Raw genomic sequence first — 125,030 nt, 5'->3', positions numbered from 1 at the left:
ATATTTTCCAAAAACAACTAAGAGTGATCTTTTGAAATACATATTTTGTATATGGTTTTAGAATTTTTGTTTTTAAGGATAAATTTACTAATAGCCACAGTGTGTATTTTGTTTTCCCTGTTCATATGCGAGTTGTAGTTGTACATACAGCAAATGCTTCCCTCAACATGCCTATTCTGCCAGTGTCACAGTTATTGTTTCTCAATTCATTCTCTGCCGACCACAATACATGTTAGGATCATTTTTAAACTGACATATTGTAATGAATATATATTTTAATCATGTAGTATAGCAACATCAATGTAAATGCAAATCAAAACAACCATGTCACTGTCATTAAATTAAAGCATGTCATTTGTTTGAAAGACCAAGTTCCACTTGTTGATATGAAAATTGCACAGCTATGAATAAAGTAGTTTCTGATCCTATCTATACATTTAACATCAATCTACTCATTGTGTACTACAACTGATTCACCTACTTTTTGATGCGCCTTTACAAAATAAGACCTTTCAATTTCTGCTTCTCAGATTATAATTAATACAATTTTTCAAAGATAGAATATGTCTTTGAGGATAAACATAAAGTTTCCAAAACAGAGAAATGAAATCATTAAAATAAACCTAGGATTTCAAATGTGTAATACTGTACCCTAAAAATATTTTAAAAATCAGTTAATGTGGTTCTGTAAGATGCATTGTGGCATTTTCTTGTTTAACTGACATTAATATGCACATCCAGAAAAAATATAAGCCATGTAAATTTTACTTGTATAGGTACAGATCTAAATAGTTAATAGTTGTCATCTTATGCTAACCACATCTTATGCAACTTATTTAAAATTTAGGTCAAACATAATTTTTCTTAAATTTAATAAGTGTAGTAGGAGATTTTTTTTGGAAAAAATTTTTTGTTTAAGTCTAACAAAAATAGTGCCTCAAAGGTCAAACCATATTTACCTGTGATTCTTTATTATGCTGATCGGCATCTGCTCCTTTGATCTTTGCTTTAGTGTGTTGTGAAGGTTTCGGATTTTGTATTCTCTTCGGGGGATTGAAGTACTTGGACTTGGACTTAGATTGACCAGCAGAACTTTCCCTCTTCTTCCATTTCTCTTCATGATCATCTACAGGTTTGTTAGAAACTGTGAAGGCTTTGTCAAGAACTTTCATTGGAAGACCATGCTGCATAATGTGCTCTACATATCGTCCTTGTAAAGAGGAAAACATTTTGGAGATGAACTCTGCTGGTCTGAGGTACTTCTTCTTTCCCAGGATGTTTTGTTTCACCAAACCAAACCATAGCTCCACATGGCAGTTTGTTTCTCTGGTTTTGGAAGTTTTGTTTGTTTCACTGGTTGTTGGTGTCTCATGTCGCGTCAGATCTCCAAGCAACAAACCACTCCGCAGTGGGATGATCCCCATGTAGTTTTTCAGCAGAACATCAATTATACCAGGACAAAAGTAATGGTTTTAATGTTGGCTGAATCATCAGACAGAAAGTCACACTCTGCTTGGTCCCGTATCACTTGAAAAGTATGTGTGAAAGGTGACGTTCCAACAATGCTGTTACTTTTATCAGTGATCATTTCCTCCTTTTTGTTAGACTTTGCGAAATGCAGCTGTCAAGGTAGGTTTGGCTTGTTTTTACCAAATGGGTACATTCTTTTGCGTCAAAGAGAACACAGATGTTATAAAACACCTCAATGGTGAGCTGCATACTTTGGCAGTTGAGTAGGTATGCAAAGCAGAATGTTGCATACTCCTGTATGCCTCGGTCTGATGTTTTTCTGCCAAATGCTTGTGTCACAGCCTTAACTATATGGGCAGAGCACAGATGCAACACAGTGATGTTTGTCATACCAGCAGTGTGTCCATGCACAATGTTAAATGCTCTGGCAAGGTACACAGAAATATCTTCCTTGTTGAAAGATATAAGCACGCTATTAATCAGAGCCCAACTGTAGTCTGTCTCAACCTGTGAAATTTGTATTTTTGTTTTGTGTGACAGTTTCCTTTTGAATTCCATTAGCCAGTGAGAAATGGAAGGAATACTATGGCTGTTGGTGATCAGTTCCGTGACAGGCAAAGGAGGTTTATCCTTGCCCATGCCTGGCAAAACTAAAGCATAGTATAAAACTTGCTTGTCTTGGTCTGGGATTTTCTGGACTACGCTGCCTGTTGCATCAAGGTGGAGGGTAACATGTGATGACTGCATTAGATGTTGTGCCAAAATCCTTAATCCAGTGTCTGTGTATAGGTGTACTGCAAATGGATCTATTTGAAGGTGCTGAAAGTAACCTTTTGATGATGCTTGAGAACTTGTTTCGTTAATTACTTTTTGAGTTAACATGAGTTCAAGCATAATGTCATCATGGAGCCTTGTACTCTTATTCAACTCGGACGATATTTTTTTCAGTACATCTTTGGTTAGGCTTTTTGTCATGTTCCCAGCCATAATTTGTTCAGTGGGTGTTTGCTTCAACATTGAGTAATAGTAATGGCTGACACCATCTGCCAAAGCTTTGCCAATCTTACCTCTTCTCAGGTATTTAGCTGGCCTGAATCGTCTATGTTTCTTATGGTGTGTGACCTCACCAAAGCGTTTCACTGTAAAACAGATTTTTTTGTCTTCTGATTTGGGAATCCTTTTTTTTCTAAAAGTGTACATTGCATTGCATCCATTAAAAGTGCATTTTGCGGCAGCATGAAAAAATGGCGACTTCTTCTTACGACTGTTGTCCATTTTCACATGCTGGTACTTAAAAGAAAGTGTACAGCATGGATTCTTTTCCATGAACTGATGATACAGTGTGTCAGTCCAAGGGGGACGTAGTTGACTCCCCCCATGTTTTGGTTTTATTTTCATCCATTGTTTCCTTGTTATCATAATTTTGAATTTTTTAGGCCCTGCATTGCACTCTCTGTGGTCACTTTGGTTGTCTTTATCTGGTTGTCCTTTTCTGTCCCTTGTTTTCATTGGTTTTCTCTTTGATTTTGTGCCTTTTCCGTCCTCTGTTCTGTTCTCTGTTCCATCATCTGTGTCCTCTGTTCTGTTCTCTGTTCCATCATCTATGTCCTCTGTTCTGTTCTCTGTTCCATCATCTATGTCCTCTGTTCTGTTGTCTGTTCCATCATCTATGTCCTCTGTTCTGTGCTCTGTTCCATCATCTATGTCCTCTGTTCTGTTCTCTCTTCCATCATCTATATCCTCTGTTCTGTTCTCTGTTCCATCATCTATGTCCTCTGTTCTGTTGTCTGTTCCATCATCTATGTCCTCTGTTCTGTTCTCTGTTCCATCATCTATGTCCTCTGTTCTGTTCTCTGTTCCATCATCTATGTCCTCTGTTCTGTTGTCTGTTCCATCATCTATGTCCTCTGTTCTGTTCTCTGTTCCATCATCTATGTCCTCTGTTCTGTTCTCTGTTCCATCATCTCTGTCCTCTGTTCTGTTCTCTGTTTCATCATCTATGTCCTCTGTTCTGTTCTCTCTTCCATCATCTATGTCCTCTGTTCTGTTCTCTCTTCCATCATCTATGTCCTCTGTTCTGTTCTCTGTTCCATCATCTTTGTCCTCTGTTCTGTTCTCTGTTCCATCATCTATGTCCTCTGTTCTGTTCTCTGTTCCATCATCTATGTCCTCTGTTCTGTTGTCTGTTCCATCATCTATGTCCTCTGTTCTGTTCTCTGTTCCATCATCTTTGTCCTCTGTTCTGTTCTCTGTTCCATCATCTGTGTCCTCTGTTCTGTTCTCTGTTCCATCATCTATGTATTCTATTCTGTTCTCTGTTCCATCATCTGTGTCCTCTGTTCTGTTCTCTGTTCCATCATCTATGTCCTCTGTTCTGTTCTCTGTTCCATCATCTGTGTCCTCTGTTCTGTGCTCTGTTCCATCATCTATGTCCTCTGTTCTGTTCTCTGTTCCATCATCTGTGTCCTCTGTTCTTTTCTCTGTTCCATCATCTATGTCCTCTGTTCTGTTCTCTGTTCCATCATCTGTGTCCTCTGTTCTGTTGTCTGTTCCATCATCTATGTATTCTGTTCTGTTCTCTGTTCCATCATCTGTGTCCTCTGTTCTGTTCTCTGTTCCATCATCTATGTCATCTGTTCTGTTGTCTGTTCCATCATCTATGTATTCTGTTCTGTTCTCTGTTCCATCATCTATGTCCTCTGTTCTGTCCTCTGTTCCATCATCTGTGTTCTCTGTTCTGTTCTCTGTTCCATCATCTGTGTCCTCTGTTCTGTTGTCTGTTCCATCATCTGTGTCCTCTGTTCTGTTGTCTGTTCCATCATCTATGTATTCTGTTCTGTTGTCTGTTCCATCATCTGTGTCCTCTGTTCTGTTCTCTGTTCCATCATCTGTGTCCTCTGTTCTGTTGTCTGTTCCATCATCTATGTATTCTGTTCTGTTCTCTGTTCCATCATCTGTGTCCTCTGTTCTGTTCTCTGTTCCATCATCTGTGTCCTCTGTTCTGTCCTCGTTTCCTGTCTGCTGTTCTGACTGTGGCTGGTTTTGATGGATTTCTGTTTTGCCCTGTGACTGGTCCCTGTCCTCACTGGTATGTTGTCCTGTATAGTCAGAGGAAACCTCTTGTCCTGTACTACTCTTTACTTAATTTTTTTTCTCACTGACTCTGTTTGGAATGGAGCCCTTAACATTGCCCTCGTCACTGATTTCTCTACCTACCGAGGAACATATCCGAAATGAAATGTTATTAGGTGCAGATTTTTGTTTTACACACATACGTACAGTAAAACACAAATATACAGAGCCCCTAAAGGAACATTGAAGAAAAAACAGGGACATTGAAGAATAACATCTAAAATAAATTTTTCGTGCGCACTAGATATTTTATCGTGCACATCACATACTTTCTGGTACTTAGCTGATCTCGTGCGCATGAGATACTATCTGGTGCGCACGAGAAATTTTTTTTTATTATTATTATTTTTATTCTTCAGTGTCCCTTTAGGGGCTAGTAAAAATCAAAATACAAGCTAATAAAATGTAACATTACCTGCATTAAGCACCTTTGTCCGAATTCCTTGTCGATCTGCAGACCATATGACCTTCAGCCACTTTAAATAACTTTTCTCATTTGTTTTAAACAGAGCAATAACAAGAGATAACCACTGTTCATGAGTTACAACTTCCTCACTAAAACCCAAAGAAATACAACACTGAGTAATGGCATGTACACCCCCAGCTTTTTGCCAAAGATTTGTGTTTTTAAGACTCTGTCCTTTTCTAAAACGACCCATCATTAGTAACAGTGGGAAAATGCTTTGCCAAATGCTAGTTTTTACTTCCATGCTTTTCTCTGTCCTTGGAAATAAATCATGATTGTTGTGATAGTTTGAGTTAGAGCCACCTAGTGTTAAGTATTTGTACTACATGTCACTTCAAATTACTGTAGTTTTCGTCTATCATCATGGCATTAATGTGAATTTTTAAAACTTTATTAAGAGACTATGTTAGAATAATTTGATAGTATTGTGTCACTGGGTCACATGACCTGGAAGCTATTGAAGAAAAATCTCAATTTTTGGATAAAGAAAATCCTAAAAAAAATATAAAAAGGTTTAAAATGGAAAGAAAATGAGTGTGCCTCATCTGTCTAGTGTAGCAGAATAATGTCACACAGATTTTGAGTTTGTGGGTCACATGACCTGGAAGCTATTGAAGAAAAATCTCAATTTTTCACATATAAAAATTGCTAAAAAATATAAAAAGGCTTAAAATGGAAAGAAAATGAGTGTGCCTCATCTGTCTAGTGTAGTAGCACAATTTCACACAGATTTTGAGTCAGTGGGTCACATGACCTGGAAGCTATTGAAGAAAAATCTCAATTTCTCACATAAAAAATTGCTAAAAAATATAAAAAGGCTTAAAATGGAAAGAAAATGAGTGTGCCTCTTACCATATTTGACCCCCTTCCAGGTAAAAGTATCTATATGAAGAGATTTAGACAGCAACCAGTTATGTATTTCCTTCCAAAAGTTGCATACAACCTCGCACTCAAAAAACAGATGTTCTGTTGATTCCAACAATGATTTACAAAAATAACAATTCTCCATTTCAAATTTGAATATTCTTTTAATAAATTCCTGCGAAGGATAAATTTCATTTAAAATTTTAAAATGGATTTCTTTGACTTTAGGAAGGATTGGAAATTTCAGGAATTTAGTTCTGATGGATCGAATTTCTTGTTTGTTAAAGTTTTTTAAATGATGTGTTCTTTTAGAAGATCCAGGATAGATCTCATCAATTAAAAGTTTTCTCAAAAATAGGTTATTGCATTTTTTCTCTACAAAGTTTATGCCATTGATGAACACTTTATTTAATCTGGGGGTTGGGGTCTGCTCTAAGTTGTTTCTAATTAGATTAATCATTGCAGCTGGAATATTGTCAACTACGCTTCTATAGTCATCAGGGCTACAGACTATTTTATATTTGTCACTAAATTCGTCATACTTCAATAGATCCCCCTTATCATTTAACAGATGAACAATTGACCAAATTTGTTTTTCCATCTATCCTTCCATGAATATTGATTTTCTTCTCCTTTGAATCACCCTATTGTTCCACAGTGGAACATTATGTGGACTAAAGTTATGTTTGTAAATCATTTTCCAGTAAAACAGAACTTGTTGATGGAAGGCAGAAAGTTTCACTGGTAATTTAGAAACCTCAAAGTCACATTTCAAAAGAAAATCTATGCCACCTAATTTTTTAAAGACAAAGTTGGGTAAAGAGAACCAAATATCCTCGCTGCATTTTAAAGAGGACTGCAGCCATCTTAACTTAAGTACACCATTTATAGTTTCAAAGTCAATTGCTTTTATTCCTCCTTCCTCAAAACCTTTGATCATGTCAGCTTTTCTAATATAATGATGTTTATTTCTCCAAATGAAGTTAAAAATGAGGGAGTTTATTTCTTTTATGGTTTTTGTGGAAAGGGGTAAAGAGTACGTGGGGTATATTAGTCTGGAAATAAGTTCAATTTTTGTCAATAACGATCAATAACAATAACGATCTTCCAAATAGTGTTAAGTCTCTCTAATTGCAGCCAATTATTTAGGATTCGTCTGGATTTTTCAATTGGCTTCTGGATGTTTTTTCTGTAACTAGATTTAGAATCTTTGGACACCAATATACCTAAGTACCGAACCTCCTTTTTCACTGCAATATTGTATAACACATCTTCAAAACTATCATGAATACTTAGGAGTTCAGATTTTTTAAGGTTTAGAGTTAGGCCTGAGGCCTGGGAGAATGATTCCACCACCTGAAGAGCAACCGGTATTTGTTCTTTATTTTTCAAAAATAGTGTTGTGTCATCAGCTAATTGACTAATAACTATTTTTCTTTCATCAAAAGTAATGCCTTCAATTTCCGAGTTTCTCAGACTGATGGACAGCAGCTCAGCAACCATAATAAACAATAGTGGAGACAAACTGCACCCTTGTCTTATTCCTCTCCCTATATTAAATCTTGGGCCTGTGCCTTCAGGAAGGGAGACACAACTATTGATATCTGTGTGTAACATCTTAATTATATCCAAAACATAGTGCCCAAAACCAAAATATTCTAATGTCTTATAAATGAAGGGATGCTCAACTGAGTCAAAGGCTTTTTGAAAATCAAGGAATAAAATATAAGCGTTATCTTTCACCAGATCTTGGTAATCTAAAAGATCTAAAACTAATCTAATATTATTATGAATTAACCTACCTTTCATAAATCCTGATTGTGAGTTGCTTATAATTTTGGAAAGGCCTACTTTTAACCTAGATGCCAATGCCATAGTAAAAAGTTTATAGTCTGTATTAAGAAGAGTGATGGGCCTTAAATTATTTAATATTCTTTTGTCTTTTTCCGGTTTAGGGATTAATTTTATTAATCCTTGTTTCATCGTAGTCATCAATTCCTTTTTGTTAATACTTTCTGTAATAGCATCAAATAATAACCCTTTTATTTCTTCCCAAAAATGCTTGTAAAAGTTAGCAGTTAACCCATCAGGACCAGGCGAGCGATCAGAAGCGATTTTTTTAATAGCTGCGTCTAATTCTGCTAATTTTAAACTTTCTTCACAAAGATTTTTAAAGTTATCATCAATTTTTGGAATCCTATCCCCTAACGTTTGAAAAAAACGGTTTTGAATACTGTTCATTATAATAAGTAGAATAAATATTACTGTAGAAGTCATAAATTTCTCTGGATATTATTTTTGAGCTTGTGCATTCCTCCCCATTAATTAATAAGGAAGAAATTGCATTTTTTTCTTGTCTTTGTTTTTCGAGCCTAATAAAAAAGGATGAATTATTTTCTCCATCTTCAATCCACTTTGCCCGTGATCTGACAAAAGCACCTCGGGCTTTATTAAGGTAAAGCTGGTCTACTTCAGTCTGTATACTTGAAATCTCTATTTTATCTTCTTCCGACCAATTCAATTTAGAATAATAATTGAGCAATGTTTTAACCAAGTTATTTTCCTTCTCTCTCTTTTCCAATTCTAGTCTTTTGCTAAAATCAATAGAGAATTTTCTTATGGAGAATTTTAAGAATTCCCATTTTTGTATTTGGGATAAATTAGAGTTATTATTCATCTCTAAGATCAATTCTCTAATTTTACAACAATATACTTCCTTCTTTAAGAGGGATGAATTGAACTTCCAATAATCCTTCTTTCTTCTGAAGAGAGCCTGGTTAAAAATGCTCAAACTTATTATACAGTGATCACTGAGGGGATTTATAGAAATGTTAGAGGCGACATTTAGTTGCATTATGGAAGCTGAAAGTAACCAGTAATCAATTCTTGATTTAGCATTTCCATTAGGTTTTAACCATGTAAAGTGTCTTATATTCGGGTTACTGACTCTCCATACGTCTAACAAACCATTCTCATTCATAAAATGCTCAATAATAGGGTTTGGGTGATACTGTGAATATTTGGAGGGCCATCTATCTAACCATTCATCCGGGGCCACATTAAAATCACCTCCCACTATTACAAGATCAGTAAAATAGGTTGTTTTCAGCTCTTTTATGACATTTGTAATTTGGTAAAGAAAAATTTTATTTTTAAGTTCGTTGTTGTAACCATAAGCATTAAGCAAAATAAAAGTGGCTTTTTCTATTTTCAAAACGCAGGCTACCCAGTGACCTTCATTGTCCATTCTTTCTGAAACGACTTCACCAGAAAATTTATGAAAACAAATAGCAACTCCTGCAGAGCGAGTGGATCCATGACTAAAAATTATCTTCTGACCCCATTGCTGGGCCCAAAATTTGGCATCAGACTTATCAGAACGAGTCTCTTGAAAAAAGAAAACATTTGACTTTAGCCCCTTACAAAATAAAAAAACTGCTTTTCTTTTGACTGAGTCTTTTAAACCCCTAGCATTAAACGAAGAACAAGAGATAACAGTTTGAGATGGGAACAGTGAACACATAATGAGACGGAACAAAAAGACGAAAAAACAGTTAAGGTGGTAGAAGTGATACTTGTGAACGTCCCCTTATGAACATTTTCTCCATCTAATCTTTTTATTTATTTTTTTTTTTTTAAATACTCAACCCGCTTCTATGGAGTCTCTTCAATTCGTTTGCCGTTGATGTATCCATATGGGCCTCGGAAGCCTGCAGCTTTCCCCTCTTTCCTCGCTTGCTCAATCTTGGGCCACACTGCTTGTCTTGCCAAAAAGTCATCTCTTGTTAGATCTTCAGCAAACCGGACACCTGCTTTTTTGCACACCTCTGATGACTTTGTTCTTTTCCAGATGATGTCACGGATTGATCTTTTGGAGAAGAGAATTATAATTTGTCGGTGCCTGTTCTCTATCTTTCTTCCTACTCTGTGAACAATGTCCACAGTATCCTCCATCTTCTCCGCCAGGTCTGGGGCCACTTTGCACAGCAGTTTAACAATGTCGGCTCTGATGCTCTCATTTTCATCTTCTTTTATCCCTTTAATCTGAAGGCTCCATCTTCTTTTGTACCTTTCCTGCTCCGCCAGCCGTTCTTTCAGATTTTCTTTATCTTTGATGAGGGAGCCGACCTGTTGCTCCAAAGACTTGATTTTGGTTTTGCAATCTTCTATGTCTTCTGAGTTAAGCTGTGCTATTTTTGCAACAGAGGCTAGCATGGCACTCTGTTGTTGCATTTGTGAGCAAAGGTCACCCATACGGCCATCAAGACGCTGCCCAAGTTGATTAATAGCCGACAAAATGTCTTCCTTCAAAGTGTTACACTCACTTTCTTTATGTGTGTCTTTAGCCTTTTTCTCCTGTTGGTTCTTTTCTGGTGTGTTCATTGGCGTCCGGTTGTCTCTGCTCCGCTTGGCAGAGGAGCTAGCAACCTCCATCGGTACAGCATAGTCGTGCTCCACTGCATTTCCCGAATGTCTGAACGGGAGGGCTTTTACCCCAGAGGGGTTCTTGGTGCTTTTCATCTAGAAGCCGGGTGAGTATACTACACTTAAGATCTTATATAGAGGAGATATAACTGTTACATCGGTATCAATTCGGGACGGTGTTCGCAGCTTCAGTAAAGCGCAGCCGCTCCACTCGCCATTCCACCCGGAAGTCTCTGTGCAACTGGGTAGTATAATTTGGGGGAAAAAGAACAAATTTACAGAATAAAATAATTTGAAAAAATGTACAGACTGATGTAGTGACAACCGACAACAGCACAAGTTGAATCCGAGCTCATGTTTCAACTAATAAAGCCGCCTGTTACAGCACAAAGTAACCGAATTTTGTCATTAACTCTGGCTCTAACTTTGGGTAACCAGAAGTATAAAACCGAACAGCAGAAGTAGCCGTCTGTCATGGCAGCCTACGTGTGCTCTTCCAGAAACCCGTGGATAGACAGAATGTGATGATCTCACAATGTCGTTTGTGTCTTATAGTGTTTACTCTTTGACTGCAAATGGAATGTGAGACATCAAAGACAACTGAGTGCAAATGAATGTGACAGACTTAGAGGGGAATCTGTTTTTCTTTCAAAATAAAACTTCCAACAAACCAACTTAAAATATATGTCTTTTATTTTGTAGGAAATGCTAAATTACAATCTGGTCTTTAGGTCTGATGTCATTTCCATATATATATATATATATATATATATATATATATATATATATATATATATATATTATATGTATGTATATATTATATGTATGTATGTATCACATCACAGGGTTGGAGTGCACATTCAATACTGACATGTTTCAGTGTGTGTGCAAATGAGTATGTCTGAAAGTGTGACAGAGGGTGGGAGGTGGCAGAAGGGGTATAAGGAGGTTTGAATATAACCAGGGATGTGATGCTCAATATTTTCAGCCAAGTGTGGCACTGACTTATCTAATCCTTGCAGCCTAGTGATACACCTACCCTTTGAAGGTGAGCTGGGAAACAGAGGACCGGAGGAGCATCAAAAAGAAGGAACTGATTCTCAGATATACCACGATCAGGACAGATTTATTTCATCTGGCTTTACAATACCTCAAATGGAGATTTTTACCTCATAATTGCATAATTATGCTCAAAGATCCACCAGCCCACATGTAACACAACAGTAGGAATGCTGTACATCAAATGTCCAGCAGATGTCAGCACTCCTAAAGGAGCTGTTAAACGGGGCTTTGTGTGATCAGGCTTTTGGTGAAGCAGTTGGCTGGAAAGATGCGACACAATCTCAGCGCGTCATCACACCATCACTCGATATCAGCAACAAGGATACGACTATTTCAGTTTAACTTCTGGCTCCAGAGTTCTGCATATTGGGGTACTACACCTGCCTACCACACAGCATCGTTCAGTCACAAAAAAGAACTGAAACCTCTTTTGACACTTCATTGGATTGTAAATGTAATTTTTAGTGGTTAAAATTGTTATTTTTTTTCCCACTCTACACTCAGCGATCAGTGCTGATAATGTGAAAATATTCTTTGTTTTTAGAAACGTATTTAAAGCATTCAGATGCTAATGTTGTGGAAAATTGTGATTGCATGCGTTTTGTTTAATTGATCCTTATGAAGCGAAAGACACGGATATTAACATCACGTAATTTATATGGCACGTTAAGATTTTTAAAAAGCGCAGGTGAAGAACTATCTGCAACTTCCATGAAAGAAAAAAGGGAAACCTGCCTCACAAGCTCCAGAGCGCTGATCCATGAAACTATGTGTAGATTTATGACTAAAACAGAAGCAGAAATGTGCATATTCATTTTTCCCCCCATCAGGTTTTTAAATCCGTGCATATACATTGTATTGTTTAAAGAAATGTATCTTAATCATCCTGAAATGTGCACAATTATTTATTTTTCATCTTCACTTTACTATATGAGGATTGATTTGCACATGGGCTGAGGTTTGTGTACAGCTCACACATTCGTCCTCTTTAATGTGGCTGCAGACATCTGAGACTGTAAACTTTGCATACCTCAGGTCCAGTCACACCAACATTTAAAAAACTGTAAATCACTCTGTCTTAGTAACTAAGCAGTCTATGTACCACTAGGTGGCGCATGTACCCAGAACATGAAATAGCATAGGGCAGCCCACAGTGTAAATGATACGTGAAATGAAGAGTGGTCACACAAACTGAAGGATCTTTATAAGAATAAAGAAATCACTGTTCAGTTTCATAAGCTTCTTGTAACATGTACAGATCTTATTCCCATCTTGCTCACATTCACAAATTGTGATATATAAATGCAAATGAAGGCACAAAGTCACACCTTTAATTAATTAGTAAATAATGTTGCTACAACAAAACTTATCCAAATATTGTAACTATTCTGTACTGCTTCAATTAACATTAGCCAAGAAAGCACTCTAACTAGATAATAACTAGATCTGTCAATGATTTGACTAATCATCTACAGAGCAGTATGAGCCATGTAGTACTTGTACACTGGTTCACTGAAAAACTGTCACATTGCCTACCTGAGAAGGCACTGCCACAGATGGCTGTGCTGCTCACCTGTGGCTCATAGTTTATGTGTTTGGAAAGTGCACTATATCCCTGGAGAGCGGCTTGGGTTTTAGGCCTTTTGGAGAACAATGTTTCAGCTATGTATGGAATGACAAGTGTATGGATTATCAATCCAAGCTCATATTACTCACTGTACTGATGGAAAGCTGCATATGCCAGAAGAGCAGCTTTCCAGACAGCCAGAAACAGCACGAGCAAGAGTCAGCCTGGGACTTAAGCATTTTGAGGAACCAAGGTATTAATTTTCTTGATTTGAATTGCTTCATAGAAAAGATTGTTTATTAGAAAACTTTTTTTTTTTAAATAATGGTGGCAAAGAACAGTTTACAAAATATAGGTGAAGACACGTGAATGGACCAAAGATTTAGAAGCTAAATAACTAAATAACATAACTCTAACCTATGAATCATTCAAGCATGAAAAGGCACAAAACTCAGTGTTGTGTCTACACATAACACACAGCTTAGCATGTCACATGTCACATGGCTTTTCAGTTGATCCAGCTACTGTTCACTGAAGCCTCATCAGAATGGTCTCAATGGAACTGTCACCAGTGTACTCCTAGTGCTGGTCCCAAGCCCAGATAAATGGGGATGGCTGCATCAGGAAGGGCATCCAGCATAAAGTCACGGCCAAATCAAACACTGTGGTTCGTAATGAATGAGATTTCCATACCGGACTGGTTGGGTTGACAATGACCACCTCAGATGCTGTTGATCAACAGGGTGCCGGTGGAACTGTGCAACTGTGAGGTGAAAACAATGGAAGAGGAGAGGGGGAAGGCATGTTTGGAGGCAGTGAAAGAGAAGGAATGGCAGGAGTGTGGAGGTGAAAGCAGGGAATCTAAATGTAGAGACTCTGGTTAAAAGAGAGAGCTGACTGATATGGTGGGGAGAAGGGAGGTAGATAAATTGTGTGTGCAGGAAGCCAGGTAGAATGGAAGCAAGTCCAAGAGCATTGGATGTGGATACAAACTGTGCTTTCATGGTGTAGATAGCAAGAGAAATGCAGTGAGAGTAATCGGAAAGGAGAGTACGTGAGCAGTGTTGTGGAGGTGGAGAGAGTGTCAGACAGCACCATGAGTTTGAAACTGTCTGCCATTAGATGCTAGAGAACCTGCTCGTGCTTCTGTAGCTGCTCCCCAGAAAGGTCCTTGAAGAGATGTTGTGTCCATTGAGTCTGAGTGGCCGGACTCAAATGTGGGTCCCTGCGGAGAAAGTTTTCAGAGTTTATTTGCTCAATATTTGTAGATACAGTGATGGCAAAAGACGAGAGGGGTGGTGAGGACTCAGGCTGGTTAGGTGGCGTGTACACACACATCCAATATTCCAAAAGTCCAAGTGTCAAAGTGGGCTTTGTTCTGCACAAAAACAGGAATTAATTCCACACAAAGAAAATGTTTCACAAAGATTAACAAAGAGAGCTGTCAGTGGTACCTGGCTGATGCAACTATCTGGCAGTGACTGAGGATTCTTTTCAGTTTAAATACCCACATAATGAGGGCACGTGAGGAACAGGTAAGGGATGAGAGATTCTTGTTTAGCTTTGAATGTTTAATTGTTCAACAATTTGAGAATCCAGCAAATTTTGCTGGGCGCCTGTGTTCAGTAATGCGTGCAGCGACAGACTGAAACAGATTTCGTCCTTTATTTGCATGTGAGGGGATTTCTCCAATGATTGCACACCACTGCCAGTATCCCTGCCACTACTGGTGGGTGTTTGCTTTTGGCCGAACCGGGCAGATTGCCACAAAATGTCCTGAAGTACTGTAGTAAATGAAAGTTGTGTCTCCATCCTCCTACACCGTTCCTCTGGGGTTAATTTGGCATGACCAAGCTGCATCGATTTCCCTGGATGTTCTTCTTGAGGGCCTCTCCAAAGAAACAGAACAAAAAGGGGACAAGGTGAGTTCGGCTGTGGGGGCCTGGAATGAAACGGTCAAGGTGTGTGCCCCCTCTCCTGCGCATGCTCCCACAGCCGGTGGTCTATCCTAATGGCTATCCTGATTAGGATGGCATTACTTTGGCCTCCAGTAACACTGAGAAATCTTGGAGTCATTTTTGACCAGGATATGTCCTTCAATGCACATATTAAACAACTATGTAGGACCGCCTTTTTGCATTTGAGCAATATTTCTAAAATTAGAAACATCCTTTCTCAGAGTGATGCTGAAAAGCTAATTCATGCATTTATTACTTCTAGGGTGGACTATTGTAATTCATTATTATCAGGCTGTCCTAAAAGCTCCCTGAAAAGCCTTCAGCTGATCCAAAATGCTGCAGCTAGAGTACTGACAGGGACTAGAAAGAGAGAGCAGATTTCTCCCATATTGGCTTCTCTTCATTGGCTCCCTGTTAAATCTAGAATAGAATTTAAAATCCTCACATACAAGGTCTTCAATAATCAGGCACCATCTTATCTCAAAGACCTCATAGTACCATATCACCCCAACAGAGCACTTCACTCTCAGACTGCTGGCTTACTTGTGGTTCCTAGGATACCTAAGAGTAGAATGGGAGGCAGAGCCTTCAGCTTTCAGGCCCCTCTTCTGTGGAACCAGCTCCCAGCTTGGATTCAGGAGACAGACACCCTCTCTATTTTTAAGATTAGGCTTAAAACTTTCCTTTTTGATCAAGCTTATAGTTAGGGCTGGATTACATGGGGTTTTCACCCAGGGCTGAGTTACACCAAAAGGGTATATTAGGCAGTATCTGTCATCCTGTTTATGGATTGTATAAAAATAAAAGAGGACACAAAAAACACTAAACATGTCTGTTAATATGTCATGATCAAGAATGTGTGAAAATAAATCATAAGCTCACCTAAATAAATGTGTTAATTTGCACATCATTTATTCTTATTGCTCACTGACATACTTTACTTTCACTAAAATGCTGAATATTGAAAGCATGCAGGAGCACTTTTGGGAAAAATGAAAATAGTCTTCACCTTACAGCTGCACACAGAACAGTAACTATTCAGTGAAAAACATTGTCACTAAGCAACCATGTTAACCCGAACTGGGTTCACTGGAAGGACTTATTTTTACTGCTGGGTAACTTTAGCACAGTGACAAGGACTGGAAACCAGGACGCTACACTTTTCCGATATAAATATTTTAAACACATGGGAAGAGCTTATGGTATTACCTCCCACTGCAAACCGAAGGATATTTGTTCATGCCACAGCTCTTTTGGATGTTCAAACATAAGTACCAAAATATTTATTGCTTTAACTTTTGGTCTAATCTGTTTAGTCACTCCGCTCCTGAAATGGATACTTTGTGTGGACAGTTTTTAACCCTACTCTAAGGATCTCCGGACTTATCTCCAGATTTACCCTTCATTAATCAAAATGTTCAGACTGAAATTTAAGAGCTGTACCTGTTGAGTCAAACTGAGAGCTGCAGGGAACATGAGACAAGGAAAGAGTGTGGTTCACATTCCAAGATGATGTTCTGTTAAGTCTCAGAGATGACAAGAACTCAACTGTATGACTCTCTATCTCTGTAGCCTAGACTACTGAAAACTTCAACATCACAATCTACAGATATGACAAAATCACCCAAACTGGTTTTTTCTCTTAATAGGAGACAGAACAGGACCTGAGGTATTCAGCAGGGCAGTATGGGACACGGTGTTTTGTAAAATGTTCCTCTAATGATAACATGGAGTAATGTTGCTCTAATATGTTAATAAAAATGATGTATTTCATCTTCAAAATTACAGTTTTCGGATGGCCCCTTCCTGTTCCAACATGACTGCACACCAGTCCACAAAGCAGCTCCACATGGATGAGCCAGTTTGGTGTGGCCTGCACAGAGTCCTGACCTCAGCCTGACAGAACACCTCTGGGATGAATTAGAGCGGAGACTGTGAGCCAGGCCTTCTCGTCTGCGTCCGACCTCGCAAATATGCGAAGAATGGTCAAACATTCCCATAAAAACTCCTAAACCTGTGGAAAGCCTTCCCAGAAGAGTTGAAGCTGTTATAGCTGCAAAGGGTGGACCAGCATCATATTAAACCCTGTGGATTAAGAATGGGATGTCACTTAAGTTCATATGCATGTGAAAGCAGATGAGCGAATACTTTTGGCAATATAGTGCATATATACACATAAGCAAGTAATGGCATATAGAAAATGCATCATTTCTATGATCTGCGTCAACTTTGTTGAACACAATTTTTATTGAGGAAGAGTGTAGCGATGCTTTTGAAGCACACTGTATCAAGTCTGATGGAATCAGTATGTCTTAAAAGGGCACAATCTCCGCTGTCAATCATGTTGACGTCCTAACATGGCAGGGTGAGGAAAACTCCCAAGTAAAAACCGAATATTGGACTGCGACCACTCACTCTCTGGGAAGCATGTGTGTACAGCTCTTTGGTTGCAGGACTGGAGACAGGTGCCACAAGCTGGAGCACAGCCTCACCAACTGCAGTAATCAAGAGTCTACAAATATCCAGCTCTGCCACCACCTCCCTGCCAGATCGCAGTCTCCAATACAAATGTGCTTTAGCCATCCTTTGATCTAGTTAGCTATTCAAAGCGGACTTGCAGATATTCCCCTCCTGAAATAACTCTCTCCTCCCTCTTGCAGTGCCTCCAGCCCCTGCTCTTCTTTCCTTTTGGCCCACCCCCTCCACTGGAGCCCAGTAATATTCTCAGCCTGGACACTCACTCAGCTTCTTGTCACCCTTTGCAACACAAACCCAGTTATTTGCTTCCAGTCTCCCTTCATTTACTTCTGCTTTTGGGTTTACCAGCTCTGCACAGCAGAAAGGCCATTTTTTAGTTGTTTTAGCAATTTTGATTCTATATAACTCCTTTTTAAATTAAATTAACCACATACAGCCTTTAATGTATTTCTCAAAGAAGTCGCTGGCATAGTTGAGATTTCATCAGTTATTAAGAGCTCTTTACCAAAACACATTTTTCCACCCACTTTTAATCATGCTGGTGATTTTAACCATGTGTCAATAGAACACAGTTTTTCAACAGGATGTCAATTGTGCCACCAGAAAAACATAATGCAAAATGTTGTTAACATATTCAGTACCACCTCACTTGGCAGATCAGATCATGATCTAGTCCTGCTGACACCAAAGCATGTCCCTCTTGTTAGATAACCTGGGTTTCAGGTGACAGACAGACAGCCAGTGTGTAGCCTGGAGAAAGCAAATGAGCTAAACAGTATCTCCAGCAGGTTTAGTTCACAACCTTCTGCCATCTCCTCCACCACACACTCGGGCCCCCATACCTCCACTGCCTTCAGTGATTCTGCCCTTCTCCCTGAGTCTGTGTCTGGCCCCGTGGAGCAGGTCCACCTTTAACCATGAACATTTAAATGAAAATAAATCTTTTACATATAAACCAAATCTGGGGGTGGATGAGGTACATGCTGCAGAGAGCGTATTCCCATCCAGATTTTGTAGTAATGGCTACATGGTGAGAGCACCAACTTTGTTTTTTTTATTTGCAACATGATCCAGTCGCTGCTACTGAGAGAGAAGTTACAGGAAATGTCAATAAATGTGTCCACCATCTTTGATCATTGACTATGTGGGGCCACAGTATGTGAGACTGGACAGTCTGATTTGGCGCTGGGCAGTACGAGAGCTCCACAGGGGACTGTGCTGTCTTCTTTCCTGTTCACCGTGTACACCTCAGATTTTCAGTGGAGCTTTGGGTCATTCTACCCACGAATCTGTAGTGGGTGGATGTATTAGTAAAATGCTAGAAGAGTACAGAACACTAGTAGAATATTTTGTTGGAGTGGCTGCAGAAAAATCAGACCAGAGAGACTTAGATCAACGTCATTAGGAAGAGGACACTCGTGGTCTCTCCTGGGACAGGGTGTTGATGTGCAGGTGTGTTGGCGTCCACATCAACAACAGGCTGAACTGTCAGACCAGCTGTATACAGGAAAGGGATGAATAGGCTCCATTTTCTAAGGAAGATGAGATCCTTCAATATGTACCTTGTTATAAAACTGACATCAATTCACAACTGTCCTCATAAAGTCCTCATATGAATTTTTATGTTATCTGTGTCTTTAGTTCCTTGAGTGCCTTGAAGATAGGTTTGCTAATCCTCTTTTGCATTCCCACTCGATTCCTCCATTCTCGTCTCCTTCATTGTCCAGTGAGGGCCTGAGGAGGCATATCCATGGAGGGACGCACAGACCTCTACAGGCACCCTGATAGCCATCAGGTATCAGGATGAAATCCTTGGACCCACTGTCAGACCCTACACTGTTGCAGTGGGTCCTGGGTTCCCCCTGGTGCACGACAGTGCCCGGACTCACGGGGTGAACGTATGCAGGCAGTTCCTGGAGGATGAAGGAATTGATACCATTGACTGGCCCCCACGCTTGCCTGACCTAAATTCAAATGAACACCTCTGGGACATTATATTTCAGTCTATCCAATGCTGCCAGGTTGCACCTCAGATCGTCCAGGAGCTCAGTGATGCCCTGGTCCAGATCTGGGAGGAGATCCCCGAGGACCCATCCATCATCTCATTAGGAGCCCCGACGCTGTCAGGCATGCATACGAGCACAAATACTGAGCACCATTTTGAGTTGCTGTAATGAAATTTCAGAAAAATGGGCTAGCCTGCCACATAATTGTTTTCACTTTGATTTTCAGCGTGTCCTTGAATTCAGCCCTCTGTAGGCTGATAATTTTCTTTACATCAAACGATGTGGCATCCTTTTGTCATAAAGATATCCAGCATAATTTTTTCCCACTGAGATCTGATCTGCTTTCAAAGTGTTCTTTCATTTTGTGCGTGCGTGCGTGTGTGTGTGTGTGCACGCGCATGTGTGTGTATGTGTGTGTGTGGAATAGAATAGAAAGCTTTTATTGCCATCAAACATGGAGTATGACGAAAATGTAGCAGCTGCCTCAGTTCAGTGCCTTTTCTTTGTAAAAGCAAACAAGAAGATAAGAAAAATACTGTAAAACCAGTATGTGTATGCTACAAAGGGAATAAATAAATGTAACAAATATACCAAATATTGCACAGAGAAGAATATATACCAGATATTATATTGAATGTACTAATACAGCACAGGGTTGAGGGAAACAAATAAACACAGTAAACATCACCTAAGCCGGACTGAAATGGCCCATGGACTTTCATCCGGCTTGTAAAAAAATCCCTCTTATGTGTAAGTCGGATAAAATCCGATTTATCAAAATTCTTCAAAATATCAGACAGTTTGGGGTCTAATATTGAATTTCACTGTAATGACTTTCTGCTTCATCTCTGGATTTGTTTCTGCAAATTTTCTAATCTCGTAAACACTCGAGCGATCTCCAGGAGTTGTTAGTGTTTGTAGTTGTGCATGAACGAGCCGATGTACATATTGGAAGTGGGCGTGATGGGAGCTGAGGAGGGCTTTAGCACTAAACTCATCCAATGTATGTGATCACATTTAATTGGAAATGCATTACAATGGGACCAGATTTTTCATCCAAGGTAGGCGAATATCCGACTTGTATGATCAAATTTAGGAGATGATTTTTATTGGAATTAACATTAGGAAAAATCGGGACCTGCAGAAGCCATCCAACTAGAGTGAAAATCCAATTTTGTGCCACTTTGAGTTAGGCGGCTTTTACTGTATGCCTGATATTTATAGTGAACAGTGTGCTGTGACCAGTGAGATAGTCAGAAGGAGTGGTAATGGTGAGGGTAAGGGTTAGGCAAGAGGTAGTTAAGATTAGATTAAATTAAGAGTCAAGGAAACTGATGTAAGTCAGACATTACACGAACTCGACTCCCTGAATATTAATCTAATGTTAACTACCACTTGCCTAATCCTTACCATTACCTAATCCTAAATCTAATGCAATCTCAGTATATGCCTTCACCTTTCTATTTTAGGATATATGTGGAGAGGATTTAGCACGTTTTTCACAGTGGTTCTGTCAGAGTGGACGCCCGGCTCATTTTGTAGATGGTGCTGATTTACACCAACACTGTTACCTTATACCAACCTCTCACACCCCCATCCCCCATTTACAGCCAGACACACACACACACACACACACGCACACAGTTGTTTTTCCATTTCTTCAAAGGATATTGCATTACCATGAGACTACTTGCATAACATTAATGTTAATCTGCAGCATGGTGGCTCAGGTTAGTATTGTTTCCTCACTGTAAGAGGGACATGTGTTCAAACCCAGCTCGGGTAGTTTGCATGTTTTTCTCTGGGGAAAGCTCCTGCAGCTGGGAAACATGCCAGGTTAATAATGACAGTCCTGGACTTTTAAAAAGACAGATTCTTAAAATCAAGCGTTTCAGGCTTATATAAAGTAAAACACCCCAAACCAAATAAACACGACTGCACCCTATGATTTAATGATTTAGATTACAGTGTTTGTCACCAGAGAGAGGTGGGTCTCCTCAGTGTGACTTTGTTACCAGATGTAGAATCTCCAGAAATAAGTAACACAGGTGTATGCACAGCCCCCCCCCCCTTCACACACACACACACACACACACACACACACACACACACACACACACACACACACACACACACACACACAAGCCTATATATTCACACCACCTGTCCTCCTGCACACACTGGTGTGCTGTTTCACATTTAGGCTACTAACCAACAGCAGTCAAAAGGCACAAGGGCATTTTAAAACCCCAATCAGGTGCTTATGAGTGCTGCTGACCCCACACCCTCTCCCTCTCCTCATGTACACTACCCTGGGATTCCCTCACACCAACCCCAAGTCAGAGGAGAAAACAAGGAAGGAAGGGAAATAATCTCCTTTTTTTATTTCCATTTAGATCCCAGTTTATGTGGACTGGACAGACAGAGAGGCTGCGAACACACAGAGAAACCAGTGGAGACACTTATAATGTCTGTTTATGGGCAGAACAATTTTACCTGGAATGGAACTCTGAGACAGCTGGACAGCAGCTACTCAGGCTTCTACACAGGTAGGCAAGACTGAGTGTGCGTTAAACACATGTAATGTTCAACAATTCCTTTGTGTTGCTTCCCTGATCTTGAAATCAAAGCTTTGTGGGGTCCACATGTTTATTAGATGACTTCTTTGGTGACTAAACATTTGACTCTGGTTGGTTGTTTGGATTAATTTTGGATTATCAGAAAATTTCTCATGCAAATACAGACATACACATTGCATGTCTATATATGCATTCTCTCCTCCTTTAGTTGCAGTTGAAAGATCTAATATTGGCATGTGAATTCATTACACATCCATTTATAAATTTAAATAATTTCAGCTTCTTTTGGAATAAAATAAATCTGAGGTTCTTAATGGCTTACATCCAGTACTTACACATCTTTGAACCAGACACCCAGTGCATAGATGTGACTTATGCTGTGATTTGGTGCTAAATAAATAGAGGATTTCAATATTATCTTTATCATTACAATTATCAATACTGAAAGAAGTAATCATACTAATAAACTGCAACTGTGAGTGTCAAAATGCAAAGAATGACAGTTATGGAAAGCAGCTTTTGCTTCTGTTGTCATGGAAAGGCTGACTGCAGGGATCTAGTGTCTCCAGTGCTAGTCAGACTGGACTGCTATCTCTGCTATGTGGCTCTTATGTCCTGAATGTTACCGTGCATGCTGTGTCGACTCTCCACAGTAATAAGATGTCAGATCAGAGGCATAACAGAGAAGAGCAAAGTAGCATCCAGTGGCCTAATGACACATAAGTGATTTGATTATATTAAAGGGTAGACAAGGAAATTGTCATTCTTATTTATGGTTTAATGTTTTGGTAATTGCCTAGTATTGTGTTCTGGATACTAAATGTTTACTAGATATTGCCCCCAACCAGTGGCGGCGATGACGGCCCCTCCCTGAGCCTGGTTCTGCCTGTTAAAAGCGAGTTTTTCCTTCCCACTGTCACCACGTGCTTGCTCATATTGTGGTTGTTGTGATTGTTGGGATTTCTCTGTATTATTGTAGGGTCTTTAGCTTACAGTATAAAGGACCTTGAGGTGACCGTTGTTGTGATTTGGTGCTATATGAATCAAATCAAATTGAATTGAACAGATAACTCACAGAATTTTGGGCTTGGCATTGTATTTTATTATCTCCGTTCTCCATGAATATTATATGCAGAACCAGAAGAATGATATCCATGACTAGTGCACTTTTTTCAGCAAACAATCAGAGAATGAAATGCACCAGATTTTAGAAATCAACAGAGTCACTGGCAGTTATGTGAAACTACAACTGTGTGTTGATAATACACGATCACGAAGCCACTCAGCAGACATCATGAAGTCTTATAGTCCCACTGCACTTACGGGAGGTCGCTGTAGTTCATGCTTGTTGTCTGTCACAGCTCACTGGCACGCTTAAGAGAAGATAAGGGTAAACTCTATGTTCCACATGTGTATGCCAGATGTTTTGACCCTGAACATTTCAACAAATATTTCCACTAATACATGCAAAATATTTACAGGCATTGTCAGCAGCAACCACTTATTGTCACCAAGATCTTCTTTCTTTATTACAAGCTTTGTCTTCAGCTTATTGCACATCAGAAACAGAGCTGGTGAGATGAAGTTGACAATATAAACTTATGTAGCAGTAAGTAGGAAATCTATTTTCCTCAGTACAAAGTGTAGAATTTAATAATTTTGTTGTCATTTTAAGCTTTTAACCCTGTGCATTTTGGCAAACAATCTTTACAATTGGATTTTTAGCTTACTTACAACTGAGCTGAAGTCGGGGGGGGGGGGAGCAGCTGGTTCATTCAGCATATGCTAAATGGCAGATTTAGCCCAACTCCTGCGTAGATTTACAGCTAAAACATGCTGTGGGAAAAACTTCCAGGGCTGTTCAAAACACAAGCTATTTTTTCTATTGCTAGTTTTGTCAGTTGCTGCAAACAGCAAAATGATCAGTGGTATAGACTGTTGAATAAAATCACCTGATTTGCAAGTACAAATAAATGTGTGTTTTGTGTGGTGGTGTATTGTGTGGTGGGAGGCTGGAGTGAATGAAACAACCTGTGTAGAGTTTTACAGAAGTGCAGAATCACTGACACCATCTACCACCACCAAATGATCTTTCACTGTTTAACACACTGTTGCCACTTTCCTGATTTTGTGCTGTTTGCCTTTTCTGTGCATCTTGCTGCACTCAGCAATGTCTGCACCTTTCAGCACTCTTTGTTGGATGGAGATTATTGTTATTATTTTGTATGAAACTAAACTTTTGAAAAATGTAATTTGGAGGAAAAATATCTTTAAAAACATTAATGATGACCAGAATATTTACCATTAGCTGACAATGACTCAGGGCTTTAAAGGTAGAAACACCAGACTATGAAAGTAAATCTGTATTATAACTTAAAGTATCAAATTCAAAAGTACTTTTTCTGCAGAAAGCATTTCTACTGCCAGCGTGTTACTGTTACGTGCATTACTATCACCTCTCACATGTCTAAGGTTGAGATCATTTTAAGTATTTTATGCTCTGTTGGTTGGTTAAGCTACAGTAATGCATCATTTCCTATAAAATCTTATATTTATAATGTAGGTTTCCTATGAGAACCACATATCTCTAAAATCAAGCTTTTCACGAGCTCAGAAAAGCAGTCTTTGTAAATTAAATTAATAAAGCCCAATAATAGAACAGCAGAAAATCAGAGCACACAAACAAAAAGGCCTGAGGAGTGTGTGACGTGGTTAACTGTCAATATTTATACAGGGATAAAACATATTAATGAAAAGTCAAGGTGATTACATTTGGCTCAACTGGCCAACAAAGTGATTTGTTACATGTGCTAATGTGGAAATGCCTGGTGGAGCCTGCACATGTTGAACTTGGCTGTTCCAGCATATTCCAGCATGGGAGCAGTTGATGTCCCCTCTTTATCATGTGAATCCTAGTTTAAGTGCTGAGTTATTAAAAACTGCTTCACACTCCTCACATCACATAGAATTATAAAAAATGATTAGCAAGAGACAAGTCTTTTTACTGATCTTACCTCAGTGCAGCATTCAATACTTTTGACCAAATTATTTTATTACAGAGTTTAGAGCATGCCATAGGTATTAAAGGTACTGCGCTGCAGTGGTTCGAATCCTATCTATTTAAAAGACTACAATTTGTTCATGTCAATGGGGAGTCGTCTTCACACACTAAAATGAGTTCCACAGGGTTTTGTGCGAGGACCAGTTCTATTTACATTATACATGCTTCCCTTCGGCAGTATTATTAGAAAACATTGCATACATTTTCATTGTTATGCAGATGATACTCAGCTTTATGTATCCATGAAGCCAGATGACACACATCAATTAGTTAAACTGCAGGAATGTCTCAAAGATATAAAATGACTTCTAATTTCCTGCTTCTATATTCAGATGTGTGTATGTGTGTGTGTGTGTGGGGGGGGGGGGGGTCCCATGATGCACTGAGTATTTCTTTTTCACTCACCTCTTTCACTCTGTTTACACAACACTCCACATTTAATCATGAGTTATTATTATTAGCGCTATATAAATAAAACTGAATTGAACTTGAATTGAATTGTTTTGCTTCTACTGGCTTTCATTCCTCTTCTCTCCAGAGCATACCTCAACATCTCCAGATTTTCTTCCACCTGCTTCCTCCTCTGACCACAGATCACAGTGTAGTCTGCAAACATCATAGTCTTCCATCTGTCAGCCTGTCCATCACCATTGCATACAAGAAGGGGCTCAGAGCTGATCCCTGGAGTGATCCCACCCTCACCTTGAACCCATCTGTTACTCCTAGCACATACTTCACCACTGTCTCACTGTCCTCATACATGTCCTACACCACCCTCACAGTACCACACTTTTGCACTCTATCATCTGCTTTCTCTAGATCCACAATGACACAGTGAAGTTCCTTCTGACCTTCTCTATAATCCACGAACACTCTCAAAGCAAACATCACATCTGTAGTGCTCCTTCTGGTATGAGACATACTACGGCTGACTGATTGTCACCTCTCTTCTTAACCTAACTTCAAAAACTCTTTCCCATGTCTTCATAGTAAGACTCATCAACTTTATCCCTCTGTAGATACTACAGCTCTGCACATCAGCCTTGTTCTTGAAAACTGGTACCAGTACACTTCTTCTCCATTCCTCAGGCATCTGGTTCAAAAGGTCCACTACCCTGTCTCTGAGACATCTTCATACCTCCACAGGGATGTCATCTGGACCAACTGCCTTTCAACTCTTCATCCTCTTCAGAGCTGCCCTCATTTCCTCCTTACTAATCCTCTGAACTTCGTGATTTACTAACCTTCCTCCATTCACCTTCTTCTCTCTCATTTTCTACATTCATCAGCTCCTCAAAGAACTCCTTCCATCTTCTCAACACACTCTCGTCACTTATTAGTACATTTCTCCCTCTATCCTCAATCACACTAAACTGCTGCTCATCCTTTCCAGCTTGTTGTCTCTGCCTAGTCAATCAGTACAAGTCCTTTTCTCCTTCCTTAGAATCCAGCCTCACATACAACTCATTTTCTGCCTTTTCCTTTGCCACCTCTTCCATTGCCATACGCCTAGCATCCCAGTACTCCTGTCTACTTTCTTCATTGACTATTCCACTCCACTTTTCTGTATTCTTCTTCTTGTGTCATCTCTTAATGCTGTTATTTATTTGAAAAAAATGTTTTCTGAATCTTTTTGCATATTTCAAATGTACAATTTCGGTAAGGGCTTGTTTGATTTGAACTCCAGAGTCAAATAAAATCCAGCCCCTCTCCAGGAGACTGGTTCCAGAACCTGAACACTGAAGAACCAGAACACTGAAGTGAGCCTATGTATAGCTATCATCTCCCAGCTTCACGCACTACCTCAAGCTTCTTTTCCACTGGATAGGTGACATTTCTTGGCCCTTTAGCTAGTTTCATCAACTGGGGATCACACTGTCAAGGGCTCTGCCCTTAACTGCCTGATCCACATTCCAGCTTACCTCTAAGTGACTACAGATGGTAGATAATGGGCTCATAGGACAGTTGGCCAATGTGGGCATTATAGTTTTTTGAGGAAACTGTTGTTATGATTTGATGTCAATTGAATTGAATTGAATTGATCCTGGACAGGCCTGGCATGGGCCCAGCCACGAGCCCGTCCAGCAGGCCTGGCTTCAGGGTGAGGTCCTGGTTCTTAATGTTCACAGTTCAGCTGTGGAATTAACAGGCTGCTGCTGAAAATTCAAACCATATCAACAGGTTGTAGCATGAAATGCAACTGCAGGTATATCTGACACTGACATGGTCGGTGCCACTTTATGAGTTTTGCTGATCATTTTCATGAAAGGTTGGATGGTGTGCTGCTAAGTTACAGGTTAGAATGATCTCCTCTCCTTTCATAAAGGATGGCCCAGTGTGTACTCTGCTAAAGGAGGTAACAAAGGAAGTACTGAAGCACCCTTCTGTAGTACATAGAGAATTTGAACAACTCTTAGTATGGCTGTTGGGGGTCACTGCACTCAGTTAGGAACCTTCGTGTGCACAACTGACTATTCAGCCCCCCCCCAGCCCCCGATTTAATTCTGCCAATGTTAATTCAATGGCTACATCCTTGCTGAAAGTGACCATTTAATCTGTACAACTGTTGTAACAACAATGCTTAAATAAAAGAGATTTAATGACAGTAGGCAACATGGTATGTGTGCTCTCCCAGTGTCTGTGTGGCACTGATTTTCTTATGGTACTGTTTTCCTCTCACAGACCACAGATCTACGTGTTAAGGTAACTGGTGACTAACTGGTAAGTGTGAGGTTGTTAAAGCTTAAAGTGCACAGAACAAAACAGATGTATGCATTAATGCACACACGTGTTCTGTAGTCTGGTCGTCAGAAGCACATTAAGTGGTTAGTAAGAAAAGAAAACTGCTATAAAGATGCAGATACTGTACATTAGAGTAGAGCAGTGTCTTTCACAATCTATAATATAGATGAATAACATTTCATTTATTATAGTGCGAGCTAAGGCTGTGTAAACATATATCTGTCCTTTTGCTCCTCTCCGGCTCTGTCAGTCTGGATCAGCTAGCCTGCGTGGATAAGGGTGGTGATTTATGGGTACATTTAATCGGGAAGGGCCTCCTTTGCTTCAAGTTTCAATTGCAGTGTGATTTACAGACTGGGGTGGGGGGTGTTAAAAACTGACATGCTTCAGATGCTGTGGGGCTGTGGAGCTGTTGAACCATAAATAAATAAATACAAGTCTGAGAGTCCACTATCAGCCCCTAGAGGCTGAAGGGTTTATTTCAGAAAACAGTCAAGACAAGAGTCACAAGAAACAACAGCCTGACATCATCGCCATTATCATTATTTCAATAAGGAGAGATTATTTGGAACGGTTGAACATTATTTATTTATATACAGAATTCAATCTATTTGGCGGTTAGACTCAGACGGCCAATCAAAGCAAAACAGAATCCCAGCGTTGATAGGAATTAGGGCAGGACCCCACCCCCCCCCAAGAGTCTAGATGCTGTTGGTGGTGTTGAAGATCAAGATGAAGGCTTGGGTTGCATGCTCTGTTGGTGGGTGATTTGGAGATGGGGAGGAGGTGGGTTGCACGAAAGAGTCTGCAAAGAAGAATGAGAGGTAAGCGGTGACATTTAAAGTATACAAAGTGGAGACTGATTGGCTTGAAGTACGCGGGCAGAAAGAGACGATTGGACTAGAGCACTGATGTCAGCTTTGAGTCTGACAGAACGGAAAAGCAGAAGTGTTGTGAAGAATAAACTAGCAGTCAAATACCCAGGAAGGCAGACAGAGGAGTGAATACAGATTTTCCTTATTGAACTTATGCCTAAGCTTCCTCATCATCATCACTCTGGTACCCTGCACTACACTGTGTCACTGCTGCTGTTCCTCCAAATCTACTCCACACACTGTATGGTGTAATGTGAGTGACAATAAAGTCTGTCTATGTATATATCATCACAATATGAACTGCCTTTTCCAGAAAGAGAGTTACTGAATTTCAGAGTCACTTACAGGGATATCAGGTTCTGAGTTTCTCTCAGACTCCTCCCCTCCACGTGAAGCTTAAGGAGCATAAAACACCATGAATGTGAACAATCATGTCATGCCTGATGGAAAAATGCCTTACATTTCTGAGTGAAGATGAGCCTCGAATGACTTTTCTCTTCTTAATTTGGACCTAATTAACTTTAAAGTGAGTTTCTGAATACAGGCTGCAGATATTGTGAATAGGTCCTGATTGCAGACTTTGATACACAGTCTTTGAACACTTTTTGACCACTGGAGTGGTGGCCTAGGGGAGAAGAAGAGGGTTCATCACTGAGAGGACCCTGGTTCAAATCCTCGGGCTGGCATCACTGTGGGTCCCTGAGCAAGCCCGCTCCCCGGGCGCCCTTTGGCTGCCCCCTGCTCCATGCTGTGCTGTGTATACTACATACTCCATGTGTGTGATGGGTTAAATGCAGAGAATGAATCTCACTGCATGTATATGTATGTGACAAATAAAGCTCTTTCTTCTTCTATGACTTGACATCAAAAAAAGGAGATAAAGGTGCACAGATTATTTTTGCAGTACCTGCAGTACATACATAGACCAGTTGGCCATTTGTCTGTTAAATGCAAAATGTTTTATTAAAACACTGCATGCCTTTTTCTGAGATGGGTCATACTTACTTCTTTGTTTCTGTTCTTGCCAGCTTTCCTTCCGTCACCTACAAGTTTTTGAACACTTTGCAGATGTCCTCCTGTGTCATTGGTGTCTCAGTGCTTGGGACACCAATGATTGATTTGATGGAATTATTTGTGATGCTTTGAACCTCTGCTTTACGTAATGAAATCTTTGCTAATATGTCCATATCCTGGTTTCCTTTCACACCTACCATCTGCAAAGAGCAGGACATTATTTACTACTTCCTTCCCCCGATGAACTCCTTTGTAGTTTTGGCAGTATGTTTTGGGCCATTATCCTGCTGCATGATGAAGGATCTCTCAATCAGTTTGGTTGCATCTTTCTTTAAATTGACAGACAAAATGTTTCTGTAGACTTCTGAGTTCACTGTACCGCTGCCATCATACGTGACATAATGAGCCCGTCCCAGAAGAAACCATGCAAACCCAAGCCATGACATCACCTGTTTCACCTGTCATTGTGTTTCACAGATGAGCTTGTATGTTTGGGATCATAATCAGATCCTTTCTTCCTCCAAACTTTAGCCTTTCATCACCTTGGTAATGGTTCATCTTTGTCTCATTAGTCCATAAAACTTTGAGACAGAGATTAATAACAATTAATGATTAAATGCCGAGTGGAGTATAAACAAAGTAAATAAGGTGAATGAAAAGAAACAGTGCATTATGGGAAACCCCCAGCAGCCTAGGCCTGTAGCACCATAACTAAGGGAGGGTTCAGGGTCACCTGATCCAGCCCTAACTATAAGCTTTATCATAAAGGAAAGTTTTAATCCTAATCTTAAAAATAGAGAGGGTGTCTGTCTCCTGAATCCAAGCTGGGAGCTGGTTCCACAGAAGAGGCGCCTGAAAGCTGAAGGATTTGCATATGAAAACATATGAAACTCCAGGTAATTAATCATCCCTCTGCAGATGATCAGTTTTTTTACAATTACTCTTTCAAGAGTCTTTGAGAGAAAAGGAAGGTTGGAGATTGGTCTATAATTAGCTAAGACAGCTGGGTCAGTGATGGCTTTTTAAGTCATAGTTTAATTACTGCCATCTTAAAAGACTGTGGTACATAGCCAACTAATAAAGACAGATTGATCATATTTAAGATTTAATCATTAATTAATGGGAAGACGTATTTGAGCAGTCTAGTAGGAATGGGGTCTACTAAACATGTTGATCATTTGGAGGAAGTAACTATTGAAGTTAACTCAGAAAGATCAATCAGAGAGTGCTACTAAAGTACTAAAAATACTAAAAATTATTAAAACTACACTACAGTACAGTACTAAAAATAACTGTACACAAAGATATGTCTGTGAGATGGCTATGAATAATTTTATCTCTGATGGTTACATTTTTGTTCATGAAGTCACTACTAGTTAAAGTGAAAGGAATACTCGGCTCTACAGAGCTCTGACTCTTTGTCAGCCTGGCTACAGTGCTTAAAATAAACCTGGGGTTGTTCTTATTTTCTTCAATTAATGATGAATAGTAAGATGTCCTAGCTTTACGGAGGGCTTTTTTTTTTTTCATAGAGCAACAAACTATTTTTCCAGGCTAAATTAAGATCCAGTATTAAGTATTAGAATTAAGTAAGTATTAAGTAAATTAACTATCCACAGTCGAACGCAGTGAGGATGTAAAACTATTGACGAGATAATCGACCTCACTGGGAGCAGAGTTTAGGTAGCTGCTCTGCACTGTGTTGGCACTGAAGAGCATAACAATGAAGGAATTAGATCCTTAAACTTAGTTACAGCACTTTCAGAAAGACTTCTAATGTAATAAAACTTATTCCCCACTGCTGTGTAATCCATTAAAGTAAATGTAAATGTTACTAAGAAATGATCAGACAGGAGGGGGTTAAAAACTGTTAGGTCTTCAGTTTCTATGCCATATGTCAGGACAGGATCCAGAGTATGATTAAAGTGGTGGGTGGGCTCCTTTACATTTTGAGAGAAGCCAATTGAATCTAACAATAGATTAAATGCAGTGTTGAGGCTGTCATTCTCAGCATCTACATGGATGTTAAAATCACCCACTATAATTATTTTATCTGAACTGAGCACTAAATCAGATAAAAAGTCTGAGAAATCAGACAGAAACTCTGAGTAAGGACCAGGTGGACGATAGATAATAACAAATAAAACAGGTTTTTGTGTTTCCCAATCAGGATGGGCAAGACTAAGACAGATTTTTAAGAATTAAAACTCTCTCTGGCATCTCTTCATTGGCTCCCTGTTAAATCTAGAATAGAATCCTTCTCCTCACATACAAGGTCTTGAATAATCAGGCCCCATCTTATCTCAAAGACCTCATGTGATGGTATGCAAAAATTTGGGCACCCCTGATAATTTTCATGATTTTCCTTTATAAATCATTGGTTGTTTGAATCAGCAATTTCAGTTAAATATATCATATAGCAGAGAAACACAGTGATATATGAGAAGTAAAATGAAGTTTATAGGATTTACATAAAGTGTGCAATAATTATTTAAACAAAATTAGGCAGGTGTATAAGTTTGGGCACCCTTGTGGTTTTATTGATTTGAATACCTTTAGCACTAATTATTGGAACACAAAATTTGTTTTGTAATCTCATTGACCCTTGACCTACATACACGGGTGAATTCAGTTATGAGAAATGGTTAAGCTGGCCAATTGAAAGTGTTTCTCCTCTTTGCATCTTCTCTGAAGAGTGGCAACATGGGAGCCTCAAAACAACTCTCAAATGGACTGAAAACAAAGACTGTTCAACATCGTGGTTTAGGGGGATTCATTCCTCCGTGAATCGCCACCTTATCGTGGTGGAGGGGTTTGTGTGTCCCAGTGATCCCAGGAGCTATGTTGCCTGGGGGCTTGTCCTCCTGGTAGGGTCTCCCATGGCAAACTGGTCCTGGGTGAGGGTCCAGACAAAGAGTGGTTCAGAAGACCCCTGTGTCTGCACCAACAAGGGAACAGTTTACCCTGCCCGGGATAGGGTTACCGGGGCCCCACCCTGGACACAGGCCTGGGGAGGGAGCTCGAGGGAGAGCGTCTGGTGGCCGGGCATTAGCCTGTGGTGCCCAGACGGGCGCAGCCCGAAGAGGTTACATGGGCCCGCCCTCCTGTAGGCCCACCACCTGCAGGAGGCGTCGTAGGGGTCAGGTGCAGTGTGTGTTGGGCAGTTGCCAAGGGCGGAGGCCCTGATGGACAGATTCCCGGTTATCAAGACTGGCTATTGGGACATAGAATGTCACCTCTCTGGTGGGGAAGGAGCCTGAGGTAGTACATGAGGTTGAGAGATACCAGCTAGATATAGTTGGGCTCACCTCAATGCATGGCCTGGGCTCTGGAACCAGTCTCCTGGAGAAGGGCTGGACTCTGTTCCAGTTGGAGTTGCCCTCGGTGAGAGGCGGCAAGCTGGTGTGGGTATTCGTGTATCTCCCCAGCTTGCTGCCTGCACGTCAGAGTTTTCACTGGTGGACGAGAGGGTTGTTTCCCTGCACCTTTGGGCCGGGGAACAGGTCCTGACTGTTGTTTGCACTTATGCACGAATGACCTATAAGTCTGAGGCCATGGTCCTCAGCCGGAAAAGGGTGGAGTGCTCTCTCCGACTCAGGGACGAGTTCCTGCCTCAAGTGGAGAAGTTCAAGTATCTCGGGGTCTTGTTCACAAGTGATGGGAGAAGGGAGATCGGGGCTGCATCTGCAGTGATGCGGACGCTGCACCGGTCTGTCAAGGTGAAGAGGGAGCTTAGTGTAAAACCAAAGCTGTCAATTTACTGATCAATCTACGTTCCTACCCTCACCTATGGTCACGAGCTTTGGTTAGTGACCGAAAGAATAAGATCGCGACTAAGGGTGGCTGGCCTCTCTCTTAGAGATAAGGTGAGGAGTGCGGCCATCTAGGAGGGGCTCAGAGTAGAGCCGCTGCTCCTCCACATCAAGAGGAGCTAGTTGAGGTGGCTCGGGCATCTGATTAGGATGACGTGTTCCAGGCATGTCCCACCGGGAGGAGGCCCCGTGGTGGACCCAGGACAAGGTGGGGAGATTACATCTCTTGGCTGGCCTGGAAATGCCTTGGGGTCCCTCCGGATAAGCTGGAGGAGGTGGCTGGGGAGAGGGAAGCATGGGCTTCTCTGCTTGGGCTCCTGCCCCTGCGACCCAGCCCCAGATAAGCAGAAGAGAATGGATGGATGGTTTTGGAGAATGATCCAAAAAGCTCTCTCAGAGATTTCAGCTGTCAGTTTCCACTGTGAGGAACATAGTGAGGAAATGGAAGACCACAGGCACAGTTCTAGTTAAGGCCTGAAGTCTCAGATAGGCAGAGGCAAAGGATCGTGAGAACAGTCAGTCAACCCACAGAGCAGCTCCAAAGACCTACAAAATCATCTTGCTGCAGATGGTGTCACTGTGCATCGTTCAACTATTCAGCGCACTTTACACAAGGAGAGGCTGTATGGGAGAGTAATGCAGAAGAAGCCTTTGCTGCACACACCCCACAAACAGAGTCACTGAGGTCTGCTAAAGCACATTTGGACAAGCCAGCTTCATTTTGGAATAAGGTGCTGTGGACTGATGAAACTAAAATTGAGTTATTTGGACATAACAAGGGGCGGTATGCATGGTGGAAAAAGAACACAGCATTCCAAGACAAACACTTGGTACCCACAGTAAAATTTGGTGGTGGTTCCATCATGCTGTGGGGCTGTGGGGCCAGTGCAGGTACTGGGAATCTTGTTAAAGTTGAGGGTCGCGTGGATTCCAGTCAATATCAGCAGATTCTTGAGAACAATGTTCAAGAATCAGTGACAAAGTTGAAGTTGCACCGGAGCTGGATACTTCAACAAGACAATGACCCTAAACACTGCATAAATTCTACTAAGACATTCATGCAGAGGAACAAGTACGACGTTCTGGAACGGCCATCTCAGTCCCAGACCTGAATATTATTGAAAATCTGTGGTGGGATTTAAAGCAGGCTGTCCGTGCTCGGAAACCATCAAACATGACTGAACTGGAGATGTTTTGTAAAGAATGGTCCAAAATACCTTCAACCAGAATCCAGACTCTCACTGGAAGCTATAGGAAGCATTTAGAGGCTGTTATTTCTGTAAAAGGAGGATCTACTAAAGGAAGTTTTATTTTGTTACATGGTTGTTACATACTTTTGTAAGAAAAAGATGTCCTCAGATGTGGACACTGGGATTATTTTATAGCATAACACAACAAAAACAACATGACTTAACAAAGTATAAAATACTCTTGAGAGCAATGAAGTATAAGGTGCAGCAAAGCCAAAATGTAATGTCCCCATATGTGGACGTAGGGTCCCAGGAGGTTAACTGAAATTGCTGATCTGAACAACCAATGATTTATAAAGGAAAATCATGGAAATTATCAGGGGTGCCCAAACATTTGCATAGTCCCATATCACCCCAACAGAGCACTTCGCTCTCAGACTGCTGGCTTACTTGTGGTTCCTAGGATACTTAAGAGTAGAATGGGAGGCAGAGCCTTCAGCTTTCAGGCGCCTCTTCTGTGGAACCAGCTCCCAGCTTGGATTCAGGAGACAGACACCCTCTCTATTTTTAAGATTAGGCTTAAAACTTTACTTTATGATCAAGCTTATAGTTAGGACTGGATCAGGTGACCCTGAACCCTCCCTTAGTTATGCTGCTATAGGCCTAGGCTGCTGGGGGTTTCCCATAATGCACTGTTTCTTTTCATTCACCTTATTTACTTTGTTTATACTCCACTCGGCATTTAATCATTAGTTATTATTAATCTCTGTCTCTCTTCCACAGCATGTCTTTTGTCCTGTCTCTCTCCCCTCAGCCCAACCGGTCAGCAGATGACCCCCCCCTCCCTGAGCCTGGTTCTGCTGGAGGTTTCTTCCTGTTAAAAGGGAGTTTTTCCTTCCCACTGTCACCAAGCGCTGCTCATAGGGGGTCGTTTTGACTCTTGGGCTTTCTCTGTATTATTGTAGGGTCTTTACCCACAATACAAAGCGCTTTGAGGTGACTGTTTGTTGCAATTTGGCGCTATATAAATAAAATTGAATTGAATTGAATATTGATGAGTGTTGTTTCCTGAACTTTCCTCAGGAGGTTTTAATTAGCCATTACAGTCTATTTTCTTGCAGCAGTAAACACATTTTTTTCTATTAGTCTTATTTATATAATGATGTCATCTATTTTTTGATACAAAAATGTAAATGATTACAAAGTGCAGACTACAAAGTTAGTCCTTGTATGATCTAATATTGCAAATCTTGTCAGAAGGTGATGTTAAGTCCTAAGAAATAAATGAGAACAACTACTAAATAAAATAAATAATAGATGACAATTCGTATATATTATCTAAATAACATAAGAAGTAATGAAAAAGTTTACTGAGAGTAAATTAGAATACAACACTACTTATACAACAGCAGTAGCGAGCTGTGAGCAGTTGCTATGTGTGCTGCTCTCCTCTAATGAGTCATAGATGGAAAGCCAAGACACCCACATCACTGTTCCAGCCTGCTGTCTGAAGGCATCAGTGAAGTTAGACAGCTGGAGCAACATAGAGGGCTCTCCTCTCATTATTGTGGAAATGGAAATGTGTGTGGTTGTGCAGCATATGGCTGTGTCCAGCCAGGGGAATCCTGTCTTGGAGAGCAATATGTCTATAATTTCACCTGCAGATTACATTTCTGATGGGAATGTTATAGCATTTTTCAGTGGTTATATGGAAGTCTGAAAGCATTTGTTTGATGCAATGTTGTATTACCTTAAAGTGTGAATTTGTATGTGTGTGTGTGTGTGAGTGTGTGTGTGTGTGTGTGTGTGTGTGTGTGTGTGTGTGTGTGTGTGTGTGTGTGTGTGTGTGCGAGAGAAAGAGAGAAAGAGGGAGGGAGAGGAACACTAATAGACAGACAGAGTGGGTCGAGCTGAAGGACACGGTGGTTGAGAATATCCATCGTTAATCCTAACTTTCAACCAAGTAGCTTAAAGCCAGCTTTCCAGCCCCCATGAACTTTACAGCATGCTGACCCTTCATATGCACGCGCGCACACACACACACACACACACACACACTGACAAGAAAAGAAAGTAGTGACTGAGACAGGGTAATATATTATGTCAGGGGTGTAGGTTTGGTATTAACATTGGTAAGGACATGGGCTGACTCGGGTTCTGGGGGGGCTTCCCCCTCAGTGCCAAAACGGGGTCCAGTGCGGTGCTACTTACACCCACGTACCACAGAGGTGGTATTTCAATCAGAAGTATTGGTAGGGACACAAATGCTGTCATTTGATTGGCGTCCCTGCTGTCCCTACCTAATTCTACACTCCTGTTTTATATATAAATTCCATCCATCCATCCATCCATCCATCCATCCATTCATCCATCCATCCATCCATTTTCTTCCACTTATCTGGGGTCTGGTTGTGGGGGCAGCAGCCTAAGCAGAGAAGCCCAGACTTCCCTCTCCCCAGCCACCTCCTCCAGCTCATCCTTGAGGGACCCCAAGGCGTTCCCAGACCAGCTGAGGGATATAATTATTTGTAAAAAATGTTTTGAATCATATATAATTTTCTTTCCACTTCACAATTGTATACCACTTTGTGTTGGTCTTTCACATTAAATTTCAGTGAAATATATTTATGTTTGTGGTTGTAATGTGACAAAATATGGAAAAGTTCAAGGTGTATGAATACTTTTGCAAGCCACTGTATCTCAGCAGCAGCTAAAATACCTGTGTTACTCTCTGTTACCATAGAGGAATATAGAATGTCTGTCTATCCTTCATGCTTGATCGTCTTAAAAAATGTGCATCAGCTCGAAAGCTGAAGGTTCTGTTTTTTATTTGAACTTTATTTGAAGATTTGATCTCTTTAGTTGCTGGTTTAACTCTGTGTTTTGGTCATTATCTTGTTGCTAAATATAGAATGAATCTAAAGTTGAATAAATTATTATGTGGATCAATACATGAGTGCTTTCATCCTGGCAGTTATTGAGGTTCAGTCAAGTAAGCAGCAATGAATGCACTGTACTATATTGTCTGTGTTAGCGTACGGTGGTACTGAATATAGTTTGTGCCCTGCAGCTGCCCCACTGGTCTTGTCAGGGCCTTTTTATAGTGGCAGTCTTCTCAGCACCACAGCACAAATGTTTTCTGGAGCTCTTTATCCTGGAGGGGTAGGGTTACACACACAGTCACGTGTGTGCAGTTAAACACAATAACGCACACATATAATCGGTTTTCTTTGTCAAGAATGAACAAAGCTGTCTGATGCAAAACCGTAAAAAATACTTTTCTTGTATTCATTGGATGTTTTAAAATGATCTTTTCTCATGTGTTTTATGATAGAGTAAAAAAGACTGTGCAGAAATTACACACACTGTCAGGAAGACATCTACTTTACTTAAACACATGTGCAGCAATGAGACACACACCAGCACGCATGCCCCCTCCCTGGCCCTGGTGGGTATAGACTCTCTGTGTCACTCCTCTGTGTTTAGACCTGTTCAGGGAGAAAACAAGAGAGACAGATGCTAGAAGTGTGTCTGTGTGTGTGTGTTTGAAGTACTGTTTGCGTGTTGGTGAGGACACTTTTCGGATCTCAGTCTGTCCAAGTCCTCATTGCTGATCCTTTGTCCTTTTGCCGGTTTGTCTGTAAAATACGTTGTTCACCTGTCACCTTTTTATTTGTCCATCTGTTTGACTGGAACAGGACTCGGCCAACCAAGCATGACAGCCTCCTCAAGCTCCTCCAGCGGCTTAGAGGTCCTCCTTTCAGCTCTGCAGGTATGAGCTCCTGATGTGATGTGTTGGTAAAAAGATCTAAAGAAACTGTTAGCTGTAATAGTCTTTATGTTGCCCTGTCCTGGTTTTGTAATATTAACATTTACAATGCAGCACAACTAACCACATAAGGTCAGACTTAACACCTTTGATGAATAGGTAATAGGCTTCTGCCATTACAAAAAAAACAAACAAACAAACAAAAAAAAAAAAAAAAAAAAAAATATATATATATATATATATATATATATATATATATATATATATATATAATGTTCTGGGGATAGATTCAACAATACAGGTGCAAGAAAGTTAAAGTAGAAGAAGTTAAACCTGAAATAACACTGAAAAAGAAGTTGATTAACTTCCACATGAGCTTTAATGTGTGCTGGGAGTGTTAAAAAATGATTCATTTGGGGAGATAAAAAAGAACTAAAATGTATTTTGGGTGATTTGCCTGATTTATACAAGGCTGGAATAATGCCCTCTGTGTTCCCTGTTTGGATTCATGGTTCATGAGATTTTGTACTTTGCATGTGGTGTACTTTGCAGACCTGCAATGGGTTATTGCTGCATCAAACATGTATCAAATGTACATCAAGCTTGATACACATTCATACGCTGTATCAGGTTCACATTATTTGGTTTGTGGTTGACAGTGGATCCTTAGAAAATGTAGTGACATAAAAATAATAGCAATAATATTGAATATAATCCTTGGTCCTGCATCAGCAGTTTACTATGAGCTTTAAATAAAAGTTAACTGTATGCAACTGCAACACAAGGGACTATCTATCTATCTATCTATCTATCTATCTATCTATCTATCTATCTATCTATCTATCTATCTATCTATCTATCTATCTATCTATCTATCTATCTATCTATCTATCTATCTATCTATCTATCTATCTATCTATCTATCTATCTATCTATCTATCTATCTATCTATCTATCTATCTATCTATCTATCTATCTATCTATCTATCTATCTTTTTCTGTCTATCTGTGCACAGACATGCTTGTTAAGGCATTGGTGAAAGGCGCTGAGACATCCCCTGGGGGGCTACAGTTGGATACTGTGGTGGTGGAGTGGTGGAGGGATTGAAACAGCAGGTGGTATTGCGGGGCACTGCTGCCTCCACATCATTCTTTAAAGGGTGGGTGGGTGGTGGGTTAATTCGATTCAGTTCAATTCAATAAAAAGCACCCTGAGGCGACTGTTTTGATTTGGCGCTATATGAATAAAAATGAATTGAATTGTGCAATCAGCCTCAGTCACAGCATCTGAGAATAGACTGATTTGCTGAGTGTGGATTTTATGTGCCAGACACCTCTCTAACTACATGAAGCCTGAGATGCTGAATGAGACTTAATAACACAATTTGAAGTACAATTTTAAGTGATTGATCTTTACTAAAGTGATACAGCAATTCCTCTGAGGGGAGCTCAATACAGCATATGTCCCCTTAACAATCACAAATGAGATCCAACAAAGCACAGACCAGTGCATAATACACTCCAAGTGTCCACAACAACTAAAACATCACTTCAAATGCTTTATCTCTGACTATCAAAATATCAAAGTAGCACAAAAAACTTCTTAGATAAGTCCTGTTACTCCAGCTGAGTCTGCAGTTTAAGAGTTTCACAGAGGAACTGGCAAACGTGGAACATCTGGCCTACTTATGAAGCTGACACTAAAATTCAGCAAAACGAATGCTGTAAGATGTCAGCTGATTGGAAAGGAAACATTTCAGAATTATAGAAACAGAAAACCAGTCCGCAGCATACCTGCCTATTACCTGTCCACAAAGTCAGCAAACTCCAAACACATGGCTAAGGCCATTAACCCGGCCAGAGAAAGCCTGTTTGTCTCAGTGCTGAGCTGTTACCACAAAGCTGTCAGCAGATCTGGAAAAACAGAAAGAAAGAAAGAAAGAAAGAAAGAAAGAAAGAAAGAAAGAAAGAAAGAAAGAAAGAAAGAAAGAAAGAAAGAAAGAAAGAAAGAAAGAAAGAAAGAAAGAAAGAAAGAAAGAAAGAAACAAACAAACAAACAAAGAGGGGTTCATGTTAGACTGAGTGAGTGTGAAGTGCCCAGCTCCTGCAACTGTAAATCAAACTGAAACCCTCAGCCCTCCTCCACCGTGCTGACAGTTTGTATGAGGTGTTTGTGCTGATATGCTGAGTTTGGTTTTCTCCAAATGTGCTGCTGTGCATTACAGTATGACCACACATCTCCACAGGACTTTGGTCCTCATTTATTCACAGTGCGTATACACAAATCTGTCTGTGTATCATATGTATGAACATTTCACATACATATCATTCACTCTTGGCTCTATTCCACGAGTGATGGAGAATCTGAAGTTTTTCTTTCATTGCAGTGAGTTTCTCATCTCAGGCTGACAGATCGGGTGCTTCTTGTCCTCCACCTGATTTCTTCTTTTTCTTGTACTATGTTTTCATGTCAACATTGATGCCAAACTTATTTTTCCCTTAAGTTATGTGTCTTGTGGTCTGTTCAGATGTAACTTTCCAAACCTAAACCATGCTGCCATGCTTTAGAGAGAAGAGACTTTCTCCTGGTAATCTTTCCATTATTTAACAAAACTCGATTAAAAATGTGTAACTCTGTGCCAATTGAAAGCTCAAATATTTCCATATATCTCCATATGGGTGGTTGTAACTCAGGAGGTGGAGCAGGTCACCTACTAATCGGAAGGTTGGTGGGTCAGTCTCTGGCTGGGCAAGATACTGAACCCCAAGTTGCTCTCCGATACGCCGAACCATCGGCGTATGACTGTGTGTGAATGGGTGAATGAGGCATGCTGTATAAAGTGCTTTGGGTGCTCAAAGTAGTGTAGAAAGCACTGTATAAGAACCAGTCCATTTACCACCTGAGCCAAGAAGTCATTGTCAGAAGCCTCGTCTCACTGCAGATATGGCACGTATGGACACTTGGCTGGATGTAACCCAAGCACCATTTTTCAACATGCAGGGTTAAATTGCATGGACACATTTCTTCTAGCCCTCTGTTTTTCACCCACATCAGATTTCAACATGTTAGAAGGTTGTGGCAGAGACACAAACCAAATGAATGGCTCCATATTTAATTTGTCTGGAGCAAGAAGCGGCTGTGTTTGGTCAACTCAAGCTTGCAATATTTTTCTGCATTTTCACCCAGAATATCCAGAACTTGTAGTCCTTGAAACCTTTATTTGGTTGCCAGTTTTGTACATTTTCAACATGGTCTAAAGACCAATGCTGTTTAGTCAGTATACAATGAAAAGTTATATTGTGATCCACAAACTTAAGTTGTTGTATAGTGTGTAGGGGCTCCAGCCCAGTGGAGCAGATTACCAGATGAGAAAGCTAGAAAATAGATAAGCATTGGCTGCAAAGCAAGATGAGACTTAAGAAAATTAAAATTACAGGCTACTGTGGAGACTGAACATGAGATGACTGCCCCCAAGACCACATAATATTTCTGGCTTAAATTAGACCCTGAACGAAGGTTCTTCCAATGGTTCCTAGTCCCTGTGGTGGAAACAAGGCTATGGTTTCTATTTGAACAGGAAGATTGTTGGCCATCTAAACCGACTGTCTGGATGCAACGCATTAAGCTATTTATATCAGGCATCAGATGTTCATCAGCCATTGGAGAAGGTCTCTTCATACAGCACATGTTTTAATGAGGGAGATATTTGGCCACCCTAAAAGATTTCTGTTGAAACTGCAGAATTTAATCAGCCAGACTGGGTAGATGATTACACTAACAGACCATGGCCACCCTGAGTTCATGCTGAATATTTGAGATAAGAATCTCTGAGAAAATCCATCAGCATGTAGGGTACACGTGACAGCAGAAAGATGATTCTATGGGTTAGTATGTATATATAGGTTATAAGACCACTTTGGTCCATTCTTTCATAAAGAAAAGATAAAAGATGAAATTTATTTATCCCAAAGGTTGTAAAATTATTTTGTTATAGCAACCTAAAATGAGGCTATTGTGAAGATTGAACATGACATGGCTATATATATATATATATATATATATATATATATATATATATATATATACACAAAAATTTGGATTACATGTCACTTTCTGTCAAGTCTTTACACTGTCGAGACCTCCTGATGGCAAAAGCAAAGAAGCTCACTGACTTTGAACGTGGTAGGATTGTTGAGCTGCATAAGCAAGGCCTCTCACAACGTGCCATCGCTGCTGAGGTTGGATGCAGTGAGACAGTCATTTTGCATTTTTTAAATGATCCTGAGGGTTATGGAACAAAAAAGTCAAGTGGTAGACCCAAAAAAATTTCACCAGTGCTTAGCCGCAGGATCCGATTGGCTGTCCGTCAAGACATGGGACGATCCTCTACCCAAATTAATGCCATTACTGGTGCTGACTGCAGCCCAATAACCATCAGACGGCATCTGCGAGGGAAGGGCTTCAGAAACAAAAGGCCACGTTTTCTTCAACGCCACAGAATTGCCCGTTTGGACTTTGCAAGAGTGCACCAAACATGGGACATTGAAAGTTGGAAGAAAGTTGTCTTCTCTGATGAGGGGGGGGGGGGGGGGGGGGGGGGGCATCATGATTTGGGGTGCGTTTTCCTTCAATGGAACAATGGAGCTTCAGGTTGTGCAGGGGCGTCAAACAGCAGCTGGCTATGTGGAGATGTTGCAGCGGGCGTCCCGCATGACTGAGGGTCCTCGTCTGTGTGGTAATGACTGGGTTTTTCAACAGGACAATGCTGCAGTTCACAATGCCCGCCTGACAAAGGACTTCTTCCAGGAGAAGAACATCACTCTTTTGGACCATCCTGCATGTTCCCCTGATCTAAATCTGATTGAGAACCTTTAGGGATGGAGGGAAGTTTACAAAAATGGACATCAATTCCAGACAGTGGATGCCCTTCGTGAAGCCATCTTCAACACTTGGAGCAATGTTCCCACTAGCCTCCTGGAAACACTGGCATCAAGCATGCCTGAACGATTGAAGTGATCAACAAGAATGGTGGAGCTGCTCATTACTGAGTCCTTTTTTGACACTTTGATTTCTGTTTTGAGGGGGTTTTCTGGGATTTTTGAGCTATGGTCTTAAACTTTTGATCAGCTGAAAAAAATCATGTTTGAGTGTAAATGCAGTTTTCAATAAATTCCCTGCTCAAAAGTTTTTGTCTCTTGCGCCGATTTCTTCTTTTAGCATTGTGAAGCTCTACTTAGAACCTTTTTAAGATCCAATAGTGCAAAATGCAAATTCTTGCAATTTTTTAACTGGTCTTAATATCTATCTATCTATCTATCTATCTATCTATCTATCTATCTATCTATCTATCTATCTATCTATCTATCTATCTATCTATCTATCTATCTATCTATCTATCTATCTATCTATCTATCTATATACCTATCTATATATATATATATATTGTAGCGATCTCTTAGTTAGAGAGCGTGTTGATGTTGTGGGATTTCGGACTGTTCGGGAGGTTCGTGAAGGCAGCATGGAGAGAGAGAAGACCGAGAGCTTGCCTGTGTGTGTGTGTTGCTGTTCCGCTGTTGTTGTTGTGGTTGGCGTGGCTGTGGCCTACAGCAGCCGTTTTTCTGCTAATAAAGACGACCTTTGTTGTGAATATCGCCGACTGTGGAGGTGTGTTTACAACGTTACATTGGTGTCAGAAGTCAATCTGCTAACCGTCGGCTAGCCCTGCTTTGGCTACCTCAGTTGACAGCCTGCGCTAACTATGGCAGCGCAGCGAGATGTGGCCGGGGCCCGCCCGAAGATCAAGAGAGAGGCTATGGACAGTGACTTTGGGGGCACGCTGGGTCCTGAGGGAGCGGACAGTGCCGGAGAGCGTTTAGCTCTATATATATATATATATATATATATATATATATATATATATATATATATATATATATATATATATATATATATATATATATAACTTTATTGATCCCACAGGGAAATTCACATGTCTGACCTGATGGCTGTGGGTACAAATGATTTTCTGTTTTACAGTGGAGAGAGAGCAGTCTTAAAGTAATAATGTTTTCTTGGTCCATAATGAAGTTATAAAGTTACAAATTTACAAAGCCAGATTTCCTCACCAGTCTGTCCAGTCTTCTTGCATCCTTGTTTCTGATGCTGCCACCACAGCAGACTGCAGCATAGAACAGCATACTTGCCACTACAGACTGATAGAACATCTTCAGTATTTTACTGCAGATGTTGAGATCCTTGTTTTCTTATCAAAAAGAGACACTCTGCCCCTTTTGTATAGTTCATCTGTATTCAGGGACCAGTCTAGTTTGTTATCTGGGTGTAAACCTAGATATTTATATTTTGTTGCTACTTCTATGTGTAGCAGCTCTGAATCGGTCGCTAATGAGACGAGGACACTTGCTCTGGTCACCACAGCTTTTATTTGAATCCCCCCTTTAAAATGGGGAACGAGGGGCATTAGTTTGGTGTACACAGCCAGGCTACACTCTCATCACAAGCTGCTTGTCTCCTCTGAGCGAGAAACGCAGCAGCCAACAGTGTACATAGAAAAACAAAACATGGGTAGTCCAATAAAAATATATACACTCAAAGAGAATTGACAACACAAAATTACTGAGTGACCAAATATGTTACAAAAATAAAATGAATAAAACAGATAATCAAAACGCACCTTTAAAATGGGGAACGAGGGGCATTAGTTTGGTGTACACAGCCAGGCTACACTCTCTGTAAGACGTGAATGAATGAAACACAGATGATTTAAAATCTATTATTTCACAGGCTGGAAACAGATACAACCCTATTAACATCATCTTTATAATGCTTATTGCAGTAATTACATATTTTCAAAGTCTATTAACACAGTCTTTTCAGCTGCTAGCTTAGTTTACCAGCAGTGAGTGGAGGAACACATCTTACCATCACAAGCTGCTTGTCTCCTCTGAGCGAGAGACAGGGCAGCTGTGACACATGTAGCTGGGGTGTGTCAAGCCATTTAATGTCCCCAAGCAACAGGTGGCGATAAGGAACCACAATAAGGAACCATAGTAAAAAGCCAAGATAACATTAACGGCTTGATACAAAGAAATATATTTACTTAAAAAAAAACATATATATATATATATATATATATAAACATGAACTGACTTTCACTGTGGAGTTTTGAGAACGTTCATCTAAATTAACTTGCTACATATGTCCACCCCACAACCTTTCCTAGGCTGCCGAGGGGGCCTTAATCTTCGGAAATCTATCATTTTCTTTGTCTTGGAGGTGTTCCGTGTGAAGTGGTTTTTGTGACTCCAGTCACTGAATACTTTAACAAGATCCCTATATTCAAATTTCTGTCCATTCCTGATACACGCCAGAATGGCAGTGTCATCCAAATATTTCTAGATGTGTCAGGACTCCGAACTGTATTTGAAGTCTTCTGCATACAATGTGAAAAGGAGCCCGGACAGTCCCCAGTGGAGCCCCCCGTGCTGCTCATTAATGTACCAGAAACAGTTTCAGTTTCCAAACCTGCCAGCCGGGAAACTAAGGAATAATCTACACCCATCTCTGTGAGCTTGTCTTTGAGTATATTTAGTTGGATGGTATCGAAAGGGCTTGAAAAATCAAACTGCATAACTCTTACATAAGCACCAGATTCCTCCAGATGAGCTAGGGCTCGGTGAAGCATGTAGAGGACAGCATCATTTACTCCAATGTGTTGTTTTTATGCAAACTGCAGGGGATCAAGTTTGTCTTTGACCTCAAGTCGTTCCAACATTTTCATGATGTGTGATGTAAGGGCCACTGGTCTGTAGTCAACTGGACACTTTATTTTTGTTACTGGTACAAAACAGGATGCCTTCCTCAGTACTGGCACCAACTCAGCTTTAGACTCAGGTTAAAGCTCCTGTGGAGAGGTTGACACAGTTGGGCAGCACAGTCTTTAAGCAGCCTTGGACACACACCATCAGGGCCTTCCCAGAACATGGTTTTCTTAGCTCCAAGCTCACCCCTGTCTCTGTGGCAGACAAGGGTGGAGGAACAGGTGTGAGAGGGGAAGTAGCTGCCACATTAGAGATGCAAGGAGATGGGTTAGCTGTGGTGGAGAAGACTGAGAAACAGTGAAGATGTCCACATGTTGAGGAGAAGAAGACTGAAGAGCAGCAGTGGAAGTGGGTGTGACCGAAGAACTGAGGGAGTTCATCAGCTCTTTCCACATCACCAGAAGTGTCTGTCATTTCTTTTTGGTATTGGTTCCTCCCCACACCTCATGAATGTTGCTGTTTTGTAGATCCCTTTCTGTCTGATTTTTGTATTCCACTTTTGCCATTTTCCTCCTCTTCTTCAGCTCATGTTGCAGCTGTTTGAGCTGCTCATTGTCACCATCCCCGAAAGCTACCCTTTTCTGGTTGAGGATTGTCTTCATGTCACTTGTGATCCAGGGGTTCGTTGTTGTGGGAACGGCACACAGTCTGCGTCTCTACAGATGTTGATGTACTCAGTAGGTTATGATGTACTCAGATTATTTCTTTGTGGTAACAATGTCCCCCTTTATTGGAGCCAAATTTGTAAGGAAAATGCGTTTGTGAGCTGAGCAGCAGAGTTGTGCCCATGAAAAACGTGGCAAATCTTCTCTGCCAGTGTCAAACAGGTTTTTCTGCCAGTGACTCTTGTTTGGTGCTGTTTGCTGAATTAGACGATTGAAGTCTGAAGAAACGAGACAAATTTGATCCTGTGTGTTTTATTTCTACTTCTTTCATCTCTCTCTTTCTGTCACTCTTCTTTTTCTTTTCTTTTCCCCATCTTGGAGGACAGAGTGCACTTCCAGACTGGGTTACCACTGGCTGCAGAATCTCGTCTTGATATCTTGACGCCTCCAGTGATGACAAGCCTGATTGTCATATAACTGCTGTGTGGCAGGCAATATTGGACCCCAATGCAGGACTCAGGACAGGCGTTAATTTGATCACAGCTTTATTGCTGGTATGCAGAACAAACAAGGCTGGACAGGAGGCAGCAAAATGCTAAACTCACTTGGACTTGGACATTAAGGCAGGAGGAAATCGATGACAACGCGACAAAGGACAAATGCAGGCAATAAATACACAAGGGATAATGAGGGGAAACAGGTGAACAGAATGATAGTAACAAGACAAGGGAAGTGAAACTAACCAGGAGGAGGCACACATACTGAAGGAATCAAAACATAACTAAACCATACACAAGACGAAGGTAACTAAACTAAGAAAGGATTAAGCTACAAATGAACTAAAATTAAGAATATCGCCAATAACACAGAAAACCAGAACATGTAACAAAAAAAACCTCTTAAAGGAAAACAAAACTCAAATCTACAGTTTTCAAGAAGTCCAACCTAAAACGCTGGGTCAGCAGACCCAGGATCATGACAGTGATTATCAGCGCCTGAGGTAAAATCAGCTTTTTTGAGCAATCAACAAAAAGAAAAAAGATCCCAAAACAAACAAAAACAACAGCAGAAGATGTAGTAACGGGCACCAGAGGGAAAAAAGGGTTATGGGGATTCTGCCATCTGATTTAGGCATGTTTGTTTTATTTTGTGGGTCATATAATCATATATATTGTTTGTATATGTGTGTGTGTTGTCTCTGCAGAATGTAGGGGATGTGGAGAGCACCTTAAATATCCTCAGTGTCCTGGATGAGCTTCTGTCAGCTGGTAAGGTCAGCTTCTCACCACTTGACAAGTCAGTTCATTAAAATCAGATTACCAACATCGTTTCCAAAACAGTTGTGATGCCATGCAGAATGTCAACAAAAACATAATTCATTTGCAATCTTTAAAGCCTTTAATTGGATTAGTACAAAGTTGAATGTTGAATTTGTTGGGGCACAGGTTTGTTTCTCTCTGTATTACATCACTTTTTTTTTTTTTTTTTAACTTTGTTTACAAAAGAACACAGAAAAAAAAAATAGAAAATAGAAATAATTTACTTCTGTGTCATTTCTTGCTCAGCCTAGCACTACCCACCTTCTGCTCCTTGTCTCTGTTCAGGTACAGATCGCCGCATCCACTATATGATCAGGAAAGGTGGCAGTGAGGCCTTACTGACAGCACTGGTCAAATGTGGCCACACTTTCAATCCCAACTACACTATCCTGTTGCCACTGCTGCACCTTCTGGCTAAAGTTGGTCACAGAGGTGAGGATGGACACAAAGACATGTATTGTCGTGACTCTCACACCGATGCTTCCAGTTTGTTTTGGAAAGATGAGATAATCAGCAAAAATAGCACACTGGGTTATTGTTCACTGGCACCTTTGTTTGTGTTACTGTAATATAGCAAACACAAGCTTCAAATTTATAGGCATGGAGATATATCCATGGTTATATCTGAGCACCACTTTAAATTAGTGTTGCTGCAACATTTGAACAAACAAACCAAAAGACTATAGTGAAAACCAGAAACAAAATGCTAATCAATTACATTTATTAAAAATTTCAGAGATGAGTAAATCATTTTAATGCTGTCATTTTTAGTGAATTGTTATATATTATATATATCACATTTGCCTTTTTAAGTTCTTAGGTTTATCAGCACTTACCTTGTCCATACTTACTGTCACCATGTGTATACAATATATGTGCAGACCGTCATATTGGTATGAAAGCAGAAGAGGCTGGCGCAGTGCTGCTGACTCTGAATCTGCTCAAACACAATGCTGAGGATGCCAGGAGAGCTGCTGCCTGCCTCTGGGTCATCCAGGTCTTCTGTTCATCAGGTACACAACACATCTTGGAGGGCACTGCACTGAGTTTAAATTCATTTCCTGGGGACTTGGCCTAAACCTAACATAAACATAACCACTATGTTGTGTGTCCCTAACCCTAAACATTACCCTTACAACCTTACCTTACTCACTGGCAACCAGATGACTTTATTACTGAAGTCCAAATTAACAAGAAAACGTTCCACCTTAAATGTCAGGCGGGAGTAGTTCAGTAACTTTATCTGCTGCTGTGTTTAAGCTCATTTGGTGATTACCTCAATCTCAGATCTAAAGTTGGTCGTGTTCTCGTTCCAGTTTCTACAGCAAACCTCATTGGAGAAAACCACGGACTGGATGTCATTTACCACCTCATCCCTCAGTACTTAACCAAGCATCTGCATGCTATCAAGTAAGTACACTGAGGCTTTCTGCATTTTTCACTAATCACTTGTATCCTATAGATACTGTATATTTAGGTGCAGGTTTCTTTTGTTTTTTTCTTTTTGCAATTTTGCTTCCTACACCACCACAGTGGACTCTAAATGAAACAATCAAGATGCCATTAAATGATATTATACATAAAGTCTCACCTTTAATTCCAGGGGTTTAACTAAAGTATTACATTGTTAATGAACTACAGCCAGTTGTTTACAATATAAGGATTATTTTTAATAACTGGATGGAGATTTTCACAGTCAGTGACTGCCTGAAGTTCAGAACTTGTGCTGTGTTTCTTCCATCCTCAGTTGCCTCTTGTTTGTGGATCTCTCTGTCCTCAGCTTTATCATCAGTATTTGAAAAACATGCTTTAACAGGTTTAGATGAGGTGACTGAGCTGGCCATGGAAGAATATCCCATTTCTTTGCCTTGAGACACTCTTGGGTCACTTTCGCAGTTTGCTTTGGTCCATTATGCTTTTGCACCGTGAAGCTGTGTCTGAGCGGTTTTGCAGCATTTGTCTGTATCTGAACAGAGAGGACAGCTGAGAATTAATGCTGCTGCTTCCATCAGTAGTCACATCATCAATAAACACTACTGACTCAGTTCTATTGGCAGTCATACAAACTCATGCCTCCACTGTGTTGGACAGATGATGAGATGTGTTTTGGATCACGAGCTGTTCCTTTCCTTCTCCATACTTTTGTCTTCCTTGTTGTTGAATGTACCCTGTGATTTGCACCTTGTTGCCTGTATTTACATTCATGACACGTCTCTTGACTGTAGACTTCGATGCTGATACACTTACATCCTTGAGGTTTTATTGACTTGGTACGATGCTATGGAAACATTTTTCTTAACCAAGGAAGGAAACTGTGATCATTCACTTCTAAGCCTTTATGTGTTGCTCAGCTGTGCATTCTTCCTTTTTAAGAATGTTGATTTGGCCTCTTCTAAAGTTTTTGCTGTTGTTTTGTTTGTTTGTTTTCAGCCTAAAGATGGTCTCCTCCCTTTCATTGACACCTCTATGAACCTCATTTCAAAATTTCCACTGAAAAGCTGCCAAATACAAGTTCAACACTTGGAATCAACTCACAGCATTTTGTCTGCTTGATGGCGGCACAGTGGTGCAGTGGTTGCAGCAAGAAGGTCCCGGGTTCAAATCCTGTCTTATGTCTTTCTGAATGGAGTTAGCAGGTTCTGTCCAGGTGCTCTGGCTTTTTCCCACAGTTCAAAGACGGGGCTGGGGTCAGACTAAGTGCTTGGTTAATTGGCTAATTGGTAAACAAATAAAGAAGGAACAGGCCTTGCTTGGGTCGTCAGACAGTTGTCCAAATCCTTTTGAGCCTCGGAAAATGGGGGACTGTGTAGAAAAATGGCTTTAATTCGTAAAGAGTTCAAATAATACTTTCGTTAAACCAGCTGAAGTAACCCTTCAACACCGAGCCATCGGTGCACATATATGTGGAAGCCATTTGTATTACGACAGTTTTTCCTTTGGGACAAATTCAAACGGTTTCTGAAAGCTGAGAAATTGCACTTAACACCCAACACAGAGTTATTACAGTAATTTTTGCCGGAACGGTGGGACATTTGAAATCATGTCAGTGACCACACAGCTGGCGTTAAAGCTGAAAGTCTGCACTTCAATCATATATTGATTGTTTGATATTAAAATTCACTGCAGTGGGATCCGGAGGCAACATGACAAAAAATGATGTCACTGTTGATGATTATGTCAATGGAGTAAACAAGCATTTTAGACTACAAGCCACATTTACTCGTACATTTATGGAGTGTTTTTGTTTTATATACTTTAAGGACTTTATTTCAAATTCAAAGCCAGTTTAGAATCAGCAGTTAACTGGGAAATCTTGTGTTTGGCCCGTGGGAAGAGGCCGGACTGCCTTCTTGCTGTAAGGTGACAGTGCTAACCACTGAACCACCATGGCCCTAAAAGTCATCAAATTTTAATGTTGTAAAAATTGTACTTCTGATCCTTATAGATTATCATGAGAATATTTGACTGGCAAAAGCATCGTTGATCAAATTAGACTGTATGTGGTCCGTCCATCCATCCATCCTCTACTACATCCATTTTCTTAACCGACTATTTAAAGGTTGCACTGGGACCGGTAGCCTGTCCCACCCATCACTGGGTGAGAGGCAGGTTGGTGGTTTTGAACCAGGAACCCTCTTGGTGTGACGTGGCAACGCATAAACTGAAATCATTTTGACATCTCTGCACATAAAAGGAATTGAATTTTTGGAGCATCATCTAATATTAAAATCAAACAAAAACCAAACACACTGCATGAATGTGGTTACCGAAGTGTCTTCACCATATTTTGTCATGTGACAGGTACTATCAGGTTATTTTATTATCGAACCAGTAACAGAGGACAGTGGTTATTGTCCTAATGAGTCCGCCCTCCCATGACCTTTTAGATGTTTCCATTCATAAAATCATTGCTGGCAATGCTCAAAGAGTCAAGTCTGTGCACAAAGGGCTGATTGAGTCATGCTTCAACTGAGACTTCAAATAGTGTTGTGTTAGGCTGTTTGTCACAGAATTACACTGAAGTGAGGAATGAGTGCAAAATGAATTCTTCAGCTTTGTTATTATATTTTGAAAGAGCAGAAGTAAAACCTTGAGAAAAACATTAAAACCTTGATGCTGATGAAGCAGTCATATGTGAGATTGCATGTTGTCAGTATTTAGTTCCATTTTTAAACTTTTCTTGCCCTGGTCTCATACTGCCTGCTTCTATTTTGCTTCTATTTAGGATTTTGGCCCCTGTTCCTCCCTCTCCTGGTTGTGAAAATGTTGTTAGCATGAGCCAATCAAACTCTGTCCAAATCTCTAATTTTTGATGTGATGATTATGTATTTAACACATTATTCATCGACTTATTTTATACAATGACTCAACCAATTAATAAACAAATACCAGCTTGCAGAGAAGCAAATTAAAATGCACTATTTCATACTATAAGAGTTAAATAATCATCAAAGTCACTGCTGAATACCAGCTACAGGTCAAAATTTGATGCAGCTGCAGTCGCTTATCAATCAGCATTCTGTTGCCTTTCTACTTAATGACATCCGTCTTCACAGCGACATCACTTCCTCTTTCATTTATTTTTCTCTTTTAATTTTGCAGTGTTCTATTTTTAAGTATTTTAACAATTATTCTGCTTCCACTGTTTTTGTCCTTACACTATATTTGTCACCCTTTTATTTATTTCACACAAATAATTCTGTGTAGTGTCTTCAAATGTCCACTAAAATTTCATTAGTCCACAGAGAACATGAACGTAACATTGTACATTGACCTCCATCATCTTCTTTATGGCATGTTTTGAATACACAGACATGCATATCTTTGAATAGCACAACAAAGTGTAATTGGGGCAAATTACACGAAATACATTCAAATGATGCATTTATTTTTTTTTTTTTATTCTGAACTATCATTAGTGACACAATTTTCCCTTTAGAATGGATTAAACATCAATCCCCCAATGGTCTGAGTAACTTCATTATGTGTAATGGATTTGTGTTTTCGATTAGGTCTGCATGGGAAAATGATGTGAAATGTGTGCATCACTGGCTCAATACATCAGAGATGGCAGCCCTAACTTGTAACAATAAACATTTTAGAAGCACTAAGAGAGACTAATTCACCAACTTGAGTTTGGATCTGAGGCAGTGACTCATGTCCTGTGTGAGCTGCAGCATCAACAGGAGCCGACTCTTTCTCCGCTTCCTCTGGCCTCACCTTCACCTTCCTAATTTTATATAGGTCCACTATATAAGAGCACAAGTACAGATGTAAAATTTTTCATACATACAAATAAATGTAGCAAAACAAACTGCTCCTCTCCCAATTGCTACCTTATCTTGGTGGAGGGGTTTGTGTGTCCCAGTGACCCCAGGAGCTATGTTGTTCCCTGGTAGGGTTCCCCATGGCAAATTGGTTCTGACGAGGGTCCAGAGAAAAAGCTATTCCAATGACCCCTATGAAACACACATCAAGGGAACAGTTTACCCTGCCCGGGATAGGGTTACCAGGGCCCCACCCTGGAACTAGGCCTGGGGAGGGAGCTCCAGGGAGAGGGTCTGGTGGCCGGTCGTTAGTCTGTGGTGCCTGGACAGGTACAGCCCGAAGAGGAGACTACCACCCAGGTGTCGTAGGTGTTGTGTGCAATTTGTGTCGGGCAGCGACCGAGGGCAGAGGCCTTGGCAGACCGATCCCTGGCTACTGAGGTGGGCTATCGGGACATGGAGTGTCACCTCTTTGGTGGGGAAGGAGCCTGAACTAGTGCATGAGGTGGAAAGACACCAGCTAGATATAGTCAGGCTCACCTCAACACATGGCCTGGGCTCCGGAACCAGTCTCTTGGAGAGGGCCTGGACTCTGTTCCAGTCTGGAGTTGCCTTTGGTGAGAATTTTGGTGGGTATTCTTGTATCCCCTTGGCTTACTGCCTGTACAGTATGTTGGAGTTTTTACCGGTGGATGACAGGGTTGCTTACCTGCGCCTTTGGACCAGGGAACAGGTCCTGACTGTTGTTTGCCCTTACGTGCCAAATGACAGTTTAGCATACCCACCCTTCTTGGAGTCACTGGGCGGGGTGCTCAAGGGTGCACCATCCAGGGACTCCATGATCCTATTGGGAGACTTCAACGCACACATGGACAATGATAGTGAAACCTTGAGAGGCGTGATTGGGAGGAACGGCCTGCCTGATCTGAACCCGAATGGTGTTTTGCTATTGGACTTCTGTGCAAACCACAGTTTGTTCATAACGAACACCATGTTCAAACATAAGGATGTCCATAAGTGCACATGGCACCAGGACACCCTAGGTCGCAGATCAATTATCAGTTTTGTAAATGTATCATCAGATCTGCGGCTGTGTGCTCTGGACACTCGGGTGAAGAGAGGAGCTGAGCTGTCAACTGATCACCACCTGGTGGTGAGTTGGATCAGGTGATGGGGGAAGATGCTGGACAGACCTGGCACACCTAAACGTATAGTGAGGGTGTGCTGGGAACGCCTGGCAGAGGCCCCAGTCTGCGAGATCTTCAACTTCCACCTCTGGCTGAACTTCAACAGCATTCTGAGGGAGGCTGAGGACACTGAGTCCGAATGGACCATGTTCCGCACCTCAACTGCTGAGGCTGCTGCTCAGAGCTGCAACTGCAAGGTGGTTGGTGCCTGTCTTGGTGGTAATCCCCAAGCCAGATGGTGGACACCGGAGGTGAAGGGCGCCATCAAGCTGAAGGAGTCCTGTTGGGCTTGGTTAGCCTGTGGGACTACAGAAGCAGCTGAAGGTTACCGGCAGGCCAAGCGGAACAGGGCTCGGGCAGTGGCCAAAGCAAAAACTCGGGTCTGGGAGGAGTTTGGTGAGACTACGGAAAAAGACTTTCGGACAGCCTCAAAGTGATTCTGGCAAACTGTCAGGTGACTCATGAGAGGAAAGCACTGATCTACTCACAGTATATATAGACCATGGTTTTCAGCTGGAAAATGGTGGAGTGCCCACTCCGGCTCCGGGTAGGACTTGCTGCCCCAGGTGGTGGAGTTTAAGTATCTCGGGTCTTGTTCACGAGTGATGGGAGAAGGGACTAAGAGATTGACTGATGGGTTGGGATGCTTCTGCAGTAACACCACAGTGACGGGGTTTAAAAGGGAGCTGAGTGTTTACTGGTCAATCTACATCCCTACCTCCCTACCTATTACCTATAGTCACGAGCTTTGGGTAGTGACCGAAAGAACAAGATCATGAATACAAGCTGCAGAAATTAGCTTCCTCTGAAGGGTGGCTGGCCTCTCCCTTAAAAATAGGGTGAGGAGTGCAGTCATTTGGGAGGAGCTCACAGTAGAGCCACTTCTCCTCCTCATTGAAAGGAGCCAGCTGAGGTGGTTTGGGCATTTGACTGGGATGCCTACTGGTCGCTTCTTGGGTGAGGTGTTCTGGGCATGCCCTATCAGGAGGATAAGATAGATGGGTAAAGACAGTCGGAAGAACACACAGCGAGCAGAGAGCCATAAACAACGTTGTGACAAAGAACAACAACAACAAAAAAAACCATACAAATACACAATGGATAATGAGAGGAGAGTGGAAACAGCTGAAGATCTAAGGAACTAACATGAGAAACTAAGATAAATTCAGAGCTGCAACACCACAATAAACTAAGAACCAAACAGAGACATAAGGAAACAGAATTTAAGAGTTCAAAACAGAAAACGCTGAGCCAATGACCCAGGACTGTTCCTGACTACGGGTACACTCAAAGAGGAAGTCGCGCACTTATAAACATATTCTATTCAGCAGATTTCAATTCATCTATAATGACTGCTTCTCCAGGAAGAGGGACTAGGGGACATAACACAGCAGAGCCTCTAAATCCTGACTTTCGTTTTCCATCAGATCATGAATTTAAGGATCCTTAGAGCTAAAGGGCCTCCGGGGGCCTTATTTACGAGGTTTCATGGTGATTACCACACAGGACTACTACCCCTGGCAAAAATTATGGAATCACCAGTCTCTGAGGATGTTCCTTCAGTTGTTTAATTTCGTAGAAAAAAAGCAGATCACAGATATGACAAAAAACTAAAGGCATTTCAAATGGCAACTTTCTGGCTTTAAGAAGCACTAAAGGAAATCAAGAAAAATAATTGTGGTAGCCAGTAACAGTTAGATTGTTAGAACAAGCACCGGGAATAAATTATGGAATCACTCAATTCTGAGGAAAAAATTATGGAATCATGAAAAACAAACAAACAGAATAACACTCCAACACATCACCAGTACTTTGTTGCACCACCTCTGGCTTTTATAATTGCTTGCAGTCTCTGAGGCATTGACTTAATGAGTGACAAACAGTACTCTTCATCAATCTGGCTCCAGCTTTCTCTGATTGCTGTTGCCAGATCAGCTTTTCAGGTTGGAGCCTTGTCATGGACTATTTTCTTTAACTTCCACCACAGATTTTCAATTGGATTGAGATCTGGACTGTTTCCAGGCATGACGTTGACCTTATGTGTCTTTCTGCAAAGAATGTTTTCACAGTTTTTGCTCTTTGGCAAGATGCATTATCATCTTGAAAAATGATTTCATTATCCCCAAACATCCTTTTGATAGTTGGGATAAAAAAGTGTCCAGAATGTCAATGTTAACTTGTGTAATGACAGCTATCACCCCACTGCCTTTACCTGACATGCAGCCCCATATCATCAATGACTGTGGAAATGTACATGTTTTCTTCAGACAGTCGTCTGCATAACTCTCATTGGAAAAGCACCAAACAAAAGTTCCAGCATCATCACCTTGCCCAATGCAGATTTGAGATTCATCGCTGAACGATTGCCTTTCCTTAGCCCATTGTAACCTTGTTTTTGTCTATTTAGGTGTTAGTGATGGCTTTCTTTTAGTTTTTCTGTATGTAAATCCCATTCCCTTTAGGGGTTTTCTTACAGTTCGGTCACAGACGTTGACTCCAGTTTCCTCCCATTTGTTCCTCATTTGTTTTGTTGTATATTTTTTTTATATTTTTGTTGTAAGTTTTCTGTCTTGACGCTTTGATGTCTTCCTTGGTCGACCAGTATGCTTGCCTTTAATCACCTTCCCATGTTGTTTGTACTTGGTCCAGGTTTCAGACACAGCTGACTGTGAACAACCAACATCGTGGGCAACACTGCGTGATGATTTACCCTCTTTGAGGACTTTAATAATCCTCTCCTTTGTTTCGATTGACATCTCTGGTGTTGGAGCCATGATTCATGTCAGTCCACTTGTTGCAACAGCTCTCCAAGATGTGATCACTCCTTTTTACCTGCATACTAACGAGCAGATTTAATCTGATGCAGGTGTTAGTGTGTGTAATGAGAATTTGCAGGGTGATTCCATAATTTTTTCCTCAGAATTGAGTGATTCCATAATTTATTCCCTGTGCTTGTTCTAACAATCTAACTGTTACTGGCTACCACAATTATTTTTCTTGATTTCCTTTAGTGCTTCTTAAAGCCAGAAAGTTGCCATTTGAAATGCCTTTAGTTTTTTGTCATGTCTGTGATCTGCTTTTTTTCTACGAAATTAAACAACTGAAGGAACATCCTCAGAGACTGGTGATTCCATAATTTTTGCCAGGGGTTGTAAATACATGGGAGCAGTGTGATGTGTGACTTGAGCCAATTTCCACTGAGTGCAGAGACCTGAAGTGGTTCTGAGAGTTTCATAGTGGGGGTTTTATCTGAATTGAGATATTAATTGCCAAAAATCACTGCTTATCACTAGATTCAGCAAAGATTTGGAGGGTGATTGAATCATGTAATGAACTGAGTTTAGCAGGTATCTGAAATCTAGGTAGGGAGTTAGTAGTGACTGAACGTGTCAGCTCTTTTTGGTGTGCATCTTCTGTCCAGCTACATGGGTTCTTCCAGCAAGTCACTGCTAGCTGTTGTTTGTTAACCTTCAGGGGTGGCTATTTTCGGTCCATACCAGAAGTCGTTACAAAAGATGGGGTCCTGAGGCATGATAGCAACTTGTGTTGCTCTCCATCCTCTGCTCAGAAAGCTGATTATTTTTTTAAGGGGGAGGGAAAACAGAGATTCAAGAGAATTGCTATTATCCCAAGAAGCAAACTAATCTTTCAGTTGATCACTAAGGCTATTAAAGAACACATCTCTAAGAGCATAAGGTCAGAGAGAACCTGTCTCTGCAGCAACAATGGAAAATTCAATGGACCAGCTACGCTATGACGACCCTGCCCCAGCTCTAGCAGAGGATTGGAATGATTGTCAGAATTTAGGGACAAAAACTCTCCTGAATCCTTCCTCAAACTAGGAGTTTTCTTAAAAACTGTTCTTAGTGAACCCACCATAATGACACTGCCACGCAGAGCAAATTACAATGTGGTGATGACTGGAGGACCACACTCTGAGGTTTTGAACTGCAGGAGCATAAACATAAAAGACAAGCCCAGCAGAGTAGGCTGTACATCTATGTCTTTGCTGTTGCTGAGCCGAGCAACTCAAACTCTTTCCTTCTAATTTTTCCTGACAAAATTAACATAGAAACACCACGGAGACAAAACAACACAAAGGAAGAACTACAACATACAGTACATGGCTGTTTTTATTACTTCTGTCATGGTCCTGAGCCTGTGACCCAGTGTTTTCAGCTTTGAGTTTGTTTTTCTTATAGTTTCTGGCTGGTTTCCTTGTTGCATCCTCAGGCATTAGTTTCATTTTTCTGAGCATTCTTGGCTATAGTTTATTGATATTAATTCCTGGTTTCCCTGCGTTCTATATTTCATGTTTGCGTTTTTGTCATTTCCTGTGTTATTTTGCCAGCCCTTATCCTGTGTGCATTGTGTTTGGTTTTGCTTCCTTTGTGGAATTTAATCAGATTCTGTTCACATGTGCCCTCTGTTGCCCAGCTGTTTCCTTCTCCCTAATCGCCTCCTGTGTGTATTTAAGCCCTCAGTTTTCATCTGTTCCTTGTTGTGTCCTCCCTTATGGAAGTGTGGTTTTTGTCTACCTGTCAGTTAGCCTTTGCTGAACTGCTCCTTACTCCTGTATGTTTTTGGAGAATCAGCAATAAAGCTTTGTTTTTTTTTTTTGATCGGTTTGCCTTCACACTCCTGCATTTGGGTCCGTTCTCTGCCTGCCTCCTTTGCATTGAGGCAGTTGCTCAAACAGCCAAAGCATTTTTTAAAGATTTTCAGACCGCATGGCAGGTTGCTCTTCTGAACAACATGCACAAATTATGAGAATAACCTCTCACGTGGAACAGATTTGACAGGTGTGGTCAAGTACTTGCATGTGAGTAGGTCATCCCATCGTGAGCCCCTTCATGTTTAGATCACTTGGGGATAATCCTCCATGTCAACAGTAGCCTGTGCCCTATCGCGCTCCACACATTTCTCAGTATAGTCCTCTTTATCAGAGACTCTGGGGCAAGCAAGCTGATCTTTTCTTAGCTCAGACAATGCTGGTTGTTCCAGCTGAGGAGCATCACACCTTAGCTCTGTCAGGTCTGCTCAGACACTTGAGGTCCTTGAACCTAGCCTCCAGTGCTGGCGCAACCCTCAGCCAGGTGATGTTAGTCATTTCCTTTTGTTTCTCCATGTCTATTGTGAAGGTCTCCCTGAAGGTATCCATGACACAACACTGGCAGGAAATGAACTTCAAATGAAAGAAGGCAGTCCTACATTTTGACAGTAAATAAAGGGTGTCATTTTTAGGCCAGCTGTTAGCAGTTGAAGGCACTAAGCACATTAATAATTATATAACAATGAAACAGATATGTCTTGAGTTTTCATACCCATGCAGTGTAGCATGCTGCTTTATAAAAGCTACAGCAAATGCATACATGTGACAAACCGATCTGACCGATCACTTCAATTTGGTGTGCATCGACAGGTTTTCACTCTCACTCATACAAACACGTTTGCTTGCACAATCACAAATGCACATTGTTTTTTCCTCATGGTTAAAGGGTGTGTTAATTCAAATGAGACAATTCGCTCTTCTGTTTCTTTTCTAGGGCAGCCATTAATACCTTTTCTGCTCTGCTGTCCACAAGTAAGTTTTTTTTTTTTATTACCTTGAGCATTGCTCAGCTGATGTTTCCATTTTCATCATCACCCTCCTCATTACCATCATCACACAGCTGTTTCTCTAGGGACACATTGCCAATGCTTGATTTCTGAGGTCATTTTCTTGTCTAATGATTTGTTTGTCTTATTTCAATGACATCTAGTACATTTATATATCATTGAGATACAATGCACAACATGTAATGAAAATAGTTTTAAGTAGAAGTTGCTTTTTCTTTTATTTATAAATGTTATAACTTAACATTAAGCTAATATAAAATGAGAAACAGGGACTGACACCAAATTTATACAGTGGAACAGTTTGTAATGAAGCAGCCCCTCTCTGCTGCGTTCACCTTAGCTGTTAGACATATCCAGAGGCCAGCTGCCCACACCTCTCTGACGCCACAGTGCTTACACAGTCTTTGGAAAGCGAAGATCGCTCTTACTGTAGCTCCAGTGTGGTAGAGACAAAGACCCCTGTCACTGACGCAAAGAATCCTGCGGAGGGCTAGCGAGGATGAGTGACTGCAAGCAGTCCGCAGACATTTATGGCAGATGGGAAATGTAAACAATGAGTATGAGTGCACTGTGTGACTTGATGGTGTGTGACGGCTGCACCAAAAATTCGTGGAGAGGTGGCGGACATGCGTGTGCAAATGGTGGACATTTGTGGAAAGTTGATGTGCGCTGTGTTGGGAGGACGTACTGACAGTGGATGGGGGTACGTCCTCCCAATAGTCTGACTGCAGACTGATAGGGAACTGTCACGGAGCCATCACATGCAGTGCGGACTCATCCCGAACTCAACGACTGCTCATCACGTGCGCTCCTGTCTGCAGCCCAAAATATGGCAGCACCTAATTATGAAAATTTTGTGTCAGTGTGACAGGGGTTTAAGCGGAAAAGCCTTGCACACAGTCCCAAAATGATGGTACAAATATGTTTGATAACAAGTTTAAATTATAATTTACAAATGAATAACCTAACACAAGACACTGTGGATAAAAGCAGTAGAGGTGGCAGATTAAATATCATCACCAATAGAGGTTTTCATTGTTTGGGTGATAAATACTTTATTAGGGCACGTCTGCGCACTTGCGCTACAATCATCTGATTTTGGTTCATGTACAGGGAGGAGTTAAATAATGGAGTGGTCTACAGCTTTTGATGAGTGGCCATATGGATGTTACTTTTATTTTTACTCTATTAAAGAACAAGAACGCAATGATAAAATGCAAACTGTGTCCAGGAAAGAAACAACTGTGTCATATTTCTAACACATCTGCACAGACAGCATGCTAACACAGAGCCAGCGAAGAACCCAGAGTGGTGTTAAAGCTGTGTGTGCACCGACTCCAGCCCAGCAGCCAGAGCCTGATTTTCAACAAGTGATGAGTCAGGCTCGTGTTACACCCCTCTGTAATCCCTACTCTCTTTGTATGGCAGTGAGAGAGTTTCAGGTGCTGCCTCTGCTGATTGCTGATTACCTACACCTGATGAGGTGTGGATAAAGGCATGCACTGTATGAGGTCAGTTTTGCAGGGCTCACCACTTCTTGCTCTTCAGGTTGTAACTGGTTTCATTGAGTAATTTTAAATAAACCCATTTTTTCTTAAGACTCCACTGGCTTTTGAGCCGGGTCGTGACAGTTCTCAAAGTTTTTCCATCATGCCCCACTTAGCCGGATGAAATCTTTTCATGCCCCACGCAAAGCAAGGTCCAAGGGGAGGTCCCCTTTTATAGTGACGCAGGTCCGATGAAGCGGCATCACAAAAGACAGTGGAGAATTTCCCTAGTCACTAAGCTAACGCTTGCTATCTGCACAGTCGTTGGCACCCTTCTGTTAAAGAAAGAAAAACCCACAGTGGTCGCTGAAATAACTTGAAACTGACAAAAGTAATAATAAATAAAAATACACTGAAAAGTAGCTCAATAAAATCAGACATTGCTTTTGAATTTTGGTTCAACAGAATTATTAATAAAAAAAATGAAACTGGCCTGGACAAAAATGATGGTACCCCTAGAAAAGATTGAAAATAAGTTTAGCATAGGGAACTGTTAAACTGACAACTTTTAAAGAGATCTAAGGTAAACTCCAAGGTCTGCTCACACCATCCGTCTCTGTTTCAGCCAAAGTGGACTTAATGGAGGAGGACACACTGTTGAAAACAAATCATCAAAAGTGATTTGCCGAAATGCATGTTGAGAAGCTACAAAGCTTCTGGGAGAATGTCCTTTGAACAGATGAGACAAAACTGGAGCACAGACGCAAAAATGAAGCATACAAAGAAAAGTTCACTGATCCTACTGTGAAACATGGAGGAGGCTCGGTTTGTTCTGGGGCTGCATCTGGCACAGGGTGTCTTGAATCTGGGCAGGGTAACATGGAATTTAAAGACTATCAAGGGATTCTGGAGCAAAATGTGCTGCCCAGTGTCAGAAAACTTTGTCTCAGTCACAAGTTATGGGTCCTCCAACAGGATAATGAGCCAAACACATAACTAAAAACACCCAGGAATGGCTAAGAACAAAACACTGGACTATTCAGAAGTGGCCTTCTATGAGCCCTGATCTGAAGCACTAGAGATAAGCAGAAGAGGATGGATGGATGGATGGATGGATGGATGGATTGATGCATGGATACTAAGGAAAAACGCAAAGATAAATTCTAAACAAAAAGCATAAAAGGGATCAATCAAACAGAATATATTTAATAATAGTTCAAGAGCTCAAAAATGCTGGGTCTAAGACCTGGGACCACGACATTCCCTATATGCTGTCAATGATATATAATGATTCTAAAGATCACTTTATAGTTTGCATCCAAATATCAAGTCACAGTTGACCTCTGAATTTCACATCTGCCTTTTTTTCAAGTTGACACCAAAATGTGTGACATCATCAAAGAAAGTCTTGTCGAGAGAGAATGAGCTGCCTAGTTAGATAGAAATATACTGTAATATAATATTATACAATAAGCTCAAGTTGACCATGTCCAGTTATTTACAAATCAAAAGCTATTATCCATTACCTACTCCTACATAATGTCTGTGTAATAAACATCTGTCATACTGCCCTTATCTAATTTTTACTGCACTACAGACTTCTTAAAATGTGTTTTTCAAAGTAGAAAATAAAATAAAATTAATATATGCAAAATGCAATGCTATTCCCTTAAAAGGAATTAGTGCCTAGAGAGTGAGCTGTGAGCTTTTGGTCTCTTGGAGTGCTGTTTGTTGATGGTGTGACTGCTGATACAAGCAGCAGGATGAATTGTGAAGTGGGATATACTCTCTGCACAGATTATTGCAAATGTTGCAAAACTGATCAGACAGCACTTCACAGCACAAATGGATAAAGACCCAAAATATACTTGAAAACCGAATGCAGAAATTCCTACAAACAAGCAGCAACTGAAGGTGGCTGCAGTAAAGGCCTAGCAGAGCAACTTAAGAGAAGAAATACATTTGATTCCAGAATATCCAGAGGAAACCGGTTCAAACTCCACACAGAAAAGCCCCAGCTGAGGGCTTGAATCATGAACAGACAGGACAGTGCTAACCACTGCACTGCCATGCCCCCTAATGAGGTATAATACCTTGACTCAGTTTGTGGAAAATGTTTGTGGGAGCCTATTAAACACCTCAGTGCATTTCCATTGGCATTTACTAAGCTTTCAAAAGTCAGGAGTGGACAGACAGATTCATGGACAGGATAAAGCCTCAATTATATCTGTCCACGAGTCCTCTGGGGTCTGAGTAACATAAATGTTGCCATCCAGCAGTGAGCACGAGGGTCCGTGCTGGTGTTCATGTGTGTCTGCAGAGAATTTACATTACAATGCAGGCATGCACCCTGCATGGTGGACTTTAAGCAGACTTCAAAGAAACATAAAAAGAGTGAATGTTGGGTCTCCAGCCGTCTTTGTCCATGTCTGCATCAGAGTATTCAAAGCTTCTGAGTAGGCCTCAGTGTAGTAAGTGGAGGCAGGGAAGGTGCGAGAAGTGAGTTTCCAAGGGACAGGTCACAGGTCGATTTTGCAATCATACCCAACATATGAGGATGCAGGACATTGAGAGAATGATGCAACCTTGGCAGTAATGTGGGTGCTGTCTGTTGTGGTAAAGAGAGAGTTGAGCATGAAAGTGAAGCTGTTTGTTTATGTTCCTTCCCTCACCTATGGCCACAGGCTGTGAGTACTGACTGAAAGAATGAGATCATGGATGCAAGCTGTGGAAAGGACCTTCCTTCATGGGATGTCGTGGTTGAGTAGTGTGATCATTTTCAAGTATCTCAGAGTAGAGCCACTGTACCTCCACATCTAAAGGAGCCAGTTGAGTTGGTGTGAACATCTGACTAGGATGCTGGAGAGATTACATCTCTCAGCTGGATTGGGGAAGCCTCGTTTCTCTCTGAAAGAGCTAGAGGAGGTGGCTGGGGGTCTGGGCATCTCTGCTTGGACTGCTGCCCATGACCCAGACCTGGACAAGCAGCAGAAAATGGATGGACACCTCCAAGCTGTGTTAACTGCAGGGTGGTGGTTTGATAATATTCTTTAAGAGTCTGGATAGCTTTGTTATGTAACCCATTAAGGAGTCTTTACCTGATGAATGCTCTCTAAATGGGGTTGGTGTCAGCTGAATTCATTTTGGCCAGATCAGTTAAGGACGATGAGTTAAGGACATTCTACTGCCCTGTCCAGCCCTCTAAGAGTAACTGCCTGTCTTCTGGAATCTTCTCCATGCTCTTGAGACTGGAGACACAGCAAACCTTCTGGAAATGGCACAGAGTGAGTTGGACTCCCTTTGCAACCTCTGTAGGGTCCAGGTATTACCTTTTGCTACCAGCAGTGACACTGACTCTAGCCAAATGCAGAACTAGTGAAAAAAAAACAGAAAAGATGAGGAGGGAAGAATATCAGTGTCCTCCACCTGTAAAACCATTCCTGTTTGGGGGGTTGTCTCATTGTTGCCCCTCTAGTGCACCTGTTGTTCATTTCATTAACATGAAAGCAGTTGAAACCGATTAACAACCCCGTCTGATACTTACCTGACCAGATCAATATCCCAGAAGTTTAACTGACTTTAAGCTGTACTCTGATTAAGAAGTGTTCCTTTAATGCTTTTGAGCTGAATACACTACATTGCCAAAAGTATTCGCTTACCCATCCAAATCATTGAATTCAGGTGTTCCAGTCACTTCCATGGCGACAGGTGTATAAACCAAACACCTAGGCATGCAGACTGCTTCTACAAACATTAGTGAAAGAATGGGTCGCTCTCAGGAGCTCCGTGAGTTCCAGCGTGGTACCATGATAGGATGATACGTGTGCAACAAGTCCAGTCAAGAAATTTCTTCACTACTACATATTCCACAGTCAGCTGTTAGTGGGATTATAACAAAGTGGAAGGGATTGGGAACGACAGATTTGATTATCTAATACTACATCAACAGTGGCATCTAAGTCAGGCCATGTGGGGCTTCATGTCTAATCTTGGGTTGCAGTGGTCTTATTAAAAAATGTAAGAACTGCAGGCAAACGCTGCTGCTCTGTATTTTTTTTTTGCTTGTTTGTTTTGACATAACCAAGATAGACACAGTCAAAGACCAGAAGTAGTTTGGATCATTCAAAATGCATTCTCGCTTCTTTAGTCCATCTGCAATACATGCACGCATTTCTGGGCGTCCATCTACACTGTATCCAGGCAGTCATTACTGAAGTATATGTTAACCAAAAAAAGGCTCTCAGATATAAATGTTCTGATGTTCCTTCCCTGTCTTTGTTTGTCTGTCTCGTCTTCACAGAGGCAAACGTTCATTCTGCGGTATCTAAAGGTTACATCTCTGGACTCTTGTGGCTTTATGAAGACTGGCATAGCAAGGATACTCAAGATGTTGCCATCGCAATCCGTCATGCACTGCTGTGCTGCCTCCTTAAGGCCACTGACAGCACTGCAGGCAGGCAGGCTTTTGTATCTCAGGGAGGTATCAGACTACTTTATCAAAGTACACAGGTAAGTTCAAATTCTTTGTAACTGGAGTTAACCTGACTTGATGAGATAGACCACAGTTGTCTGTGTGTCAGTATGTCTAATATCTTAGTGGACACAACCGAACGCCATAAACTCTGATCGTGTGATCCATAATTAGAGTAGAGTCAAACATGAACAAAGGTCTTGGCCAATAGTCAAGACTTATGATCACTCTAGTTATGTTCTGTGGTTAGACTGTATGTATCTTATCCTCCAGGTTGACGTGCCTTTCTCTGTGATTGAATCATATTCTAAAAGATATGGAAACTCATTTAACACAGTACATTTTGATAGATTGCAGATTGCGTTAATTCTTATTTGGGGCCTGAGCACTGACAGTATAAAGGCCCTATAGAAATGCTCCATTTAATATCATTAGAATTATTATTTATAAAATAAATAATTTGCATTTTTAAAAAATTTTTAAGGACCTAAACATCTTTGAAAACGCAATAAATTGTGCATATGTGTCAGATTTAATTGGATCAGTTTCATATTTGATCAGTCTAATCTAAACATGTACATGGTGCCATGGAGAATTTCAATTATTTGAAGTTTTTGTCATTCACAGATATCCTGTAACACGTGCCCAGAACTTGTCATGTGTGATTAGAGTCCCAGCCTGAACAGATCTGCATGCCAGTATTTGATGACAGTTATAGTGTTACCTGGTGGCAACAGGAAATCACATGTCTTATAATTTAATGTCCTGCTCTTAGCTAGTTGATTAGAGCCATCTAAAATTTGGTCAGGAATATCTTAAGAAGTTGATGTTGCTTGTGAAAACTGAAGTTATCATCAAATGGTATGACCCTGGTGGTACAGTATGGTGAACTTCAACATGTTGCCATGAAACACAACATTGCTGTACATTGTCCAATCTGCCCCATACCTGGTATAACTCACAAACACGCAGCTTAAAGCAGATAACCTGCTAAATGCCATCTCACTAATTTAGATCTTCATTTAGTCTGGAAAAAGAGTTTGTTGTTTTATAAAAATGCTCTCCATAAAGGTAGGACATCTTACTATTCATCCCTGACTGAAGAAAATAAGAACAACCCCAGGTTTGTTTTCAGCACTGTAGCCAGGCTGACAAAGAGTCAGAGCTCTGTAGACCCTAGTATTCCAGCAAGCTGAAATTATTCATACCCATCTCACAGACATATCTTTGTGTACAGCTACTTTCAGTACTGCTGATATTTAGACTCTTTCTCTCCAATTGATCTTTCTGAGTTAATTTCAATATTACTTCCTCCAAGTTATCAGTGTGTCTATTAGACCCCATTCCTAAAATGGTAAATAGACTGGTTCTTATATAGTGCTTTTCTACTTTGAGTGCTTTATGCACTCAAAGTGCTTTATACAACATGCCTCATTCACCCATTCACACAAATTCATACAAGCACTTCTTTCTACAGCTAAGTGCTTTCTATCTAACATTCACACCCATTCATACTCATCAGAGAGCAGCTTGACCTCATAGTACCATATCACCCCAACAGAGCACTTCTCTCTCAGACTGCTGGCTTACTTGTGGTTCCTAGGATACTTAAGAGTAGAATGGGAGGCAGAGCCTTCAGCTTTCAGGCGCCTCTTCTGTGGAACCAGCTTCCAGCTTGGATTCAGGAGACAGACACCCTCTCTGTTTTTAAGATTAGGTTTAAAACTTTCCTTTGTGATCAAGCTTATAGTTAGGGCTGGATCCCCTTAGTTATGCTGCTTTAGGCCTAGGCTGCTGGGGGGTTCCCATGATGCATTGAGTGTTTCTTCTTCTTCTTCTTTCACTCTCTGTGTTTATACCCCACTCTGCATTTAGTCATTACTTATTATAATCTCTGGGGTTGAATGAATGGAGAAGCAGGCCCTTTTATGTCAGCAAATGGGAAATAAGACATGCCTCAGGCTCAGACAGGGAACCTTGCCATTCATGCACACAGTCCTACCGTGGATAGAGAGGGAGGCAAAGGAATGGGAGCAAGAGACGCTGGCACAGTGTGGCCATAAGAACACCACATAATGGAAACAGAACATCTACTTACAAATTCTGTATAATGTCAAAGACATATAATGGACAAGCAGAGGTCCAAGCAGAAATAAACAAAGCAAAATGAATGAAACGACTGAATGAAAGACAAACATGAGTGTGGGAGGAAACGTTCTGGTATATCTGTTGGTACAACATAGCCCATTAATTAGCTTTAAATGAATGTTTCATCTAACTTTTTGTGTTTGTTTCTCTGCAGACCTGCCTGTTAAGCAAAAGTCTGGAGTGTTTGGTGGAGCCATCAGTGCAACTGATGAGAAAGTGTCTTCCTAAAATTCCTCTGCCAGTCACATCTGATCAGTCTGCATACACCTTCCTCCTGCCTGGAACACAACATGCTTTCCTAGATGCAGGCATGGCACCAGGTAAAGCATCAGTTGCCCCAAATGAACCAATCAACTGTCTTTAGTAATTGCTTTGTAGTCAGAGACAGAAAATATGTTCATTCATTTCATTGGCACACAGTTCAATACATAATTACTTAAAAAAAAAAAAAAAAACCCTTTTATTAGATCATAACGCTCTCCCCCCACTACATCTCTGACTTGTTCAGTTCCTATAACCCAGTCAGACCTCTCCAGAGGTCAATCATATCTGTGCATACATTCAAAAACAAACTCCGAACCTTTTTGTTCTCATAGGCACTCAATAGCTGAGTGTGTATGTTTTTGCATACATGTGTATGTTAACTTGTCTTTTACTTCTTTGTAAAGTTTTATTTAGCTGTATTCATTGTAAACCTACACAGATTTTTATGCTTTTATCTTCTGTGTTAAGCACATTGAATTTGAATGTAGTGAAACATGCAATATAAATAGCATTCACATTGCAGTTTTACTTTGGCTCTTGCAGGAGTCAACAGTCATACTGACTTGTTGGTTTTCTGTTATGTGTAGATAAGAGCAGTGACGAGAGTGATGCTGAAGAAGCTGAATATAACCATGAGGCCAGCAACAGAGATTATGTGAGTGTGTGCAGGTTTCTTTATGCGTTAAAATTATGTTTGGGGCAGTATGGTGGTGGAGTGGTTAGGACTATCACCTCACAGCAAGGTGGTTCATGGTTCATACCCCAGCTGGGGCCTTGCTGTGTGGAGTTTGTATGCATGTAAGTATCCTTGGGCAAGGTCCTGAACGTTGAGTTGTCCCCGATGCATCTGTCAGAGTGATTAGCAGACTTGAATGAATGTCTGTGTGACTGGGTGAATGTGGGTTGCACTAGTACAGGGGTGGGCAACTCCAGGCCTCGAGGGCCCCTGTCCTGCATGTTTTAGATGTGTTCCTGAGCCAACACACCTGAATCACATATAGAAGTCATTAGCAGGACTCTGGAGAACTTGACTGCATACTGAGGAGGTAATTCAGCCATTTGATTCAGGTGTGTTGGATCAGGGACACATCTAAAACCTGCAGGACACCGGCCCTCGAGGCCTGGAATTGCCCACCCCTGCACTAGTAAGTGAGTAAGTCAGAGTGATTAGCAGCCATGGAGACATGGTGAGTGTGACTGGATGCCTCAAGAGCTCCTAATGGTCTTCTTTTGTTTTTCACATTAGACATTCACAATCACATCTTTCAGTGATGCAGTAATGTAATGTGATTACTGTTATACTAAATCCAGTAATCACATTACAGGTACATTGTTACTTGCATTACAAAGGTTCTTCAATAAAGCTCAGTGGGCAGATAGACATGCTTTTGCCTTCATGTGCACTTGATATAAAGGGAGGAGGTGGACTCCAGCTTTTGAGGAGTGGAGACATGCACGTTATTTTTATTTGTATTGCACAAAAACACAAAAATGCAATGGCAAAGTGCAAACTGCATCCAGGACAGAAACAGCCCTGTTATACTGCTGAAACAACATTGGCTCTTTGCAAGCATCTGCGTGGACAGCATGCTAACACAAAGCTAGCAAAGACCACAGAGTGAATGCGTGGCAACCCCAGCCCAGCAGCCAGGGCCTGACCTTCAACAGATAACAAAGGCAGTGATGAGCAGTCAGGCTTCTTGCACTGTGGCCTCCATTTCTACCTGTAAATGTTTCTAAAGTAGAATCACTGTGTTGGTGACTCTGAAGTCTCTTTGAGCTTTTCCAGAATCAGAATCAGAAACCTTTATTGTCATCAAACACAGGTGCTTGACAAAATTTCAGCTTTTTGCTGAAACACTAACAGGAAGATCATATTACAATGTGTCAGTGTGTGGGACTGTAGCCTTAGTTTTATACTGTTGTAGTTTTAACTGGTGATTATGTGTAATCAATTTTTTCTCTGTTCTAATAAACATGATGTTTTGACATCATGGGATAATCCACAACCTTCATCTTCTTCTTCTGGCTGCTCCTGTTAGGGGGCGCCACAGCTGCCTCCATCTCATCGTATTCCTTGCATCCTTCTCTGTCAGACCAACCCTTCTTCACTACATCCATGAATACCTTTCCTTCTGTCTTGCTACCTCCAAACACTAGGAGTACACTGGCTTCTTGATAAAGTTCTGGATAAAATACTTTTTCAAGTGGGAGGATAATTCACTTATGTTTACATAGCACTAAATCACAACAAATATTAGAGAGAAAATCACAGCAATCAGATGATCCCCCTACAAGCCAGAAACAAAGCCTAATTGGGAGCCTGGAAGGACACAGACTGAGGCTTGTCATGCCATCAGTCTCTTGGTGCTCCAAAGGGCAATGTCTAGAACTAGAAAATCAAGCCATTATGGAAGTGCCAAAAAATGCAGTTCATGTAGGTGCCACTTCAGGCTGGCTTCAAATATGACTGTAGACTCCTGGATGAAATCCTCTGTTAATACATAAATCCATGAACAGATTGCCTTGATGAATACTTTCTCCCTTTGAGAACTTCAAGTAAGGCTTTTCACTCATCCGTTCAATCAGTGTCTGCTACGCCTCACATCCACTGCTTTGAGTCATTAAACTGGACTTGTGCAGTGTGTGTGTGCTGCTGGTATCTTTTGGAGCATTTCTGATCTAATCGGCAGGTGTATACCTGTGTATTGCAGTAAGCTCATTGTTAGGATAAATATGTTTCCAAGCAGCCATGCAAGGGGACCTGGTGGATTGAACAGCTCCACCCCTGAAACTAATCAGTATACTTTGGAGAATACTTGTTCCAAGTTTCACACTTTGGCTACTAACTGACCAATTCTTGCTGTATTTTGTGCCCATTGCCCATACTACGATGAATGATCACGTTATGGGTACAGCTGTAAAAGACGATAGCTGGCATTAGCTGATCTCTTACACACTCTTGTGCAAATTTGGTCACTTCTGGCATGAAAAAAAAAAAAAAAAACATGGCAGCAGCCAAAACACTGACACTGAAGCTTCAAAATGCAGAGTCTAAAATCAATGGATGGCATCAAAGTGACTTTGTGTCTGTGTGCTGAACATACAGGAAACACAGACGTGTGTGAACAGCACCACCTCCAGGCAGGGAAAAAAGTGTAATATAGATAATACTAATTATGACTCAAGGTCAACGTCATGCTGTTGAAATACTGGGAATATGTGGTTAGACTTTGTGTTGCTGAAATAAATGTTACTTTCTCTACCTTACTCTTCTTCTTACACTCCTCTTGCTCTCCACTGCAGCCATGAACTTTAGTGGGACTTTGAAGTTTGCTGCCTCAACATCATAAGAAAGGGTTTCTCTGCCTCTGTCCCTCCTTAGAGAACAGAAGCAGAAAAAAAAAATTATGGATTACATTAACAATATGGCGCCTGTGTTTGGCTTTGCCTCTGCCTCTGTGTGTTTGTCTTATTTTTATATTTGTGTCTGGCATCATTTCGCTGTAAAAATTGCCACACATTACTGGCAATCAGATCTGCCATGATGAGCTATATCTTTCATTTCTGCATAAGGATGATGAACCTGAAATTGTTGCCCACAGTCTTGGCAACATTGCACTCTTCATATCATCTGCAGCCAAGAACTCAACAAACCTGACTGTTGGTGAACCTGGTATTGCTGTCTATGCATCTTTAATACCCTTAGGCATGTCGGCCAGCAGGATCTCCACTCATATACTTGCCTTGGTCTTCAGGGGGAACCCCAAAACCATTTATGTTTTTGCCACTTTCCACACAGTGAAAGGCCAGAGAGTGAGCTTCAGCTCAACTCTGAACTCTTCAGTATAGTCTATATCACTGATTGGAGGTGACTTAAATCCCTGGATCAATGGAAACATCTCATGTCATCATGAAACAAGCCACAATGGTGAATATCTAACAGACTTTGCTAAACATACACTATAGACAGTTATAGCACCCAGTTTGCCTCATGCTGTGCTCAGGGCACATTGTGACTGAAGGAGGAAGCATTTTCTACCTTCCTGTTTTTGTTTTGGGACCCAAAGGTAGCACCTTTTTTCTAGAAGATTATCCAGCTTTGGACAGTCACACCTTTATTATATCTTTATACCACAGACAACGTCAAAGGTGGACATGACATAGGTGATGTTCATTGGTTTTGGACTCAGCACTTTGAAACCTAAAAATCAGCTGTTTGGCTGCTGCCATGTTGGGGGTTTTTTTGGAGCCAGAAGTTTCCTCATGTGGATGAAAGGGAGGCATACTAATTCATCAACTAATGCTTGTTAGCTTGGATAGCAAGCTGCATTCCTAAAATGTGCAAATGCAACACACAGACACACACATACATCTGATAATTAGTGCTAACAGACTGTAATGACTCGAAGTAGCAGACGAGGACACTGATCGGCGCCAGCTGAAACCCGTCAGCCCTGTGTCAGTTACCGAGGTAGAAGAGTTATAAAAAGACAAAAAACAAAATATTGCCCCACCCAAGAGTTGTTGTGGCGGGGTGGATTAGTTAATCCAGAGACGGCCAAAACTATAAAGGTGTAAATATGCTTTTAAATTCTACTAAGTTGTACATTTTAATGTGGGAGTCTGTGGGGATTGACTCCATTTTGGAGCCAGAATCAAGTGGCATCTAAATTTCGTGAACTACCGGTACAGTTTTTACCACTTCTGCACTGGCTTTATTTTTCAGCTCTGGAGACTGCCCCTTGGTTCATACACATGGTTTGAGGCAGTTCTAAACGTCTTTGTACAGTACAAACACATGCAGGTAAGAAAATACTGATAGACCACAGATTTGTGCGTGAAATATTTGCACAAGACTCCCCATTAAGTTCACACTAGAGTATTTGAGTAGTTGGGGTCGGGAGTGTGGGCAAATTTTGTGTAATGCCTGTTGGTTATCCTAGAAAAAAGGACAAATTTTTGGCTTATAACACTGGGAGGCAGTCTGGGGTATGCAACCTATGCATATATGTATGCAGTCAAAATTTAAATGACTACTGGATGTAACAGGAAGTTTGCTAGACTTTCAATATAAAGGCTGATAAATATTTAAAAGACATTCAAATTATTTCTAGCGGTCTCTTTGATACGCAAAGACTTAGTGATTGACACAGAATGTTTACACTTTCTTTCACCTTTAAAATAACAAAACGTTTCCAACATTCAAAATAAAAGCTCACAAATATTACATCCACTTTTTGGGACTTTTAAAATTTTTTTTCCACTATCCCATGGCTCCTTCACTGGCCCAATTTATCCCAACTACTGTGTAAACAGGGTATGTGTAAATGTCATGGCCTATTAAAATAAAATCCTGTTCGCTATTCGGAATTTGTTTCTTGCTTTTTCTTTATTCTAGCTTTTATCTAGCTACCTACATTTTACTCCAAATATATCCAGCAAACTCTGTAAAGCTACTTTTAGCTTCAGGTGGCTCCTCATATACATTCCAGCTCATAACCATTATCATTAAAGTTATTATTTATTATTATATCCATCCATCCATCCATCCATCCATCCATCCATCCATCCATCCATCCATCCATCCATCCATCCATCCCCTTCTGCTTATCTGGGGCCGGGTCGCGGGGGCAGGAGCCTAAACAGAGAAGCCCAGGCTTCCCTCTCCCCAGCCACCTCCTCCAGCTCATCTGGAGGGACCCCAAGGCATTCCCAGGCCAGCCGAGAGATATAATCTCCCCAGCATGTCCTGGGTCTACCACGGGCCCTCCTCCCAGTGGGACATGCCCGGAATACCTCACCCAAGAGGCGGTCAGGAAGCATCCTAATCAGATGCCCGAGCCACCTCAACTGGCTCCTTTCGATGTGGAGGAGCAGCGGCTCTACTCTGAGCCCCTCCCAGACGGCCGCACTATTCACCCTATCTCTAAGGGAGAGGTCAGGCACCCTTCGAAGGAAACTCATTTCTGCCGCGTGTATTCACAGTCTTATTGTTTTGGTTACTACAATGGGCTTGTGACCATAGGTGAGGTTAGGAACGCAGATCGACCGGTAAATCGACAGCTTTGCTTTTACACTAAGCTCCTTCTTCACCACGACAGCCTGGTGCAGCGTCCGCATCACTGTAGACGCAGCCCCGGTTATACATACCAAGCTCTCACTGTGGTTGTACAGAGACTGAATGGCCTGCAACAACAGGCCAGATGCTCCATGGACCACCCCACACCCCATGACCTCCCACAGGATACCCCGAGGGACATGGTCGAATGCCTTCTCCAAGTCCACAAAGCACATGTAGACTGGTTGGGCAAACTCCCATGCACACACAAATATTCTTGAGAGGATTAAGAGCTGGTCCAGCATATCACAACCAGGATGAAAACTGCATTGTTCCTCTTGGATCCGAGGTTCGACTAACGGGTGGACCCTCCTTTCCAGCACCTTGGCATAGACCTTACTGGGGAGGCTGAGGAGTGTGATCCCCGAAGGTTGGAGCACACCCTCCGGTCTCTCTTCTTAAAGATGGGAATCACCACCCTGATCTGCCAATCCAATGGCACCGCCCCACATTTTCTCTGCAATGTTGCAGAGGCGTGTCAACCAAGAAAGCCCTACAACATCCAGAGCCTTCAGGAACTCAGGGCGAATCTCGTCCACCCCAGGGGCCCTGCCACCAAGGAGTTGTTTAACCACCTCAATGACCTCACCCCCGGTGATGGGCGAGTCACCCCACTCATCCCCAGACTCTGCTTCCACTACAGAAGGCGTGTCAGTGGGATCCAGGAGGTCCTCGAGGTATTCCTTCCACCGCATGACTATAGCCTCAGTTGAAGTCAGCAGCACCCCACCAGCACTATAAACCCTGTGAGTGGAACACCGCTTTCCCCTCCTGAGTCACCTGACGGTTTGCCAGAATCGCTTTGATGTCGTCCGAAAGTCTTTTTCCATAGCCTCACCGAACTCCTCCCACATCCAATTTTTTGCTTCGGCCACTGCCCAAGCTGCGTTCCGCTTGGCCTGCCAATACCTGTCAGCTGCAGAGTCCCACAGACTAACCAAGCCCAATAGGACTCCTTCTTCAGCTTGATGACTCCCTTCACCTGCGGTGACCACCATCTGGTTCAGGGGTTATCACCATGACAGGCACCAACCACCTTACAGCCACAGCTCTGAGCAGCAGCCTCAACAATGGAGGTGCGGAACATGGCCCAGTCGGACTCAATGTCCTCAGCCTCCCTCGGAATGCTGTTGAAGTTCTGCCGGAGGTGGGAGTTGAAGATCTCCCGGACTGGGGCTTCTACCAGGCATTCCCAGCGCACCCTCACAATAAGTTTAGGTGTGCCAGGTCTTTTCAGCATCTTCCCCCGCCACCTGATCCAACTCACCACCAGGTGGTGATCAGATGTTATTATTATATTACTTTATTCTTATTATTTGATCATTATTTCAACAGCTGTAAAAGAATTTCCCAAATATGGCATAAATAAAGTATTTTGTATTCATATTAGTATTTGTAAGACAAGATCAAGGGACTGATTACAATTGAGTTTCCTTTTCCAAGAAAACCCAAATGATTTTTAACAGATATTTAATCTCACCAACACTGCAGTGTAGCAGTGCTTTTCCTAACTCCATTCTCAACCGACTGGGTACTATTGTATAACCCTCAAGTAGAAAAGCTAACCACATACACAGAGACTAAATATTAAAATCAGCGATCAGTATACCGTAAACAAGACTCACAAATCTGATTGGAACACGAACATTTTGATTATAGTCCCATGTCTAAAGTTTCTGTTTCCCTCCATTTTAAATGTAACAATCCCTTATTGGAAATACCAGCACCTACAAAGCTTGTTACAGTGTTATGATATTAGCAAATAATAATTTGGTAAATGCTCCTGTAAATATATATTGACACTGAAGGATCTGGGCAATGAGTCACTATGCGTTTGTGTGTTTCTGTGTCCAGGATGATGACTTGGAGACTGACCTGAACAAACTTCGTCTTCCTCCTGACCCTGACAGACCGAAAGAGCTGCTTGCACAGTACAGCTGCCTCTGCCCTGAACTCTCACATGATTTCCAGGTGTGTGTGTGTGTGTGTGTGTGTGTGTGTGTGTGTGTGTGTGTGTGTGTGTGTGTGTGTGTGTGTGTGTGTGTGTGTGTTATATGAATTCATCATTCATTCGGTAAATGTTAGGGGAAGATGGTGGTTTCATGTTTAATAAAATTAATAAACGCATTGTATTTTGTGTCATTTCAGCATGAAGCCAGACAAACATAAAACTGATTAATAACGCTGTCAGGGGCTGTTAGGTGTCGCTGTGGCTCAGCTAGAGTAGAAAAACACGGTATGAGAACTATTCCATTTACCATTTAAGTAGAAAGTTAGAAAATGATATTTTGATAGTAAAGCAATAATATTTTCTTAACCACTTGCCCAGCAGTCTATGGGTGTGAGGCAGGTACACCCTGGACTGCCACCAGTCCATCACAGGGACACGTTATAACCTGGCTCATGAACCACAACTTAAAATGGAGATGGAAACCAGAGGTTTTAGGAGGGTTTCATTTTAACTCAATTTAAGCTGAAAATGACAACCAGGAGAGAATGACAAGGTCCCTTACTACTGACCTCTAGTAGGCTTTTGTCCATACCTTGTCAGGTACAGGCAATTAGCAATTTAAACCACCCAAAAGCTGCAAATGCAGGTAGGGGTTACAGAGGGGTGTAACACCTCCTCCCTCAAAACGAACTCCAGGAGCCTTAAATAAATGAATAAAAATCATCTATGGATTATTTTCTAGCTGTTAACCTAAAACCTAAAAGTCACTTCACAGCAAGAGGGGTCTTGATTAAAGTCTTTGGGATATTTGGAGTTTTCTGTTTGGAATTTCGATGTTCTCCCTGTGACTGCATGAATTTCCTTGAGGTACTCCGGCTTCCTCCCACAGTCCAAAGATAGGCATGTTGTACTAATCAGTGCTTTTAAATTGGCCATGGATGTGAGGTAGACAGAGCACTTAAATGATATGAAATAAAGCACTGTGTGAATGAATAGTTAAATGTGGCTTGTAGTCTGAAGAGCTGTGAGTGGTCAGTGAGACTAGAAAAGTGCTACAGAAATGTTGTTGCACATATTGGTAGCTGATGTCACTGTGACATCACCACACAATGTTTTTGTTTAATGATAATGTTATTGTTCTTTATATTTAACGTCTGTATGTATTTTAAGTAGGTTTTACAGTCACATTAGGATATACGCTCATCAGAATGCAGCAAACAACAATAATATTGTGAAGAAGTGTCATCTACTCACCCTCACGTGGAAGTAGCAAACTAACTGGTAAATGGTCCAATGCAGAGGAGTGAGATATGAAATGTGTTGGTACAGAAAGGGCTTCAGTGTAGGAAACAACAACGCATCATGCCACCTCACCAATTGGAAATAAATTATACAGCATCAATGAAGTATTTCATCATGACATGTATGTATATTTGTTGTGGAAAAAGGTCTGTGCAGGTCTGTGCATTCAAAGAGGGAGAGAATTACAGGAAAATCTGAACTTCACAGAAATTTAGACTCTCGGGGACTAAAAATACCAAAAAGAGCATAAAGACTCATCTAGACAAGTTAGAGCAGGTGATTTATTTATTTAGTTTAAGAAGCAGCAGACCATGAATGTGTTTGTGGTATACTTGTTACTTTGCTCTGAGTTCATAACTGAACATCACTCGTGCTCCAAAAGACCAAGGAGCCTGTGAGGTGTGTTTGTACCTTATTAAGAGGGTATTTACTGGTAGACCTTGGATATAGGTTGTCCACACAGTCAGATGCCTGATTGGCTGGGGTTGGCCCACCACTGCCTATAGGTTTACACACAGCCCCTTCAGGTGAAATGAAGCATCTGTCATGATTATCTATATGCTTGTTCAAGGTTAACTAAATGAAGCTTGCAATGTGGTGTTTGGCAGACCGAGACTTGACAATAATGGAATACCTGTGTTTTCCAGGAGCTGGATCGGAGTTCAGAGCCAGGGGAGAGTTCAACAGCATCTTCATCATCATCAGATGATGATGAGGTTGTGCTGCTTGACAAGGAAAGAATAAGGACAACTGCAAGTGGAGGTTCCTCCTCCTCCTCTGATGGTTCTTACTCAAAGAGAAGAATATTAATAAGAGACACACCAGGTCAGAGCCAGCTCAAACACGCAGCATCCAAAAGCCACAAACACTGACACAAAAGCATTTTAAGTTACAAAAAATAGCTCAGCATAATGGTATCATTCCTTAGAGAAAGTAATATCTATTGTCAGCTTCTGCTTCTCCTAATCAGTCTGAGAGATTTTAGCTTCTGCTTTCACTTTTCATTTTGACCATTTTAACTTAGTTCAACAAGATCACTTTCCTTTATTCATCTTTTTTTATGCTCAGTTGTAAGCTGTTCAGACTCTTGCAATGTTATTATTTACCTTTTTGTAATTGTTATTGGCTTACTTAAAATGTCAGTAAAAAAAAAAATTAAGAGTGATTTTAATAGACATTTAGGAGGGGCGAGCCAAATATTGAACAAACTGTTTAAAGCTAAAGAAAAGCATCTGGTCAAAGATCTCACAGCTAATAAGATAACTTAGTAACCTGATCTAATGATGGAGAAGCGCTCACTACCACTCAATTTTATGCTGAAAGCACATATATTTAAATTGTGGAAATATTTGCATATAGTCACTCACAAAGAACTTTGATGGACTATAATATTATAAAAATATTCAGACAATCTGGAACACAGGATTGAAAAACAGTACTGAGTGACTCTCAGTGCATTCAAAAGAGACACGATTCTGTATTGGAAACCATTTTCAGTGAACAGTTTATAGAATGTTAATGTATTTGTGACTGATCAGTTTCTAGTGCCCACAGCTAAGTGATGTGACTGCTCACCAGTTAAATTTGTAAATTAATAGTCAATAGTTGGAAATTAATTTTGTAAATTTTCAATATAAAAGAGGAAATGGTAAAAAGCCATCTGGCTCTTTATCAGCACAATTCAAAAGGCGTTTGAGATGGAACTGAGGGGCATTAGTGCACAGAGCATGACTAACTTGCAATTCATTTAAACTTTGAATTGAATTTTCTTTATATAGATCCAAATCACAACAAACAGACCCATTATGAGCAATCACTGGGCAACAATGGGAAGGAAAAACTGCCTTTTAACAGTATGAAACCTCCAGAAGAACAACTCAGGGAGGGCAAGCCAGCTGCCATGATCGGTTTGGGGTGCACAGATCTGAGTCCACAGTCAGAGGAAATCAAACTGTTGATACACTTTTTTAACATGCAGTAAATTGTAAATAATTGTCAGATATTGAAAATTCCAAGTGTTCCGGTAAAAGAGGCAAAAGTGCTTAATCGCAGGACATTTTCAGGCCCTTTTACAGTTCAAATAAGCTAAAAAGTCCAGGTGTGCATGTTGAGGCTTTGTGGTTAAAGGCCTCTACATCTGTGAAGGCTCCATTAATGCTGAAGAGTAGCTTTCAACAACATATTAAAGGAAGGGAGCGAGACAGGACAAAATACACATGTGGGAGCCAGAGATTAATAATAACTAATGATTAAATGCAGAGTGGGGTATAAACACACAGAGAGTGAAAGAAGAAGAAGAAGAAACACTCAGTGCATTGTGGGAACCCCCCAGCAGCCTAGGCCTATAGCAGCATAACTAAGGGAGGGTTCAGGGTCACCTGATCCAGCCCTAACTATAAGCTTGATCATAAAGGAAAGTTTTAAACCTAATCTTAAAAATAGAGAGGGTGTCTGTCTCCTGAATCCAAGCTGGAAGCTGGTTCCACAGAAGAGGCGCCTGAACGCTTAAGTATCCTAGGAACCACAAGTAAGCCAGCAGTCTGAGAGTGAAGTGCTCTATTGGGGTGATATGGGACTATGAGGTCTTTAAGATAAGATGGGGCCTGATTATTCAAGACCTTGTATGTGAGGAGAAGGATTTTAAATTCTATTCTAGATTTAACAGGGAGCCAATGAAGAGAAGCCAATATGGGAGAAATCTGCTCTCTCTTTCTAGTCCCTGTCAGTACTCTAGCTGCAGCATTTTGGATCAGCTGAAGGCTTTTCAGGGAGCTTTTAGGACAGCCTGATAATAATTAATTACATTACACATTATAGAAGTAATAAATGCAGCAACTAGTTTTTCAGCATCACCCTGAGACAGGATGCTTTTAATTTAAGAGATATTACCCAAATGCAAGAAAACATGCACATTGAAGGACACCTGGTCAAAATGACTCCAAGATTCCTCACAGTGTTACTGGAGGCCAAAGTAATGCCATCCAGAGTAAGTATCTGGTTAGACACCATGTTTCTAACATTTGTGGGGTCGAGTACAAGAACTTCAGTTTTATCTGAATTTAGAAGCAGGAAATTAGAGGTCATCCAGACCTTTATGTCTTTAAGACATTCCTGCAGTTTAACTAATTGGTGTGTGTCATCTGGCTTCATGGCTAGATAAAGCTGGGTATCATCTGCATAGCAATGAAAATATATGCTATGCCGTCTAATAATGCTGCCTAAGACAAGCATGTATAGTGTAAATAGAATTGAACCCAGTGGAACTCCATAATTAACATTAGCTAACCTATATTCTGACTTTTACATTATATTAAGAAAAGTTCAAGTACTTGTAATTCAACTATGATCTTATGGTACTGTGAAAAACAATTATCGATGAGTTATGGGCCCTCCTGATTGAATAGTGGTCACATCCCAAAATAATAAATCATAAATTCACACTGCTGAGCCAACATTTAATTATTGGCCAAGCATCTGGCAAAATAACTCAACATTTTCTTTTCCCACTCTATTATGAAGCTTTTTAAAAATTATTATTGCAAAGCACATTTCCTTTTATTCTCACTTCTTTTCAATTCTGCTGATTCATATTTGCAGAGGAAACAATACATGGCACCAGTTTTGACAATTACAAGTTAATTTCTAGAAAACTCTTCCAAATCACTGCATTACTACTTTCCTGTGGTTTGTAGGAATCTGAACCTCAATGGATTATTTTCTCTGCCACCTATTTAGCAACCTGTGATTTCCACAGTCACAGCAGCATCCTCAGCACAAGCCCTGGATTGAGGACCATGGTTAGAGAGGCAATGTAAGCTCAAAGTCTCCATGCTAGCTGCATGTACTGCATGTTTTGACTAAGATTGTGTCGAGCTATAATAACTATAAAATTATCCTGACAACACAAAACAAACTGTCAACACCTCAAATCTGCTGCTAGCCAAACTGACAAGAAGCACGAGACACCTCCAAGGCCAGAACTGTGGCATTTGACATAATGCAGGAATCCATGAAATACATATCTATACCATCCAACCAACCAGCCAAACTACAAAAGCAACTACTCCCCTTTTATACCTTATCTGTCTCAGTTGAGCACCTAGCGGAGTGCTCAAATTTTAGATTTTAAAGAGTTGGTGGTGGTTTGGGAAGGTGGTGGTAACCCAACACCAAACAACTACATAAACCAACAAGAAGCACTCCAAGAGCTCAAACCCCCAATAAGGCAAGTCATTCTCTGGGCAGCATTTCCTTTACAGGGAATAGTATTGTTTTCTTTTTAAATATACTTTAAGAGGTTTGTAGTGCAGTAAAAACCAGAAAAGGGTAGCATGACAGATGTTTACTTTGATTCCACAAACATTATGTAGGAGTAGGTAATGAAAATAAGTATTGATGACTTGACATGAATAACTTAAGCTTATTATATAGTATTATATAATTATATAATATTATGCTACAGCACAGTGGCATGTTGGTTAGCACTGTTGCCTCACAGCTAGAAGGTCTGAGTTTGAATCCACCTTGGCCTGGGTCTTTCTGTGTGGAGTTTGCATGTTCTCCTCTTGTCAGGGTGGGTTTTCTCCGGGTACTCCGGTTTCCTCCCATGGTCCAAAGACATGCAGTTAGTGGGGTTAGCTTAATTGGTGATTCTAAATTGTCCATAGGTGTAAATGTGAAAGGTTGTCTGTCTCTCAGTGTTAGCCCTGCAACAGGCTGGTGACCTGTACAGAGTGTATTCTGCCTCTCACCCTATGACAGCTGGGATAGGCTCCAGCCCCCCTGTGACCTTGAACAGGATAAGCGGAAGAGAATGGATAGATGGATTATACTACAGTATATTTCTAACTAGCTAGGCAGCTCATTCTCTCTCTCGGTCAAATGTGACATGACATTTGCATGCAAACTATACAGTGATCCCTCACCTATTGCGGGGGTTATGTTCCAGAGACCCCCCGCGATAGTAAAATATTTATTTTACTATTTATATATATTTTAAGGCTTTATAAATCCTTCCCACACTCATGTAAACCTTTCCCACTCTCTTACTACAACTTGAGTGATGAATATGATGAATTATGTAGCTGTGCAGTACTGATGGTGATGGAGATGGTGCAGTGTCTTCACCCTCGGCTGTAACTTCTATTTCCACTATTGGCATAGGTGTAACTGATCTCTTCGTCTAAGTGATGAACATAGTTATGTGTTACAGAAATACCTATATACCACAAAATCCCGCAATATAGTGAAAACTCGGCGGAACAGAAGTAATAATATTTTTTTTTAAATTCAGTGATACAGTGGAGCCTCAATAAGTGAACCGCGATATGACGAGGGGCGACTGTAATACCTTGAAGACTTCACCCCTAGAAAGTTTAATCAGAAGTTATGCAAAACTTTTTGAACTATTGTTTTCACAGACAGAAAGACACACACACACACACACACACACACACACACACACACACACACACACACACACACACACACACACACACACACACACACACACACACTGTCAAACTTGGGTACAATTGTTTGTTTCAAAAAGACAAAGATCCCAAATGCACATCAAAACTGGATTTGGAATCATAAAGCAGACTAACATTAAGCTTCTGGAGTGGCCTTCCCAAAGCCCCGACCTCAACCCTGTTGAAAATTTGTAGACTGAGCTTAAAAGCCGGGTCTGTGTCAGAAAACCAGCCAATTTAAACAAACTCTACCAGCTCTTCCAAAAAGAGTTGTCAAATGTGCAGCCAGAATTATGCCAGAAGCTTGTTGATGGCTACCAAAAGTGTCAGGTCAAGGTGCAACTTTGTATTGGTGGGGCTGTATGCACATGTTTGACATATATTAACTTATTCGTTGTCTTCTAGGTCAAAGACAACCTGGTAATGATGTCATCAGTCTTCAGAAATCACTGAAGACTTTCTGCTTGATAAACACAACCATATTTAGGCATCAAATATTAGAATTGTAGCTGAAAATGATCCTTGAAAAACTACCAAAAACATGGTTTAAATAAATGAAGCAGTAGTGTAAGAGATATCCTTTTGCATGCATGCGTGACTACATCCCAGAACTGAGCCACGTTTGAATAGTTAATTTGGCTTAGGAAGCTTCCTAACGTGAAGTAGCCCAGAAGTACCTGCATGGAAACAAAAATTACATCTGTCTGAATTTTCCAGATACTAAGAAAAGGAGCTTCGGTGCTTCCATTATTATTTACTTTAATATCAGATACACTGTACCATCCATCATGAAAAGAGAGGAGAGGAGATAAAACGTCTCACAATTTATGGCCATGCGCCATCCAACCATTCATGAAAATGATTAACATAGTAAAAACCTGCTTCCTGTCAAGTTGTTTCCTTGCATGAAGAATGTAGAGTTACGCTATCTCTCTAAAGCCAGATTATGATCCATATTAATCAAAGTGTGTTTAAGGTTCTGTATATTCAGCTGGAATTAGTAACGTACAGTGTGGTATTGCAGCCTTTAGGCTTATCATTCATTCATTTTTACTTTGGGCCAGTTGGGATGAGCCATGGCTGGAGGGAACTTTTCTTTGGTCACAGAAATCCTAAAAAGGAGCTGGAAAGGATTTGTACTCCCAGCACAAGAATAAATGAAAATAAGATTCATTTCATTTTGTTGGCTATGGGACAAATTTATTAAGCAGGGCAAATTAGCATGATGTCATGCTGTCATGATGACAGTGTGCTAATTTACATAGAAAGATCCAGCCAGTTCATTTCAATAATAACCAGCATTCTTGCCTAGAGCAGCACAAATTATCATCTCAGATACCAGCAGATACAATGAAGTAATAACCAGAATAATACAGTGTAAGCACATGTCTTATGTATGGTTTTTCCTGAAAACAGTGAGGCAATTTAAATAAGGGAGAAGAGGCTGAAGAATAACCAATCTATGTTTGATATAAGGGTTTATTTTTCTGATAGAAACTGCTGGGAGCTGTGTGCATGGTCCTGTGATTTGAGACTCACGTGGAATGCAGGATTTATCCAGAGAAGAGCTGCATCATTACAAACTATTCCACCTTACCTGTATGAAGTGTAGAAGAACAAAAACATTATTTCTTCAGATCCTGAACCCTGGTAATGAAGACAGCATTAATGTGCCACATGAATAAATGCTTGCTCATTGGTGTGTCATCTGGCTTCATAAATCGATAAAACTGGGTAACATCTGCAACACTATGCCTTCTGATAATACTGCCCAAGGGACATATGTATAATGTAAATAAAATTGGTCCTAGCACAGAACCCTGTGGAACTCCATAATTAACCTGTGTGTGAAGAAGACTCCCCATTTACATGAACAAACTGGAGTCTATGAGATAAATAAGACTCAATACAAGCCAAACACGCAAATCCAGCAGTTAAAGGGGTGCAGGTACAAGGATGATAGCACACCGGAACGCTCCTGGGAAAAAAATATTTTTAATTGCCTTCAAAGTATAGTAGCGTTTCAGGCATCCATGCCCTTCTTCAGACTTAAATAAATAAGATTCAAACCACTGCAGTGCAGTACCTTTAATACCTATGGCATTCTCTAATCTCTGTAATAAAATGTTATGGTCAACAGTATTGAAGGCTATTTGGAGGTCTAGCAGAACAAGCACTGAGATGAATCCACTGTTTTGAAGTAATGGTTTAATTACTGCCACCTTCAAGTCCTTTGGTATGTAGCCCATTAATAAAGATAGACTGATCATGTTTAAGATCAAAGCATTAATTAATGTAAGACTTCTTTAAGCAGTCTTGTAGGAATGGGATCCAATGAACACATTAATGGCTTGGAGGAAGTAACTATTAAATTTAGAAGAATCTAAATAACTGTCTAAGTGCGTAAATAGCTGTACATAATCATCTCATACATGTAGAAGATGCTTCTATCTTAAATATGATTTATTTATCTTGATTAGTTGGCTATGTACCACAGACTTTTAAGGTGGCATTAATTAAACCATTACTTTAAAAGCCATCACTTGACCTAGCTTTCTTAGTTAATTATAGGCCAATCTCCAACCTTCCTTTTCTCTCTTGAAAGAGTAGTTGTAAAACAGCTAACTGATCATCTGCAGAGGAACGGTTTATTTGAAGAGTTTCAGTTTGATTTGAATCATATCTGTCTAATAGACTCCAAATCAGGTCAGAGGGGAGTCTTCTTCACACACTGAGGTAAATTATGAAGTTCCACAGGGTTCTGTGCTAGGAGTAATTCTATTTGTACATGCTTCCCTTAGGCAGTATTTTTAGAAAGCATCCTCTGGAGCTTGAAAAAGGGTGACTGGACTGCTTTTTGTTTCTCAAAGATGTTTCACTGCTCATCCGAAAGGCTTCTTCAGAAACAAAAAGAAGTCCAGTTGCAGTTTTTCAAGCTCCAGAGACTACTATGACCTGGATGACAGAACCTACACAGACATCAGAAAGCATTACATTTTCATTGTTATGCACATGATACTCAGCTTTATCTATCCATGAAGCCAGATGCAACACATCAATTAGTTAAACTGCAGGAATGTCTTAAAGACATAAAGGCCTGGATGACCTTTAAACGACGACCGCTTCTAAATTCAGATAAAACTGAAGTTATTGTACTTGGACCTGCAAATATTAGAAACATGGTGTCAAACCAGATACTTACTCTGGATGGTATTACTTTGGCCTCCAGTTACACTGTGCGAAATCTTGGAACCATTTTTAATCAGGATCTGTCCTTCAATGCACGTATTAAAATAAATATGTAGGACTGTTTTAGATACAAAAAATATATGAGAAAATCGTAAAGACGACTATCATACAAAATGTAGGTTGGTTTTCAGTTTACACCGACTAACTTTGAAGAAATCTTTTTGAGTAGCGTGTCCCAAATCTTGGGTCACTCTGTTGTTCTCTTGTTTTAGTGTTTATGTCACACAGGTTTGTATCATTCTCCAGCTTCCAGCAGTACTGCCACCCTAGTCTCAGCAGCCTAACCTTTATTTGGTTTCTGCTGTTTGGTGTCTAACCCCTTGTGCATCAGTGAATGAATCCAACAGTTTAAGCTTTTTGACTTTGATTCTTGCTGTTTTGCCTTTGATGTCTAATTCCAGGAGTCTGAACTTATTGATTTTTGCTCCTAGGGGAGAAGCCTCCCCATGTCATAGAGGGGAAGAGCTGGATGATGATGAAGAGGGAGAATCCCATCATCGTACCATAATAGACAGATTACTGGAGAGACATGGAGCCTGCATTCCCAGCCACAATCCCAAGCTATATCGTGCCATAGCTTCCAAAACCAAATCGATTCCTGGGTTCACCATCCTGGCGTTTCCTGATTTCTGGGGTCATCTTCCACCACCAGGACATGAACCCATGGCTCCACGCAAACCCAACGTACAGAGGTATTATATACAGTTATAATCATATAGTTCATGTAACAGCCACATAGAAGAGCATGGAGCATGGAGTGAAGGGCATGGAGACAGCCGAATATTGATGGTTGCACGTTCACCATTAGTTGAACCCCTAACATGATATGTTCTAACAGATACTCATGCTGAAAGATGGGAATGTGTCGTGGTCCCTGGGTTTTGAGTTTTGTGAGTTAATGTTAATGTTTGTTGGATTTTGAGAATGACCTATGTTGAGTTTTGTTTTTTTTGTAACATTGCTGGCAGTTCTTTGTTACCACCCTGTGGTCCTGTGTAGATTTAGTTCATCCTTTGTGTCTTACTATTTTGCCTTGTTCTAGTTAGTACTTATTTTACTATTTGATGAATGGTTGCTTGAGCTTAATTCTCTGTGTTTAGAAGTTTAGAATTCCTGCCTGTTTTCTGTGGCTCTTTGTTTTTTATTACCTCCGCCAAGGAGGTTATGTTTTCGGTCATGTTGGTTTGTCTGTTTGTTTGTTTGTTTGTCAGCAGGATTACTCCAAAAGTTATGAACGGATTTTGATTAAATTTTCTGGAGTGGTTGGAAATGACAAGAGGAAGAAGTGATTAAATTTTGGCGGTGATCCGGATCACGATCTGGATCCAGGAATTTTTTTAAGGATTCTTCACTATTGCAGTATTGGGGGTTATTGTTGTCTGGGAAAGATGAAAGATTATTTCACAGTATTTAGATACACGTATTACAGCGTCAGTGACCCTATGGCCTTGGTGGAGGTTTGCACTCTCTGAGTGCTTCTAGTTCTTTATTGAGATTTATTTATTCCTCTATGTTGAGTTTTCAGTTCTTAGTTTTAGTTTTAGTTAAATTGACATTGTGGTTTGCTTTTAGTTAGTTCCCTTTTGTGTTCCTTTGTGTTCCAGTCTTGTCTGTATTCTTCATTCATCTTTCTATGTTTCATGGTCTAATCCTCTTATCTTCCCTCTGTCAGGTTAGTTCTATTCCCCTCATTCTGTTGTGTCACGCTTTATTTTGTTAACTCGGTCTTGTAATGTTTTCTCATTGTCTTCTCATTTTTTTATATTAGTTTTACTGCTCCCTTTTTATCTGGTGTGTCTATATTTTGTCTCTGTCTCCCTCTGTTCCTTGTTGTGTCGCTCCTCATAACTGTGCAGTAGTAGTTCTGTGTCTCCCTGTTCTGAGTTTCCCAGCGAATTAGTGATTCCTAGAGTTTGTGATTCTCTCTTAGTTCCCAGTTTATACCTACACTTTGGATTAGTCAGCATTAAATGAATTAAATACTTTTGAGTTACTCCTGCCTTCTGTGTCTCTGCACAAATAAAGAGCTCACACAGTCAACACAACAAAATCCTTTTCTACTACAAATGCAGTCATGGCACAGAGGGTTGGAACGGGAGGTGTAGTATCACCCTTCCTTCTCCATCTGTTAAAGGGATTAGACATGTCAGACTTATGCTTCCTGAAAATATTTCTTTTTTCTTCATACATGCTTGAAAAGAAACCTTAATACCAGTTTAAGGTGGTAACATAACAGCTAAATGTGCTTGTTGGTGTTTCATTTTTTTTTATGTCTTTATCACCTGATAATTTTGACTTATCTTACTCATTGTCATTTATGTGAAGAAGAAATTTCTGGTGTACAACGGGATGAGTGACACAAGTGGAAGTGTCAGGTCTGTGATGTGCCCCTCTGTCTTGCTGTCTACCAGAAAGTCTTTTTTGGAGTGGCACAAATAATTTTTGGGGCATCTGAAAGTTGACTGAAATAGTTGTACAAAAAAAACACCTGGGGCATTGCCTCCATTGCTTAGGGGTCAGGTGCAATGTGTGTCAGGTGGCAGCCAAGGGCGGAGGCCGTGGCGGCCTGGTCCCCGGTTATTGAGACTGGTTATCCGGACATGGAATGTCATCTCTATGGTGGGGAAGGAGCTAGTGCATGAGGTTAAGGGATACCAGCTAGATATCGTCTGGCTCACCTAAATGCATGGCCTGGGCTCCGGCTGCTGGAGAGGGGATGGACTGTGTTCTAGTCTGGAGTTTCCCTCAGTGAGAAGCGGCAGGCAGGGGTGGTTACTCTTGTGTCCCCTTGGCTTGCTGACTGTACGTTGGACTGGACTGGTGGATGAGAGGGCTGCTTCCCTGTGCCTTCGAGCCAGGGAATGACCTCCAGGAGGTGGCTGGGGAGAGGGAGGGTCTGGGCTTCTCTGCTTAGGCTGCTGTCCCCATGACCTGGCCCCAGATTAGTGGAAGAAGATGAATGCATGGATGGATGACATTGCCTGCATTTTAATGTAATGCTTAGCAAAATGTTGCTAAATTTGTACACAGATATTGTTTTTTAAACATATTTGTGGTTTTCACAGTTAAAAATCTAACTTTTTTCTACTTGTATTTTGTGTGATTTTAGGTCCAAAGTGTTAATGCAGTATGTCAAAATGAAAAAAAAAGTAATTTTATAGTCACACATGTAATGTCAAAAGTAGTCAAAATGGTCAATTATTGCCTAGATCCCAGAGGGTTAAAATGGTCAATTTACAATAAAATTTAGGGTATTCTCTGGGATTAGATATTTGCAGAAAATATCTGAGGCAGAGCCTTCAGAGGCTGTGCCTCCTGTGGAACAAGATCCCAGTTTGGATTTGGGAGACAGACACCCCTTTAAAACTTTCCTTTTTGATAAAGCGTATAGTTAGAGCTGGATCAGGTCAATCTGAACCATTCCATAAAACCATTCTATAGTTATGCTGTTATAGATTCAGACTCCTGGGGCAGTTTTTATGAAGCATTTATGAAGTTTTCAAGGATAGTTTTCAGCTACAATTCTAATATTTGATGCCTGAATATGGTTGGTTTTATCAGGCAGAAAGTCTTTGAAGATATTCAGCGATTTCTGAAGACTGATGACATCATCAACCAGGTTGTCTTTGACCTGGAAGACAACGAGTAAGTTAATGACCAACCCTCACCCCTCACCCCTCCCACCACAAAACACACAGAAACACACACAAATACACACACACAGAATTTATGTCTCTCTGTATTCTTTTTCCAGGGTGGGTTGATTGCACAGCATACATCTATAATAATTTTAAAAAGCAAGAAATGGGTGTAAGTTTGAATTTATTTTGGATTTTATCTAATCCATACAGGGTCAAAAGTATACATGCAAATATATGTCAAATATGTGCATACAGCCCAACTAATACAAAGTTGCACTTTGACCTGATACTTTTGATAGCCATCAATAAGCTTCTGGCTGCACATTCGACAACTCTTCTTGGAAGAGCTGGTAGAGTTCATTTAAATTGGCTGGTTTTCTGACACAGACCCAGCTTTTAAGGTCAGACTACAAATTTTCAACAGGGTTGAGGTCGGGGCTTTGGGAAGGCCATTCCAGAAGCCTAATGTTAGTCTGCTTTATCCATTCCAAATCCAGTTTTGATGTGTTTTGGGGACCTTTGTCTCTTTGAAACAAATAATTGTGCCCAAGTTTGACAGGGTGTGTGTGTGTGTGTGTGTGTGTGTGTGTGTGTGTGTGTGTGTGTGTGTGTGTGTGTGTGTGTGTGTGTGTGTGTGTGTTCAAATAGGAATGAAATGATATGTGTCCTAAAGACCATCTGCCTATCTCTCTTTCTGTGTCAGTCTTCAGTGTCCGTCTGATTCTTTGCGGTTCTTTTCCAAGTTTGAATCTGGGAATCTGAGAAAGGCTACTCAGGTTCGCAGGTATGTTGAGACATACACACATAATGAGCAAAAGGCCAATTAAGTGCAGCAGAAGTAAACTCATAAATACGGAAGCCGAGAGCAGCCATGGTAGGTATAAACTTTTTTCTGATGGTTTTCTTGAGATAACGAGTTATTTATCTCGTTATCACAAGAAAACGGTAATCGTTATCTTGTGATAACAAGATAAATAACTCGTTATTTCGAGAAAACGGTAATCGTTATCTTGTGATAACAAGATAAATAACTCGTTATTTCGAGAAAACGGTAATCGTTAACGCGAGAAAACATTTTTAATGTCAATGACAGTTTTCACCTTGATAAAAAAACTAATATATAAAAGTCACTTTGCCAAAAACCGAGTGCAGCTTCTACCTTGTGATCGTAATGCTATTTCTCACTCCAAATGACCTGATATCATTCATGATATGTTTGACACGTGTTTCACAGATTATAGCTCAACAAGTCATTTACAGCCATTTAAATACAGGAAATCACCCCCCACCCCTGAAGGATCCCTAAAAGATGATGTGGAGGTAGCGGGGTCAGAGTGCCTTCAGCGGTGAAGCTCCTCACAGCTCTCCCCTGGAGCTCCTTCGCTGAACGGGAAATCAGCGGGGGTCGGCTGGCTGGCTGGCTGGCTGGCTGCATTCGTGCCCATGGTATACTGTACACATATGAGCCAGTGTACCGGCTGGGCCCACGCCCCGGCGCCGGCATTGGTTGGCCGCCCATCTGCCCGGGGGCCGACAAAAGCTTGGATCGAGGGCTGACTTTCAGTAGATCGCAGCAATTAGCTGTTCTGCTACGCACAAGACCCTGACCCAGAATCAGGTCGTTTACACGTTATTTAGCACCAGGTTCTCCACAAACATGAGTGCGCGATTGGAGACGGACGACCGTCATTTTCTCGAGATAACGATTTATTTATCTCGTTATCACGAGATAACCATTACTGTTATCACGAGATAACCATTACCGTTTTCTAGTGATAACGAGACTCGTTATCTCGAGAAAACGGTAATGGTTATCTCGTGATAACGAGATAAATAACTCGTTATCTCGAGAAAACCATCAGAAAAAACTTTATACGTACCATGGCCGCTCTCGGCTTCCGTACATAAGTTTAAAATTTAATTAGAATAAAAAACAAATCAAAACAAACATATCTAATTTTAATGCAACAGTGACAGTGTTTCTCTTGTCTTCTAGATATGAATATGACCTCATATTGAATCCAGATGTTAACTCTTCTCAGCACACCCAGTGGTTTTACTTTGAAGTCAGTAACATGGTAGCAGATGTCCAATACCGTTTTAATGTCATCAACTGTGAGAAGAGCAACAGCCAGTTCAACTATGGTGAGATGCTGTTTTTGTGTGTGTTGCCTCATTCATAAATTCATATTATTGCATTATACATAAACCAGTGATGTCACATGGTGCTTATTTACTCTCCAAATAGGTGCGCGGGTATTTGCGGAGAAAGTAAGCACTCTGTGGCATCATGTCATTCCATATGTGACTACCAGAGCTTAAGTATGACTGCAACGTTCCACACTGCATGATATGAAGCTGAGAGAACTATATGCTGGGTAAACAACCATTCACACTCGCAACCAATTTAGAATCACCAGTTTACCTAATGGGCATGTCTTTGGACTGTGGGAGGAAGCCTTAGCACCCAGAGAGAACCCATGCAGACACGTGAAGAACAGGAAATGCTACATAAAAAGGCACCAGCTGGCTGGTGGATTCAAAACCCTCTTCTTGATGTACGGTGACGGTGATAACCACTGCTCCACTGTGCCATACTAAAAAGGACCTGTATTAAATAAAAATACTAAGCAGAAATTGTCATGGTCCTGTGCTTTGGATTCAAATTTTTACAGTTTGTGAAATTCAAAATTCATCCATCCATTCTCTTCTGCTTATCCGGGGCTGGGTTGTGGGGGCAGCAGCCTAAGCAGAGAAGCCCAGGCTTCCCTCTCCCCAGCCACCTCCACCAGCTCATCTGGAGGGACCCCAAAGCATTCCCAGGCCAGCCAAGAGGCATAATCTCTCCAGCATGTCCTGGATCTACCCCGGGGCCTCCTCCCTGTGGGACATGCATCCTAGTCAGATGCCTGAGCCACCTCAGCTGGCTCCTCTCGATGTGGAGGAGCAGTGGCTCTACTCTGAGCCCCCGCCAAATGGCTGCACTCCTCACCCTATCTCTAAGAGAGAGGCCAGCCACCCTTCGGAAGAAACTCATTTCTGCTGCTTGTTTTCACGATCTTATTCTTTCGGTCACTACCCAAAGCTTGTGAACACAGGCAAGAGTAAGAACGTAGATCGACCGGTAGATCTACAGCTTCGCTTTTACACTAAGCTCCCTCTTCACCACAACAGACCGGTGCAGCGTCCGCATCACTGCAGATGCAGCCTCGATCTGTCTGTCAATCTCCCATTCCCTTCTCCCATCACTCGTGAACAAGACTCTGAGATACTTAAACTCCTCCACCTGGGGCAGGAACTCGTCCTTGAGCCGGAGAGGGCACTCCACCCTTTTCCGGTTGAGGACCATGGCCTCAGATTAAGAGGTGCTGATTCTCATGCCAGCTGATTCACACTCGGCTGCGAACTGTTCTGCTGCGAGCTGGAGGTCACCACTTGATGAAGCCAACAGGACCGCATCATCCGCAAAGAGCAGAGACGAGCTTCTGAGGCCACCAAGGAAGAAGCCTTCTGCCACCTGGCTACACCTAGAAATTCTGTCCAAAAAAATAATGAACAGTATCGGTGACAAAGGGCAGCCCTGGCGGAGTCCAACACCCACAGGAAATGAGTCCAACTTATTGCCAGCCATAAAGACCAAGCTCTCACTGTGGTTGTACAGGTACTGAATGTGAATGTCTTCTCCAAGTCCACAAAGCACATGTAGAATAGATGGGCAAACTCCCACACACACTCAAATATCCTTGAGAGGATAAAGAGCTGGTCCAGTGTTCCACGACCAGGATGAAAACCGTGTTCTTCCTCTTGGATCCGAGGTTCGACTAACAGGCGGACCCTCCTTTCCAGCACCCTGGCATAGACCTTAACGGGGAGGCTGAGGAGTGTGATCCCCCAAAAGTTGGAGCACACCCGCCGGTCTCTCTTCTTAAAGATGGGGACCACCAACCCGGTCTGCCAATCCAGTGGCACCACCCCAGATCTCCACGCGATGTTGTAGAGGCATGTCAACAAAGACAGCCCTACAAAATCCAGAGCCTTCAGGAACTCAGGGCGAATCTCGTCCACCCCAGGGGCCCTGCCACCAAGGAGTCATTTAACCACCTCAGTGACCTCACCCCCCGTGATGAGTGAGTCATGCCATCCAAAAGTCTTTTTCCATAGCCTCAGTGAACTCCTCCCACACCCGAGTTTTTGCTTCAGCCACTGCCAGCTGTCAGCTACCTCCGGAGTCCCACAGGCTAACAAAGCCCAATAGGACTCCTTCTTCAGCTTGATGGCTCCCTTCACCTGCGGTGACCACCATCTGGTTCGGGGGTTACCACCATGACAGGCACCAGCCACCTTGCAGCCACAGATATGAGCAGCAGCCTCAATAATGGAGGTGTGGAACATGGTCCATTCGGACTCAGTCCTCAGTCTCCCTCGGAATGCTGTTGAAGTTCTCCCAGAGGTGGGAGTTGAAGATCTCGTGTACTGGGGCTTCTGCCAGGCATTCTCAGTGCACCCTCATAACATGTTTAGGTGCTCCAGGTCTTTTTAGCATCTTCCCCCGCCACCTGATCCAACTCACCACCAGGTGGTGATCAGGTAACAGCTCAGCTCCTCTCATCATACGAGTGTCCAGAACATACGGTCACAGATCTGGTGATAAGATTACAAAATCGACCAGCGACCTGCGACCTAGGGTGTCCTGGTGCCACGTGCACTTATGGACATCCTTATGTTCGAACATGGGGTTCATTATGGACAAACTGTGGTTTGCACAGAAGTCCAATAGATAATAGATTGGGCGGGCCATTCCTCCCAATCAGACCCCTCCAGATCTCCAGGGTGGGGGTGGGACCCCGGTAACCCTATCCTGAGCAGGGTAAACAGTTCCCTTCTTGCCATTTCCATAGGGGTCTTCTGAATTGCACTTTGTCTGGCCCCTCACCCAGGACCAATTTGCCATGGGAGACCCTACCAGGGGTATAATCCCCTAGACAACATAGCTCCTGGGATCACTGAGACACACAAACCCCTCGACCACGATAAGGTGGCGATTCACAGAGGAGATATTCAAAATTCTTTATTATTTAATGTTCTATTTTGTTCTTATGTTGTTTATTCTTGGTTGACACATGCCAAAGTATCTTGAGTCTTAATTCTTTGTTTCTGCTAATGCTTCTTTCAGTCAGTATTCTGTTATTTTCTTTGCCTTTCCCTTGTGTGTAAAGTTTGTTATAGTCATTGTCTTGGTGTTTAGTTACTTCTTTTTTAGGTACTTTAGTGTTTAGTTACTTCTTGTTATTTTGATATTAATGTTTCCTTGTGCCTTGTTTTAAGTTTACATCTCCATGTCTCGTTATCAGATATAGTTCAGCTGTGCATAGTCCCACATGTGTGTCCACTCTATCTTCATCACCTCTTGTGTACTTAAACCCTCAGTCTGCTTGTGTTCTCTGTTGTGTCTTAGTATAACAATAATAATACATTTTATGTGTAAGGGCCTTTTAGAACACCCAAGAACACTTTGCAGAGATAAAATAACGTAAATATGAAATCCATCCATCCATCCATCCATCCATCCATTCATTCATTCATTCATTCATTCATTCTCTTCTGCTTATCCTATATAAATAAGAAATTTAAATAAAATGACCTGGGAACTAAAGTGAGGTTATCTTAAACACGTGAGTTTTGAGTTGTGATTTGAAGACAGGGAGAGAGTTGTTACTGTGGGGAGTCTTCTTCACACACTAAGGTTAATTATGGAGTTCCACAGGGTTCTGCGCTAGGACCAGATCTATTTACACCATGCATGCTTCTCTTAGGCAGTATTATTAGAAATCATTTCATACATTGTTATGCAGATGACACTCAGAGTTTAGATAAAAGTGAAGTTATTATTGTACTCAGCCCCACAAATCTTGGAAACATGGTGTCTAACCAGATAATTTCTCTGGATGGCATTACCTTGGCCTGCAGTAACACTGTGAGAAATTTTGGAGTCATATTTGACCAGGATATATTCTTCTTGCATACAAGGCTGTATGTTAGGACTGGATCAGGTGACTCTGAATCCTCCCTTAGTTACGCTGCAATAGGCCTAGGCTGCTGAGGGCCTCCCATGATGCACTATTTCTTCTTGACTCTGTTTATACACCGCTCTTTTGTCCTGTCTCTCTCCCCTCTCAGCAGATGACCCCCCCTCCCTGAGCCTGGTTCTGCTGGAGGTTTTTTCCTGTTAAAAGGGAGTTTTCCCTTCCCACTGTCACCAAGTGCTGCTCATAGGGGTTGTTTTGTCTGTTGGGTTTTCTCTGTAGTTATTGCATAGTCTTTACCTTAGAATATAAAGCGCCTTTGGGTGACTGTTTGCTGTGATTTGGTGCTATATAAATAAAACTGAATTGAACTGAGAGATGCTTGTTTTCATGGAGCCTGCTGAAAGATATGTCTCAATCAGATATTATACATACCATGCCTGCAAATTAAATGTGCTACTACTATAATATTCACAGGTTGCTTGATTTTTTTATTTTACTTTTTTCCATTCCATGGTTAAGTGTTTATGTGCCAAGCAACTGGGGTACACCAACACCTCATCGATGGGCATCATCTAGTCAGAGGTGCATATATCCAGTCCTATACAGGCTTGCTGTGGGACACTGCAACAGTTTTAACATGTCCCATCGGATTTATTTAAACACTGACTGAAATCATACTGACAATGTGTTTTTTACATTGATAGACCTCTATTACCATTACCCTACATGCACAGTAGCATTTTTTTTTTCATTTAAATAGGATGAATGGCTGATAAAAAGTTTGACTGACTAATACTAATTAATCACTGTACTAATTAAGGTTAAACCCATTGTATGAAACATGACTATAATGCAAGGATTAATAGTCTCTTTAGGGGTACCAACAAATCTTTGTAAAATACTCCAATCACAATTTTATTGGTTTACTGCATCACATACTAAATCTATGCAGGTATGCAAGACTTTTCAGGAGAAATGAAGCATTATTTCATTGAACCTTAAAGGTACCAGCAGATTTGTCCACCTCTGGAAAAAGAGGCACTCAGAGACCCCTATGAGTGCCAATTACAATCAGAGATGATGATGTTGCAACACTGTTGCAAATAACAGAAGAGATTAATGCTGCAGAATTGCACAAATAATTTCAATAAACATTTTAATAAAATTTTATTCCTATGTTGAGTGCGCTCTCAGTGCTGCTGTTTATTTCTAAATAAACGGACGGCTGCACATCAGAGCTCTGAAACCTTAAAACATTGAAGGTTACTATCTGACAGCCAAATAAAGGAGAGGCTTTAAAACACTAATTAGTGAAAATGTGAAGCTTCCAAACAATTTTAATGTTTAAGTTCTCTGACAGAACCTTCCTAAAGGGATTGATAAAGTTTTATCTAATCTAATCTAATCTAATCTAATCTAATCTAATCTAATCTAATCTAATCTAATACCAAAGATCTGCTCCTGACAGGTTATGTTTAACTCTGACTTTAAGCTTCAAATATCTCGCTTTGTCATACACCCATCTCATTAACAAAACTCACAAGTGTAGAAATAACAAAATAGAGACAGCAAAAATAAAATGCCTTCTTACTCTGACAAAGTAGATCATTCTTTCCAAAAGAACTTTGTGTCTCATACAGGTTTTGTGAAAGGAAAACTGGTCTATAAACAGCCTCAGGCTTCAGGGTCCCAGGTGGTAGGTTGTGAGAAGCATCCAGGATGCATCCTAGACAGATGCCCAAACCATCTCAACTGGCTCCTTAGGATGTGGAGGAGTAATGGCTCTACTCTATTATGACTTTACAGATTAAAAAAAAAATAAAAAATGGTAGAATCAGCATAGTGGCTGAGCCAAATTTGTGGCTCTTGACAGCCAGAAAGGGTGTTACCCCAAAGAGTAAATAAATACAGTGTCCAGAAGTTCAAACTAAACTGGAAATAGAGATTGCAGAGACAGTATAAAGATGTCTTCTCTTATGTGTAAAACATAAAAGAAGTTTCTGTCGAGGCCTGCACTTGAGGGTCTGAGGTAAAAAAGACTGTAATTTCCTGCAACAACAGAACATGCAAATTCTTACATCAACACAGTGAGCATGGCTGAGACACCAAATTTCACATTTCTGTCTGTCTGTCTGTGTATGTACTGCAGGAATGCAGCCGGTGCTGTACTCTGTAAAAGAAGCTCTGGAAGGTAGACCACACTGGGTCAGGACTGGAATGGAAATGTGTTATTTCAGGTATGAAAAAATGGAATTTAATGGCCATATAAGAAGAATTTAGCTGTGTTTATTTCTTTATTAAAAGAGATGTTGACAATCCAGGTCATAGAGAGTCACTTTAGCAGGCTGCTGAATGAAGGTAAGACCTTGAAATACATTTAATGGAAAGGAGACAATTCGGGCAATTTGTGAAGACCCACAGGAGTGAACTCGATTAAATTAGTCATAGTTCAAGAATAGGGTGAGAGGCTGGGTACACCCTAGAGGGGTTGCCCAGTTATCACAGCATTAATGCAGAGAAACAGACAACTATTTACTAGATTTGGAATCACCAAGTAACCTAACATGCATGTCTTTGGACTGTGGGTGGAAGCCACAGGAGAGAAGATGAAAACTCTACATGGAAAGGCCCCACACTGGGTTCAGACCCAGGACTTTCTTCCTGCAAAGCAATGGTGCTAACCAACATACCACTGTACCACCATACAGAAACCCCATGATATGTCACAGTACCTTACTCATGAAGCTGTGAATGTAAGGATTTTTGCAGTTTGCAAAAGTCTCTTCATTTCAGTCATTTTTAATGCTTTGAAATGGGATTGTCAAGCACACACCAACAGTCTAGTCCAGCCACACTGAATGCAAGCATGTATGGACTACTGCACTATTACAGGCATTTTGAACGTGAGACAGAAGTCACAGTCTTCTGTGAAATGATGAGTTCTTATAGTCACATGAATCACATGAACAGCCTGTGACATCCATGTGTCGCATGTTAATGCCTTTCTGCTGTACTCAAACTTTACACTTCGCTTTTCTGTGAGAAAACGTCACAACACAGTCACATACCTGGGTTTGAGTCTCTTGAGTCTGTAACAATAACTCTCATTTTCCATAGTGTTATTTTCTTGTTATGTTGCTATGAGTTGGCAGCTTTTCCAAGCTACGTGTGTCCAGTGTTGGTTGGTTTTTGAGTGGAGATGATTTAATGTTTGTTTTATACTCCTTGGATAACATTATCTCAGGATGGTTATGTGCAACATGACCCCTCATGTTCGTAGTGTTCCCAGAGTATTTTTACTTTTACACAACATTCCTTGCAAAATCCATGTGTCACACTCATCTCTTTAAAAATAAAAAAACCCTCCAAAATAAGGCCACAAGTTTGATTTAAACACAAAGTGCACTTCTGTGATTTCTTTCTCTGAGGCCTTTAGCTGTTTTACCACCTCTGAGGACCTCACTAGAAAAAAGCAGTCAATAGCACCATCTGGTGGACTGAAAATCTTGTTTTAAAATTATTTCCTGTGTTGATACAATCTTACCACACAGCTACTATGCTGTATCAGGTTCCACTAATAGATATTCTACACACAATGTAAATTTGTTCTTCTATTTTCTCCAACAGAAACAACTTTTGTCCAGCACAAGGCAGAAGGAAAACCACCTTTTACACTCTGACCTTTACCATCACCTTCAAACACAGTGAGGATGTCTGCTATCTGGCCTATCATTATCCCTACACATATTCTGCTCTGAAGGTATTTATCTTACTTACTTTTTCGCATAATAATCCTGTACTTTTACTTTGGTAGGAATCGCTTAGATATAGATAGATAGAATTTTTTGCGAACTTCCTGTAAAGTACAAGTATCTGCTTTATATTAGGCCTGCAGAGAAGAAGGGAGGCAGTTAGACAGAGCCTGGGAGCGACTGTGAGGAGCAGAGATAGGTTTCTGAGTGCATAGGTCTTACTGCGTGATCCAGGTACGAGAAACTCAGAGGAATACTCGGAAGGGCCAAAGAAGTGCATGCTGGTGGAGAGTGGGCAGGCAGTTGAATTGGGGTTAGATCCAAAAGTCCTTTAAACAGCATAAGGGGCCAGAGCTCAGAGTCCACAGGTGAGGCATGGCTGGTCTCCTGAGACAGGGGTTGGAAACTCATTACAAGGAACTGAGAGAACACCAGGAAATCAGAAGCACAAACTCACAGGAGCAAATATTAAACTGGTGGACATGAGTGGACGCAAGGAACTGGTGAAAAAGAGCTGCTCATTAGTGAACTAATGAACAGATTCTCAACAGGTGAGACCAGGACAACCCCAGACGAGTAGCTCTGCCCCAAGGTGGAACCTACGCCAGCCCACCTGAAAAGCAAACAAACATACAAAGAACCTCCGAGCAGGCTCAACCCTGACAGTACACCCCCTCAACGGACACCTCCAAGTGGCCTACCAGACTACCTGATGGCACCTGTAGAAGTCAGACACAAAGGAAAGCTCCAAAATTAAGGAGTGAGGAATCCTAGGAGCGCTCCTCAGGACCATCTCATAAAAATGAGAAATACTTTATTTAACCCGTGTTTGGGAAATAATTTTGTTACAGCAGTTAAAAAAAAATTATTCCTAAGTAGTTAATGCAATACTTTTGTTAAACTCATTGAATTAAAGCTGAAACCCTGCACTTCAATCACATCTTGATTATTTGAGTTCAAATCTACTGTGGTGATGAACAGAGGCAAAATTACAAAAGAAATATGCTTTTGTCCAAATACTTATGGACTTAAATATATATTTGTTGTTTTTGTCAGGCTCACTTGAAAGTACTGCAGAAATCAGTGGATCCTGCCAAGGTGTTTTTCCAGCAGCAGACTCTTTGTAGCACTTTGGCTGAAAATTCCTGTCCAGTAGTCACCATCACTGCCTGTCCGGCCAGCAGAAGGTGGAAAGACCTGCACCAGTTGCGTAAGTAGTGCTTTGTGGTCCAGGTACTAGTCATGCCAGGGGTACAAAAATTTGTTTGCACAGTCACATTACAGGAATTGTAAATAGACTGGTATTTATATTCCACCTTTCAACTCGATTTGAGCACTCAAAGTGTGCTCTACTACAAGTCTCATTCACCCAGTCACAAGCATTCATAACAGAAAGGCAAACACATTTTTCATGGTTCTGTTCAGGGATTAGAGTAGTAGTTAAGGTAATGTCTGGTCAGTGGACCCCACTCACTGATGCTGCATGTGTGGAGATATATGTACATTTGCACATAAAACTATCACTGTTTTATGATAAGTCCAAACCAGCCAATTTTATTATTACCGTCTTTTATTGGTTAGTGAGTCAGAATTATAACGAATTAAGATGCATATGTATACCGGCATGCTTCTCTATGTGTGAAAATATGGTAGCACTTTATATTACAGCCTGGCAATGATGAAATAAGCAAATAACAAGGCAACAGTGTGGTAATAATGTGGCAATAGGTAATAACACCCTTTAATTACTATGTAATTAAAAGGCAATGATCAAGTATTAGCTTTGTATCAACAGTAGTTTTTAGGAACGTCTAACAGGCAAAACCAGTTAAGTAATATTTTGGTAACAATATGTTAATCTGTAAGCAGTAAAAAACTACCTTTTGTGTAGTATTTTAAACTAAACAATTTTAATATAGTGACATTAAAGTGGTGTGATGTAGTAACGCCCCTAAGCAGCAAATAGGAAAAATGGTAGCAATGTATTGTGTATCCACCAGGTGGAGCAGTGATAATGGAAGCATATTAATTTATAACTTGCTACACTGTATATTCATGCATTTTAGATTTGCTCAGGGGTTCTAAAAGTATAACAGAATCATAATCAATCTTTCTGTAAAACACTGATATAGATATTTTGCTTGCAGCAAATAAAGCAGAGGTTGTGTACACTGAACAAAACAGAACACTGTCACGGCTGAAGGCACAGCGAAGGTGAACCCAAATGCAGACATGGAAAGAGGCAGGTCTATATTGAGTCAAGCAATTTATTGTACAAATCAAAAACAAAATAAACAATAGGATGGCTCTCTGGGGTTTTCCTAAAGTTGTACAGTACTCCAAATCCTTACAAGCAGTGGGAGGGTGCGTAAACAGAGAGGGGCTGGTCTAGACAGAGGGAGAAGGAGAGATGAGTTATGGGCTGGAGTGAGCATAACATAAAGGTACATAAGGAAGTAGCAGAGGGGGCAGCTTACGTGAGGAGCAGTAATGGAAATGTCCAGAGGGAGATGCAGGTGGCTGGGTGGTGTGACGCTTCTTCCAGGAGGGCAGGCAGGCTGAGAAGCAAGGGAGTTTCTGCAGAGACGAATGACGAATATATCCAGTAGGTTGAGCACAAAAACTCCTTAACACACAAAAAAAACACACGAGTGAGTAACTCAGAAAACTACTTCTGTTAGAAGCTGGCTGGAGGACACTTTACCGCGGACATTCGCAGACACTGGCAAAGACAGGAGGCTAGAGCAAAATACCGTAGTGATGAATGATAACTCGCTGCAGGTAAGTAAAAGTAAGTAAATTTGTATTTATATAGTACCTCTCAAGACATAAATCACAAAGTGCTTCACAGCAATAAAACAAACTACTACTGGAGTAAAAAAAAAAAAAAAACCCTAACCAAACACAAGTCTAAAAAGATGAGTTTTTAGCTGTTTTTTAAAAGACACCACTGAATCCATAGTTCCAGAGTCGGGCAGCTACTGTAGCAAAAGCTCCATCCTTTAGTTTTCAGCCTTGTATGATGTAAGGCCAGTAGGCCCTGATCACATGACCTCAGAGACCTTGTGGGGATGTACGGATGCAAGAGTTCACTGAGATAAGTTGGGGCTTGACCATGAAGACTTCTATAAGTCAGGACCAGAGTCTTAAACTGGACTCTAAACTGGAATTTAATGGGGAGCCAGTGCAGCTGGATCAGTAACGGTGTGACATGAGAATACTTGGAAGACTTTGTCAAAAGTCTCGCAGCAGCATTCTGAACAACCTGGAGACGCTACAGGGAGTTTTTGCCAAGACAAGTAAATAAAGCATTACAATAATCCAGACATGAGGAAATGAATGCATGGATAGCAATCTCAAGACTTAACTTAGCAAGGTTCCTTAAATGACAGGAGTGAACCAGAAATTTGACATGGGTACTATAGAGAACGCAGAGTCAAAGGTTATCCCGAGGTTCCTGATGGAAGATTTAGCAAATTTGCCAAGGGGACCAAGAGCGTCCATTATCCTGGGTACAAATCTATCAGGTGTGCAGGTACTCCATGAGACAGCATCTAGCCCAGCCCCACCCTACAGGGGAGGAGAAACCAGCCTGCCAGCCCCCTGAAACAAAGCAGAGAATAGAAAAACCACCATACCACACCAATCCATGACAAACACAGAAAGTGATGCCTGCACCCGAAGGTTATTGCCGACTAGGGTTTCTGAACATGAGAGCATAAAATGATTAACTGCACTACAAAGGTTTTGAAACAAAAAGTTAAATCAACATTGAAATGTGAATTGATTATTGCTGGGTCCTTTCAGAGAAGGGTGCATTTTAGATGTGATACAAAAGGGCAGTCTCAGGACTGAGTGGAAAGCTGCTGTACGGGACCCGAAGCCCTGCACCTGTAACACCGGGGAGTCCTCCTGTGCTGCCGATGCACCAGCTTTCCAAATAAATTAACAGTCATAGCGGCTCGATCGCAGTCACGCATTACTGTCATTACTTACTTTCATTAAATACTGTGCTTCTCTGTGAAAGGGACCTAATGCAACAACAGATAAATGTCCCACAAAAACGTGTCCAACCAAATAATTCAGTTCAATTTTATTTATATAGCGCCAAATCACAACAAACAGTTGCCTCAAGGCACTTTGCATTGTAGGTAAAGACCCTACAATAATACAACAGTCAAAACGACCCCCTATGAGCAGCACTTGGTGACAGTGGGAAGGAAAAACTCCCTTTTAACAGGAAGAAACCTCCAGCAGAACCAGGCTCAGGGAGGGGGGGTCATCTGCTGTGACCGGTTGGGCTGAGGGGAGAGAGACAGAGATTAATAATAACTAATAATCAAATACAGAGTGAATTATAAACAAAGTAAATAAGGTGAATGAAACGAAACAGTGCATTATGGGAACCCCTCCAGCAGCCTAGGGCTATTGCAGCATAACTAAGGGAGGGTTCAGGGTCACCTGATCCAGCCCTAACTATAATTTGATCAAAAAGGAAAGTTTTAAGCCTAATCTTAAAAATAGAGGAACCACAAGTAAGCCAGCAGTCTGAGAGCGAAGTGCTCTGTTGGGGTGATATGGTACTATGAGGTCTTTGAGATAAGATGGGGCCTGATTATTCAAGACCTTGTAGGTGAGGAGAAGGATTTTATATTCTTTTCTAGATTTAACAGGGAGCCAATGAAGAGAAGCCAATATGGGAGAAATCTGCTCTCTCTTTCTAGTCCCTGTCAGTACTCTAGCTGCAGCATTTTGGATCAGCTGAAGGCTTTTCAGGGAGCTTTTAGGACAACCTGATAATAATGAATTACAATAGTCCAGCCTAGAAGTAATAAATGCATGAATTAGCTTTTCAGCATCACTCTGAGAAAGGATGTTTCTAATTTTAGAAATATTGCGCAAATGCAAAAAAGCGGTCCTACATATTTGTTTAATATGTGCATTGAAGGACATATCCTGGTCAAAAATGACTCCAAGATTTCTCACAGTGTTACTGGAGGCCAAAGTAATGCCATCCAGAGTAAGTATCTGGTTTGACACCATGTTTCTAAGATTTGTGGGGCCGAGTACAAGAACTTCAGTTTGATCTGAATTTAGAAGCAGGAAATTAGAGGTCATCCAGGCCTTAATGTCTTTGAGACATTCCTGCAGTTTAACTAATTGATGTGTGTCATCTGGCTTCATTGATAGGTAAAGCTGAGTATCATCTTCATAACAATTAAAATTGATGCAATGCTTTCTAATAATACTGCCTAAGGGAAGCATGTATAATGTAAATAAAATTGGTCCTAGCACAGATCCCTGTGGAACTCCATAATTAACCTTAGTGTGTGAAGAAGACTCCCCATTTACATGAACAAATTGGAGTCTATTAGATAAATATGATTCAAACTACTGCAGTGCAGTACCTTTAATACCTATAGTATGCTCTAATCTCTGTAATAAAATGTTATGGTCAACAGTATCAAAAGCTGCACTGAGGTCCAACAGGACAAGCACAGAGATGAGTCCACTGTCAGAGGCTCTAAGAAGATCATTTGTAACCTTCACTAATGCTGTTTCTGTACTGTGATGAATTCTGAAACCTGACTGAAACTCTTCAAATAAACCGTTCCTCTGCAGATGATCAGTTAGCTGTTTTACAACTACTCTTTCAACAAGTGGCTGTATCTGTAGTTAGTTCCCTTTTGTGTTCCAGTCTTGTGTGCATTTGTTCTTCATATTTCCATGTCCACCTGTCTAGTCCTATTCTCCCCTATGCCAATCTCATCTTTGTCTCCTGTTCAGTTCTGTCTTCCAGTTTTATTGTGGTAACTGTAGTTTTCTGTGACTTGTATTGCATTTACTTCCCTTGCCTCATTATGTCTATAGTTTCCATGCTGCCACCTGTTGTCTGTCTTCTCATTATCCTGTAAGTGTTTATATTGTCTCTGTCTCCTGCTATTCTTTCTCCCTTATTCTCTGGTATATCCTTACTCCTAGGTTGTATTCCCGGCTTGTTTGTAGTCTGGATTTTTGGAAAAATCTTCAGCATTAAAGCTGCTGTTTGAGTTCACATTCTGTCTCCAGAGTCCTGCATATTGGGTCCATGTCCTACCTGTCACACAGCACTATATGACTGTTTTAGATGTGTGATCCATGAAAATGCCATGATGCAAGATACTTGAACTTGAATTAGGCAAATTGATGATTGTGTAATGATAATCTCTGTATCTTCTTAGGTAATCGCCCCTATATTGTACTGACCAGCCGTGTACATCCTGGTGAGTCCAATGCCAGCTGGGTAATGAAGGGCACCCTGGAGTTTCTGTGCAGCAATGACCTGGTGGCCCAGAGTCTCAGGGAGGCCTTTGTCTTTAAAATCATTCCCATGCTCAACCCAGATGGAGTCATCAATGGCACGTGAGTGAGGAGCAGGAATTTTGGAATGGTCAAAAAAGATTGTTCCTTCTTTGATGGAAAACATGTTTTCAGGGAAAGGATTGAACGCCGACTGTAGGTATGTGGCAAAAAAAGTGATTAAAATAAAAAAAAAAACTTCCATTATCAGATAGAGCTTGAAAAAAGAAACAAAATGACTTCCAATATCGTCAAGATTGGTTGAGAAATAATGGATTTATCCCAATTTTAGTACAATCAGAAGTCGATTGTTTTATCATGTTGTTTTATATGGTACAAAACAAATAGCCATAACTTTGTTATTCTTAAAGATAATGGACCAAATTTGCTGGACTTTGAGAATACAGACTGGGCATTCAAATCAAGATATGTTACAAAAATTGTTATTCTTTCGAATTATATCTGAAATCTGTGCAGATAGAGCATGGAAACATTTACATTTTGATACCTAAACCACATCAATGGCACCAAAAAATAATGAAGTTACAGCCATTTAATCTCTGATCTCTTGGCCGCCAAGCAGTGAAATCTGGCTTTGACAGCAGAGCATTCTGGGCATTAAAAAACTACTTTCTGATCAAGAAAACATGTTGAAACTAAGTCAGTTTTAAGTTGAAACATAAGATTACGTGTCCGTATCCTTTAAATTGGTGTCCAAATGTGCGATCAGCAGTCAGCTACATTCAGCCTGTTGTAAAGCAAACAGGTGAACGTTTCTGGCTGATGATGTGGTGATTGTAACAAACCTACTTATACTAGGCTTCTTAATAATGCAATGTTAGATGTTTTCATACTGTTGGAACTACAATGTTCCAAAGGTGGAATTTTTTACTTCATTAGTGATAAAATTTTTTAAAATAGTTTATACTTTCACTGGCCACTTCATTAGGTACATGCATTCAGTTGTGTACTAAAACATCTATCTAATCAATCACATGGCAACAATTCAGTGCATTTAAGCATACAGACATGTTCAAGAGAACCTGCTGAAGTTTAAACTGAGTGTTAAAATGAGGACAGCAGGTGGTTTAAGTGACCTCAAACATGGCATTATTGTTGGTGCTTGGCTGGAATGAGTATTTCAGAAACAACTGATCTGCTGGGATTTTCCCACACAACCATCTGTAGAGTTTATAGAGACTGGTCCAAAAAAGAGAAAATACAGTGAGTTACCATTCTCAAAAATACCCTGTTGATGCCAGAGGTCAGAGGAGGATGCCCAAACTGCTTCAAGCTGTTAGGAAGGTATATCACACCTCCAGTTCTGTCAAATATAAACAAACCAGTTGGACAGGGATTTTTTCAGTTTTTCATGTTCCAGGGCACAAAGTCCTTCTGTTTATGAATTGTACACAACAGCATGTGACTCCCCCTTCCCCATTTCCAAGGAAGGATCAGTGCCACGGCAGAGCTGCAGTCCAAACAGAATTGTTTGATTTGTCTTTTTCAGGAAATATCAGGATGGGCACGGCCAAAAGAGGAAATTTGTTGAAAAGAAAAGGCTCCCAGCTCATTAGCTACCAAGACTGCTTATCTGAAGATACTTAGAAATATCCATATGTCAGTCTAGCCCTATTGATATATAGAGCATCACCTACTGGGACAGCACAGCTAAATTTGGCAGTCTGGTTGGGAGTTTGTTGAGATATGACTTTCCCTTATCTGCTCCATGTAACTCTAAACTACTATTAAACTATCCTTACATAATCTCTGCAAAAGGCTTTCACATTTGCATCATGATGCCAAAAATATTTCACAGATTTCCATTATTACATAATCATCTCTATATATCATGACAATAATCATATTTATGTCTTCTCACAAATCTCAGAATCTACGTATGTCAGCTTTAGTGTCACTGTTAAGTTAGAATATCAGATAAGCATATGCTACAGTAGCTCCTACAGTATTACAATAACATTCATCGTTTGATATCATTTTTGATGTTTTTTGGTTTTCCAGTTGCTGTTAGTTTAGACAATGGCACATTTTTGTAATTTTGTAATTCTGTAGAGAGTTATGATGCAAACGATATGCAAACTTTCAGCTCTAACTAAAATTACTGCATTAACTGTTTATGAATTATATTCACTTTTATGCATAATCAGCAATTTTCAGATTCTCAGAAGTAATCATCTCAATATGAGGATCAAAGAGATGGCAATCCAACTGAAGCAGACATTATTAGCCTGAAAAACCAAAAATAAATCTGTCAGAGTGAAAGCAAAACCTTTACTCAGAAACAGTGTTGAGGAGGTACTTGTAGACACATCACAGTCAGAGTCTACAGTCAAGAAATGCCTTTATGAAAGTAAATACAGAAGATTCACAGCAGGCCACATGAGAGTTTTTCAGGAAGTATCTAAAAGAGCCTGCACAGATTACCTTGTACCAGAATAACGGCAAGAGAAGTATTTTAAAGGAAAGGAACAGCTCATGATCCATTTTTGACAGATCACCATCATCTGTCAACCATGGCTGATGTGATGATATGGCATGGGCGTGTACGTATAGCTGATGGTGGAACTGGGTCAGTAGTGTTTAGAAGTGGCTGCTGATAGAAGTAGCAGTTTAATTTAAGCCTGTCTTGTCTGGCAGGTTTTACAAGCAGGATTATGATCTGAATGCACTGTTGTGCCAAACATATTTGCTCTATAGATTCTCTATAGGCTCCTCTTGTTAGTGTTTTTCCTTTTTGGTTTATTTATTTGTTATTTTTCACATATATGTATATGTGTTGTAGCAATGCTGGAGTTGACAGGCTGGGGAAAAAAAAAAGAAAGGGGGGAAAATAGAAAAGGGGACAGAGTCCAAGTGGAAAACCACAATGTTTAATCAACTGCTGCACCTGCAAAAAAACAATCAGTACCTGGAAAAAACAAATACATGTAAGAAACAAAAACAAAGCATGGCGGCACAAACCAACAATTTTGTTGTGTGTTTGTGTGCATGAGTAAGAGTGTGAATGTGTGTTTCTGTCATGAAACGTACTTAATAATGAGGGCAGAAAGCCGCAGCAATGCCCACCAGAAGACAGAGGCAGGTAGAGAAAGACCCAGGAGACGCAGGCCGCCTGCAGCCCACCAAGAAAAGTGAAGACCCGCAGCCACACATCCCAGTGACAACCACATTACCACCCCAGCAGAGGGGAGAGGGAGGCCCCAGACGGAGCTCCCCTACTGTAGCTGAGGGGCAAGAGCCCCAGAGAACCCGAGCCAGCGCGAAAGCCCCCCCTTACCCCGCACACACAGGCACACCACTGCACCTGAGGTCAGCACCACCACCCAACCGCAGAGGGCAGCCTGCTCAACACCAGACACCCATTCACTCGACAATAGACACAAACTGGCCTGAGTTGGAAACATGGTGCCCCAGCCCACTCTAACTACCCCATGATGGTTGCTCCTTCACCTGAACGCCCCACCCCCTCCATTCTGCAGGCACTCCAGAATCCCTGAAGCACAGACACGATCGGGACAGCACAGACCACTCCAGTGCAGGGTGACCCCAGGGCCCCAGACCCTGCACCCTGAACCCCACAGAGAAAACCAGCCACCCAACCAAGGGCCAGCATGCGCCACCCTAAGGCCCATATCATTTGACCTCTGACCTCATTTTTGCATTTCACATCTGCCTTTCTTTCAATTTGATCCCAAAATGTGTCCAGTTATTTACAAATCAATATCTATTATCCATCACCTACTCCTACATAATGTTTGTGTAATCAAAGTAACCATCTGTCATGTTACCCTTGTCTGATTTTTTTTTTACTGCATTGCAAACTTCTTAAAGTACATTTAAAAAGAACAAAGAAAATAAATGAATATCTACAAAATATAAAACTATTCTTAAAAAAGGAAATGCTGCCCAGAGAGTGAGCTTCCTTGGTGGAGGTTTGTGCTCTTGGAGTGCTTCTTGTTTGGTGTATATAACAGTGATTTACCCTCACCATTGGTTCAGGAAAAGAAATGACAGTGCAAATATTCTTTTTTGCATCGTCTCCTCAGAAATCGATGTGATCTGAACAGTAAGGATCTGAATCGTGAGTGGTGTAAACCAGACCCTGTTCTGAGTCCAACCATCTACCACACCAAAGGCTTTCTCTACTACCTCAACAGTATAGGACGGACTCCACTGGTGAGATAAGCATGCTGTTACATATTGTGAGTCTGTTTGTGTGATTGTATTCTTTTTAAAATGTTAAACTTTTTGGTTTTGCTGAAAATCTATCCAGTAAGTTTTCAGCCCACTTTCAGACATCAGTTTATCAGCAGTCGGGACAGCTGGTCATATCCACAGTTCTCAGTTACAGCCGCCGTAACCAGCATGTGGCACCGCTTCAAAAACAAAAGTACAGATTTTAGCTGTTTGACTGTCCTCATAATGCCATAGTTTGTATATACAAAAGTGAATAAAAATGAAATAAACAGCAAGAGAAACCAAAGCTTAAAAAAAGACTAGAATAGAACTTTATTGTCATTATACATACAACAAAATTCCATTCAGAACAGCCATCCAAGAGGAGGACAGACAAGACTAATTCTTTAGTTATAGTTTGTACAGTTAGATCCATAATTTTTTGGACAATACTGTCTCACCACCACAGTGGATATGAAACAATCAATATGTGAGTGTTTTACAGACTCAGCTTTAAGTCACACATTTAAGGACTGAATTGACTATTTACCATTTTCAAAGACTCAAAATTCATTGGACAAACTAACAGAATCTTTCAGTTTTGCATTCAGTTGTGTACACATCACATCATCAAGAAGCGCCCATCCCAAATTTTCTATGTGCTGATACTATGCTGCAAAAGATACCACCCAATGTTATCATACTCCATCATAAATTACTACATCACAAAGACTAGAAATGTATTTTATTGGCTTTAAAAACCTGTAAAATATGATTTTATATTTTTATTTTATAATTCAGATCCATATGAACAGATAATAGCATATATAGTCTGGATAGATTTTATTCAGTTCATCCACCCAAATAAAATCCTCTAAAAAACTGAATGAATAAAAGAAAAACATTTGCAGAGATATGAAGCGTATTGGTGTGGTTTTTGTGTAGGGTTTCTAGTTCACATTATTGGGAGTATTTTGATTGAAAATAGAAAAAGACAATGAACAGTAACTGTTTATACCCGAGTACCAAATTTCATAGCGATAGATGAAAAATTTACTGAGATATGAATTTTTAAATTTGATGTTGAGATAGGGATTTAAAAAAAAATATTTTGGGTAATTAAGTAAACTTTATTCATATAGCACCTTTCACAGATAAAATCACAAAGTGCTTTACAATGTGCAAGTAAAATAAATACAAATAGCTGATACAAACAATACAAAACATTTAACTAAAAGTGAGTTTTGGTGACCTTCGACCTTTGATCTTAAAAATGAAACCATGTTCTTGGGCTCCCAAGGAATATTTCCACAAAGTTTTATCAATTTTGAATCAAAATGTTTTTGAGTTAACAGACAAACAGGTGAAAAACATAACCTCCCTCCACCTCCTGTTAGGCGGGGTCAAAAACACTACCAATCTACAAAACAATGGCACAACATTACGTACCCCTACCTCCTCCAGAGTGTTCTCCACTCGGCTCCATGCTGTCAGGAGATTTTTATTAACCAAGGACAGAGTTTTGAGATCATGCATTTATTCTGATTTTTCAGTCTGACGAGAGTCTCGTTCATTTGTTCCTTCATCCAGTACTGAGAGTTTCAGTGAACAGTTACCAAATGCAAGTTTAAAAATTAGAATAAACTTCAACTCCAAATCTGTTGTCTGCTTAATTATAAGAAATGGCTGTAAATCCCAAACAGCTAACACAATACTTTTGTGTTAAAGCTGAAAGTCTGGACTTCAATCACATATTAATTGTTTGATTTAAAATCTGCTGCTTGGTGTACAGAGGAAAAATTATGATGCTTATGAATCTAAATACTTGGCTATTTTATGAAACACAGCCAAAGTTCTTTCTGTGTTCATGTTTTCTAGGTGTTCTGTGACTACCACGGCCACTCCAGAAAAAAGAACGTGTTCCTGTACGGCTGCAGTATTAAGGAGACTCTCTGGCAATCTGGCTCTGCAGTTGACACTGTAGGATTGAAAGAGGATCCTGGATATAGGGTAAGATGCACCACACATACAAAGCCAAGCAGGCCATAGAAGGTTCTGTTTAAAAAAGACATTTTATATTCTAGTGGTTTACTGGCAGCAGGATTTCAGGTTCTGAAAGCACAGAAAATTTTGAGTTATCATTCCGTCTCTCTCTCTCTCTTTATCCATCAATCTTTTTGTTTCTCTAGACAATTGCAAAGACCTTGGATCGCATCGCACCGACCTTTTCTTTCAACAGCTGCAACTTTTTGGTAAAACTTACAATATAAACAATCGTGCAGCTTTCATTTTGAAAATGTTTGCATACAATAAATCCTTAGTTTTGCTGTCAATATCACTATCATGTATGAATTCACATTCTCTTCAGTACTGCAAAGCAAAATTGCATTCATTATCCCTACTAACTACTTTGCCTTCATCATCATATGTCCCTGTCTGGTTAAATCTTGATCATTTATCCAAGTATTCCTCAACATAAACACCAGCATTATCTAAGTCATCATCACTAACTTATCACCACCACTATCATTGATGTCACTTAGTGTTAATATTTGTAACAGTGTGAGCATTTGTATTCACTATTCTTATTATTGTTATATGGGCCATATTCTTTTCTCTAACCTTAATTCTGATTTTAACCTGTCAGGTAGAGAAGTCTCGCTCTGCTACAGCCAGAGTCGTTGTCTGGAGGGAAATGGGAGTCTTGAGAAGTTATACCATGGAGAATACTTACAATGGCTGCAACCAGGGAATATACAAGGTGTGTGTATGTGTGTGTGTGTGTGTGTGTATGTGTGTGTGTATGTGTGTGTGAGACTGTGGGAATCCGGGCCCTCTAATAGAAATATAGAATTTTCCTGTGTGGTGCTTTGTACCTTTCATTTTATGCTAGGTGTACAGGGAGTAACTTGGTGACCAATTTAAACTAGCTTAATAATAACTGTAGTTCTGTAGATCCTCAAGGTCAGTGTTGACAAGGAGACACAGTCCATGGTGTCTTTTCTCTGTCAGACTTTTTTTGAGCAGGACCACATGGCCGGGCTGGGTAACTTTAATTTCTGTCCAAATTAGCAATACAGTTCCAAAACGGTTGGGACACTCTGTAAAATGTAAATAAAAACAGAATATAATGATTTACAAATCTCATAAATGTGGCCATGTCCAGAGAAGCCAATATGGGAGAAATCTGCTCTCTCTTTCTAGTCCCTGTCAGTACTCTAGCTGCAGCATTTTGGATCAGCTGATCCAGAGTAATCCAGAGTAAGTATCTGGTTAGACACCATGTTTCTAAGATTTGTGGGGCCAGGAGAGCCTGTCCTCCTTCAAAAAACAACATTTTATGTCTGCAGGCATGATTTATGACCCATAACTATGTTTTGAAATAAATTAAGTGACCTATATCAGTCATACACAAAGGGGCTTGTGAAAAATGAGTTTGGGTTTCTCCGGCAAATTCTGAAAAAATATGTAAATGTGCATTTTCTCAAATTCCTGAAAAGTCTGCGCTCACTGAATAGATACAACCAGAAAAGTTAAAACAATACACGAATAAATGTTTTAATAAATACAGCATTGTGGGTGGCTGTAGCTCAGTAGGTAGAGCGGGTCACCTACTGATTGGAAGGTCAGCGGTTCGATTCCTGGCTACTCCAGGCTACATGCCAATGTATCCTTGGGCAAGATACTTAACCCCAAGTTGCTCTCCGACCGTCCCGTCAGAGTATGAATGTGTGTGAGTGTTAGCTAATTAAAAGCACCTAGCTTAGTAAACATGGAAGTGCTTGTATGAATGGGAGTGCATGGGTGAATGTAAACATGTTGTATAAGCGCTTTGAGTGCTCATACTGAGTAGAAAAGCGCTATATAAGAACTAGTCCATTTACCACTTTAGTATTTTGGATGCTTTGGCATGCTGACTGGAATAGCCTGGGATTGATCCACCAACCTTCTGGCTAATTAGTGACCTACTCTACCACCTGAGCTACAGCAAAATTACCCACAGACATGACTATGTGACACACAAAGCCACAGGTAGGAACACTCATTTTGGAAATACTCGGGTCTGTAAAAATGACTGATACTGTTGTTTGGATTGGAGGATGTGTTGGGCCAAGAACAAGAACTTCAGTTTGATCTGAATTTAGAAGCAGGAAATTAGAGGTCATCCAGGCCTTAATGTCTTTGAGACATTCCTGCAGTTTAACTAATTGATGTGTGTCATCTGGCTTCATGGATCAATAAAGCTGAGTATCATCTGCATAATAATGAAAACTGATGCAATGTTTTCTAATAATACTGCCTAAGGGAAGCATGTATAATGTAAATAGAATTGGTCCTAGCACAGAACCCTGTGGAACTCCATAATTAACCTTAGTGTGTGAAGAAGACTCCCCATTTACATGAACAAATTGGAGTCTATGAGATAAATATGATTCAAACCACTGCAGCGCAGTACCTTTGATACCTATAGTATGCTCTAATCTCTTATGGTCATCAGTATCAAAGCTGCACTGAGGTCCAACAGGACAAGAACAGAGATGAGTCCACTCTCAGAGGCTCTAAGAAGATCATTTGTAACCTTCACTAATGCTGTTTCTGTACTGTGATGAATTCTGAAACCTGACTGAAACTCTTCAAATAAACCGTTCCTCTGCAGATGATCAGTTAGCTGTTTTACAACTACTCTTTCAAGAATCTTTGAGAGAAAAGGAAGGTTGGAGATTGGCCTATAATTAGCCAATAGAGCTGGGTCAGGGATGTTTTAATAATGGTTTAATTTATGCCCCCTCAAAGGCCTGTAGTACATAGCCAATTAATAAAGATAGATGGATCATATTTAAGACTGAAGCATTAATTAACGGTAGGACTTCTTTGAGCAGTCTTGGCTCCCTGATAAATACAGGAACTAAACCCTGCAATAATACAGAGAAAACCCAACTGTCAAAATGACCCCCTATGAGCAGCACTTGGTGACAGTGGGAAGGAAAAACTCTCTTAACAGGAAGAAACCTCCAGCAGAACCAGGCTCAGGGAGGGGGGGTCATCTGCTGTGACCAGTTGGGCTGAGAAAAAAAGACATACTGTGGAAGAGAGACAGAGATTAATAACAATTAATGATTAAATGCAGAGTGGAGTATAAACAGAGTAAATAAGGTGAATGAAAAGAAACAATGCGTTATGGGAACCCCCCAGCAGACTAGGCCTATAGCAGCATAACTAAGGGAGGGTTCAGGGTCACCTGATCCAGCCCTAACTATAAGCTTGATCATAAAGGAAAGTTTTAAGCCTAATCTTAAAAATAGAGAGGGTGTCTGTCTCCTGAATCCAAGCTGGGAGCTGGTTCCACAGAAGAGGGGCCTGAAAGCTGAAGGCTCTGCCTCCCATTCTATCCTATCCCATAGTATCCCATAGCTGGAGGGGGTTTGGGTGTCTCTGCTTAGGCTGCTGCCCCCGTGAAACGGTTCCATATAAGCAGAAGACGATGGATGGATGGATGCAGTTCTTTTTGACTGTGTGTGTGTGTGTGTGTGTGTGTGTGTGTGTGTGTGTGTGTGTGTGTGTGTGTGTGTGTGTGTGTGTTTACAGGGGCTGCAGACAGGAACCAGGGAGCACCAGGATATGGGGATGAAGTTCTGCCATAGCCTGTTGTCTGTAACCAAAGACACAAAGATTCTATACAGCAGGAAACTCATCAACCATATTGACCTGGACAACAACATTCTGGACCACAAGTCTCACAAGTACGCTATTATTGTAATAAGACTTGCCACTCGTGGGATTTCCTATAAATACCCACGTGTGATGGCTAATAAAAATCCCAGCTACAGCACACAGAATACAGAGATCCTAAATAAGGATGTCTAGAAAGGATTATTAGCAAAAGGTTAATGCTGGGCTAACATGTGGGCCGTAGGGAAGATGCAATGGTTGAACCAGTTATTAATGACTGGTGACGTGGTCTGAAGGGGAACAGAGGGAAAAAGATTAGGCAAGTCTATGAGCTGGCAGGGAGTTGAAGTGGGATTTAGGTATTTATGGCAAGAGGCGATGTAGCAGCTGGTGTAAAACACATCTGATGCCACTCCTGCAAACAAGCAAGCTGTGTGTTTGCACAGAACACAGAGATGGAGAAAAGGGAAAAGAGCTGAGGTGGAGCAAGAGGGTGTTTCATTGTTGTATTGGTATAAAAATTCACTCAGTAATCCAAAGTGAAGATATGTGTTGCTGATAGTAAAATCATATCAAGGAACAGAGTAAAATGTTGAATGAAGGAAATAAGAAAGCGGTACACAGACAGACACTTGCACCTGCACACTGACAAACAAAAAGTGTATCACTTTCACTATTTTATGTTCATGTCATCGCTTACATCGATAATAATTTTATATTTATGATTAATTTAAAGATAGCTTAAGCTAAGATAAATCCGGGCCAGAAAACCAAGACTGCTTATCCATAAAGCAATATTTCGCTCCAGTAGTCTGCAGCATGTCGATGCTTTTCTTTATGTGTAACTCTTCTGTATTATTACTCTTGGTATTTCTTTGCAAACACAACCACAGACTCAGTGTTAAAAGGTATCCTAAAATGTAGAAATGGAACAGTGGAAGTACTCTTACACAGCTTGCTGAAACCCTTTATGTTAGCTCTGATTGAAGAAGAAAACGTGAGACCATAGTGGACTCATATTCTCATTTAAATACTGACTTAGATTTGAGCAGGACTCTACTGGAGAAACATTAAACTTGAATGTGCTCACAATACTGTTGCTGTAGCTGCCCACTATAGTTCTCTTCTACAGAAGTCATTGTGGTTAAGTGGCTCACTAGTCATAAAGACTGATTAAGTATCACAGTACAGTAAATATTCCTCCATAGAATTACTCAGTTTGGGAATCTGTGTGATCCTATGACACCCTTTTTGGAAATGGGATACAAACATTGATACTTTATCAAGTAAATGGCATTTTGTCATTGAGTCATAGTTTGCCTTTACTTTAATATTCTGTAGGGCTTCATTCAAACATAACTCAAACAGGGTGCGACCACCATGGGGTGCATGTGATATTTGTCATGCCTGCTAAACAGCTGGATCTCTCTGTGAGCATCTGTGTGTGCTGGAAGGTGCTACTAAAAGTTTTGTATCCCACACTTTTCACAAAACCTTACAGAAGAAAGGTTTTCTTATTACAAGTTAAAATTAGAGGTAGTCAGATGATATTATTTACATGCTGTTCAGTGAGCTGAGCAACTCCCAAAGAACAACAAGAGCAATGCTTGCATTGCTGTGACTGCATGCATTCAGTAATGTTGACAGTTTTCAATTCAATTCCATTTTGTTTACATAGCACCAAATCACAACAAACAGTCGCCTCAAGGTGCTTTATATTGTAAGGCAAAGACCCTACAATAATACAGAGAAAAGCCAACAGTCAAAGTAACCCCCTATGAGCAAGCATTTGGCAACAGCAGGTGAGAGGGTGCCTGAGGTAGTGCTTGAGGTTGAGCAATACTGGCTAGATACAGTCAGAGGGGCTGGACTCTGTCACAGTCTGCAGTTGCCCTCAGTGAGAAGGGGTGGTTATCCTTGTATTCCCTCAGCTTGCTGCCTGAACATTGGAATTTTCACCAGTGGATGAGAGGGTTGCTTCCTGGCGCCTTTAGGCCAGGAAACAGGTCCTGACTTATGTGCCAAATGATGGTTCAGAGTACCCAGCCTTCTTGAAGTCGCTGGGTGGAGTGATTGAAGATACTCCATCCGGTGAATCCGTCATCCTGCTGGAAAACTTCAGTGCTCATGTGGGCAATGACAGTGAGACCTGGAAGGGTATGACTGTAGCACCAGGACACTCTAGGTTGCAGGATGATTAGCAATTTTGTAATTAGATCATCAGATCTGTGGCTGTGTGTGTGGGCACTCGGGTGAAGAGAGCAGCTGAGCTGTCAACTGAACATGACCTGGTGGTGAGTTGGTTCAGGTGGTGGGGGAGGATGCTGGACAGTATATTTCTAACATTTTTAACCAACACTAGTTACAAAATTAAACACAAATAGCTTCTCCCATTCCAATCCAAGCTGATGAAAATGAAAACTACACAAAATGTTGTTTGTACTGTAATACCTGTTCTGAACATCTTGTATTTTGTTCCTGAGAAATACCACCTCTATTGTAATATTTAAAGAGACTAGAATTTAACAGTAAAAGTAATGAAAACTGAAAACATTTATTTAAAAAATTTCAAACAATAAAAACTAGACAGAAACAAGCAGTTAAACCAAATTCAACACAAAGAATCAAAATAGAAATAACAGCTTGGAAAGTAAAAAATGATAACTGTAACATATCGAGAGAGAACTTGTTTTTTTTATATATCTCACTTCATAAAAAATTGTAATAATATGTTTGCCTTTCAGTTGTCTTCCTGTTAGAATATATGTACATGAGAGTTTGAAAAACAAAATACGATGGGCCACGTAACACATGAAAATGGTTACACCCTAAAACAACTACGACACAAAAATGTAACTAAATTAAGGACATCTATGTCATGCTACACCTGACCTGTTTTTTGGTGAGCAAGACTTAATGTAGAAATTCTTCCTCCTTTCATGCAGCTCTTTTGAAGATGACGAGCCTCCATGTGCTGAGGAGATCGAGTATTCCGGCGACTGTCCCAAACTTAAAGGCACTGATCTGGATTCAGATGTGAACAGCAACATGGTCGGTTCTGATGAAGATGAGGAGGGCGACAAAGAGCACAGTGCTCGAAAACACCAGCAAGACAGTGTCGGCCAGTCTCAGCAGTCAAGCATAAACGGCCACCTGTTTCCTCTACAAACCCGACTGCCATCTGCTGACAGTGAGAAAAGAGACTTGCGTAATGGTGTCAGCATCTCCAACTGATGAATCATAAGTTGATAGATTTTTTTTATTTATTTTTTTTTAGATTTTTTAGTAATGATAGAGATGACAGCCTCAACTATTCTGTTGAAAACACTATGAGCTTTACTCATGAAACATAGCAGGCTTTCCTGGAAGAAAAGAAATCCTTACCTTTGTAATTCAAAACCAGCTAAACTAAAATTTATCACAAAGACTGAAAATACTAGATGTGATCAATGGTGATAAATAGTTCTTAGCAGACTGTAACAGACATGTACAGCTGGGACTCAAATCTTATCTTAACATTTGACTATTTTACTCAGACCTTAACATTCAGTGAAGAAATCTGATAATTGTATCAGTGATTTTAAAGTCTTTAGCGCTGTGGTGGCGCGATGGTGCAGTGGTTAGCACTGTTACCTCACAGCAGCAAGGTCCTGGGTTAGAGTTAGGTTGTGAGTGGGAATGGTGTTGGCCCCCCGCAACCCTGAAAAGGATAAGTTGCTGAAAGGACAATAGTTCAAAGCGTGAAGGATGAAAACCAGCTTCTTATTGAATCATTTGGTATGTAGTTGGTCATCAGCATAGTCTTAATGATACTGATATCATATCACAAATAAACAAAAAGACATTTTCTTTTTAAAAGTAGTTCTAGCAGCATTTTTGCTAGCCACTGTCACATGGTCTTTCAGCAAACACCGTAAACCTTAGAATGATTTTGGTCTGCATTTTGTCCGTCTTTGTCACTGGGTGGAAGTCACATTCAAATAGGCTGTGTTACACTTCAGAAATCGCCTGGTGTAGTGTTGCAGCACCTTATTGTGACAGATATTTTCTGTTGATTAAATGGGATTACAGTAGTAGCTAGTACTTTGATTGTCCGTAAGTATTTAGCAGACTGAAACAAATTTGTTGTTGTTGTTGTTTAAAACTTTTAAATCAACTTAATTGTATTTATTACCTTGAGTACTGGAAACTACCCCCCCCCCCCCCCAAAAAAAAAAAGTCTGCAGGGAAGTGAGGGGAAAGAATGAAAGATATTAATTTCCCAGAAATGCTGAGCAAAATGTCAAGTTCAAACACTATGCTGTATGTTATAGAGTTCAAATGTGTCAAATATAAGGCTGATTGTATATGACATGCTGAACATGATTCTTCCCAGGTGATAACTTTTGGTTTCTAAATAAATATCAGCTTTTTCTTTGCAATTAATATCCTGCACACAGCTCCATCTTTTCAGTTGTCATTACAAATATGCTCATAAAAGGTTAAAGGAGCACTCCGACTTTATCATTGTTTGTTTTTATATTAAACTGTTGGATCTCTGAAATGGAAAAAAAAAGCCTGATTGCTGCTTTATTCAGAAGAGCACTTTATTATAACATTATTAATAAATGTAATATCAGCAAAATGGAACTGCACTGCCTTTACAGCTATTGTGGTGTATCTGGCTGCTGTAGTGAACTGAAGAAAGCTGAGACACTCCTGGAAATCCATAAGGGGACAATTCCTCTTGGGTGCTCTCCGGTATCATGTATGAAATAATAAGTGATTACATTTTCAAATTAATAGAATATTACAAGGTTTTACCCAAGACAGGTATACTGCTGCTGCAACAGGACTGCTTTTTGTATTTCCACAGTAACTCTGAAATTAGAAACATCCTTTCTCAGAGTGATGCTGAAAAGCTAATTCATGCATTTATTACTTCTAGGCTGGACTATTGTAATTCATTATTATCAGGCTGTCCTAAAAGCTCCCTGACAGGGACTAGAAAGAGAGAGCAGATACTTGCTTCTCGTCATGATCGTGGGCTGTTGGCCCAGTGCTTCTTATGTTCTTTGAGTTGTGTTGTTAGTTATGAATTAAGATTTTAGTGATCATAGTTTTCTGTTTAGTTATTTGTGGTTAGTTCCTGTTAGTTCCCTCATGTTGTCTTTCCCATAGTCTGTGTTCAGGTGTTTGTGTTATTCCTCTGGCGTCAAGCCTGGGTTCTGTTTTGCTTCCCATGTCCTCCTGTTCTGTCACTGTTCCTGTGGATGTTTTGGTTCTCATGTCTTAGTCCCTTGTCTCATGTCTTGTGTTTAGTTTGACGTCCCGGTGTTCCCCGTATGTTGTATTTAGATTTCTGTTTTGGTCAGGTTTAGGTTCCCTCTGTGTTAAGTTTCCGTGTGCATCATGGTTAGTCACTTCCTGTTTTATTTTGACAGTCTTGTGTCCTTGTGCTTTGTGTTTAGTTTTGCTTCCCGTCAGTGTAATTGTGTTCAGCTGTGCTCCTCACGTTTCCACTTCCCTCATTATCCCTTTGTGTATTTAGTGTCTGCATTTCTTCTAGTTCCTTGTCGCGTCATTAGATGTGCTTCCACTGGCTCACGTGCATGTCTAGTCTAGTCTAGTCTAGTCAAGTCAAGTTTATTCATGTCTCTCCCTCTCAGGTCTTGTCCGGAGAGAGTTCATGTTTTGTTTTGTATGGCATGCCGGCAATAAAACCTGTGTGTAAAATACATCGTTCCTGAGTTCTGCATTTGGGGTCATCAATCCTGCCTGCACAGCAGCACTTCCTGACACTTCTCTTTATTTGCTCCCTTTTAAATCCAGAATAGAATTTCTTCTTCTCACATATAAAACATTCTGAATAATCAGGCCCCATCTTATCTCAAAGATCTCATAGTACCATATCACCCCAACAGAGCACTTCGCTCTCAGACTGCTGGCTTACTTGTGGTTCCTAGGATACTTAAGAGTAGAATGGGAGGCAGAACCTTCAGCTTTCAGGCGCCTCTTCTGTGGAACCAGCTCCCAGTTTGGATTCAGGAGACAGACACCCTCTCTATTTTTAAGATTAGGCTTAAAACTTTCCTTTATGATCAAGCTTATAGTTAGTGCTGGATCAGGTGACCCTGAACCATCCCTTAGTTATGCTGCTATAGGCTGCTGGAGGGTTCCCATGATGCACTGAGTGTTTGTTTTCATTCACCTCTTTTGACTCTCTTTATACCCCACTCTCCATTTAATCATTAGTTATTATTAATCTCTGTCTCTCTTCCACACCATAACAACTTATAAAAAATGGGGCATTTTTGTCTCATGACCAACTATATGCTTGTCCTGCGTCATTGATCTAATAGCTGAATTCTTTGGTTTAATATTAAAATTTTGGCCCTATTAAGGCCCTAAGTGAACAAAGCTTAAATTTTGCCAACATGCTTTGGAAAATTTGTCTTCACACAGCATCCACAGGCATTTGATCCTGTGGGCCTATTGTACTTTTAGCAGCTATATATTGTTTGAGGCCATTTACTCACACTATTTACAAGACAGTTGTAAAACAGAGTAAAAGTCATAGGCTATCTAAATATGTGTATTATTACTGTTTTGTTTTGACAGCAGTGATATCAGATCCTTTTGTACTCAGCTTTAGGATCAAATAGACGCCTGGTGTTCATGTGAATTAACATCCAGAGGACGTCAAATTATTTCAGTGGATTAGTCTAATGCTATTTACCACTTTCACACTTATTGTGTGGCATAGACGTAAAAGTGGTCCTGCGTAGAGCAGGTCACCCACTAATCAGAAAGTTGGTAGTTCAATTCCTGGCTGCTCCAGTCTGCATGCCAAAATATCCTTCGGCAAGATACTGAACCCCAAGTTGCTCCCCGATGCGCCCATTGGTGTTTGAATACATGAATGTTAGAACATTTATAATTATAGGTTGGGCATAGAAAAAAGTGCTGGCATGAATGTGTGTGATTGAGGAATGTTGTATAATGCTCGAGTAGAGCTGAAAGCACTGTATAAAAATCAGTCCATTTACCACAACACGAGTCGCCCACTGTCAGTGTAACTGTATCATAGGCATGCACAGGGCTATAATAGCTCTCTTGATACAACAGCAGTTAATTAGGTTGGTGAAGTGGGAGCTTTATTGATTGGCTCAGTTAATTGGTCATTTAACTCTCCAATCCCATGGGCCCATTCAGCACAGCTACTGTTGCAGGTTGTGTGTGATGGTGTTTGGCAGCATGTCTGTGTGTGTGAAACTAAGCCTATGCAAAAAATGACAAGACGCACAAAGCAACTTCATACCTTCAAGCTATAAATATCATGCCTTGCTGTTGATATCTATGTTATAATTATGAATGCATGGCCTGGACTTTTTTCACAGCACTGTAAACATGGAGCCTTTTTCAGTTACTTTGGATGATTTCTTGCATTCTTGGATTTTTGCCAGTGATCACTAAGCTGGTAGAAGACGTTTGTCACTCGTGGGAAAATAGATGGATAAAGTTGTGAAAAGAAATCTTACACATAAATAATAAATAATAACCAGTATAGTAATACAGTTAGATACAAGTTATGGAGTGTTTTTTTTAATGGTTATGGTGATGCTCAGTTTATTACAGAGGCAAATGTGCCTGAAGTTAGATTCTAAATTCAAGCATCATCAAATGAAAATATCTGGCCATTTTTCAAATTATCATATGTCAAAAGATCAGAGGATCATTAAACAGTTTCTCCCACTGAATTTGGAGAGGGAGGTACAGACACAAAATCATTATCTGCTGTGCGACTCTGGAAAAAGTGAGGGTGGGGGGGGGCAGGTCAGAACAAAGACAGAGAGTAAGGAGAGCGATATAGGAGGCTCCCCCTCAGAGGGCCAACATCTACTATATCAGGTTTTTAACATATCAAAATATGAAACTGCAGCATGGGGGATGAAATCTGTTCTATGATTTCTGAATAGTAAATTATTTAGTAGTCTGAAAGCTCTTCTAACTACGGTAAAACCTATTGCCAAGGGGAGGGTTGTGAGTCATGTATATGTAATACTGCCTAACACCAGTGACCAGGACACGGACTGAGAATTAGTCTACAGGTTTATATCTGTGCTGTGTTCAGTTTAAGCTCGTGGTGACGAGAAGTACCAGGATGACATATAATCCCCAGCATAAACACTGTTGTCACACTTTGGTTTGTACTCTGGTTAAACAAATACGACCTGCAAAGGAGCCGTGAAGGCACTAAAAGGTGGAATAGAGCCAGACTTGCTGCTTCTGTCTGCTTCATCCCTGTGCCTGCATGGATCCAGCCTCCTCCCACAGTCCAAACACATTCTTGTTCGAATAGAATAACTTTATCACACAAGGGGTGAGGACAAAAGGGAGCTCTGTATACTTGATCTGACAGATTTTTACACTGGATACCTTTCCTGGCACAACCCCCGAGGGAACTGTGTCTCCTCCTGCTATCAGACTGTGGGCTCTTTCGCTTGTGAGGTGAATGTGTAAACCAGTACACAGAATGGAGCCAGTATTAGATTCTAGTGGTTGCAACTCTATATAATGTGTTGTTTCTCTTAGGTTTTGTATTGTATAGATACAATGCAAAAAGAGAGAATTCTGTTTCTATGGTCTTTTAAAC

General features: G+C 40.8%; 1 protein-coding gene across 1 annotated transcript; it reads left to right on the top strand.

The window, feature by feature from the left end:
• Positions 1-21,895: 21,895 nt before the first annotated feature.
• Positions 21,896-119,629, top strand: agbl1 (AGBL carboxypeptidase 1). Its single transcript, XM_030730966.1, has 27 exons — positions 21,896-21,977; positions 38,400-38,473; positions 48,119-48,182; positions 48,519-48,665; positions 49,115-49,246; positions 49,550-49,643; positions 60,234-60,271; positions 66,094-66,302; positions 68,567-68,732; positions 69,264-69,331; positions 76,652-76,768; positions 78,698-78,875; positions 81,771-81,861; positions 87,202-87,462; positions 90,332-90,415; positions 91,115-91,195; positions 92,408-92,556; positions 98,587-98,674; positions 100,065-100,197; positions 101,246-101,399; positions 106,411-106,591; positions 110,596-110,725; positions 112,604-112,735; positions 112,915-112,977; positions 113,373-113,486; positions 116,312-116,466; positions 119,341-119,629. Exons 1-27 carry the CDS (start codon positions 21,896-21,898, stop codon positions 119,627-119,629), a joined length of 3,474 nt encoding a protein of 1,157 aa, XP_030586826.1.
• Positions 119,630-125,030: the final 5,401 nt, after the last annotated feature.

This window comes from Archocentrus centrarchus, chromosome 6 (assembly GCF_007364275.1).
Source record: "Archocentrus centrarchus isolate MPI-CPG fArcCen1 chromosome 6, fArcCen1, whole genome shotgun sequence".
NCBI classification, from domain to species: domain Eukaryota; kingdom Metazoa; phylum Chordata; class Actinopteri; order Cichliformes; family Cichlidae; genus Archocentrus; species Archocentrus centrarchus.
The sequence above is the reverse complement of the archived record's forward strand: the minus strand, read 5'-3'. Positions and strand labels throughout refer to the sequence as shown.

What these genes read in the sequence shown, in the direction of transcription:
- agbl1 (XM_030730966.1), top strand. Translation starts at nt 21,896, where the DNA reads ATGTCTGTTTATGGGCAGAACAATTTTACCTGGAATGGAACTCTGAGA. An exon ending in ACACATATTCTGCTCTGAAG is followed by an intron (nt 100,198 to 101,245) that starts GTATTTATCTTA and finishes TGTTTTTGTCAG; the next exon opens with GCTCACTTGAAAGTACTGCA. An exon ending in GATGGAGTCATCAATGGCAC is followed by an intron (nt 106,592 to 110,595) that starts GTGAGTGAGGAG and finishes TCGTCTCCTCAG; the next exon opens with AAATCGATGTGATCTGAACA.